The sequence below is a fragment of the Lonchura striata genome, chromosome 2, assembly GCF_046129695.1.
Source record: "Lonchura striata isolate bLonStr1 chromosome 2, bLonStr1.mat, whole genome shotgun sequence".
Taxonomy (NCBI): Eukaryota; Metazoa; Chordata; class Aves; order Passeriformes; family Estrildidae; genus Lonchura; species Lonchura striata.
Genome location: NC_134604.1, coordinates 49135195 through 49279373, shown reverse-complemented (window position 1 = coordinate 49279373; position 144179 = coordinate 49135195). Strand labels below are relative to the sequence as shown.

Genomic DNA, 144179 nt, shown 5'->3' with positions numbered 1-144179 from the left:
GTCATAAACTGAGTCACTGTATAACCTGCTGTCCTTCAAATGACAATTTTCAAAAGCATGCAGATCACTGTTGATTCAATTTGTTTTACAAACCTTTTATCTTTTTGTGAGTCCCCTGTTCACTGGTTCTGATTTGTTCCAAATAATGTTTCTTACAAATTTTCTTGTATCAAGTGCTTCTGGGTTTGTATCATTGACAGAAAAAAAAAAAAAAAAAGAAAAAAAGAAAAAAGAACCTTTTCAGAAAATTATTATTAAATGTCACCACATATCAGCTTTTTGTGAAAGCTATCAATATCTTATCCAGTTCTCAAATCAAACGAATTTGCTGTATTAACAGTGGGATCCAAACCCTTAGGCAATTTATCAAGAAGTTTGTTTGCCTTAGTGGATTTTCATAGATATGAAAACAGGGCATCCAGGAAGTGCTTGCAAAAAGAACAGAAATGTTGAATTTCTGTTCAAAGAGTCTGGCCTGAGACTGTATCTCCTTTCAATAAAAATTGTTTATAATCCAAACCTCATTTGTGCCTAGAAGAACATGGATTGTAATTCCTCTTGCTATCTGTGAATTCTGTAGAGAACTAAGCATTTAAATGGCTAAGACTTTCTGAAATGAGTAAAGCATACATTTATTCCTAATACAGCACAGCATAGAAACTTGTAAGGAGTTCACTCAAACACAAGTAACTAATTTTGTATAGGGTAGAGCTTTCATTGCATCTCATCATGTTCATTTGTCCACAGGGAAAGATACTTTCCTAAAGAAAACACCAAAATGCAAAGGCAAGGGTTTTGCTAATAATTATAAACAAGGCAGAAGGAAGAAAAAGGTCTGTAAGAGAGGCAATGTGTTTCTTTAAACATGCAGAGTATAGAAATGTCGGTTTAGGGTAAGTTTAATTATGTCAGTGTTGATACAATCCCTATGAAGGCTCATAAAGCTATTTCAGATTTTATCCATCTGAATTATAAAAAGGTAGATACACTCATTGTCTGCAAACAAAGAGCTAACACAGCTGGTCATTTTTTCCTTCTCTGCGGAATCAGGTATTGTCAACTTTCTTGTCTAGGCAGAGGAAGGTAAATCTGAGAGCAACTGACATGATGTGAAACGTAGAAATCTAGATGAGGTGGAGTAAAATCCACTGGCCTTCTCTTTTCACAAAAAAAAATACACTTTCCTATATTTCTACTTCTTTTCCTTTTTGACCATTAATTTTCACATTTCCTGAGTACTGTTTCCTTCTTCCACAAAGCAAAGTATCTTTTGAAGAACGGGAGAATAGTCTCTCTCTAAAGAGGAAACCAAACAAACAAGACTCCTGCTTCACAATGGCACACTAACATGATGTAAGAAAAGCACTCTCAGGCTAGACTTTCACTCTCTGTAAGCATCTATAGCCTTGACTACAAGGGAAAAAGCTCTATTCTAGGTATGTGGTGCTTTCAACAGCTTCCTATAGCTCTGCTGTTGAGCAAAAAGGAAAAAGCACAGTTTTAGGCTAAAAAACCAGAATTTTTGCTGCTGGTGAGGTCAACATTCACACATTAATGCAGGCTGGATGGATTTTCAATTAAACAATGCTAAGATGAACCTGTCACCCAGGAAGTGTGAGCAGATGGAGGAAGCAAATGCAAGATTGGAAATGTTATTAGTTTCATACTATTTTGTCCTCAGTGGCATCACTTCTGTTCCTCCATGAGGCACACAGGATGAGTTTGAAGATGCAAAATGCATTGATAGCATTTGATTCATTCTCTTTCTACTGTTTGGCAAGCAGTCATGCTGTGCACTGCCACCAGTTCTGATGACCTTGAAGGTCAATCATTCCATATTTTGAGCAAGTGCTTGCTCATCTCATTCTGAAAGATGAAATCCCCAGTGTAGTACAATGTAATGGAATTATTCAAAGCCTCTCAAGATTTTCCTATGCACCACTTTTACATTTTAAACTTTTCTTTATTTCCTTATACCTGCTATACCTTTTAGTTTCTACATTCCTTCTTTTCTCACTTGAAATAAGCCAAAATTATGATCCCTTTCCCAAAGTGCTCATATTATTGTGAGCCCCTTCTGCTTTCATTAGGCAGATGTCCATTCAGTAAGCAGAAACATAGACTCAAGTGAAAAAATGAGCTCTGGGCTGCCTGTGCCTTTTAAAGCAGATGGAACTACGTTTCTCTTAGAGATGGAAAGTCTTCAGACAAAGCTCTGAGCCGTGCTGCCCCTTGATTACAGTGAATGCTGTAATCAAGCAAATCTATGATTTCGTACATATCTTGACCATTCACTTAAAGAGCAACATCATTAAATCTTGCCTTTCTGTTCATGACTCTCTTTTTAACATGTTCCTTCTTTTTTCAGTGTCCCCTATCAAAATATTAAATTTGTAAATCCAGTAGTGCTAAAAGCAGCGTTGTATTTGGTGATACATAGCCTCTGTTCCCCTTAAAATATTCAGAATCCTACATTAAGCAAGAAGATCCATTGCTTCAGGAGAACTCCTATTTTCCTGGAATATTATTCTAATGTTTTCATGAAATCAAGGTGTCACTGAGATCAGATCTCAATCAAGTTTTTGGTTTAGGATTTCTAAATATAGAAGTGCATTTAAAAAACACTTGGCTTGTTTTAAACCTTCTGATTTCATTCTCCTTATTTTTCCCAGGAATTTCTGGAAATTCACTCAGAGGCATTGGATTAATGACAGGTGCTGCATTCCCTGGTATTGTGGGCATAGAAGATGAGGATCAGCACCTGTTTTTTTGACATTTCTGGCCAGGCATCAAGGCAGATATTCAGTGGTGGTGCAATGTTCCTTGGTGCTGGATGCTCATGCCCATCTGTGAGGATGGCATTGTTCCCATCTGTGAGTTCAGAGTGCCTTTGTCTACAATCAGCGATTGGTTTAATTGAGCAGCCAATATTGGAACGAAAATGCTGTTACTTCCCCGCCACCCTCTCATGTGCCAGAATGAAGCTGTGGTGACACCTTCCTCATCCCTGCTGTCACATATATCTGTGTAAGCCTGAACAGCAGAATGGAAGAAATCAGTCACTATTCACAATGTCTGCTGGCTGCCAAAGAGACACATTTCTACTGCAGCCAAAGGTGGGGAATTTCAGTGTGAACATAAAAAAGAGCTCTCTGAAAGTTCCCTGTGTGCAGATCCAGAATAGAAGTGGGAGCCAGGAGCACACTAAACCACTGAGGAGCATTTTGGACTGTGCTGAGGAGTAACACCTAAAATCAGCTGAATTAGAAGTGGATGCTCTTGATCTGGCAGCAATGTAAGGTATATTTTCTTCAGCAAGCTGTATCACTTGCCCGAAAACCCTGATGTTCAGTTAAATACAAGGTGTAATGAGCTGTGACATGAGGAGAGAAGGAGAGGGAGGGCACTGGCAACTGGACTTTTAAAAGAATTAAATGGTACTAAAGTCAGACCTGAACTGACCAAGGCTCCAGTCCCTGCTGTCTCGAATTTAGCATACAGAGTGCAACATCTGGGTATCCTGAGTATGCTTCAACATCAGCAGTGAAATACAAAACCACAAATACTTTCTCCAAAGTATTACTTCCTCCTTATCTCTGGCCCAAAGCATGGTACTGTCATGGAAAATGAGTGTTCTTCAGGCATTTGCTTTTGTGTACTCTCCCACTGTGAGCTCCAGCATTTCAAAATGTGTACTAGAGATCCTTGCTATCTAGATCCTTGGTTTGAGATGTGCTTAAGTTTATAAACATGTTTTTAAAAGGCTTTCTTTCCTTAAAGCACTTTTAGTGACACAGAGGTTTCAGCTGCAAAAAATGAGCTGTATTTTATGAAAAAATCCTACCTCTTTTAGTTTCTGTACCTTTCTGCAAAGTAGTAGGTATATATCAGTCTTGCTTTCATTTATTCTCCTTTTCATTTTATGGAAGCCTCATTTAGTCTAACTACAATTTTTATTTGCTGATAAGGTCATTTTATAAATTATTGTACTGAAGTAGGTCTTTTAATTATTTGCTCCTTCAGAAAATGCATTTTTCAAAATTTCTTATTTTCATTACTGTGAATACTCTTTTTTTGTGTTTCTCATGTTGTCAGATTTAATTTAAATATTATTCATGCTGTGCTCTGATTTCAATGCATTATTTAAATATGCTGACTTACATATTTTCTGATTAATTTAGGGGGAAAAAGGTTATTACCATTAACTGTGATTCTTGAATAATACTGCTGTTGCATATTCATGCTTGTGGTGCTTGCCAGTTCTGTGCAGTACTGTAGAGCTTTTTTAGGGAAACAGGTCCCATACAAATCATATAAGTGCTTCTCCCAAATGTGAATGCTAGCTGCTGATACTATCAAAAACAATTAAATTCCCAGATACTGTCAGTATCTCTGTTAAATCCTTGAGCATTAAAGAAAAATGTTCTGTGGATGCTTTTGAAGTGGAGAAAAGACAGAAAGCAGTTGGCACCAAGGAACTCCAAGGACATTTGTACAATGAGAAATGAGAGCATATTAACAACTAGTTTGCATCTCCGCTGCTCAGGGGGAACTGTCTCCACCACGGATTTGTCTTGGAAAAACATATTAAGGTTCCAAACAAAGACAGAGGGCAAGCTAAAAGTTAACTGGTGTATCCTTGGGACAGATACACTGTCCCGATGTCAGTGAGGCTTCAGGGGAGATCTAAAGCTCGGCATTTACAAAGTGTAACTAGCTGTATGAGACAGAATAGTAGTACCAAGGCATTTATGACTGTTTATGCCTTCCTTGAATTAATGATATTTCTCCTTCCCCTGCATTACAGGGACAGACTACTTCCTGTGACACCTGAACTGGAGTCCTCCTTCAAATTTTCACTTTGATATAGTCATGGTTTTATTATTTATGCTTCATTTTTAGTCACTATGTTAGTTTAGCACCCCATGGTGATTACTGCTAAAACAATAATTGGCAGGACCCATTTGACACTTCAAAGGGCAAAGGGAAGAATAGTGCAAAGAACTGCTTTAGGCCCAAAGCCTTGGCATTCTTAACAAGCAGGAGATGTCTTCAAAGCCAGTGCTGAGGATAAAAGGATTCCTTTTGTGCATTACAACATCTGTTCTAAACAACCTTTTTTCTCACCTAGGGGAGGGAATTACTTAAATATCATGTTAGGGATCCTAATCATGCTTACATTCTCTTTTAAGATATTATATTATATTTAATAATGTTTCCCGTATAATAACCAAAGATGCATTTCTTGGAGGTTCCCTCTTCATGGGATGTCTCACCTTATGCCTGATTTTTCAGCATTTAAGCTTGAGAAGAAAAATAATTTTTCTAGGGTGATGGATGCATGTTGCATACTTTCTTTCCTCTTACTTGTAGTCTGATGAAGATCAGTAATATTGAAATTCTTTTTATGGTAGGAAGGGAAAGGAAATTCACCAGTCAGTGGGGCAATATGGACTCTTTCAGGTAACTAGCTGAAATCCAATTCATAATATTTCTGCATTCAGATCATGATTATCCAGTGGATTCTAGCTCTTGGTGAGACAAGTGTTTGCTTCAGAGTCAACTTCAAGTGCTCAGGAGGAAAGTCAAGCTGCAGATTTTGAGGATGAATTACTTTCCTATGCCCAGGAGTGGGCAGTAGAGCATCAGTTTGATAGAGCAGTTCAGCTACTTAATTTAGACCAGAATTGGTGTAATTGATTTCAAGACATTTAATGGGGCCACTCGCTTGTTTAAAGCTAAGCATATCCTCAAGGATATTTTAGTTTTGCAGCTGTTGCCATGTTGCTGTTAAGGCACTTTAGTGGGGCAGTAGAGGAAATTAGTGTGTTTCTCCTGGTTTATAAACAGAGGACTTAACTTTTCAGTTCTGCCACAGCACCATATTTTGCAAGCATTAAACTAACAACATAAATGCTAAAAGCAAAGGAATAGTATTGTATAGGAAATGGCTATCTTATGCCAAACAATCCACCCCAATTTCTGTGAACCTCAATTATAACTGATGTATCCTGGCCCTGTAGAAACCAGATAGAAAAAAGCTGTGTAGTATAAAATTACTTTAAACATCTGTCAAAAGCAAACTGAGTTGATTACTTTCTGTTTTGATTTGCTATAAACACAGAGGTTAGTTTTTGAAAAGCAATCTTAACCACATTTCTTTGACAGTGTGAGACAAAGATCCTCAATAATATAATATAGAAACTAAGTGGCTTTGAAAGAATTAAGAGGCCTTGAAAGAATGGGAGCAGACAGAAATTTTGTGTTGGTGCAAACAGTGGTATGAAACAAAACAAGGGTGAGAGAAGAAGGTTTTAGAGATTAAATAAAATAGTCAACCTTCACGGAATTATTGCCAGCATCAGATTTTGAGGGACTTGTTAAAGGAGGGAAGTCTCAGTATTTCTCTTAGGGAAAGGTAAGGACAGAGAGAAGAGAATGACAGAGCAAAGCTCTCCTCAACTCGAGTCACATTTCATCTGCTAGGCTGCAAATGGAGCAAAGGATTCAAAGGAAAAATAAAAGGTCACAGAGACAGTATGGTAGCTCTAGTTCTCTAGAAGCTTCTCTACAGTGGGGAAGATTTCTCAAATCCAATATTAATAAAACTATGTAAATGAGAAACAATGACAGAAAGGTATACTTTGTTTTGCAGCTGGGATTATGTCTAACTAACCTGTAATCCAGTGATAGAGGGATACAGTTGTCATGTGAAAGACTGCCAAATTCTTGCCTATTTTTCCATGAGTTAGGTGAGGGCCTGAGTTAAAATCTCTCTCTCGTTTAGTGGTTTTACATGTTATTTAAACATGTAAATATAATTAGTGAATGAGATCTTGATTCAGTAGTCTCCACAGGCTTATAGGAAAACACTAAATCCTTATCTGATTACCAAATTATCTCTGTGTATTGGACTCTGCATTTTCTTCTCCTTTGCTAAATATTTCTCAGATTCAGGGAAAATTGTCTTGTCAAAACCCACAAGAGAAAGGTTAGGATAGAATATGACCTTTAGGAAATACCACTTCTCAACATCTTGGTTTTAAAGTAAAATGGAAAATCTTTAAAATGTTGATGTCACAATTTATTTTGAAGAATGGGAGAATAGTCCCTCTCTAAAAGGGAAGCCAATGAGCAAGAATGCTAAAATGACATCAAAAAAACCACACTTAGACTATGTAAGGATCTACACCTTTGAGGACAAGGGAAAGAGCTCTCCTCTAGGTAAGCAGAGCTTTCAACACAGCTCTCTCTGCTGTTGAACAAAAAGGGCAAGGCATGCTTCATATAAGACTAACAAAGCAGAATTTTTTTACTGCTACTACAGGAAACATTCATACATGAAATCATGGCAAATCACTCAGACTTTGTGTGTACTGTTGAAAATGTATGTTGTAAGGGCTTGCACTCTGAATGGATCTTCAGCTAAGCCTTGCTGAGATGAACCTGTCACCCAGGAAGTGTGAGCAGATGGAGGAAGCAAATGCAAGATTGAAAATGTTATTAGTTTCATACTATTTTGTCCTCAGTGGCATCACTTCTGTTCCTCCATGAGGCACACAGGATGAGTTTGAAGATGCAAAATGCATTGATAGCATTTGATTCATTCTCTTTCTACTGTTTGGCAAGCAGTCATGCTGTGCACTGCCACCAGTTCTGATGACCTTGAAGGTCAATCATTCCGTATTTTGAGCAAGTGCTTGCTCATCTCATTCTAAACAATGAAATCCCCAGTGTAGTACAATGTAATGGAATTATTCAAAACCTCTCAAGCTGTGCCTACATGCTGCTTCCTCTTCTCTCGCTTCTAAAAGTGGGTGGTGAAATTAAGTCTATATTATTTATTGACGTTTTCCCTGACATACACTGGATGATATCTTGTGTGTTGTGTAGCAAAACATCTGGGAAATGAATGGTGCTGACTGTAATTGCCTGGGCAGAGCTGTGGGATTGAAGGCAGGCTTGCATCTGTGCCACATTAAGGCTGCATTCTGAAATTATAGCTTGCATGCTCTGATGCATGGCAGTACCCTGAGTATGGGGCCAGAATTCCTTGGAGTAGAATCAGATATGAGCATGAAGCCTGACATAGTTCCGATGAATGGGTGCTAAAGTGATTTCCAGGAGCACACAAGCATGCTTGGTTTTCCCAGTGGCAGAACTCAGATGGATCAGCCAGTATATGAAGTTTAATCTGTTTGTGTATTAACTTACAGACAAGTAAAAGTGGAACAGAGGTATTCTGTGACTAAAATGTTTGAGATGTCATCAAGTTTGTCCAGTATTTCCAACTTCATATAGCCTACTGCAAATTATTTTTATAGAAGCTTTATCCCTCTCAATTTCAGATTATACTGCAAATCATTGACAGAACTGGCATTGACATAAGTGGGAGAGCCCTCCTGGCAATCATCTTTAAGGTCCTACATCCTGAAATTCCATTTTTCCACAATACATTCATTTTCATTTTCAGCTTTAATTCACAGGTTTCTTACCCCAAAAAGCCCTGTTAGAGTCTCCATACAAAACAGTGTCATCTCCCTTGAAACTTTTCAGTTGGCCTTTGTTCTGCTTAAAATAGAGGAAGCCAGTTTAAACATATGTTCCTAGATGTACAATTATAGTGCTTTTTTATAATTGGAGGGTTTTGCTTGAAGTAGTGTTTGACATACTTCAGTGACCAGCATGCATTATGAGGCACGTGGAACTTTGCTAGCCAGAAAACAGCACTCTTGTGGGTTTTTATCTCCTCTGAATGAAGAAATAAAACCCATAAAATATCAATAAAGCTACCCACTTCAGGCAAAGGATGACCAGACATAAAGACAATCTCCCATCAAGAATGCTATGGCCACATTACTGTAGGCCATAGCAAGTCTTAAAAAAGTACTGCTGTTCTTCCCTTTCTTTAGTATTGGAAACAGCTTCTCAAATACTTACAAGTTTCTAATATTTATTTTCTTTTCCTTTTTTTTTTTTTCTCTATAACAAAGAAATCAAAGACAAATGTGAAGAAGAGACTTTGGAAACAGAATCCTTGTATCTACAGTAGCTGTACAAGAGTTGATAGGAAAAGAAAATCACAAGTTAGAAATTCAGACTTACAATTTTGACTCTGTAGATTGGCTTTTCCTACTATGTCTATGAGTTAGCAATGAAAGACATGAAAATGCTATGATCTGTACACAATTAATGAAAATGGTTTCAAGGATTATAGATACATTTTACATTAGAAACTCAGGACAGTTCATATGAATGTTTTCCTTGTTTAGCCTTTCTATTTTACACGCACAGGATACTATAAAACTTGAGTACTAAAGCATTTTGAAGGCAGTGGAGAAAGTCTACACACCTAGTCACAAAATCTTTCATGTATGAATTTCTTGTAAACATATGGTTCCTGGTAATCTTTTGTTCTTACTAACTTAAGAATGAAGGGAAGGGAAGGGAAGGGAAGGGAAGGGAAGGGAAGGGAAGGGAAGGGAAGGGAAGGGAAGGGAAGGGAAGGGAAGGGAAGGGAAGGGAAGGGAAGGGAAGGGAAGGGAAGGGAAGGGAAGGGAAGGGAAGGGAAGGGAAGGGAAGGGAAGGGAAGGGAAGGGAAGGGAAGGGAAGGGAAGGGAAGGGAAGGGAAGGGAAGGGAAGGGAAGGGAAGGGAAGGCTGGTCAGTGTTATGAGTCAATTTGTAGTGAATAAAATGAACTCAAACAGAGATTTCTTCATACCTGTTCTGTAAACTCCCCATTCATATGCAAGACAGTAAACCAGGAAGTTAGACTTAATCTTCAGACATTGTACTTTTTATCTACAGTGCTTCCATGTTTGTGTTTTTTCCAGCGACTCCAGAGGATGGATGAATCAAGATATGAAGACAGATTTTGAAAAAATAACAACAGGTATAGCAGATCCTTCACAGATGCTTCTCAATAATTACTTCTTCTTTTCTTTTTTCTGTTAGAAAAATAATTTAAATTAAACAGATTTGTTATGTGCAGTCTAGTGTTTCCATGTGAGCCTTGAACACTTTGTTCAAGAGCTAGGAGGCCAGCCAACTGCTTTAGTTCCTTAAAGAATAACAGATGTGTCCTTCCAAGTCTCATACTAATGGAATTTAGGCTGTGGTTAGGAATTTAAAAATACTCTCAGTTGTCTGCAGACTCTGTTTCAACCCTGTTATTTTGGTTAGCTGGTTTCAGGCTTCTCTTTCTACATCATTCAGAAACATTGCTTGAAATGTCATGTAGAGCTGAAGACACTAATATTTTACTTTTCTTGACTGAAAACAAATAGTTAAAAGTAAAAGTCTATTGGGTTCAGTTATGTAGGAAATTGTATCTCCCAGTCTGACTTTGTAACTACTATATTTAATAAACTCTGGATAAAATGCTCTCTTTGTGTATATACAGCAAAAATATTTTTTCCTTTACTACAAGCACATGCTTTCTACTTTACTTTTGGCTCCAAATGTTAGCAGTATTTATGTAAAGGTGAAGCAAAAGATTTGGCACAATCACCCTTAAGCAAAGGAAGTCAGTAAAATGAAATGGCAAATGGGGAAAATCTGTTGATTTCAGTTCGCATTTTACAAGTTATGAAGGCCTTAGGACTGTGGTAAAAGGCTGTAGAAGTTCGGAGAGGAAGATACAGGGGTTTTTCTCCATCAGGAATACAGCAACATTGCAAGAGAAAGTGCTTGTCCACTGTCAAAACTCTTACTTCAGTTTTCTGCACTTCAGCTGTGAAGGATGCTTATTATGATCTGATTGTTGCTTTCCTCTTTGTCTCACGTCTCTCTGGATTTGAGCCTGTTACAGACAAAGATCCCAAAGGCAGCAGAACTGCAAATGGCAGGGCTGAGGGTTCTGGATCTTTTCACCATTTACTGTGAGAAGTGTGGAGAGATAATAGATCAAGACCAACCCTGCCAAGAAGGGCTTAAGGGTGCTGGTACATGACCCAGCAATGTGCACTCAGAGCCCAGAATGACAAACATGTCCTGGATTGCATCCAAAGCAGTGGGGGGAACAGGGACAGGGAGGGGATCCTACCCCTCTGCTCTGTTCTGCTGAGACCCCACCTGCAGGGCTGCATCAGCTCTGGGGTCCCAGCACAGCAAGAACATGGACCTGTTGGAGTGAGTCCAGAGGACAGGCACCAAAATGATCAGAGGGATGAAGCACCACTCCTATGAGAAAAGGCTGAGAGAGTTGGGGCTGTTCAGCCAGGACAGAAGGCACCAGGAAGAGCTCAGACCAGCCTCGTCCCTGAAGGGACCTACAAAAAAAGCAGGAGAAGGACTTTGCACAATGAAGAATGGTTAAGGTTAGATTAGAGACTAGAAATAAATTATTTACTCTGAAGAGTAAGAAGCACTGGAACAGGGTGCCCAGACAAGTTGTGAATGTCCCATCCCTGGAAGTGTTCAAGGCTGAGCCAGATAGGGCTTTGTGCAACCTGGTCTAATGAAATTCAGGGGCCCAGGGAAGGGGGGCGTGGAACTAGATGATCTTTACATCCCTTCCAACCCAAACCATTCTGTGATTCTATGTTATAACTGATGAAGTTACATTTGCCCTTTCTAGGAGGCAGTACAAAGTGATGCAATATGGTTTTTTTCAAAGGGCAGGACAAACTCTGTTCTCCCCAGCTGATAGGAGCCAAGGGAGAGGTCTGATGGGAAAAGAGATTATTGACAGTTTCCAAAGAAGGGGAGAAGCATATGATAGATTTTGGTTCAAGGATCTTTAACTGAAAATGATACTAAGTGGCATGAAGAAAGGATTAGAAGTGGAAGGAGCAGCTGGAGATGATGTATTTCTTCAATATTTCTACTTTACTTCCTTATTTCAGAATTGCTCTTTTCTGAAAATCATCCCTTCAGAAATACCCCACCTCCCCAGCCATTCATCCTGACAGAATTCTTCCAAGCCAGCATTCATACTAGATTACCCATTTATTTTTATTCTGTCTGCTGCTCCTAATATCTTATTTTCTCTTTCCAGAAATTCCAGTGTTTCATTTCTTTGTTCTCAGTGGTACACTTCCATTCACTGAGACATTCACAGTCCCTTTTCAATTCAATGGATTTTGCATTTCTTTTCAGCTCTGTTCCCTATACTTTTTTGTTTCTGTTGCTGTTCACAATGAGTTCTGCCCCCATCTTATTCCCCCTCACCTCAACCTTTATCACTCAAAAGTTTTCCTTCTTAACATTTTTTATTTTCTTCGCAAGCTTTTTTACTGTCTTCAATTTATCACCTGGCAACTCCTTCATTGCTTCTCTCATGCTTCATTCAAAAATTTTTTCTTTAGACAAATAATTTCTACCCTTTTTATTTCCCTTTTTATTTTGTTTTCTTATGATATTTTCAGAAGAGGAAGATGAAATTTCCTTGACTTTTGATAGCCAGAAATATAAATAGCAAACCCTTTTCTGGTGATTTTGGATACTGTTGCCCCAGTAATGCAATACTTAACACACATTTGTCATCACATCATAATGGATAGCCACACACACATTATCATCAGTAACAAAAGGCAGATGGTACTCTGTAAATACCACCTTGGCCACACACCATCATCTTTCAAATAATCAGTAACAGAACAGTTTGTCTGTAGATTTTAACTTCCATAATTTTCTTCAGAACAGTGAGCGAAAGCTTTTAAGCAGCAGGTGGTCACAGTTTACATGACAGAATGCAGGAGAATATTTATGTAGTTGTTATTTTATTCCTGAACAGCATTTTTCCTCTGGTCAGAAATATAAAAGCAGTGAAATCCATTATCTACTGCAACTAGGACAAGAATTTTGCCACTGATTCTGGGGTCCAAGATCCTGTCTAAAACTGAGTATTTTATAGCCTCTTCTATCTGAGCTTGAGTTTCATTTCCTCTCACTATTTCTTTTTTTCTTTTTTAGGACACTCCTAATCTCCAAATAGATTACTTCTCCAGCTTTGCAACTTACTTTCAAAGCACAACTTACTTTCAAAACACAGATCTGCAGTATGTGAAAATCAGAGGCAGTATTGCACAGCAGAGAGAAGTGCCACTAAAGCACAGATATTATATCCATATCAAGGCGATGAACCTGTGCACAACTGTTTATAAAAATGAGCTTAACAGATATGCCAAAAAGTGCAAAGGTTTTTGAGATACATTATTTTTTGCTCAAGATGCTTCCTGTGTTGGTTTCTCTGAGCAGTTTAGCTTCCACAGCAGCACAAGAAAAAAAGCAAGAATGGGTACCTTTGATTAAAGATATTTTACTCTCTGAAACATGATATTGCAGAGCGTGGGTGCTTCTGAAATTTTGTTAGTAGGCTAAAGACAGTTTTCAATTTGAAGATATAAAAACAAGATGTATGAAATGTAAATATGAGGGAGACTGGGTTTGTTGCACAGGTCCTGTGGAGAGGTATACCTGGGACTGTAACAAAAAGTTTCTCAGAAGCTACATTCTACTTCTAAATTATTTGATTGCACAGCAAGATCTCCAAGAAAAATTCCACACTTCTACTAGAGATGTCAATGTGTGACTACAGCTCTGGATGCAAAGTGCTCCTTTATGTTCATAATCCTATACAAGTAACGAATAATAACAATCATCTCCCTGGTATCAGTGTTTGTGAGCCATCTTGAGATAGACCATGGTAGGTAAGAGCCAAATGTAGCTGTTTACTTCTTCATGCATTATTAGTAAGCAAAATAAGTTCATTTGAGCATTTCCTCTTCTTTTTGAACCTCTTTACTATTCTACCCCCTCTCTACTATCAATGCTTCACAGTGGAAAAAGCCATTAGCCAGATTCATTTCTGGATAGCTACAGTGATGAAAGTGGACTATGAACTCTATTCCACCTAGATTTCTGAGATTTGTTTTTCTCTGCTCTGAACGAGCAAACTTTTGCAGCCATCCATAGACACGTGGTTGCTTCTGCTTCTGCTCTTATTCTGTGCATGCTGTAATCCCTAATCTTTTGAGAAGAAACAAAGTACAGAAGGTAAAAGAGACAATGACAATCCTTATTGTCGCTATTGAGCTGTAGATTTGGTAGCAAGGGGGTACAGATGTGCTGATTTCCCTGACTCCTGGGAGTAGAGAGGACACATCCACACTTACACAGGTGGCTGAAGAATCATCTGTAAGGCACTTCTGCTGCTGCTGAGCTGCACAGCTAGGCAGGCAATGCCATAGAGGTAGCAGGAGCTTTATTCTCTGCTTCCTCTCCTGCTTCCTCCTCACCAGCCTTTGCTGTCATCTTGTGTGGGACTGAACCAGCTGGCAGTGAGGGAGAAGTAACACCTCATTACTTCAGTCAAGTATTAGCCCAATTAAAAGGGTCAAGTGAAAAATGAAGGTTATTCTCATGTGTGTGACATGAATCTGGGTATTATTAGCTGCCAGTATTGCTTGTTTCTTACAAGTTCTTTTGTAAATGATGGCAATAAAACTTCACTGGAAATAACTTCTTAAAAAATTTATTTGTATGTTTGCAGAAGCAACAAAAAGCGTGAAATAGTTTAAGGAGAGGAAGACAGTAAAACTATAGAAACCTCAAGAATCTGCTTATTTTAACTAGGCATAAAGGTAAATTGCCAACCCTGGCCTGTATTTATATTTCTTCAGTCTGTCACACCAAAACTCTATTGTCTTGGAGGCTGGAATCTTAAAAGAAAAAGCTATTTGGAGCTAGTTTCAGAGAGTTTAAGGAGAAAAGCATCTGTACTTTCTGCTAACACACTACATAGGTTTAAACACCAATGCCAGGTTTCCAAATCTAGAAATCTGGGAATGTTCCATATGTTAAAATAACAACTCTTGATCACTCTGTGAAGCTATTTATATTTTTCCATTTTAATATCCTATTTATTATTAGTGTTCAAAATTATCATGAAAAACTCCCTGCATTCTCCAGGCAGCAGGTAGCAGACATCTCATGACAGCTATTTCATAAGGAACATAATTAATAAAACAAACTGTACAACTTCCACTTTGATTCATTTGCTGATGTTTATTCTGATTCATTTACAATTATGCCAGTAATTGGCATAATTGTTTAGAGGTATTTGGAAAATGTCCATAAGTAGATAACCTAATTATAGATTGATCCCAGTGGCAGATATATTGTATAATAACCACCTTCTCCATGTTTCAGGAAGTGCAAAGCAGATTCCTAAGGCAAGAGATAAGTGGAGGCTGTGGTCTGTTGGATTATTACAGATGGAAGAGCGCAATTCAAAGAAGATATGACTGATTGCTTGGAAAAGCAAAAGCCCCAGCAAATCGAATCCAAATCTAACTGTGAGACAATTATGACTTTTCATGAAAACTAGACTGTTTTATGAAGAAAGTAGTCAAATGAGATCTTCCTTTCTATCTCATAAAATTAAAAGAAAACCCCCCCAAAAAACCCAAAACCTCCAGTTTTTTAAATTACACCAACTTTCTGTTCCACTGCAGCTTTTCATAATATCTTAGAGCTGTTTTTCCCCTCTAGATAGATTCTCTGAGTTGTTTTCACCAGAACCATTTCTAAAAAGACAGGCTAAACACCATATCTATCATCAGACTATTTGAGAGACCAATTTTCTCATCTTAGAAGCAATGCTACAGTTCTGACCCCAGATTCAAACTGGCTCATCATGGGTTGCTTTAGGACTTCCATATCATCTCTCTACAGAAAACATCTGTACATAAGATAATCACAAATGGGTAGCAGTACACCTTGCACAATTTTCCTCAGTTTTTTCTGATATATCAAAAATGTTGCCAATTTTGCAATTGCTAACATGTATTTGAGTGTTTTCTCATTAAACCAGAATATTTTTTATTGTGCTAACACATTTCCATTTTATCTCTGTTTTTAATAGTGAATAAACTTTGTAAATGAAGAAAAACATTTTCAACTTTGCCACCTTCAAGAAAGAATAATTTTGCTTTCATGAGGCAGAAAATATCCATTTGTTTCACATTATGCAATTATCTAAAAAATGCAAGTATTGATATTTGACTTGTCTGTAACTGAATGTCAGTTGAAAACTTTAAAACTTGCTCTAACTACACTTACATTCATCATGAAGATTAAACCAAGTGTTTCCATTGCATAGATGAAGCTATTTCTGGCTGTTATTTTTTTCCTCAACTTCATTTCTTCAAAGTCAAACAGGCATAAAATAACAATGGAGTTTATCCAAGAACATCTAAATTATTAACTCGGAATTCTGGCATACTTTGTAATCTTAAACCTTTTCCTGTTCCATAATTTCACACACAATGTAGATTACATATAGCATCATAAGATAGTGATCCCCAAGGACTCTAGTAACATGTAAGACAAAAGCATCTTATAGACAGGAGTTTACAGAGTGTCATGGCAAAATTTATATTTAATTTTAACCAAAACATAATAAAATCCCAACTACAAATTTACATCTGGTTAATGTGTTATTTTTTCACACACTAAGTTCCTCACTTAGGTTTATTGATACATCATACTTTCTCAGAAATAGACCATCAGAAAAAATTGACCTTTATCTTCAAGTGGATAGATTTTGTAAAAGTTCACAGCCCCTTTCTCTATCTGTCATTACTCTGTTAATAGGTATAGGGAATGGAATTGCAAAATTGTTGAGATTGCAAAAACAGTTAAGGGAATTAAAAACCCAGTCTTTTCAAGACACTAGTTATCCAGAACCAGAGAGCAGGTAGGGTTAATACTGAAAATAAAGCCAACATTGGCAAAGGTCTTATCTACTTTGTAATTTATAATACTCCTGGACTTTCAATTTCTAATCTCTAGCTTGAGAGAGATAGGGACTTTCTGCAATTTGTGTGTGCCTTTCTTTGAAAGGCTTATTTCAGCTGCTGCTGAAAAACCCACTGAAGCATAAATCTTATCCTTTTAGTCAGAACCAAGTAGCATTGTCCCCATTGATTTATCTTCTGTTTGTTTCCTCCAGCAGTCTGCTCTGGTTTACTTCTCTGCCTTTAGGATAATATCACAAAAGTAAATTGACGTGCACATTAACAAAAATATATTTAACTGTCTTACTCCTCGCTCCATTTAAGTATCCACAGAAATCCTTATTGAGGGGCTCAGCACCAGGAGTCATCTTGCTCCAATTTCACCATTACTTTGTCTGCCTGCCTTGTCAGGCAGTCATACTGTGTGTAATTTTTGCTCATAAATTAGGCAGATTTCAATTCTTTATGAATAGTCAATGCTGGACACAATTTTCCAGATTAGCATCCTGTCTAGTAATATAGTTGATAAGAAATATCTTTGCACACCACCAAATTTAGGAAGGAGTGTGTAATGCAATGTTATCAATGAGAACTTGTATTTACATTTATAAAACCAGCTATAAGGAACACTCAGGAGCATCATGAAAATTACAAATAAAGAAAATATGCTCTTCAGTTATAAAAAGATTAAACAAAGCAGTTAAGGGTAATATCTGTCTCCCTTCCCCAAAGAGGCTGTTAATCTAAATGGAATAATTTTTTCTATTATTACTTTATTATTGTTTTATTATAATGAGCTATATTTCAGCCTTTTATGGAATGTCAGATATTATACCACAGATCTTTCATATTCTAATGAATTTCATTCTGTCTTGGGAATTTGGTTCTGAAAATTGCATTCTCCTTTTCTCTCTCTTTTTTTTTTTTAACTTTATTCCGAAATTATAATGCAAAGGAGTCTCATTAAGGAGTTTACCCATGAGACATACAAATGTACCTGTCTCTTCTAGTGAATAACTAATTCTTCAGAAAAGATTTTTGTTCCAAAAAATGGTTTCTGTTGAAGAAAATATGTGATTTATATTCAATAGTCCTATGCCTTTCGTTGTGTCTCTTTTACTTTTTCATAAAACTGCAGTACATTCCTGAAGTTAAATTTGAGAAGTCCATAAAAGTAAACTTGGCAGTCATTTCTAAATTCTGTCCTCTGTAAAGAAACTTGTGGAAAAAAACTAGAGTGGAACTAGAGCTGGTGGAGCCGATAGATGCAGTACAGTGCCCTGGCAAAATAGTGTAAAAGCTTAGATGCTTCACAGGTTTGGCAAGAAGAATTAGCTTTGTAGATAATAAATGGAAATATATTTAACATATCTGCTAAAGTCACTATTTAGTTTTCTCTTCCATTCTCTACAGTTAGGACTTTGCAACAGGTCACCATGGAAGCAAGACAAAAGCCAGAAGAGACTAATGTTAGGGCTCCCCAGCCCAGGCAATAAGCTTCAGTGGTCCTGATTTCCTTAAAATAACTTTATATAGTGCTTTGGAACTTATTTCTTTGCAGATATAGTTAGCAGAGAATTATAAATCCAAAAAACCAGAAGATACATTATAGCAGTTGTGTCTTTGTGTGCTTGCACCTATTCTGATAAAGATAGAGGTGTTGAGGCTAATCAGACAAAATAATAATCAGACAAAACCCAAGTAATTGGTTATGTACTCTCTTTCTTTAAAACTGAAAACAAAACACTTTACTTGCTTTCATTTGAATCATGTTATTTAATGTTTTGTGATTTTTTGGTGAATGTGCATTTCTTGCTCTCTACTAAAAGAAAAAAGAGATCACAACAGAAGTAAAATTATAACGGGGAGGGTCAAAAGGAGGGCTGATAAGGGTTATCTTCAGTGAGAGCAGTTTTAATGGAATACAGCAGCTTGACAAACCCTAATCTCTTCATGTAAATGTGTCATTTTAAACAATCCTTCATTGCAATCTTTGTGTAGCTAAAGGGCAAAAGTTGAGGAGAAAAATAAAAAACTATTTCACAAACATACTATCAGGAAAATGCTGAGGAAATGTCCTGAAGGTGTTGAAGAATTATATGCAAATCCCCCACTGTTTTGGATTGATGAGGAGTAGCTAATCCTTCTCAGTCTCTCCTTTTGAAGCTGTTTTTCATTATTTATTGTTCCAAATAAAGAAACTAAAGCTGTAACCTGTGCACTAGGGCACTCAGTGGAGAAGTGTCAGCCTGGAGTCAGTCAGAAGTGGGAACTGACAGATGATCTCCCATGGATCTGGTGAATATTTTATCCACAATGTCATGGTGGGTTATCTTTTGGTGGTTTTGTTTTCTGTCTTAATTTCCCTGATAAAAAATATAGAAATATCCTGGCTTTATTCCAGTGAAGAAAAAAAAAAACCAGCCTTTTCTTTTTTTCTGAACTATAGCTCTTGCTCTCTAGATTTCTAAAATCAGAAGGAGATAAGATATGAAAATGCAGCAGAGACCAGACAAAGGTCTTGTACTGCAGATGGGTCAAAGCAAAGATAAGGAAACTGAAGAATAGATTGTGTCTTTGGCAGGAAAACCATTAATTGCTATTTCAAGTCATCTTCTGTTAATGTCTGGTCACATTCAAACATTCAGGTTCTTGTTTATTTACACTGGAAAGTACTAAATATTTTCTAATATTTAGGGGAAGGGCTGATACACCAGAGGGTTTTACTGTCATTCAGAGGATGTTGACAAGCTTCAGAAACTGGCTGATGGGAACCTCATGAACTTCAAGTAGGAGAAATGGAAACATCTAGGCAGGAATCATCTCTTACATCAGCTGCAGGGTCGGCGGGACTAAAAGCAGCTTTGGCAAGGAGGGCCAGTGATGGACAATAAGCTAAACCCGAGCTTTCAATGTGCTCTTGTAGCAAAATATGGCCTCCAGTATCCCGGAGTGCACTGGAAAAAGTGTTGCCAGCAGACCAAGGGAGGTAAACCTTCCCTTCTACTCAGCCCTGGTGACACTTCACTGCTCTGATCTCCTCAGGACAAGAGAGGCATGGACCTGCCAGAGGCAGTTCAATGAGGGTCAATAAAGATGGAGGGACTGGAATCTCCATTCTATGAGAAAAGACTGAAAGAACTGGGACTGTTTAGCCTGAAGAAGAATAAGATTGGGGTTTTGGATTTTCCGTGTTTATGAATACCTGATGGGAGAAAATGAAATTTTCTCAGGAATGCCCAGTGACAGCAAAAGAGGCAGTGGACACAAATTAACATCTGAGCTTGCTAGAGATTCCTTTTTTACTGTGGTAGTGATCAGTCACTGGCACAGGTTGTCCAGAGAGGCTTTGGAGTCTCCATCCTTGGAGATATGTGGCCCAACTTGAGCAAGGAAATTAGACCAGATGAGCTCCAGATGTCACTTGCAACCCAAAAATTCTGTCATTCTTGAGTTGCTATTTCTGAGAGCTTTCTTCACTAAATTCTGTTTGAGAATTCTGAGATAGACACAAAAATATTTGTCCTTGTATTAAGGCTACACTTCTCAAACAGGACCAATAACCAATACAGTGCATATCCAAACTGTACACCAGACAAATGTAACCACACTTAAATTATTAACTGCCATGATTTCATTGTGACCTACTGCAAGGTAGTTATTGAGTAACAAAGAGTTGACCTGAGAACCAGATCCAGTCCACATTTCAGGAATTCAAGGGCTAACTGTTGAAGATATCTTTTTGTGTAGTCAATGTTACTTTAATGTTTCAGAATTTATGAAGGAGCATTTTGTTCTTTTTAAGTTGTGAAAGTTCCTGACAATCTTCTTTTGCTTAATGGCCCTGCATATTTTCTTGGAAGATGTTAGAAGAATGTGTGGTTATGCAGATGCCCAATAACCTTCTTTTAATATTTTTGAAAAGCTTCCAAGGCATCAAATCAATTCTGTTTCAATATAAATATCTTTTATTCTTGATTTCCCAGTGACAATTCTTTTCAAAAGAACACCAGACAATGTTTGCTCCTTGAATGTTTATGAAACATATTCACTCAATTAAATGGGTCCCACCATTCACCAGGAAAATATTTAATTAATCTGGAATGCTCTCAGCCCAGAAGCTGTGACCTGGAAAATGGGCAGATGCTGCAGATACAGCCCCTCCGTGTAGTACAGCCATACTGGGTCACAGAATTTTTACTCATGGTAGGACTAAGTTTTCATTTATCTTATGTGCATATTGATTATGTAATTATTATATGCACAATTATAAGGTCCTTTTCCCTTAGGACGCTGTACATTTGAAGGACAATGTTGACTGAGGGGTCATATTTAGTTGATAGCCATGCCTCCTGTGTAGCATGCCAAATGTAGGCATTTCTGTGATTCTTCTCTAACCCCACTGTGTCCACAATAAGCAAAATAAATGTCTCAGCATTTATGCTGAGTTTGAGCAACAGAGAAATAGAATTACCACACATTTTCAATTAGGGAGCTAATGTGGGGAGAGAGATCAGAAATCTTTCAAACTAGAGGGTAAAACTAGCTCAATTATTTAATTACTTACTTAGGATGACAAAGGAGCACCATAACAAAAAGTAAGCAGATTCTAATTTCCAGCAATAACTTAGAAGAATGTATTCAATAAAAATTATTTTCTTTGCTCTGATTAAACTTTTTCACCAATATTCCAAAAACAGTCAACAAGACAAAAATCTTGTAGACATAATGTGGTAGTTAGCAGCAACCAGAAGAAATTCTTGATGTTAAAATGTGTTGGCAACCTTCAATCATTCCCATTTCTACCAGTAGCGTGCCTGCAGACAGTGGAGCTCTGGTTCAGATGTACAATCCTAATATATGCTTTTATTTAAGGACACTATACTCAATGAGATTGCTGAAAATGAGACATGACACACAAATCAAAAAATAAAAATTTTCAAAAAGTGGTACTGTCTGCCTGCTCCACATCTGACATTGAAGATAGATCTAATATGAAGGGTAACATAAACTCTCTAGATGTGCCATATAAAAAGAACCCTCAGAAGATAATATTCCAAAAATCATGTTAGGCCTCTCAAAGACTAAATAATTAATCTATCTGATTAACTTTCTGGTATTCTTGCCATCCTCCATAGGCAAGCCAGCAACTCGTAGTCTGAGTTATGAAAGCTGGGCAGCCAGTTGTAGGAAGCCATTAAATATTAATGTTTGAAACATACTTGTTTTGTTCTTTCTTCTTTTATTATTTGTGGTTTTTTAACAAGCTGCTAATCATTTGAGCTATTGCTCCTTATAGGACCTTTGTATTTTCATAGACCTAAAGAAATTTAAAATATTTGAAATCTGTGTACCTTCTTAATCTTCAGTGCCAGGAGCATCTGTCCTGTCATCTTATGCTGGACTCATTGAGGTGACTGGCTGAGGTTCTCCAGTGACTGTGCTCATCCATTGACCATAATTATCTAGTGCTGGAGGTTACCAAGGATTTTCCTTAGTAGCACTGTGTTTGGCACAATATTCAACACTTTCTGTATTTTACAATGCAATATTTCAATGTTCAATACAAATATCTTGTATTCACAGCCAGTCTAACAGGTACACTATAAATATGTATATATATTAGTGTCTGTAGAGCACTTATATCTGAAAATGTGTATTTTGAACATATTAAGCTTCACAGGTAGAATAAGTAGAATAAATAAAGCCTCTTCTTTTTTTCTTAGTTGATGATACCAAAGTACTTAGACCCAGGAATAATTGCTGCAGGTATGGGTAGGAGCTGGCAGATAGAAGGGAAGGAGACGTAGGACTGGGAAGAGGTCACCTGTGGGAAAACCTGGACAATGCATTTAATCCCTGTGCTCCATGGATACGAATTGCCGCCATGGTTTGCCTGATGCATTAATGAGCACGGATTTTGGGGGTGCCCGGGGATGTTTGCAATTGTATTTCTGAGGCAGGTGGCACTAGATGGCACCATCTCCAGGGCTTTCACAGCGTGCTGGGGGCGAGCAGCAGGCAGTCACTCTGCCTGTTTGGTGGTGATAGTGGGTGGGTGGCAAAGCAAGGGCTTAAAAGGCAAGGGAACTGGTTTTCTTACGCTTGCTAATACGGCAGGATTATTTATGGAGGCACAGCCACTGCCTGAAGCCAGGAGCTGCTGTCAACTGAGCTCATGGAACACCAGCTTGGCTGTGATTTGATCATGCCCACCTCTGTTCCGAGGGTGGGAAATAATATGGATAAATATATGACAGTTTTACACATGTGATTTGAGGAGTTATGCAGGGAGAATCCGTCTTGTTTCCCCTCTAAAGAGAAGCTGATTCACACGCCCTAGAAATTGATGATGATGCTTAGCAGAGGGACAGCAGTATCTTAGTGCATGTGTGTCATGTAGAGGAGATAATTATGTGATTAATTGCATTGCCATATGAGAAACCAATCTGTGCACTAGAATCTATGCTGTAATCCATCACAAACAAAACTTATTTTGACAAAGAGAAAGCCTAAAATATTCCTCTTGGTATGTTATGATAAGGGTTTTTTTTCCTTCAAATATTAATTTTCTGCCAATCTCCCTTAACAATTTTATTTTCTTTTATAAAATTATCTTTTATGGAGTAAGTCAGCATTCAATATCAGTTTGATATTTTGTGACTTTTTATATTAGCAAAAAGATGTTTTTACCCCCAAATTTGAGTTTTTAGGATGGAATACACAGCTCTCATTTTAAGCCCTAAGACAAGCTCTTTGAAGTGACACATTACATTCTATTAAGCATTTTCATGTAATTTGTTGAGATACTTGTATTTTGTTCTGGAATAAGAACACATCTGTGATACGTCTTAGAGTTACATGGTGTAAAAATTGCTGTAAAGCTTTTGTAACTTTTTAAAAATTCCTTCTTTTGTTCTTAATAACTTCAGAATAAATTTACTGAGATAGAGTAGTGCAAAAGCTTTTCTATTACGGATTTTTTTTTTTAATGTCTGCATTATCACTATTATAAACCAGATAGGAATTTATCTTCATAATTTAAAAAGTTGAAAATGTTTTCATATTTACTACACAGCATAGATGTAGTAAAATACGGTGGGTTTATACACTCTCTTTGGAGGTTTGTTATGTAGAATTTTTTACAGCTTTAGAGTTTCTGGCTTCAGGATACTTATTATTAAAACAGATTCCTTAGAAGTCTGTGCTTCAGAATTATCACTCTGAATTCTTGCTTGTCAATCTGGGGCCACAGCTCTGACAGAGACAAGAAGCTAAATCTTTGCTTTAGAAAAGGACTATTCAAACTGAGCTTATAATATATTTTTTGGTAAATCTAAAATGACACAGCATCTGGGAAAGGGAAAAAGGCATAATGTCTGTGGCCTGGGATAGAGAAAATGACGAACACTGTAATCTCTGCTGTGTTTTGCCTTATGTACATTCTGTGTTGGGAGTCTTGCCTCTCATGCAGATCAAAGAAAGATGCAAAGGTCAAATCCAGCTGAAATCCCTGCTAGTGCACTGAGGTGTTTGCTGAAAGCAGCAGGCAAGGACAGGCTAAGCAGGCAACAAACTGGAACTCTGTGGGAGCTTGCTGTTTCTCCCTGAGTTTGGGAGAATTCCAGTATTTGTTAATCCAGAGCTGCGTGAGGACAGCTTTAAAAATTTACGTTACCTCACAATTTCCACCAAGAAAAAGGGGACAATTTTTCTCTAATCCCTAATCATATAGATCTGCTGAGGTTTCACTGCTTCTACAATTTCCTGAAGACACTGTTTTCTCTTTTATTGACCCTCTAAAGTAGTATTCTGTTGGTTCAATAAATGACAAGCAAAATTCAGTTTCTATATATTATAGATATTTTCAAGTGCCTGCAGCTACACAAGCTAATCACAGTGGGTTACTTCTGGTTTTCACTCCTGGTGCAATATATCTGTCATATATCTTCCTTTTTTTTTCCATTTCACTCGCTTTTGCATTTGCATACACATAAAAAATCCAATCCAATCAATCTTTATCTTAAACAATAACACTAAAATTATTCTTATACTAGGAACATGGATGAAAGTGCCTCCAGCTCCTGGTAACTGAAAGCTTTCCCCATTAGCAGAGACACAGAACAAAAGTGATCATGAGTACAAGGGAAGCACTCAGGGCACCATAACTTGAAGAGAAGACATTTGGGCTCCCATCACTACTTCGCTTAACAATTAACACAAAACCCATTGTGGGCTTAGATCATATGGCCAGAGTCCTGTGACAGGCCCTGCTACTGGTTGAACTGCAGGAATGTCATGCAAATGCAAGGTAATTGCTAACTATGCTGCCTACTTTCCCTACTACCCTTCTTGGCAGAAACTGCATTGCATAAAAGGTGGTTAGAGCATTTTTCTGGCAGCTGGGAATGATCAGGTCATGTATTTTTTACAGAAAGGACCAGCAAAATCTGTGGAAGCTTAAAAAAAGAGTTCAAGTCATGATCACATTGGATTTGTTATCTTACCTCTGTGTCTGTCATTGATGAAAACATGTTGAGGATAATGAATTTGGTTCTGGAAAATGTAGTGGAAAGAGGGCATTGAACTTGTCAGTCTTTAAAAAATAGCTAGGAAAAATCAGCAAGTTTCTTTTTAGTGAAAAAACTTTGGGTACTCAAACTTTTTTAAGATCAAGTTATAACTTCATCTGTGTAAAAATCAACCTGATGAATAACATTTACTTAGATGGATTTTTGTTCAATCCAGTCCTAGGGTCTAGGGTTAAAGTGAAATAAAATCCAAAATTTGGAATTTGAAGCTGGATCGAGTGACTATGCAATTAACCCAACTGTTTGCCAAGGGGTACAGTGGATTCTTTATCCTGTTAAATCAAGATTGAATACAGCACCACTTTTTCTGCCACACTTGCATAAACTGCAGACAAGACCTGCTCTGCCAGTCTGGAGCAAGGTGGGGTGCTGCTGACCATGAGGGTGGGAAATGGAACCACAACTCATCTCCAGGTCTTCCCTCTGCTGGTTTGGGTGATGAGAGAGAGGAGGCAATGGTAGTGAAGATCTGAAGTGATGACTCAGAGACCCAACTAATATTACACATTCTGTGACTATATCAACCAATAATCGATTTGATATTGTTTGATTTTTTTTGTTTGTTGTTTTGGGGCTTGGTTGGTTTTTTCCATAGAATCACAACTAATAAAGTACATTTTGGTAGCTTAAATTTGACACATTATGATGTCTTAAATTCAACTGATTTTTGATTCTCTTAATAGAGACCAAAAATGGGACCAGATTAGCCAGGGGCTATAGTATCATTATGTTTATTCCTTTTGGCATTCCCCTATAATGCTAACTACATCTGTACTGCTGAATGCTTCTGCTCCAGGGCCCAGTGGTAAATTGCATTCCCAAATTATTACCTTCCAAGGCAAACTGGGTACAAATGCATTGCATAACACTAAATCTGTCATCTTGATTATTTTTCTGTGGTTTTTCAGTTCAAAGCAACAGTTGTCCTGCCAGAGATCTGTCACAATACACCAGAGAGTCCTAGAGCATGCTGCTGAGAAAATTCCAGGTTGGTGGAATATGCCACCTGGAAGTAGCATAGCCAAGTAGGACAGTGATTAGAAGGTTATGTTGGCTTGAGGGAACCAAAAGTAATATGATTTGGTCTGTGCTTTTTGGGAGCAGACAAGGTGTCCCAAGAACTGCATTTGAATTCTGTGAAATTAGGTTTATGTAGTGTGAGTAGTAGGGTGCAAAAATGAAGTAGGAGCTGAGGCCTTTCCCTTAGGGAATATTCAGGAAATAGATTTCAGGAGAGTGGGTCTTCTGTCACTGAAGCTCTTCCCTTTTGCAGTAATAACTGAAATATTAAGTATTCATCAGATCCAAGATGTTAGCAAGATGGTTTCACACATCCATTTTGGCTTCTGTATACATCAGTTTACACAACTGATCATTTGTCTGTCTCTTCCATCACCTCTTTCTTTTTTTCACCAGCTCAGTGATTCATGTCTGAAAATCCTCTAAATTTTGGTAGTCCATTTTTGAATACTTAATATTTGACTGTTTGTATCTCACTGGATATATTCTGTAACTGCAGCAAGAGTTTGTAACATTGGTGTCAATAAACAGAAACATTTCAAAGGGAATCATAAAAAAAATAACCCAAATATTATCTCTGCCTAGAAACCTTGTCTTGCTGATGCCCTTACCCCTGTGACAATACTGTCAGAGAAAATTATAATATCTGCAAATAAACAGTTTCATGGAGCTATTCACTGTTGCTAACTGAGATCAAAGTTTCTTAAAGCCCATGATCTAATTTCTTCTACCAGGCTAGTTTCTGCTTTTAGTTTCTTTAGTTGGTGAAAAGTTGTCAAGAAAAAAGCCCAGAAAATTACACATGTGGCAGTAGTTACAGTGAGGCAGATATAATAATTTTAAGCACTTCAGAAATAAATTCTTGGAGGAAATGATCAGCTATTTCATCCACAGATTCATTCCGTGAGTAAATCAAAAGGCACTTGATAACCCTCTCTTTATGTGATTCTCAGATATTTGACTTAATAGTTTTCTCACTCTAAAATTAATCAAGTCAATGAAATAAATCACAAAACACCATAGACTTCAACATACATATTACTTGTTAGATTAAGCTTTCCTGTCTATTACCATGTCTCAGAATGGGCTTGCCTAATACTCTTTGAATCAGGATTCGGGCTGGAATAAGGAACAGTAGAGGGAAATAGCATAAGAACAGGGAATAGGTACCAATTTTCTAGTATATGATATATGTGTTCAAATAACATTCCTGCACAGGAACTATGGGATCTTGGTTAGTTGCCATGTTTATTATGACTCATAAACAAATGTGGGAATATACACTCAGCAAGAGCTCAATGAGACCTAGAGGAAATTATTAATCTCTCTAAATTGCCTAATCTGAAAAAAAGTAAAAGAAAATTTAATAGGAACACTTTTCAGCCTTCTGTTTTTAAAATTCTGACTTGGCTGGAATAATTCTAAAAAACTTTAATAACTTGTTTTTAATCTGGCATGTTTACCTGGTAACACAAGCAGATGGAGACATGTCTGAACATCTTCCACAACTTTTGGTTTTCCCACTGGACTTATCTTAGATCTGATTATTTTTGTCAATCTTCTCTGGGATTATCTCAAACTGAGGTTTGTCTTTCTTTAATTTAGGTACCCTAAAGTGAACACCTTACACTTTTACCAATGCCGAGAAAGTGGAAAGGCTTCTTTCAAAGTACAGATAGTAGTGGGAATTTCAAAACACAACCATCTGTATTTATCAATAAATTTTTCTTTAATGGAGAGGTCTCAGGGAATGAAACACAAAGATGTAACACTTATCAGTCTGTGTTTTATGTATGTCCCCACTAGGGTAGGGTCACTAACTGGTCAACAATCTCTATCCTTTCTCCCCCGGGTACTAACCCAGTGCAGGTTTTGGATGATACAAGGTGGTTACAGTTGTATCTAATCCTGACATAATATTTTGCACAGCTGAAGTCACAAAATTTTTATTACTTGTGTGAGTTGCTTTCCCCACTCAACAGGCATTCTGCAGCTGCTTACCTGGGCTCTTTCTATGGTAAATGGGGAGTAACAGACATTTCCAGTCCACCAACTACAGTAGGACCCTAGATACCTAGTCTATGCCTAGATCCGAGAAGGCTTAAGTTAGGTGAGATGAATCATTCCTGGTGGCTGCAGAAACAGATGAGTCTATACCAGCAATAAACATTTTGACCTTCTCTTGCAGTTTGACAGTCTTGGCACAGCATGAAGTGGGCAGTGCCGAGTTAGCTGCTCTCCTTGGAGGGGTGATCTTGTGTGGTAGCTCCAGGCTCCAGCTGGGTAGATAACTAGATGGAAATCTCACACTTCCTCTCCCTTTGCTAACCAAAAAAAAGTAATCCTTGTTCTTTGCTTTGTGGAAGGGAAAAGTCTTGCTCCACATAATTTGCAAATCCTGCCCAAGAAAGGAGAGCAGACTGTGGATAGGCTAGAGAGACTATCATAGAGAGACTGAGGGTAAAACAGGAATATTTTAGGGGTGATGCTATTGTAATCTTGAGAGCAGACAGTAACGTAGTAAAACTCCACAGAGGCTGGCTCCAGACTGGCAAACACTGCAGTACAGGAGCAGAGTGTGGTAGTACTGTGGCCATGCAGGCAGATGCTGACCAGCAGTGGCCTGCACTCAAAACCAGTGCTGAAGATAAATCCTTGCACCTACTGCCAAAGTTGAGTGTGGGCCCATTTGGGATGGAAAGAGTTGAAGGCCCTCCAGAAGGAGCTGGTCAGAGCCAGTCACATACCAAGGAACTAGTGCTGCATGATGCTGGACAGTCAAATCTAAATATGCCGGCAATAGATCTTTAAGCTCCATACCAACCTAAGCCTTTCTATGATTCTGTGGTTCTATACAGCAGAGCTCCCTGTTGCAGAGTGCTTGCACAGCCTGGGTGCCAGACAGAGGCTGCCCCTGCCAGCACCTGTACTCTGACCAAACTGCCTTTCATAGCACTGACTTTAGTTTAATGTTGTTATAGAATAGCCAGCACTAACTACTAAGCACTGTGCTGTAAGAGCTTCCCTGCAAAACACAGCCAGCTCTTGTGGAGGTCTCATAAAGCAACAATTTCCCACATATTGCTTGATATTCATAATTACAGATGTTTCCTGGGGAAGGGCTATCAATGGACTGGAGAACTCAAACATCTATAAAGAACCTGTTGCTTGATAAAACCCAAACCTCTGAAACGGTCTGGGCTATTATGTGGATGTGTGGACCACTGGTAGTGGACCTGCAGTCATATTCCTACTGAACCATAGAATCATAGAATATCTCAGACTGGAATGGATCTGTAAGCATCATCAAGCCCAATGCAGGACTACCTAAAACTAAATCATATGACTAAGGGTGTCATCCAGAAGCTCCTTGACCTCTGACAGGTGTGGTGCCCTGACCACTTCCTAGAGGATCCTGTTCCAGTGAGCACCCTCAGTGAAGAAGTGAATTTTGAGTCTAGAGAAGGGCGATGGAGCTGATAAAGCCTCTAGAAGGAAAGTTCTGCAAGGAGCAGCTGAGGGAGCTGGAGTTTAGCCTGGAGAAAAGGAAGTTCAGGGATGACCTTATTGCTCTCTACAAGCTCCTGAGAGCGTAGTCTGGTGGGGGTTAGCCTCTACTCCCAAGCAACCAGTGACAGGACAAGAGGAAACAGTCAACTACTCCAGGGATCATTTAAGAATGGGTTGGATATTAAGAGGATTTTCTCCACAGAAAGAGTGATTAAACATTGGAATAGACTGCCCAGGGAGGTGGTGGAGTCCCCATCCCTGGAACTGTTCAATGAGAGATTGGACATGGCACTTAGTGCTTTGGTCTAGTCAACCTGAGGGTGTTTGGTCACAGGTTGGAGACAATGACCTCTGAGGTCTTTTCTAACTTAATTGATTTTCTAGTTCTGTGAATGTACTAGTGGAGTTAGTGGCACTTGCTGTGTCACATCTTATAACTTGCTCATCTGTAAAATTGCTGTGATTTCTGGCTACTGGGGACTATCCTGAACAAGATGTTTTCTCCTATGTCATATTCTCAGATCTCACCCCTTCCTGCAGAGTATTTGAATGAAGTAGCAGCTGAGGTTATACCACTGATGTTAAAAATAATTTTATGTTTCTTTCTGGAAAATAAACTGTTTCTCATAAAGAAATGGTAGCTTCTAAGACTTTAAGATTTGGGGAAAAAAAAAAAAAAGGATTTTTTCTAGACAGTTGTTTCTCTACCTCTATTTACTGTACCAATTTTGCTTAGATATGATAATTTTTTGTATTTTCAACTAAATAACTTAGAATCATACGTTTTATTGATCAAATTTTATGAACAAGTAGGTGAGAGCATACTACATCAGCAAAGCAAACGCGTACTGCCTTTGAAATAAACTGAAACCACTGTAGGCTTCTTACTTAGCATTCAGTAGCAAAACCCATTCAATCCTGTTGTCAGTCTGCTCTTTCTGCTGCCAGCAGTGGTAACAGTTCACTTTGATTGAAAGATCCAGCTGCCAGCCTAATAATAGAGCTTGGCCTGGAAACTGGAGCCGTTCTCTACCTGGAGACTGATGGCCGGCTGCTGAGATGATTTAGGGACTCGGTGCCGTATCCTCACTGTGGATGCCTGCTCCATGTGATGCAGCTGCCCAGGCCTGAGGCTGGTAGCTGACACATCCAGGGAACACCACAGTGCTTACTTCTAAAAGAGTTTAGATTTATTCTCACAGTGATATTCCCCAGGAGCATAAAACACAGCAAGGGCGGGTACTAACCAGTGACTTCCTCACAGTCTTGTACAGGAACTCTACACTAATAGTTAAACAGATTTTGGTTTTTATCTCTCCATCTGTAGCAACCTAAGGCGGTGGGAACATTCATGCCTGTATCAAGGATGCAGCTACCTGCCCCAGTTCCTCCCTTCCACCTATGAGCCAAAAAGGCCCCTGGCTCCTTGTGGCACAGCTCTTCTCTGGATTCCTGGTGTTTGATAATGTCCTACAGGCTGCACATAAGATCATCCATCCCAATAAACTGTAAGTGTAAGCCCTCACTTGGAGATTTATTGGGAATTGCCTACTTGCTCCTGGCACTTTTCTCACTTACTTTCCAGTCACTCACCATTTGGGATCTTAGTAACTTTCTCCTCTGCTGTCCTCTCCTGTTTCCCCTCAGCTAACATCAATGTTTCTTCTGCCAGCTCCTCCTTCCCATAGCAGTGACAGTTTACATCCCAGACAGCAAATTTTTTACTTTCTTTTCCCAGCCTTTAAAAGAAGCCTCGGTTAAATGAAACAAAGAATTCTCTCACCATCAGCTACAATGAGAACACAAACTGCCTCACCCAAACAGTACCACACAAAAAACAGAAGAATACTATTTTTTTTTTCTTTACCATAGAGAGTTTCAAGGGGACTTGGTGAAGTGGGAAGTCAGCCAAAAGTCTGTGTTTTCTTGTCTACCCTTTTTTTTTACATCTTTTCAGCAGAATTGGAGTTAACTGTTATAGAAAGTTTCTTCAATTCAGTATTCCCAACTCTAGGTTCAGGAGAACTATGTGGAGGCCAGAGGAAACTTCCAGCAAAACTCCATCACTTGATATTATGACTATTTGTTCTTTTTGCTAATTTCCACTAAGGCAAAATACAACCCAGAACCCAATCTAAATTCAAAATGTCTTTATGCATAGGGTGAAAGAAGGCACAGCAGGAAGCTCTGTGTCTAAAATTTTATACCAGCCCTTGCTTTCAAGGTACCACAAACAGATCTGTAGCCACCACATACCTCCCTTTCTCCTTAGATGACTATGGGCAGTGACAATGTGGTTTGGAACCTGCCAAAGGTCCTTTTGCTTCAGTTTTGCCTCTGGGCTGGTTTGAGAGAAGGCTGATTCCCTACTCCAGCTAATTAACTCCCAGCTAACCATCAGAGCTCCCTGCAATAAAGCCCCACAGCAGGGGAGCAAAGGCAAATCTTGTGGACCCTTGGGAACAAAAACAGTGACTGCATTGGCAGTGGATGTAAAATAACACCTATTTTGTTTTACATCCCACACTGCTACAGCTGTTTATCCTTGCTAGGAAAAGAAAAGATAGATTTATATAAATAAATAAATAATACATGCTTCTTACAGCTAATTATTTTTTACAGCTCTATTTCTTTTTCTACTATGGTAAGGGTTGTGATACAGGCATTATGTAAGCTATTTCAGTACCTCATCTCTGTTCTCTAATCTTCAACGTATACTGTCTCCTCACCACAAAAGGAGTATAATTTAAAATTATAACAGATATTTTATTGATGTGTTCTGTTCTGTGTGGAGTAGTTCAAGATTAAAAACTAAAAGAGATTTGATTGGAGAAAATTCAGTTGAAGAGACTGAAAGCTCCCCTGGCCTAGGTCATGGCCCGCAAGCACATTTGATTACACCAAAAGAATTCCTGGAAATGTTTGTTCAACCTAGTTGTTTAAAAAAATGGGGGATTGCAATTCTACAACTTCCCTAGGCTGTGCACATCAGCACTTCATCATCCCTATGATAAGAAACTCCTCTTTCAAGGTCAGAACTACATTTCTCTTTACTGCAATTACTCCCTTTATTTTCAGCACACACAGGGAATAATTTACAACTGCTCGTTCTACAAAATCTACTTGAAGACCATTATTATGCCTTTTGATCTTTTCCAGACCAAACGATTTCTTCCAATCTTTCCTCACAAGACTTGTCTCTTAATCCAGCAATCTTTTTTCTTTTTCTCACTCCATTTCTTTCTCTATCTCTTACAGGTGGTCTGAATCATTCTCAGAACCAACTCAGCTCAACAAAAATTGTAATTCAGGTCTCAATTTATAAGTACAGTCCAAGGTCAGTCACATATATTTATTTGCTGTAAAGTATGTCTTCACAAGTGAAGAGAGTGTCTTCACTCTCATAGTCTATGGCAATCCAACTAATCTAGTGGAGTCTATAGATTATTCAGATTATCCTGAAATTGACTGATTCAGCCATCTAAACAGCTCTGAAGACTCCACTGGGCCCAGTACCCTTTATTAGACATGGAAAACTAGTGCTTTTTGAGATGCTTTTGGGTATCCTACCCAGCATCCAGCTATTGATCCAGAAGGACACAGTGTCCTATAGCCTCCATGTCACAACACCAGGCCCACATCTAAGATGCCCTGTGGCATCTCAGTGTGTAGAGATAACCTCAGGTGTTTATATTTTGGCAGCCAATCTGAGCCCACAGCTGCCATGTAGATTACACTGCAAGGTCAAGGTCAGGTACAAATTCAGAGCTTTACTGTCTGACTTGTCTAACAGAGTTAGACACGACAACAGGAGTTGTGCACAGACTCTCTGATGAGAAATACTACACATCCCATGATAAAAGGATGGTGATAACTTATTTGTATATGGAAAAAAAAATGGTAATGTCCACAAGTAGTCAATCTTATCAGCAAAGAATGTTCTGGGCTTTTTTTCATTCTGGGTATTATATCCCAAAGCTGACATTCTGGGACAACACTTGCTGCAAGCAGAAAAGGATTCTAGAATAAAAAATTACTATTATTGTTCTAAACTAAGGATGAGAAGATGTTTGCTGGTGCAAACAAATGTAGTATTCATCTTTCAGCTTAAAAGATTTTGGCTATTGTGACAGCTAAACCACCCTCCTCTTCCTGCTGCACAAATACATATATGAATTAAATGATTGCTTGCAGCTTCTGTGTTTACACTTTAAAAATTTCATGTGGAAAAATGGATGACCTTTCAAAGTTCCATTCAATCTGGAAAAATTAATTTCTCCAGGGATGGAAAGTGGTATTTAGAGGATCATTTCAGCTCACGGTGTACTTGACATAATGAATGAATGAAAGCTATTGATCAATTTAAAATAATTTTCATAAAATCATGGAATGGTTTAGGTTGGAAGAAACCTTAAAGATGCCCTGCTGTGGGTAGGGGCACCTTCCACTTAATCAGGTTGCTCAGAGTCTTGTCCAGCCTGGCCTAAACACTTCCAGGGATGAGATAGCCACAATTTCCCTGAGTAACCTGTTCCAGTGCTTCAGCACTCTCTAATATTTTTTTCCTAATATCTAATGTGAGCCTACTCTCTTTCATTTTAAACCCCTGTCCCCTGTCATATCATCCTCTGCCCATAGGAAATGTTCCTCTCCCTTCTTTTTAATAAGCCCTCTTTAGGGCTCAACAAAAATCTGCAGATCCCCTCTAAAACTGATGTAGATACTGTGATATGTGGCATGCCAAGGGTAGGAGACAACAAAGATGACTCAGTAAGCAATCTCTTGTTTGATAATCTGGGTGAAGATTCCTGCATTACTAATAAAGTATCAACCCTTCCGCTTAAATTTAATTTTTCTAACCTCCTCTGAATATTTTCTTGAGGCAATTTTGATGGGATTAATTGTTTTCCAGGAAGGTGATGCTCTATTGCAGGACCAGAGATTTGCAGCCAGCATAAAGTAACTGGATAATCCCTGCAAGAGCCCAGCCCCTCACCAGTCTCATTTTATCTCTCCTCCACAGGTTGTTGCAAGAGGTTTGTTTTCTTGTTTTATCTCCTCCTTACCTGGGAAGAGTTAGTCTTATGTCTGCTCGCCCTCCTGAACATTTGCAGTATTTGCAGCTAACCAGGCAATTTGAATCAGTATCATTTTTAATTCACCTTAAACAACTTATTTCAAAACACAACAAAACAAAAATGTGCCAAGCTGTTCTGCCAGTAGTATTCTGTACTGACATTTTTGCTGATGCTGAAAAATCAGACAAAAAGGGTAGGACATTGAGTTGTGTGTAAACTTTTGCTGAACTAAAAAAGCTTTTTCTATCCCCTAGTAAACCAATCAATTAAAATTCAGCTCCATGTCCCAGAATATCAATGTGCAGTTTTGAGTCCTCAGCTGTCTGATAACATTTTTTTCCTGATACACTGTGTAATACTGTTGGTCAGTTCCCAGAAGAAATTGGATGTGAAAATGCCCTGTGAGACTTATCATATTCCTAAGCATGTTCTCCCAAGGCACACGTAGCTTTGAACAATGTTTCAATTAAAACTCCCTTTTTACAAATAAATAACTAGTACTTAGTGGTGTAGTGGTTAATTTTGTAAGCTTTAGAACAAGGCTGCAGCTTTTCTACCAGCACTGTTTTTCTTGCATTTATAACTGAATTTAGCGCAATAAATGTATTAAATTGCTAACCTGAGCTACTAAACTTGGCATTTGTAAGTGAAGACTGTTCCCATCCTTTTGCCCTTCTTTTCAGAAGCATATTAGCTATCCTTTAACAAAGTGAGGGAAATGACCTAAATTAGAAACTACCAGATTAAACAGACATGTTTCTGCTTTAATTTGGTGTTATAATTAGTTTCTCTTTTCCTCCTTTTTTCTGCCCACTCCCTCCCTCAAAATGCTCAAATGTTTATCCTCAGTGTGCTGGAATTCAATACATTAAAATATTGAATCTACTCTTGTTTGTCTGATGTTGATACTTTGTTGTTCTGATACTGCTGCTGTATGTTAAACAGTTTAGACAATGTTTTACTAATTATTACTTGAAGGCCACAATGGAAATTCATGGCCATGCAACAGGTTTCCTGGAGCCTGAAGTAAGAGGCAGCATCAGCAGTCCCTGCTACGACCCTTGCAAGGAGTGATATGGGTCCTCCTGAACCAGCTTTAGAGTTCAACAGAGATGTCAGCAGAAGGGCCAAAAAAACATCTAGTTTGGGCTAGAGCCTCAGGTACCTCAAAAACTAGTTCCTCAAGATAATGGAGAAGATCTAGATTTAGCTAAACCAGCCTGTAAGACTTCAATAAGAAAGGGCTCCTGTTCTTTAAGTGGCAAGTCAAGGACTGCTTTCATCTTAGTTCATCTGAGGGTTCAAACATATGTAAAGGCTTTCAGGGTTTTGCATTATGGAGTAAACATGTCAAATTGTTTAAGATTATTACTTGTACTTAAAAAGAAATATTTCATATGCTTCAGCTGAGAACAGGATTTTCTCTTTCTAAGTGTCCCAGGTTTGGCTTGGATAGTCAAATTTCTTCTTACGAGCTAGTACAGTGCTCTGGTTTGGATTTTTGATGAGAATTATGATAACATACTGATGTTTCAGTTGTTGCTGAGTGATGTTTATTCTTAAATCAAAAGCTTTTCAGCCCTCCATGCTCTGCCCATTGAGCAGGCACACAAGAAGCTATGAGGGAGCTCCACCAGGACATCTGACCAAACTAGCCAAAGGGATGTTCCATAACACAGAAAGTCATGCTCAGTGAATAAAATGCAGGGAGTTGTCTGGGAGGCGCCAATCACTGCTCCAGGATAGGGTGGGCACAGGTCAGTAAGTACTGAGCAATTGTATTTTAGGGTTTTAGTTTTATCTCTTGCTCCTTCCTTTATGTCATAATTATCTTTATAATAGTATTTCCTTTTTTTTTTTTTTAAGTATTAAAAGGTTCTCATCTCAACCCACAAGTTTGACAATTTTTCTGAGTCTCTTCCCCATCCCACTGGGAAGGAAAGGGAGTGAGCAGCTGCTTTGCCAGCTTAGTTGCCAGCTGGGGTTAAACCACAATTCAAAGTAATAATAAGTACCAGCCAAAGAGTGTAAGATGCAGTGAGTGATCTTCTGCTCTTCCTTACCAAGCACTGGTGAAAAGTGCCATAGAATTGTCCATTGTGATAATCACTGTTATTAAAATTGAATTAAATTTAGATGGGGGACTTAGTATTTGAAGCAAAACTAAAATGGCTAACTAAAATAACCTTTTGTTATTCTCCAAAGCATTTCTAACTCCATCTAAGCAAGATAGCAACATCTGAGGCTGTTAACTGTAGAAGAACATTTTATTTTTTGCTCAAGAATATTGCTTGCCATTTTGTGTAAAGAAAATAATTTTTTTACATTACTTCTAGGGTTTCCAATCACTGTGTAATCTTAAAAAAGTTCCCAGCAGTGTTCTGCAAAGGAACCCAAATGCCATTGCATATTCTGACTTGGAAGGGACCCACAAGCTTCACCAAGTCCAACTCCTGGCCCTGCAGAGGACCACTCCAAGAGTCTCACCATGTGCATGACAGCACTGTCCATATACCTCTTGAATTCTAGCAGCCTTGTTTCTATAACCACTTCTCTGGGAGTCTGTCCCAGTGCATGATCACCTTCCCAAATTATGAAGGAAACATAGAAGATTTATGTTGTGTGTTTAACAGAGAGTGAACTTTTCAAACTGCCATCAAATTTTTCAAAATATACTTAACAGAACTGATCTTAATTAAGTCACTAAAACTGCTCCCTTAATTTCTGCTAATTCTCAAGTCCATCTTCTCCTATCCACAACTTTTCTTGTCTTTTGGCTGAAGTCTCACTTTTGTAATCATTAGAAAAAATATTTACTAAGAAGATAATTTTCTTTGTGTGGGCAGACATCTGCTTCTAATTCAGCTTTCAAAAGCCTGACAGAGTCTCTATCTGCTTACAGTGATGTGACAGTTCTCATTTTACTGTGCTTTACAGAAAGAATATTTTCAAAATTTGGTACATTCAAATATATTGAAAATTATAGTTTTGTTATAGTTCCCAATGTGATTGCATCACAGCAATATTCCATCATGTTTTGGACACCTTTTTAGAGAGAAAAAGCAAGCTATTCTTACTGTGCCACGTGCTGTGTACTCACTTTTGTATTAGGAAAACATTCTAACATCTTAATATTATTAAAACTCATGCTATTATTTGGTACAGAGAGGTCACATATATACTAGCAGGAGTGTATATCTCAGCATAAAGTAAGGGAAAAAGAATACAGGCAGTATGCTATGGGTATAGTTACATATTCTCTGGAAACTCAAAGGGTTGTTTCCTACTCTCCAGATTGTATAATTATTGCTAATATTTAAAGAGTGACTACATAAATAAAGGTTTTCAGAAGCAGGAAAGAGGGTGTGAGCAAGTAAATGAAATCTTGGCATCTAACCAACAAAACAGAATTTTTCAAGCTTGGTTAGGGGAGTTTTCAAGAACTGCAGTACATTCAGGCAGAGGAGATTTCTTCAGGCTGGATGAGCAGTCTTTCAGCTAAGCAGTGTTGACATGTATATTGTGCCAACTTTGTAGTTAGGGAGAGTAATATAGCTTGCAGTGTCATAAGTTTGTTCATAAACAAAACATTTATGTAAAATAAATAAAAGCAGTTTAAGTAATATGGAAATAAGTTGGAATCTGAAGGAGCTAAGGAATCAGCTTTGTGATAAACATTGCCTTAAAGATGGTGTGCACTGTTTCAAAAAATTTATGCAAAATGCATAATCACAGCATTCTTTAATGTATAGTTCCCCTCCTTTCTTTACCAATAACCAAACAAGAAATTTTGCTTGGGTTTCTAAATAATTCTTCATCTTTATCTGAGTAGCCGGGTTTTGCTACTGTAACAGCTGTGGACAAAAACATTAACATTTTAATTATAAGGAAAAAGAAAACCCAGCTCTTCCATAAAGGATCAAAAGCAAAATGTAAATTATATTCAGTCTTCTCTAGGTCAATTCATATTCTGTTCTTATTTTAAAAGTTAACATAATTTCAATAGTTGCAGTCCAGGAAATTCCAATTTACATCACCATTGCATCAAATTTTTAGCCATTGATATTCTGATGGTCTTGAAAGATTGTATTTTCTGATAGTTTATTTTCATCACTTGCTTGCTGATTCAAACAGCATGAGCAATTTTGTTACTACTTGAAACTGGAATATAGGAAAATGTTACATTTACTTTAGTTTTAAGCATTATTTTCCTTCAGGGTGGCATAAGTCTTAAAGATGCCTATAAAAGTATTGGTTTTATTCTGATAAAAATGGGCTGAAGTTTAGAGCTCATGCTCATGGAGAATCTAAATCAATTCTCATTTACACTTTAGAGTATACAATGCAGTGCCAACTCTGAATATTGCTGGGAAACAAGGACCAAGTACTTGACTGCATTTGTAGTCATGCTGGGTCAACTAAAACAAATAAACAAGCCAACTTCACTATGAGAGTTATGGAGAAAACGCAGGAGTAGAATAATCAACTTTTGCTCTTTTAGCAGTTTAATGTAAAAATCAATACATGGAAGAAGAGTTTACGTCTGTTCCATTACCCACGGTAAAAATTTTAAATAAATGATGAATATCATTAAACCAGCATGTCCAATAGGGCATGATGGAAAATAATATTTTACTGACTCAGGCTGATGAATAGCTGATACATTGAAGTAGCAGGGAAGGTCATGCATTATATCTGCATGGTACTGTTTAGTCACAACCACTGCAGAGCATCCCACACAGTTTGCAATTACCAGGAAGCAGCAATGACCATGGATATCACCTATCCATGGTGAGGGAGTTAGACTCCATAATTTTTAATCTCCCTTCCAACCCAGACCATTCTATGATTTTATTATTCTATTTTTTTTTATTATTCTGTAACACCAGAATAGTATTGACTATGACAAGTTAATTTTTTTTTCTCAAAAGATGTTTATGTATGATTCTGTGAAACGCATTTAATATAAGAAGGGAGGAAAATATATAAATGTCTTATCAGACAAGAAAGTAATTCCCTGCTCTTTCTCTTTGAACACTGGATGTTATTTAATATCTAATAACTTTCTTGTAAGTCTCTAGGAAACTTTCAGATATTTAATGCTGTTTTATTTGGAGCAAACAGTCACAAAATGGTGAGAATTCCCCCTAGTTCTCTCATCCTTTGTGTGACTGTGAAATCTTGATTTAGTTACACACCCAACTATTCCACCAGGCTATTAAGTACTAAAGTACTCCAGCAAAACCTAGGAGAGATGGCACAATAGATCTCCCTACAGGACATTATTTCCATTAGGAGTAATATTCTGCGCTGCAGAAAAATGCGCTAATAGCACTGCATTATAATGTTAAAATGGGGTTACTGGTGCATGTCACCACTCAGCACAGTTCATTATCTTATGATTAAGTATGTATCAAGATAAGCAGAGATTTATAGATACTTTTCTAAACAGCTGGAGAACTTTTGAAGAGTAATGCAAAAATACTTTCAGATAAAGGGCTTTGCTTATCTTGTATTTTGTGTTTTCTTTCTGAAGCCCTACATACTAATTTTATTCTTATTTTAAGACTTGAATAACAATCAACATTTTCTACAAGATAACAAGGGAGTAGAACAAAATAATACTGAAGAAAAAGACATGTTAACATTTCATCCAAGGGAACATTACTCATTACCAGCTTCACAGCATTCAGAACTATTTTGACAGAAGTAATGTGTGCTCCCTCCTTTGTTTCATGCATGAATTAAAATTGTAATTAGTGCATCTGTAGAAAAATCACCACCTAATATACAAATGTCTGTCTATAGATAATTTTTCTCTCTCCCTTGCAGTTCACTTAATAGTCTCAATTCTTCTATGGTGTCAGGGAGACTACTGGAATTTCATTACAGCATCATCTCATTTCATTGTTTAAGTCTGTAGCTATTAGATAACAAAGTACAACATAAAATTTATTCTTGCAGCCACAGTGTAATTTGGAGAATTCTGCTTTGTCTGAAAATATTGGAGACCTCACCACTGTATTTTTTTTCTTTTTGAGAAAGTGCATTAAGATTTATTCCTGTAATGCAGGGTATATCCAGGGGAGTGAGTATATGCTTTCATTGGTCCTCCTGACTGGAGTAAGAGAGAAACCTACAAGTGAAAATACCAAAGGTGATTACACAAACATTCAGCTGTGTATTTACATATGCTGATGTTTATCACAATACCACCATGTACCTCCATTACCAAAGTGGCCTTAACATTTCAATATTTTGTTTTTCAGCAAGTCATCTTCCATAAAGGAAAAGGACTGGAAACAAGGCAGGTAGTAAGATGTTAAAAAAATCAGACAGTCATAAGAGGTTCTCTGGCTATATAGTATGTCCTACTGCTAGAAAAATTATAGAAACCGAGAAAATCTTATTCCATAATGAAGCAAATAATGTGGAGATGCAGTTGCCACTGGTTTCCTTAAGTGCTCAAAATACACTTAATGGTGAATAGCTTCTCTGCACTAAGGTATGTTTGTAAGATAACAACAAATTCTTAAGTATTACAACTTTTTAAATAAATAAGGAATAAGTTCTTCCTTTGGATAAGGAAGAACTCATACTCCTCTCCTTTTACTATTTATTGGTTGCCCTTTCCTTTTTCATTTTCTTCCTTCTTTTTTAATTTTTTTTCTTTTTTTCTTTTTCCTTTCAAGATGCAAAACAATAAAGCCCACTACATCTCTGTTTCAGTGACCTCAGCTGTCTAGAGATGGTTCTTGACTCCAACATTCTTACCTGTGGCTTCCTATATCTTTCAATCACCAGCAGATTAGTCTTCAATATTCTGAATATGGGGAATAAAAATGCAGATTTGAATGCACAGAAATGGAGGACTCAATAAAAAATACCAAATGTGCACAATTAAAATAAAATTATTAACCGCAGTCAAGGACTCATGAAATGCTAAAAATTTGCAATTGCAATGATATTAGTATTCCAGATTATTGGAAACTATTTTATTACATAACAATTTGAAATAAGACCAAAAAAGAAATAAAAAATTCACAGGCACATCTTTTAGTACCAAAGTACCATATCTATCTCAATCTACAGTTCTATACAAGTATCAGAGCAGTTTGCTGTATCTGGATGCTTCTTAAAAGTGCAAATATTTATAAGCATAACTCATCAGTTACCTGAAGAAAGGTCACTTTGATTAAACAATGGGGAAATTAACCCCAAAGCAATGAAGGCATAGATCCATATTTTTATGAACTTTTTTCCTAACACACCTAGGACTTCGCAAGAAAAGTTACTTGCCAAATGTAATTGTGCATTCAAATGCTTTATCTTCAGATCTTTCTGTGCCTGAATAAGAAATTGAACATGAGTTTTCTAAATCAGTTACATGACTGAGTAAAAGATCTGACTCCTTTTTTACCTTTCTTCCCTCCACATGGGGGTGGGAATGTTCACTTGCTCTGCATGCCCATAAATAGAATAAATGCTCCCAAATATTTCAGGGTAATTAAAAGTCATCTATGAACTAGGCATTATGACAAAACAAAAAGAAAGATGGACAGTATGCCACAAGTTTATTCTGATCATGCCCACTTTTCTCCAATTAAATAATAAAAAAGATTATTTAAAAAATAAAAGAGACTAAAATGAAAAGGTAAATTAGTGCCTGGAGGACACTTCAAAAGGAAAATAATTATGAATGCCATTTAGAATTCCCTGCCTGATTTATCTGCAATATTCATAAGTGTGTGTTTATCCAAAAGCTTTGTCTCAGATCAGGCAATTAATTAAACTAGAGACGATCTCAAGCAGGGAGAGATGAGAGTTGTTAATAGTGTGTAGCTGATAATCAAACTTGTCTCTGCTGTTTTTCTTGGGATGCATTCCTCTGTTTGCACTTCTGCAGCATGAGGAAGATGTGAGATCCATGGCTGAGCACTACACCCTGAAATATGCAGACACAACACTTCAGAACTGGGACAGTTACCACTTGAGCTAGTGTCAATATACCTCAGCTCCAGATGGTTGCACCTAAGCATATCTTCATTTCTTTGGGCATATAAGCATGAAAGAAAGCTTTTAGCCACTCCTTTTTTCTTGAGAGTGTGTGAGGAAGTAGGTGGTGTTTTCAACCCAAGATCAAAGCTGAAAAATAAGAAATGGAAAGACAGGACAAAAATAAGATCAAGACTGGTAAAAACCCAAATGTTGTGGATGAGATTTGGTTTCAAATTTTCACAGAAATGTGGTGGAAAGCATGGAAATCAAAACATGGCAGTAGGAAGGAACAGGTATCAAGTGCGGCCTTTCAATTTTGATGTGGATGTTTCAGAGCCCACAAGACAGTCATACATTCCCCAGTCATACACTGCCCTTGAGACTATAAGACTGCAATGGCTTTGCCAATAACAGGAAGAAATTAAACCCTCCTAACAAAATTATATGATTTCTACAGCCCAGATCAAATACTCACTTGTCCCAAGTGCTGGGACTGCAATCTTGTTTGGTGCTCTTGTAGACTGCACTAAATCAAAAGAGGCCATAATGTGTCTTCTGGAAATACATATACTACATATCCAGGCAGGATTTGATTCCAAACTTTGATACCACAAGACTTTTTTTCCAGGATTTTTGTTCAGAGATATGTCCACAATGTTATTTATCTTTGTGTTAGGCAGTTTGAATCCATAGGCTTCAACTTTTACCAAGACCAGATCTGGTCTCTGAGTGACCAAGGAATTCCTTGCCATCTGTGGAAGCCAATACTTCCTTACACTAAGACTTTCTTACACCATTTGAATAATGCATTTACATGTCCTATGACACCTGTAATGGCTGGCTTTACACTAAAACCCCAGTGCTTGAAAATCATTAAAATCCCCTTGATAAAATAATTTATACAGGTAATTCCAACAAAGAAATGCAGTCAGTGCATGCTTAGATACCTAGAAAAGCAGAGCAAGTGTTTACAATAAGTAGACACTCCCCTGTGTAGCTGCAGTTGGCAGCTACATGGGGATGTTGTATTAAAATTAGAGATGGATCACTAATAAAGATAAAAACATTGGAAATTCTGTGATATTGCTATAAATGGGAGTCAGAAAATGCTGTTATTGTTAAATTCATAGATCCTTTTAAAAATGCCCTTTCTCATATAGCATCTTGAATGTATTGTGTGTTCATGCAATTTAATTCCATTAAAAAAATGCAGACTACAACTTGGCATTTTTTGCATTTGGAAATATGTTCAGTCTTTTCCTGTTTAACAGTCTCAGAGGTTTACTTTAGAAATGAAAACAAAGCTAAGTGGTCCTTTTGACTGCAGGGGTCACTCACGTTCCCTGTACATTATATGATCAGAATCCTAAGTTTTAACTCACAAGACCACCAAGATGTACCCAAAGTCTCCTTAAATACTAAACAGAAACTCTCTACCAGTTGAAATTACAGAAACTTGAAAAGTCCTCCTTTTGGCTACTTTTTGTGGGAGTTCTCACCTGACAGACCTCTGTTTGAAAATTACATGTAGTACATAAGTAGTGAAATTACCAATTTGTGAAGCTTGCTGGCACTTATGCATGAGCTCAATTCTCTGAATAGCTCTGGGACATCAAAAACATTGAGAGAAAGCAGCATGATTTTGGACTTGAACATTTAATTTCAAGGGGAAGTGAAGTGGTTCATAGGGTAGCTGTGTGACTAGGTCCCTTTCTAAGACCAGTACTTCAATTTAAAGACATCCCATCATCATCCCCACAGAAAAACAGTCTGGACTGAAGCACTTTCAATTGCATTAGATATGCAAAAGCAATGAGTCTATACAATTTCTATTTGCCACTAAAATAAACTTGCAATTCCATTGTTGCTGGATTAAGGACTGTCCATTTAAAAGACAATTAAATACTTACTGGCCTATCTAGTGAAAAGGATATTCAGTGATATTCAGCTGACTATTTCTACAGATAGGTGATAACATCATATTTTTTGAATCACTGACAAAAGTAAATGATTGTATGTGAAAACAAATAGAAATCAAACAGAAGTAGCTAAATGGATAGAAGAGGGGAAAATCAGTAAAGCAAACAGAAGCCAGAATAGAAAAATCTACCCATGAAGTATGACCAAGTTTATGTTAATTGTATGTGGGCATCTACCTGTGAATTAGGTGTCTGAGTTCCCATTGTAATCAATGGAGATTTAGAGTTTGATTGCACATAAATAGGTAGCTTGGCCATTTGAGGTGCCAAGGCTATCCCACTTGGCCTGTGGCAGACATTTCAAGCAGGCATAAGCGTCCTGTAGGAACTGTGTCCATAATATGCACATGGAAATAAAAACTTCTGGTTGGAAAAATTAATCAAGTGCTTGCAGCAAGAGCAGCAGGAGCTTAGAAACCTTACTCCCATATGGACACCTACAGCTGGGACTTATCCACCTTACAAGACACTTCAGTGCCTGCAATATGGAGATCAGTCCCACCTCAGGGGAATGACCCCATTACCTAAATGTGAGCGCCTTGCATCATTTGTGAGGCTTATCCATTACACCTGTGCAGCACTGCTAGGTGGGACACTAGGCTTACAAGAAACCTGCAGCTTTCTGGAGAAGCACACAGAAGTCAAGCAAGACATCCTACTACAGGGTTCACCTCGTGTGAACATAATCCCATTTCTGCATTGTCTGTAGTGTCTGAACTACTGCTTGCTGCCTAGATGAAATACCTATAGCAGGTGGCTGAATAAAACTGTAAGGAATGCATGCACCTGTGTTCCTAAAATAATGATGGTGGCCCCTATCCTCCCTTGATAGTGATGCCAGGTAAATACACCACTATACCTGGCACAGTTTTAGTCCTGGCTAAGTTGTTAAGCTGGCCCTTCCCTCTATGGTTTCCACACTGAGAAAGCAAAGCCACTAATTTACTGCAAAATTTCCCAATGTGGAAAACCCAGTTATGCTTGTATAAGGTTTTGTGGTTTTTTAATTGGTTTCTGATGCCAGTAACAGGTACTAAAATCAAGTTTTGCAGCTCACGGGAATTAACTAAAATAATATTGTCTCTGATGTCAGCATATCAAATACCATAACATTTTCCGTACAAAATTGCATGTCATATGAAGATGCCCTACATTTGACCTTCCTGTGGAGGAGTGATAATCTAAATTTCACTCTAATATCTGTTTGTCTGAAAATAAAGAACAGTTCTAAGCCTTGCATAAATACCTTTTCTGCACTTGGCTGTCATGGTAGCCATGAAACAAATGTAATTAATTTAATTTGTTAAGGGATCAAGTAACTTCAAAGACAATTTGCAGTATGAGCTTGCTCTGAGAGGCAAGGTATAGCATTAATTTCCTCTCTCCCAGATGAGAATTCTGGAATCACTATCCTCCAGTATTGAAAAATATATATGAAAAGATAAAGGGAGAGAGAGCTTTCAAACAAATTGCACATTTAGACATTGGTCCTAGTGGCTGTGTATATGTAAATTATCTCTAGATACTAAGCAACAATGCATTTATATTTCAGCACAGCTTTCCTGCTCTCATTTTTCTCATCTGAAATATTCTGGTATCTTGAGAATAGCAAATGTGACCTGCTTAGCCATAAGAGGTAAGACCAATATTTTTCACATGTTTTCATCCTCATTTATATAGGTCTTCCTTGGACTTGTATGTCACAGAAGTAATCAAAATCCTAAATCTTGCAGATATTTAGAATAACCTGGTAACAGAACATACAGATGCGAAGAAACATTTCTCCCCTTCCTTCTACCTGTGAGATGAAACACATCATTCAGCATCATAACCTTAAGAACTGAAACTGTATGATCCAACAAGGTCAAGAGGACACATTACATGTATGTCATTCCTGAGGACAGACACATGGTATTTAGCAATACTTCATCTTAGGGATCTAACCAGGAAAAATAACAACAGTAAAACATAGGTAATATGATTTTTCCAATAACTTCTCTTTCTGACATAAATTATGATGTGACATCTTAGCCAAGAAATTACAATAGAAAAATTATCGTATTTTCACCCATGAAGTCTGTATTTTTTTTTTGTCAAAAATTGAAATAGAATTGTAAGTAATAAGTGCACATTAACTACACTCTGATATGATGTATCCTTACCATATATATGTCTTTTCCTAACCCTAAGAAAAATGGCATACTTGAACCAGAATCAGCCAAAAGATTTTTATCCCCACCTCTAAGTTTCTCTAGTAACAGAGACCTTTTTTCTCCCCTGGCATACAAAACATTTCACTCCTCCCCAGTGGTGAATCATCTGTTGACATGAGTAATTCCTTTATACAGAAGGAATGTCATATTTTAAGCACTGGGATTATCTATGAGTGTATTATACCAAGGTACACTGGAGAGAGAGAGAGAGCGAGAGAAGCAAGCACAGCACTTCCTGGGCGCTGCTCTGTGAGAGCACTGTGTGCTGGCAGGCACACTCCAAGCATCCCCACCTGGGCAGGTGGCAGCAGCTCACCTCCCCATCTAACCACTGAAATCTCTTCCTGTCCTCTTTTCCATAAAACTCTTCTCACACACCCAAACACGCTGCTGGGGTGCTGCTGTGTAGCTAATGAGCTGGATGGCTGAGGTGGATTGAATCCCCACAGGAGGCCTTTGAAATGCATCTCCCTGTCCCTTGAGCAGGCACTCCAAGAAAACATCTTCCCTAGGCACTGAAAACCAAAGTGGAAATTCATAGCACCATACTCACCTCTCTCTCTGTAATCATTGGCTTTCACACTGTTCTTCTTACCTTGAACATGGTCCCAAATAACTACCTAAATCTGGGAGTGGAATTACTTACTTGGCAGTGGCAAACATCAGAAGCTGAGATTTAGAGTGGCTTTCTTTAGCAGGGCAGATTTAAGAGGGATTATTGGCTCCACTGATAGAGACAGTGACTAGAAAACTCTTGGGATTTTTGTGTTAAAGATTGGGCCGCAAATCGATTATTGTCTGCTTCCTTTCATTTAACAATAAAAACAATGAATTTTCTCATTTCCTCCCTATTCAAATACTCTATGAAGACATTTCAGTAGTAAAAACTATTGTTTCCCCACATCTTATGTCTCTGTCAATGCTCTGCATTTCAATCATCTGGAACTGGATAACAATTCATATTTTTAAAATCTTTCTGTGGAATGGAGAAACCAGTTGAAGAAAATACAACTTTTAATCCTGAAAAACAGAGCTCTTCACTGGATTTGAGTATCTGGTTATCAGCAGCCATCCCTGATAAAAATAAGTCCAATACTTTTCTTTTTCCTATTCATTGCACACTTGATAGAGTTTTATCAGTGCAGTACATAACTTTATCTTTACAATGTGCACATTTGCATCACCTGAGACTTTCTTTTACTGGTTTGTAAGCCTGCTGCCAATGCAGCTGGACTAAATTATGTAATACAGTGAAGGTAATATAAACCAACTCAAGGACCCCCTCTTCACCTACATCTATGGCATTTCCAGTACTTTATGTGCAACTTACTGAGTCTTTCCTTAATTCTACAGCATGGTTCTGGCTCACACTGTCTTTTCCCTTGGAACTTTATTAGTATCCCACATTCTTTCCAGCTGAGGATTTCCTGTGAGGAAGGGTGCCCCTGCAGATAAATTAGATAGTTTATATCTCATCTTTCTTCTCACAATAAGGAAGGCAAAAAAGTAATGGGGGTAGAAGAATATTTTTGTGTCAACATATTTACTTAGCTTTAGATCTGCTGTAGCATTATCTAGAGAAGCAGTCAACCTTTCCCCTAGTCTTAGCATCTTTGTGAGCTAAAGATAAAAGTCACTTCACTGTGTTGAGAACTTCAAGAACAGGGGAAAAGACGTTGTGCCAAGTGTGAAGGAAGAATATATCTAGAGCTGGCATGAAAGAATTCATTCAGTCTCTCTACAGTGGAGGGCAATAGTATATACAGAAACCATCACTTCAGTAAATTGATTCATCTCACTATTTTATTGAACCTTATCCAGATCATTACAGCCCTGTCTCAAATGAAAACATTGTAACTCAATATGTCAAGTTAAAAAGTGACATTTTGAATAGGAAACTATTTAGCAGGTTTTCAAAGAGAAGACAGGCTCTGTTTTGGCAGTGCTGTGACTACAGCACTGAGTGGAGGGAAGATTGTGGGTTAAAATCAGCAGCATACATCTTTTACTCATACCATCTCCTTTTGTCCAGGCATACACACAGAGTTGCTTCTGAAGGAGCTGAATTAACTCTCAGAATAGATGAGAACAGAGCCATATTGCCCTGAGCTCTCAGTCACAGTATCTGCATTATGTCTTGTGCAGCAAGCTCAGTACCCTGGCAATATCTTGTTATTCTCTTCATCTACTGCTACGTTTCATTGTTGAAATCCCTGGCTGCTGGCAGTATTGGATAACTATGGGAACACTGAGTTCTGTCCTGCTCCTACACTACTAATTCCCAGGCTCTCCATTTCATATCCAAACTTTTTTTTTCCCTGAGTAATTAACTTCATTAATTCAATTATTTTAGTTGCTTATTCTAATTTTGAAAAGTTATCAAAACAGATGGTTTTAAAGTCGTTTTTATCAAACAAACAGTTTGAAAAGATGCCACATTTTTCAGGTGACAGCAGTGAAGTCAATAGATAAACTCCATCAAGGTTGAAAGCAATGACAAAGGACCAATAAAATGGCTTAGCTGAGGAGAAAAGCACCATAAAGCAAACATACAAAATCAAGCCGACAGGAAGCATATGCACACAGATTTGTGTGATACAGTGTAAGATACTGTAAAGGAACAGTGTCACTTATGAGCCCATAGAATCTCTCATAAAACTACCTAAGCCCCAAAAGCAGCCAGCCTTTTATTTTGACAGCAGGGGCAGGCCTTTGGAGAACATTAAGAATTATAAAGAGGTTAAAGTACTCCAACTTTTCACATCAAGATATTCATAGTATGGGATAAGAAAGTTCTGATTCTCTGATGCTCAGATGAAATATTTGTACCATTGCCAAATGGAGCAATTCTGATTACTTCATAAAGAGCCACTTCTATTTGAACAGTAAGATAAGGATTGTCCCAGTTTCCATCCTACTATTGAAATCATGTTGGAATTCCCAGGGCTGAATTTTCTCACATAAATAATTAAAAACCTGCATTAAAAATGCTGTCTGCATTGTTTCAGAGAAGAGAGTTATTGCATTTCATGGTAGATTTGTGCTCTCAAAGATACTTCACCCATGAGGAAAGCCAGGTTTTTAATTTTTAAAATTAGAAGTTCCTTCCAGGCATGCTGTGTTTCCTTGTAAACATGCTAGACCACTTAACTAGTTCACTAACTATTCAACTGTATTTTTCTGAGAATTTAATTTAAAAACAATGACATGATGTTTGGGTATTTTGTTATGTACATCTTTTCAATAAACAGCACCCTGACCTTGTAGAATCAGAGTGAGTTAAATAATAAATGGGAATAGCACGAGCCAGAAATCATATAGTAAATAAAAAGGTGAAAGAACTGTTGAAGGTCATGGTGAGAGAGACTGAATCCCACTCTTTCCTCTTTAAGCCTTTGTAAGTAAATACTTACAAAGGATGAATACCACACCTAAAGGACGTGGTATTCTCAGGAATTCTCCTGAGAGAAGTTGTGAGAGAAGCAGAGAAAAGCAGATCAAAACAACTATTATCTCATCCACTGTTACCTGTTTGTGTCCATATGGAATGTGGTATGGCGATTGTTTACCCAAGGGGATTGCTTGATTGGATTCTGGTGATGGCGTTTTGGATTCATTGACCAATTGGATCCATGTGTGTGTCGGGACTCTCAGGAGAGACTCACGGATTTTCTAGTTAGTTAGTTAGTTAGTTCTTGTTAGTGTAATATTGTGTAATATAATTACAGTATAATAGAGTTTAATAAAGTAATTAATTAGCCTTCTGAAATCATTGTAGTTCAGACATCATTCTTCCTGCATCGGGCATCACAGCTCCAATAAAAGGAAAATGTATAGCTTCAGAGAATTTACGCAGTTCTCATCCTTAATGAGATATCATAGTGATGAAATGACCTTACTAGTAGGAGGTATCCAAAAGCACGAAGTGGAATGGGAGATGGCACATCATCCAGCCACCAGTGGATCAGAAAATCCCCCTGAAATGTTTAAATGATGGTTTCCTTACAGTACCTACTGTGATTAAACGTAGCAATTGCAGGGGCAGTGTCAATAGCTGCATTAAGAACACTTGAGAAGTCAGGTCCTCAGGGCCAAGTATTAAGTGAACACACAAGATTTTTCTGGCCCCTTGCTGTTGACAGCTGACAGCTTTGCCCTGTCAACCTAAAGGAATAACAGAGAAACCTCTAGAAATCCTTGTGATATCCTCCATCTCCACTGTGAAAGTCAAAAAATCAAATCCAGCAACAGATGTGAGCCTTAAACCAAAGAGAATGGAGCTTTAAATTGAAAGAGATTGAGTTTCTCTAAATCCCAGCAGATTGCACACCAGCAAGTGTATCATTTAGCAAACCTAAGGATGGCTGTTTCAGAGATGTTGCTATTAATATAAAGTAAATTATCAATGCTCAGTAGAAACAGTACTCCTGCTCTTTCACATCTCTTTGCAAGGAGAAACCTAAAGCAAAATGGAAAATAATTCTACTTTTACACCAAGAACTTTAACTCATGGAATTAATTGAAGCTGAAAATCTGATTTGAGACAAGCTTCAAATAATGTTCAAATATAGTTTAAATGTACATAATCTTCTAACACTATACATTTAAAATTCATACCTGTTTTTTTCTTCAATTATCACCCATAATTACGTAGCTGTCACTCAAAGTGCCCTGAACCTTCTAGAAGACAAAAAGAAAATGCACTCAATACAAGTGTTAGGTGAGATATTTTCTCTGCTACTTCAACTACATATTTAAAAATAAGAGAATTTAAAGTGTTAAATTTATAACATGAATATGCAGTTCTTTATCAAATACTATGATAGTCTCTAAATACTTTTTGTTGTTGCCTTATTATCAACCCCTACCTCTAGTCAGTGCTCAAGTCTTTTTCCACTGTCCTGTCTTCCTCTACCCTCCCATTGTGTTTCTTCTTGATCCACCCCATTCCAGGATGCCAGGATCCTTTGAGTAGATGAAGCAACAATTTTTTTGTAAAAATTAATGTCTGGAAATTTGGGTAACTGTGCAGACTCCTTCTTCCTGTAATACATAACAATCAATTGCTGTCTTTCATCTCTATCCCTTGGTTTATATGAAATCTTTCTATTCAGATCTTCCTCTCATCTGACAGCAAATCATTACATATCACACCAGTAAATGGGAACACAATGAATGTTCATTTAATCACCTACCAAGAGTCCCAGAACAGTTGAATTCTGCTTTTGATCCTTTCACAGGACTGAAATGTGCTGGGAATGAGTCTAGCTCATGTGACCACTGATATTGAACCAGATGGAAATGTACAGTGATCTGTACATCTCAGTATTACCAAAGTCATTGAAAAGCATAAAAAAATTTTCATTGAAGAATTTAATTAGACTTCTCCTTGCTGTTGAAGGTCAGTTTCCTTTCTTTTTCTGATTTTACAAAAAGAAAACTCTAACTCTTCCAAAACAAATGGACAAAAGCAGAGAGCCATATTTTTAGATCATCTCTTTATCCCATGTTTGCATGCATCTCATAACTACCACTTAAAAAAAAGTTTTTTACCTGCTTTATTGCATTGCTTAAGATAAAAGGAATTAGCCAGAGATACTTGAAATGGAGCTGGATCAGCATCTGTAAAGTTGGTAGTGCAAGCAGAAGACTGCTAGCACTTTAAAGGCTTTACTCCTTTGTCTTCTGATTTTTTTACCTGCCTTTTTAACTTCTGATGTCACTCAGCTGGTTTTTCTCTTCTCCCAAGATAGATGAGGGATTCTTGGCCCTCTCCTTTCCTGAAAAAAATTGTGTCATGTAGCTTGTTCTGGGCTGTATCCCACTAGACAACAATATGGGACTGCTCCACACTCCTACCAAACCGCCCACACTCAATAAGACCATGAAAGTTTTGGATATTTGAATCTACTAACAAGGCAAGTTTTATTTGCTATCACATTAAGAAATGCTTCAGACCTGACAAAGATTCCACCTTACACAGTGAAAATCCTCACTTGTAGTCTCATGAAAAAGGTCTTGACTAATCTTCAGCTAATCAGCAGAGATTTGGAGCCTCAGTGATCTCAGCCCAACCTGGCAAATAATTAAGGATGATTTTAGGGGTCAATATCATTGTCATACAGATTACCATCAGGGGTGAATATAAGTCTCAATTTGTCTCTAAGTGAAAGTAAATATATTTGGTATTTAGTTTAGATTTCAGTATCTGAGGAGAAAAGTGAAAGCTAGACTTGACAAAGAACTACAGAAATATCCTCAGTTCCAGATTTACCAGCTTGCCTAAGGACCTTCTCCTTACAACACTGCAGTGTGGTACATTTCCCTGGGATTTCTAGGCAACAATAAGCTCAGAAAAGGACAGGCATCTGCAGATCCACACAGCATGCCGGGTGTGCAGAAAACAAATGGCCGCAGTCCCAAAGCACAGTTGAAATGCAGTAGCTTTAATTTATCCACGACGTGCTGGCCCTGCTTCTTGCTCTGGGAAATCAGTCTGCTCTTCTACATATAAATAATACATCTTCTACACCCTGTGTTATGAAGATGTTGCTCAAATGCAATTAATTTCATAAGACCCAAATTCACATCCTTTCCCCAGTGTGAGGGCAGCTGCTGCCTCGGCTAAAATATTTCAGAAGAACCTCTGAGTGATGAAGCTATGGGATATCCTGGGAAGGACATTCCCACCTTCCTGGTGAACCTGTAATATTGCACAGTGAGGAAGGGAAAACTCCAAGGTGCCAGGGAGAGAACAAGAAATGGAAAGTTCATGCACAGTTCAGGCCACAGGCCTGGGCAAGGGAAACTAAGCTCAAGGTGCAGCTCCCTCTCAGCTTCATACATGGGACATGACACTCTCCAGGGATGGAGACAAGAAGTGTCTGGCAGCTGGAAGGAGAGCTCTGTGTCTTTCACCTTCTGAACTGGGGGGGGGGGCTCTGATGCTAGGCTCTTACGCCAAAAACACTCATCATCACTACACTGTTCCTTACAGACTACTTGAGGAAAACAGATGCCTAAAATAGGTGAGTGGTGTTTTCCCTCCGCACATATCAGAGAGATCTTTCTCATTCTCTTGGCTAGGCAAGGTGCTTGCTTTAGGAGGCTTTTTAGGTGAAGCAATGCTCCAGTTTGTTCCATATCACATATCTGGATAGGTAGTCTGGATTGCAGGTGTATTTTCAAACCCTTTTTCAGTAGTGCTAAGCACCAAACTCTCTTCCTTTTTACATGCTCTTCTCATATCACCAGAGGTATTCAAGCAGCATAACAGAAGCAGGTGGAAGATCTAAAAGGAATCAACATATGTGAAAAATAAATATTGAAATAGTAAATATTGAAAAAAATCTGCTTGTGCAAAGCTGGCTGTTTAACTTTTAAAATTTGTTTTAGTCTTCTCTCACATATCACATGTTCTGTCCTATCGAAATGATATTTCATACAGCCTGGTAAGCAGGATACAGAGTCTTCTGATTTATTCTGAATGACAATATGACTTGCTCTCTTCATTACCTCACATGTGACAAGGGAAACTGCAGCTCTACAACATTTGCATGGGAGGGAGATTTTATTTTTGTCTTACCAGTGGAAGGAACTATGACTAACATTTAGCTAATATTTACATAGTGCTTTGATGCTCTGAAGTGCTGAATTCATAGGACAATGCAATGTTTCTATGAGGCCTTTTCATGCAATTTCTGCTACACTATCTTCACTAACAGCTTGTAGCTATCTTAACTTGTACTGTAGCACTATCTTCAGCTTCACTTTGGCTGACGCAGAGAATTTGGAAAGTTTGCTATGTCACATGGGTATAGAAACAAGCTTGAATACATAACTGCTGATTCTTTACTTTAAAGAACTGTTATTTCTTGATAACTAAAAATGATTACAGCTGTGCTTTTCCCACTGGTTTTATTTGCAATAACTTCATTAATCCCTTGCACTGTTGCTGCTCTTTTTTGACAGACTGGTGACTCTTGGATTAATCCCTGAAACTTTATGTTCTACTTAGCGATGACATTTACTGGACTATTTTTAAGGAAACTAATATCTCAAGTTCTGCATTTCAGGTAATAAAAACTTAGCAACATGAGATTTCTAGTTTGAACTTCAGACACATTTTCTATTCCTGAGGGGAAAAATTATGCTTTGCATTCACATTAACATTTTGAAGGTTTTAAATGCTGTTTACAATGTATGGATAAGCAATTATATGTACCCATTTTTCAGATTTTCTCAATGAGTGTTAGAACATGAAACAAGTTACATTTACTTCAGCCTTAATCCTTTGCCATTAAAACTTTTGATTTAAATTGAACTTTCAATTATTTTGGCTATCTATTAGAAGTCAGAATTAAATGGCAAAGAAGTCCTTGAAGAATCACTTATATGTAAATTTTCTATGGAATTATTTTCAAGATTCACAGAAGAGGCAAGAGAAGGGAAAACTGGAAGGAGCTTTCTACTACTTATTTATCACTTAATGATCAATCAAACTGTTGGACACGAAAGCTTAGGTGTCCACCTAGGAATCGCATCCTCTGTCTTCTATATTCCATGGAAGGTACAGCATGAAGGGGGACCCAACAGGGGTTAAATATATTTGATACTTAAGGAGTAATTATATTAATTTAATTAATTGCTAGTGCCTTGCGAGACCTGGGAGTCCACCTCTGTATATTTTGTTATGAAGCCTACCATTTCCTATAGCATTAAGTTCCACTGTCTCAGCTTTTGTTCTCACAGAATGGACAATAAAACCTTAAAAAAACAGTAATGAGAACACCAAAATTGACTTTTTTCTTTTTATTTTTTTTTCTGTGCATTTGAATCTTAGGGTTGAGAGAAGATCTGATAAAATATTTTTGTTTCTGTTTAAAGCATTCACATTGTTTCCCCACATGGCTTCACAGCTGTCTAGTAATGCATATTCTCATTCCACAGCCTTTCTCTTAGTGAGGGCTGGTACAGGGTTTCCTTTCTCTTCCCAGAACACACCCCTAAATCTTATTGACAGCTAGGGTCCTCTGCTTTTGACTCAAATCCTGCTGAGCAGTGAGTTCATTTTTAGAAGTTAGGGGCAACAAGACAGTGACCATGTAAGCCTGATTCTTTAGGAATCATGCTAAGAACATTAGCAATATTTAAAGTAGCACAAAAAAGCTTGAAAATATTATTCTAACAACTAACTGAAGTGTTTATATAATCAGCAGAAAGCTCGAACCAATAGTTGGGAACTTTGTTTCCTTGAAGATTGTGTTAGCAAGAAAGAAAACAAAAGCTTTTTCCCATATAAATTTCAAATAAACTTTTCTTTCCTCTTCAGATAACCTTACTGTAAAGAAAAAAATCTTCAACTCTCCTTTGATCTCTTCTGTAGTACACTTACACATTCAGAGAAAAAAAAAAAATTGTTTAGTCCTCCAAAAGAAGAAATTCGTAGGACAAGTACGGTTAATTTAATTGAATACTTAATTGATTAATACAGAGAGGATGGTACTGACTGTGATAATTGATGTTTAATAATTGAGATGTCAGATGAATACGATATAAAATTTGAGCTTCTCTTTTACCTGAAGAAGATTCTTGTTATTTATCATAAAAGCCAGTGTCTTAACTTGTATTTACATAAATGGAGAAAAAATTTACTTTCAAAGGACTCAATAATTAAGTACTAATAGTAGAGGCTTTCTTTGTAGCTAAATAAAAAGAAAAGTATTACCGCATCCAGGAATATTCTGAAGACAGTTAATGCTTTATGTGTAGTTGGTGTTGATGTAGGTAGTAAAATTTACATATGAAAAAATCATTAGATGTCTTGGTAGTTTTCAAGCTCTGTTTGTGTGTCCAGCTTTGCAACATGACATGCTCAGCAGCAGAAAACAAATTTTGAACAGGAGTCCCAGATTTTCTAGATTCTGAAGTTGTGCAATATCATTTTAGTCTCTGTGATACCTAAAACACTGAGTTTGGATAGTAGTCAATAATCATACTATTAATTTAATTTTTTCTTATGTTATCATTAATTTCACCAACACGATTGTGACCTTCAGAGAAATGTCATCTCAGTGACTTCACAATTCTGCAATGTATTACAAATTGCAGCCAATAGCTGGAAATGTCAAATTTCCTGTTTCTGCAACATTTGTAGTAGACTAAACCACAGTCTAGAGATGGGAAAAGCTGGCCTGTTTCTCACTTTTGTGAAGAAGAAAACCATTGCTAGAAGCAGCTGGACACTTGCGTGACAATATTTGAAAAGTCTTCTGAGTTATCAGCATGTTTAAAACAGACAAGAAATCTCTGGTTTGGATATAAATATTTCATAACCAGGAAAGATTTTAGATGTAACACAGTTGGACTGACTGCATTCAGTGCTTTTAGTTATAATAATGCTACTTTCATTTGGTCAAATAGGAATGCTTATGACAAGTTTGCATTTGTTCTATGTGGGTCAGAGAATTGGATGCCTATCTATTAAAATGTTTGAGTGTGAAGACATATAGAGGATTATAAAGGTGGTCTGCAGTTGTCCCTCCTTTGTTATACAATGATAGTATTCAATAAAACCTATTAGTTGCTTAGAGATCCACGTATCTGCCATAGCCTTTGCCTGTCCTTTCAGCCTCCAGCCCAATACTGACTGGTACCTTTATAACCACTAGGTACTGTTCCAGAAAGAAAAGATCAAACACAAAAATTGAATAAGAATTGACATTCTGCTCTTCCACATAGTTACACTCTGCTTAGGGAAAAAATAGAAATAGAGAGAAATAAGAAATTAACTTTTAGTTAAATAACCAAGGGGAGAGTCTTCAAGAGATGTTACTTATAGAAGAAATACTAGCAAAAACACTTGATAGTCTAGCTAAAATGACTAGATAGTCATCAGAATGTAAACATCACTCATTTCTTGAGATCACTCAGACTTTTACTAGATAGTTATTAGCTTTGGGGTCAGACACCTTTTAAAGCTCGGCAAAAGAACATAGACTTACTCCAAAGTCTTCTCCAATGTTTCCGTGCTCCCTTGGAATAAAATTCTCAAAGACTGGGGACTCAAAATCTCTCAATAACAGTGCTCACAATGGAAAGATGCTCCATATTTCTACACTAGCTGCCCCACACTAGGGTCTCTGTCCAGAAATCACTACATTTTCTTCCAGATTGTAACAAAATATGGAAGACAATTGTTTAAAGACCGTACCCTTTTTATATTGCAAAATAAAGAGATCTTGGAAATGCAAAAAGAGTGTGTCTTGTGATGTCCCAGGGAAGCAGTGAGAAAAAAGAATAGGATTTAAGCTAAAGATTTACTGAAAATAAGAGGCCATCATGTAGTGATCTTATGAATGAGCAGCAGAGTATTGCTGCACTTGCCTGGCTGGACTTATGTCCTGGGACTCATCCTTATAAAAGCTATCATCCTGTTTCAGACAGCTGTGTTTATCTACACATTTCATATGCCTCTTCCTTCTATCCTACGTCATACCTAGACAACTTCCCTAGAGTTTTCCTGACCTTGAAGGTACTCCATTGTTTACATCCAAGTCTTTTGATGCTGAGCAGCATCTGTCAGGCTGAACAAGTTAAGCTCCATCAATCTGACACAACAGCTCTAGCTTTTCTGATAACATGGGATTTCATTCACTCCAAAAAACAGGATTATACCTAACATGGCTTTGCATCAAGCTAAAAATAAACAAGCGCAAATGCATCAGTTATTTTCTCCTTTTGACAGTACAATTGAGCAACAAGCTTATTAATTTACAGATATGAGTCTCTTGAGGACTGACCACTGAAGACAAAGAAAAGCCATCTGATAAAATCTTTACAGTTTGAGCCCTTGGGGAAGATACCTAACCTCTTCTTATTTTCTTTTCCCTGGACAAAATGGAGTATTCCTTGTATAGGTTCTTTCTATTATCAATAATAAATGGGTTGTATAGCTTTACATGTATATGCAGTGGACATAATAATCAGGCAATAACCACAATACTAGGCTGGATTTCAGTGACTGTGAAAGAACAAAATAAATGAACTTTAAATTAGTGTGTTACTGCTAGTAGCAACTCAACAGTATCTGAAAGAAAGACTTGAGGCTTACAGCAATGCACATAGCTAGGATCAGAGCCCATCAATAGTTGGAAATTGTAGGGGGAGAATAAGAACTTGAGCAATATAACATTTGAATGCTAATCAAAACTGCATCAGTTCGTGTCCTGAATGTTTAGAAACTATCTAACTATGCTGGATGGTGATGAAACATAGGAATTAGGAAGATCTAACTACTGACTGTCATGTTTATCAGTACCTCTGCTCTCATACGATACACAGACTTAGGTGTTCCAGTAAATCTGATGGTACTAGTTGATGAATTTACAACTGACAGATGGTTCAGCTGCTATTAAAACAAGTGAGAACTTTATGGGTTTTTTTGTCTTGTATGCAATGTCATTTGAAAGGATTCTGATTATCACTCTTTATTTTCATACCATTTCTCTTTTGCTTTGCACTGAGTATCCTCAGATTCTGGTTTTCATTGTGGTTATTCATGATTGTTCTTGGATTTCAGAACTATGAACTGGAGTCATCAGCAAGTTTGTGTAGACATGTCACAGTTAATGCATTTTTCATCGGTGATAATAATGGCAGAAACCATATTTTAAACAGAGAACATTAACAAGAACTAGAAGGAATGCAATATTTTATCTAGTGTGTTGACCAAAACAAATTATGGAGTAACAACCATAAAATTGGCAAGAAATCAAAGATATGATTAAATCCATCTCTCCTGAAGTTTAACCTTACTTCAGTGTTTACCTGTGCCGTGTTCTATTCAAGTTTGGAGCTGGTTTTCCTGGATTCTGTGCATTCTCCAAAGTAATAGAAAAGTCTTCTTTTTATAGTGAAAATGTATGTGGAAAGTGTTCCTGAGAATATTCTGAGCAAGTCAATTGCAGTTCAGATTTCTGTGGAGTCCTCATGAACAATGGTTCTGGATGTCTATGGGTTCCTAAATCTATTTTGCATTGTTGTAGCTAAGAAGGATCATATTCTATTCTAATGTGATTACTTATTATTTCTGGGAATATACCCCATGAAATCTACAGACAGTTTAACATCCATCATCCCATCTGCTTGTCAGCACAGATTTCCTTGAACATGTTGGTCCATTGCTCACATCCATTCATGGGCTTATACCCAGCTTGAGTTCAGTGTGGGCTGTGTTCAAAGAAGCTGTGTTTTCTCTGATGTCAGAGTGTTTTAAAAGGGCTAATTGATGTTTGGGAGTATGTCTTGTCCAGCAGAAGAGCTTCCATGATGGGTCCTGCCATGGATCAGTGAAACAGAGCGCAGGAAGATTCCCTGTGGGCTAGTATATAAATGGGGATGGAGCCACTTTTATTCACCTAAGACAGAATGATTCTTTAGCCTCTTCCTTGTCATGTGGTATCCCCTGCATCCATTGCATATACCAAATGCAAACAGCCTCTGTCCTATCACAGACATGTCTGGTTCTGCAAAGGAACAAGTATGTGTATCAGGGCACAAAAAAATGCCTATGTATATACTCCTCACTCAAATGGATATGCATTATTCACTTGGTGGAGTATACCTTTGGGGAATGCACTTTCAGTCACAGGACAGAGGATGAACAAACCTCTTGGTTCCCAGCCATTCTTGAAAGCTTTAGGGAAAAATAAGAACAAGAAATAGACTGAAGACTGGAAAAAAAATTGCTCTGGTGAAAGATACCTTGCTGGAAAGCCAGGTTTATACTCCTGATCTACACTGTAGACTAATTCCTGCAAACAAGAGGACTGTAATATGAAACTTGCAAACAGAATGCAAATAATTGCTTCAACTCAGTTTTCCTTCAGTGTTTCTCAGTATTTGTGCAGAGTTCAGCAAATCATTTTTACATACATACATAAATACAACTAGATAAATCTATGTAGATTTACTATACATTATGTACTATTATTTAGCAGGAGAAAAAAAACCAAGGAACTAGAGGCAGCTCCAGCTAACAATGAATATAGGGTTCTATCTGCTCCCTGTTGTGTCTTCCTAATCAATCTAAACTCAACCTGTTCTTATGTGGTGGGATCCACAGGCATCTCAGTGACTCTCAGTACCACATCATACAAGACTTAAGTGGACCTTTATAAGACTCAAATCCACAGTTTTACCAACAGATATATTTTTAAAGTTACTTTAGTGGGAAGAACACTTTATGTGAAAATCTGTAAGTTAGGTGAGGCTTTCATGTGCTTCCTGATATCTACTGTGAACCTAAATACACCTATATGTTTTAATGCATCCCTGCAGTTGCCTTGCTTTTATTTTTCAAGATCCTCAGGGTATATCTATACCTTTACACAACAGAAGGCCAGGAAGTCACTTCATCACTGAACTCCTGATTGCCCCCGTTACCCAACTTCTTGGTGGCTTCCACCTTGGTCAACTCATCTCAGGCTTTCTCAACACAGTTCACTCCAGCAACTCCTTAGAGAGCAAACATGTATGAGACTTCATCAAATTTTTCTGTCTCCACCCTTCACCGGCTGTCAGCACCACCCCAGCCAGCTTTGAAACCTTATATGCGCCCACATTCTCTCTAGCCACACCTGTGAGCATGAAAGATTCATTCTGTGCTTCACGCCATGACAACACCTCTGTGATGAGTTGCCCAGCAGTCATCACTTCAGACACTTTAGAGTGAATTAAAATACAGTCACACAGCACCTCAGTCATGACTTAGCATCAACAGGGGATATCTCTGGCCAAGGGATATGTCATGCAAAGGTCAACCAAAAGCCTATTGGATTAAACTAACACAATAGGAACAGGACACCACAAATACAGTCAGCAACAGAAGTCAAATAACTTTGTCACTTTTTCAACATCATTAAAACAAATTGTGAACCATGTCTTATGTAATTACTTTCAAAAGACTCTTAGGCATGGCACTAATGAATGTTCCACAGGTCCTCTGTAATATAAAGTTATTGTTAATTCAATGTTAAATATTTCAAAGATGTCCAGCAATAAAATTAAATATTTCAATGGTAATAGGTAATTTATTTGTTCTGTGGATATTTTAGTTTCACTGCATTTTAATTTCAAACTCTTGTCAGTCATCAGTTTCTGTGGGATATCAACAAGATAAATAAAGCTGTTAACTAAGTGAGAATTTACTTGTAAATCAAAATGTGTGCAATAAACTGAAGGCTTTTTCTGATTGCTACCAAACATTGTCAGTATTAGAAAAAAAGTATCTATGATGCTTGCTCTCACAAAATCTAACTAGAATTTAAATATGGAGATAAGCAATAGCTCTCAGAAAAGGAGTTTTTCTACACCAAAAGGGAATGATCAGCAATGATTCATCTTGGTTGCTTCAAAAATAAGAATGATTTCTATCAGATTTACTGGATAAACTACACCGTATATTTGCATTGGTGAGGAGACAGCATCTGCTATTCTTACATAGATCAACATATATATATTTTATTCTCCACCTATTTCTCCCATGGTTTTATTGGCACAGTAGTGGAATTAAAACTTATGTGAAATAAATCACAGTAAATAATAAGAATTGCAAATGTTCAGGAAGTTGAAAACATTTGATTGCTTTAGAAAAAAAAAATCAATGCATTTGAAAAGAATAACAGGATAATCAAGCAAGTCCTGTTTTACTATTGCAGCCTAAGAGACTTTTGGACTTCCAGCAGAGAAGGCATTTATGGATCATCAATGTATTATTTGTAGATGCAAAAGGGAAAAAGTACTTTTGTCTAGAGACAATAGTCTTGATTATGGTGTTTCTAAAGTAATAAAAGTATATGCAAGTCTAGAATATATTTTTGCCTTTTTTTTTTTTCTACAGACATCATCTTAGAATGCCAATTTACTGCTTACAAATATTATTTGCATATATCAGTTCAATAAACAGGCATCTGGCTGCTAAATCTGCCTGGCATTTTGGAGGTGCCAAATGAAGATTTTAGAATGAGTAAATATATGGTTATTATACTTACAAGATCCATAACATGCCAGTCCTTAGTCTTCATAAGATTTGTCATTTGTGAATAATTGCTTTTAAAGTGGAGGTCAGGAATTGAAGCCAGAAATAAATTGATATTGGCTACAGTTTGTAAACAAGACTCCCTTGACATGCTGACTTGACTGTCCCTGTTTTTATTTCCTTTGGCTGGCTTTTAATCTTGTTCAGTTAAAGTAACTACAGAGAAATGAATAGGCTGATTAGGTTTGGCAAGCTATATTTTCTTATATAAATCCAACATATTAACAGTCTAGAGCATTCAAAATTTTTCATGTATGTCTGTGAATGTAACTTTGTGTTCAGGATATAATGTTGGTATACATGTTCAAGACACATGAGAAATTATTTGCCTTTTGTGTCATTAGAAAGTTAATCAGAGCAGCTGTAAAATACTATCCTCATTAAATTTATTAATCTTGGTCATAGAATCATAGAATGGTTTGGGTTGGAAAGGACCTTAGAGATCATCTAGTTTCAACCATGTTGCTATGAACAGGGAATGTTCAGCTAGACCAGGTTGTTCAGAACCCCATTCTGCCCGGTCTTAAACATCTCCAGGGATACATAAACTTCTCTGGGAAATCTGTTTCCACCACCCTCACAGAATTTTCTCTAAATTACTATCCAAACCTGCTCTGTTTCAGCTTAAGGCTATTCCCTCTTGTTCCCTTACTAAATACCCTTCTGAAAAGTCCCTCTCCAGTGTTCTTATAAGCCCCCTTTATGCACTGGAAGGCTGCTCAAAGGTCTCACCAGAGCCATCTCTTCTCCAGGCTGAACAGCTCCAAGTTTCCCAGCCTGTCTTCCTAGAAGAGGTGTTCCAGCCCTTTTGATCATCTTCCTGGCCTCCTCTGGACTCGCTCCAACAGGTCCATGTCCTTCCTGTGCTGGGACCCCAGAGCTGGATGCAGCACTGCAGGTAGGGGTCTCAGCAGAGAAGAGCAGAGGGGCAGAACCCCTCCCTTGCCCTGCTGGCCACACTGCTTTGGATGCAGCCCTGGACATTTTTGTCTCTCTGAGCTGTGAGCACACATTGCTGAGCCATAGTGAGCTTGTCATCCACAAACACCTCCAAGTGTGTTTCCACAGGATTAGTCTCAATCCATTCTCTGCCCAGCCTGTACTTGTGCTTGGGATCTATTGCCAAGATTTGTATAAAGAAAACCATGGGTTTGGAGCACAGAAAGTAACAAGAAAAAAAAATTCATTATTTTCTGTTCCTGATCTTTTAGACCAAACTAAAACATTGAGAAAACAATGGCTCCAGGAAGTAGTGTTTCTCACTTCAACAAAAGGAAACTGAAATATCTGGATCAAACAAATGGTGATGCACACCCAAAATCTGCTTGTGAGAAAAAAAAAATATACTGACTGGTACTAAGAACACCTTGCTTATCCCATTAGGATTTTAACAATGTATTTATCCAAATCATAAGTCTAGTTTTGATGCTACACAGTCATAATAAATTATATAAAAAGACCTCATAAATTATAACCTTATAATTGCTGTACAATAAAAGATATTATTATTTACCTTTTCCTCATTAAATTATGCTTGTCCTTCCAATGTCACTTTGGGTTGGGTTGAGAGTGCCAATCTTCTTCCTTCAGAAATGGCGAGTGCATTTTACCTCATGCCATCACTTCCCTGAAGCATTCATTGGGAAGAGTATGATGCCCATGATAGTGGGATCTCTTCTTCAGGTTTGGAGGCCACCTGGGTTTATTTTTATACATTTTTTTTAAAAGATCAGTTTTCAGCTAAAGTTTGAATTTTTTCCAGTACCATCCCTTAGCCCAATATAACACAAAAGGCTCTTAAACTGGCCCCATGGTGACAAGGTCTGATAAGATTTGAAAAACCTTTGCCAAATGCAGCATTTCCAGGATGATCTACAAGTGGTCAGGCAAAAGCCATTTGACCACTAGACAAAATATGTTCATAGTTTTGTATAACAAAATACTAGAATCTGTAGGTTTAGAAAGGATTTCTCATTACACAGGGACTTCAAAAATAATTGAGGAGACCACGACTTGATATAGTTCAAAGGTTTGGGTTGTGGAACACTAATGGATGACTTTTTAGAGGGGCAATGACAAAGTTTCATGCAGGCCTATTGTCTCCCTATATTTTAATATCATTACTTCCTGCATCAATTTTTCCATGCTTTCCACTGATTCAATGGTTTGCATCTATTTACAGGAGTTCACTGACATAAAGAGAGATTTATCTGCAATGCTCCAATGGATAACTTTAATTATACAAGACAGTGGTATTTCATAGACCTGTGATTAAGCTTGCCAGCAAATTTTACACCCTAGATGTATTTTGTTTTAAAATGCCAATTTTTCAAAGTGAAATCTGTTTAAATAAAGACAGTCTTTTTGATAAAATGTTTCGGGAAAATGCTTTGACGTTTAAATCCCCCACACCCCCAAATTAGTATTTTTTCATTAGTATCTTTTCATTTTAAAAATATCTTCTTTTTTACAACTATACTGGATCATATTGAAAGAAACCACAAATTAATTATTTTACAAAGTAATGCAAAAGAGAGAGAAAATATTTTTTAAAAATAAGTGTCGAGTTATATTTAATGAACATTTTTAGACTGCTGATTCATGAACATCTGCATTTTGAATATTGAATTCCCACTGAGAATGGAAACTTACTGTGATGAGTACTTTTCTTCCAGTATTATTCATGGATATTCACTGGGAAATTGCAGTAAAACCCCAGATATATTGTCCTACTTGTAGTTGCTGACCTTTGTCCCAAGGTCTGCCAGTTAGGCCAATTTGGGAAGCAACTGTGATCTTTAACAGCCAGAGGCAGCAAGCTACACAAAATTTCTTCAAACAAGTTCTGCTCCAATTTAAGGTGCAAAATCAAAAAAATGCTCTTATTCATACTTACATTTTTTAGATGAACTAAAATTTATTCTGCACCTTTGATGAGGTATCCCGTCATTCTTAGTATCAAAATTAAGTCTCCTACGTCTCTTCAGTAATTAACATAAGTGCCAAATAATCTTTTCCCCCTATCTGATAAAAGTCAAGTAGCTTTCTTTAAATGCCAGCAATCATTCTGCTTCCTGCTATCTCCTTCCTCACAACACATCCTGTCTCCCCTAACATGCAATGTCAGTCAAGACCTCTGAATCTAGCAAAGCTACTTTGCTTTTTTTCCTTCCACTCTGGAGTCAATGGGAGTTCTCTGGTCTACCCTCATTCTCTTGGAGAATGAGATTTTACTTGGTCAAAATAATTCAAGTATCCCTTGTTTGTCTTAGTAGGCAGCAAATTACTTTAATCTGTTCTACTTTTCTACAGAAGCGCAGGCCCTATGGACCTTACACCTCTTTGGATAGCAGCACGAAGAGGAGGAGATAGGTATCCAGAAATGATGTCTTCCTCATGGCTTGAATACATATATGAATATACATGCTTCTTTGGCTTCTCTCAAAATAATGAATTCTCACCTTGACTCATGCTTGCCTTTTCCCATGCATTCTGTGGGTAAGGGACACAAAATATGTTCCTGTCTGGTATTTCAGAATGATACATTAATTCCCTCCCCCAACCCTTTTAATTCCAAGGGACAGAAGCCATCTGTCTTGTAGCTGTGTGCAAGACATTTGCAAAAAATAGGTCCTTGCATTTCAAGCAAATGAGTGTATTCTCTAACACTTAAAAAGTAATTATGGTCATTATTTATCACCATCATCTTCAGCGAGAGGAAAGAAGCCTTTTGCCTTCAGGCACAAATAGATGTGGTCTAAAGCAGCAAATACTGAATATGACATTCTCTAGTACAGCTTATAAGCAAAATAAATGCAAGCATCTGAGCTATGCTGATACTATGAAGACTTAGGGCTGTCCTCTATTGCATGTGCTAACCTTTCCAATAGAGTTTTATTCAAGATATATCCATTCTATAAAATACTGCACGATGCAGAAATACCTTGAACTAGTATTTCTGGAATGAGTAACTCTGGACTTTGAATTAGCGGGGAGTGATTAACCCTGGGCTAGTTTTCATCTTCTGTTTCTGTAACTGGGGCTGGTGCCCCTGCATATCACTAGCAGTGCTGTGCAGAAAGGCAGCACAGCACTGAATGGCACAATGTAGGCAGCAGACCAAATGCAAGCAGCACACAGCATTGTTCACAATGGAGCTCAGATGGAGATGGAGAGCAGCTATTAAACCATAAGGAACACATCATTTAAAAAGCCTCTGAAAAAAGGAAAAGCTAAAGAATCAGCAAAAATCCGTTTAATCACCTTTGCCAAAACTATATTCAGACTCCAAGGTACTTCTATGCTGTAGCACACATGCTTCTTTGGCTGTATAAGGAACACTGCATTTCTTTAAAATGCAAGCTTTCTACAATTTGTTATAATTACTAATATTTTGTTCCACATAATAAAATAGTTGCAGGTGTGACTATTAAAACACCTCCAAAAATGCAGTTTTGCAAAAATACTTTTCACTGAAATACAGTTAAACCTTCTCATTTTAAAAATTTAAAATGTGATCTAATTTGTAGCTAATGTGCATCTAATATATTTTTCAAATTTGTAGCCAAATGTCCTCAATATATAGAAAATACAGGGGTTTAGGGTACATAAGAGAAAAGTATACACCACATGTAATTTAAATTCAAAGGCCACACTAGAATACTAATTTTTTTTTTCACTGTAAGTATTCACAGCACTTAAATTTCACTTAAATTCCTGGTGGTAAGTCAGTAAGGCAGACAGCAACTTTGAAGTCTTTTGAAGGGCTGACATAATGGCTCTTAGAGGGGAACAGGATCAAGACAGTGAATGGCAGATAATACCTCAGAAGGAACTTAAACAGTCTGAATACAATCTGCAGAGAATTTCTGAAAAGCATTCGACTAGTAACATTTTGATCACAAATGTCCAGTTTCCAGAGGCTTTGCAAACATTAAAACCAATATTTCCAAAGACACACAAAGATAATTTCACACAACTAGAAATCAAAGAGCATGTGGTAAGTGGAAAAATCTGATGGTTTTATGAACTGTGCATTTCTGGCATCAGCCCTAACATGTTAATCTGATTGTTTTGTCTCCAGAAACAGAAGGAAAGAGCTAAGCAATTTTTCTTCATTTCGGTGTTGCTGTTACAGATTGAAGGAATAAGCAATTCACGGAGTTCTGTGTCAAAAGATATATTCCATTGTCAGTTCCAAGAATATCTGGAACTGATTGATCACAACCAGCATTTGCCTGACACATTTAATATTGAACAGCATATACCTAAAAAATATTTTTTGATAAAACTGAGTTGCAAATTTAAAAGATACTAATAACTTTGATTAAATGCTAAGGATTTTTTTTTTCAAATAGTCTAGAAATATAGACTCCTGGAAACTGAAGCTCTTACTTGAAGCAGATTTTCGGCTTAGCTTTCATCAGTTCCATGGAATTTTCCATTATATGACTTGCTGAAAGATGCATGATATGATCTGAATGACTGGTGATTGATGTGTCCCAGGGAGCATAATTTTAACTGTTCCATATGAAATAGATGTCTATCTACCAGGGACAGACATAGTCCAGCAATTTCACAACCAGCCAAAAGTCTGGGATAGTATTAGAAAGGTGAATTCTTAACATACTGAACTTTTTGTTTTCTTTTAATACAGGATTCCCAGTGGTAACAAAAGCCCTCACAAGGATTCTTACTAAAGTTTGACATAATCATTCCTTGACACTTCTGCTTCCACAATGTTTAAAAGAAAAAAGGGACAGCTGAAAAAAAAAATAATTAATATTATTTTCTCTCCAAAATTAACTAAAAAGGTAAAGAAGAAAACATACAAGGTAGTTTTTTAGGGAAGAATACCAAATACTGAACATGAGAGTTTGACACTGGCCACCTAAACTAAGCAAAGGACTGCACTCCTCAGTAAGTACCTAGCAAGTTCATACAATGAGCTAAATATACCATTTCTTTCTTCTTCTATTTTCTCTCTTTGATGAACAATTTTTGTGATCAGTCATGTTTGTATTGCATTTCCCATCCCAAGAAATGCCAACATACATCATAAAACAAGACCATATGCTACTAAAATAACATATGAATCTGTTTTGGAAACAAACATTGCTTTTCTGGAGTGAAGGATTGAATTCACATTACAGTTTTCCAGGTGTTCGTTTTTAAGCTCAAACATGGAAGACATACACCCAGTAACCAGTTTACTTGTGCCCAGTCTATGACACTCCTATGCCAAAGCTCCAAGGCTTAGCCTGAATCCTTGGGGAGGGTGGTATCAATCTGCCAGCAGGAAGTAGTTCCTCCTGTCTGCTTACAGCAATTCTCCACGATGGGCTTGGCGAGGACACATTGCACATTGTGTGTGCAATGGAGCTCAGCCCTAAGCATGCAAAGTTCCAGTCCTGAAGTAATTGATGTGATAAGTTGTGGGCTAGTGACATTTTGAGAGGCACAAGGAGAGAATCAGAGCAAAAGCTGGAATTCAGTGTCTTGCTGTAGAACATATTGTCTATTTGCATTACAAAATAGACTTCTTACAAATACATTCTTCTACTGACCATAATAAAGAAAAATGCAGAGATTGACAGGTATAGATTATCACAATGTCATTATTAAACTCAAAACTGACAGAGTTATTAGAAGTAAAATGCAAATTTTTACCTGAGAGGAAAATCTATGGTAAAATCTTCATCACTGACTGTTTTTAAAATTGAGACTGCCTTCATGTTTATCTAAAAGATGTGCTCCAGTTCCAGCAGGAATTAATTCAAAATGTTATGGGCTCTGTTACAAAGGTCAGACTCTGTAATTGCAAATCTTCTATTACAATCAGTTAATCTTCTAATTCAATTTCATGCTATGCATTTCATATAAGATCTTGAATCCAAAGAACAGAGTCACAATGAGTGATTTTAGATTCCTATAAAGACAGGAAGAAAACTGAAGGGCCATAAAGACAGTAAAAAACATATGTTGAAATTTAAAAAATTGAAAAGATGACAAAATTATTAAGTCAATAAGTAATACTAGTTCTATTTTTCAATCAGCAGACTGCTAACACTGAGTTATGTAGAACTAAATTTTCTTCTTCAGGTGAGCACCCTACACCCTATGCTACCCTGTTGTTTTCACTCCTGGGTTTTGCATTTGAGGCTTCAAAATAATTATCTTTTAATGGGAAAAGAGGAATTTGACCCATCTTCTGCTCTTTAGACTATTTGACAGGTGTATTACTTGGTGTCACTGCTTCCTTCTTTCAAGTAGAGGAGGAGATCAAATAATTCAAGAGACGGTCCTTGACTTCTCCTTCCATCCATTTTTTGAATGACAGCTCTCTTGGCCTCTGTTTTTTGTAAAGGACACTGATGATGGTCAGGTCTATTCTGACTCCTGTTAGAATCAATGAGAGAGCAGCAAACATTCTAAAAGATAGCATATTAACTAAGCCAGGTACATGCTCAGGCTGTTGCAAACACAGAATTAGAAACTATTAATAAAATAAATAATCATTAATTTTGTTTAAAAATTGGGTCTGCAATCATGCAAATGGCTGACATATCTTCTCTACATCCACACTGAACTAAGTCTAGTTGGGATGGAGTTAATTTTCTTCACAGCTTTATGGTTATTGACTGGTGACCAAGAAAGTGCTGACATCACATCTGTGTTTTAGCTATTTAGTGCCAAGGCAATCCCAGTTTCTCACTGTGCTACCCCAGAGAGGAGGCTGAGGTGGGCAAGGATTGACAGAGTCAGGGAAATTTGGTCAGTCAGGAGAGCTGACCCCAGCTGACCAAAGGGATGCTTCCTGTACTCCACAACATGCTCAGCATGGAGAAGGAAGAACCATTGCCTGGGGACTGTCAGGGCATTGCTTTGATGTTGGTTATGCATGGTTTTTAGCATTTCTTTTCTTCTTCCCAACACCCCTCCCCTTTGCTTACTAGAGTGTTTATCTCAACCCAAGAGTTTTTTCTCACTTTTATCCTCCCTCAGTCTGCTTGGGAAGGAGTAAGAGAGTGACTGAATGGGGTCTGAGTTGACAGCTGGGGTCAGCCCACCACAGACACAGCATTCAAACTTGTGTCAATAATGTCACATCTGTGCCTAAGTTGTAATGGAAACAAAGTTCGGCAAACATTTTGAAAACTGTCTTTCTCAATTGTAAAATCCTATAATATGAAGAATGTGTTCATATGAGTAACGTGTTTGCTAAATTCATACTGATGTACTGTTCACATTTCCAGATGGGAGAAAAACTAGCCAGAATTTTTGGAAGCAAAATTCAAAATTCAATAGCATTTGGTCACCTTTACTAGGAGGTTCCTAAAGCACAGAAAAAGCACGATTTATTCTAAAGATTCGTGCAGATTACAGTCCCACAGAACATTGTTAAATTAAATAAATGTGCAGAGGATGCCTGTCCAGTGACCAATATAGCTTTCAAAACAACTTTTACACAGTAATTCTTTTTTTTTTTTTCCTGAATATTTTTAATATACAGAATTACTGAAAGAACTATGGAAACACAAATGTTTGTAGTGTTGTTTAGAACAGATCAAATTACAGCATCTGTAGCCAAGATTTGGTATGAACTATAAAAAAGATATACATAAATGTTGCAGTTAGAAAAGAATATGTTCAGAATGGCAAAAATTTAATACCAGTAAAAGTTAAAAATGTAAAAAGAAAGGATGGGTCCAATTTCAACACTTTCTACTTGCATGAATGCCTGGGCAAGAGATACTGAATATAGTTTTTTAGCAAGAAATGTAATCTTTATATAAATAATGCATGTGAAAGGATACATGTAAATTTTTGCAACATTATTTATTTCACTATTCCGAACTATGAATTGAATATTTTCAAAGACTTCTGCCTAATTCAACCAAACCATTTTTATTTATCCTGCTCTTTGAATGGTCACTGTATTCTGTGGCAATACAGAAGCGAGTCAGTAAAATAAAATCTTGGCATAGGCAAAATTCACTAATGCATATTTTCTAAAATAGCTTCATAATAATGTCACAAGTTCCTTCTCTCTTTATACTCATTAAAGTACTTTTTGTGAACAAACCCCACAGATTTAGAGTCCATAATTCAGTCAAATAATATAATTGCATATAATATCCTTGGGTGAGGATAAAAGCTTACTTTAGATGTGTTCATAGTAATTTTAGACTAATCTGGGCAAGGAACAGCTTAGTCTTTTTCAGTGTGATCATTGCCCATGTTGAACAAATAACGATATTTTAATTTTGGAAACATCTGGAAACACCTCTGTTTAGCTAGCACTTGTTTTCTTCATTATAGTCTCTTTTTTTTTTCCCTTTTTCTTTTTTATTTTATGAGTAGAAACATATGCCCAAGTATGACATTGCAGAGAACATTTTCACATTGCAGTTCCCATTTACCAGGTCTCCTTTCACAAACACCACTATCTAGGAATGAAGGAAGCAAAAAGCAAAGCTTTCCCTTTCTCTGGAAAACACAGATGTCTCAAGGAGAAGAGGGAAGCACCTAAGAAGCTGGGAAATTCACCACATCAAAACCAAGACTTACACTGGCTTAGCTTCTTCTAAATGTCAAGGGGGAAAAAAAAAGGAAAAAAAATCTGATAAATTCCCAAAACTCTAATCAGTATAAATTCAGCATCCACACCTCTATCTCTAAATACTTTATCTAGAAACAAAAGAAACTCATAGGATAACAACAAGAATACCATCAAAACCTGTTTCTACCATAGTCATTCAAGTTTCTCCAAATTCTCTTTTCCTCCAGAATGAAACCATTTCCTTTAAGGGAAATTCATTAACCACTTTAATTGGTCATGAGTTATAACCCAAACATATCTGGATCTTTATAGTCTTTGCATGACCACCACAACTTATTGTGTGGTTGCTCCTAAAGTCCCTGAAATCTCCCTTAAACTAGATAGAAAAGAAGTGTTATCAAAACAGCATACCTATCTAGTGTATAATATACAGCTAAGTCAGCATTTTCATCCCATAAATTTGTGAATACCCACATATAATGCCGTGCAGATTTTAATAAACTGCATTTATGCAGTAAATTACAGTGTTTTCTAGGAATAAGTTATATCAGTATAGGTTATGGTTTTGTTTTGGCAGATAGGGGTTTGGATTTTTCCTCTTTTTTTAGTTTGTTACATTTGGAGTGAGACTATTAGGCCTTGTGAAATAAGTCTGCAAATTTCACTGGGTCCCAAGGCTCAGGTGCTCTGGTATACTGCTTTGGTACCTCAGCTGTCAGGTACGTTCCTACAGCCAAAAGCAATGAGGAGCTGTGAGAACCTGAGTTACCCTGAAATCTGCCAGTGTCATTTGTGTAAAAAACATCTGATGATAGTCCCTGGTCTGTTTGCATTTTTTTTGTACCAGTGTGAATCAGGAGGAAACCCTGCTGAGTCTGACAAGCCTTTCAAAAGAGACTCTGGGCCTCTACAAAAAGTTCAGGGTGTGGAAGATCTAGGCTTTGAAAAATCCCTGCAAAAGTGAGGCTTGCCTCTCTGAATGAAGCACCATCAATTCAGGTACACCTCTGATGCCTTGATCTCCCTTTGGGCTACAGCATTTCACCTTATGCATTAAAATTTCTATTCTGGGCCAGAATGGCAACAAATTTCTACTTCTAATTTCTACTCTACTCCTGAATCCCCTAATCTGCCAGTTATACAGCAGCATTCCCACAGATAATTTCTTAATTAGTGTTGACTCTGTGCACTAAGGGCACATAATCCAGGCTTTTGACTCTAAAAATTCATTTTTTAATATTACTGTGTATATTTTGTCCTTTTCTAAAATGTACTAACCCATATACATCAAGAGGGAGGCATATAAAATTAATTTCTTGTTTTGATCTGGGAGAAAAAAAAAAAATTTTAAATGTCTCGCTTTCTAACCTTGCTGGAATTCACCAGTTCTTTATATATCAGGAGAAAGTAATTGCAACAATTCCTGTACAGCTTATTTTTTTCTGAGAAATGTTATGGATTGCCTCTTTACCTAAATTATACTTTTTAGATTGGATTAATTTTAAGATTTTAAGCTTTTAATAATTTATGTTGTTCAGTCCCAAATCTGTTTATCTCTACTATATTTCATGCATGTTTTAGACAGGATTACACTAAAATGGTGCTCAGCAGAGAAACACAGGGGAAATTGAGTGGCTTACAGTGCTCTTCTCAAGTGAAAGAAGAACCTTGAAGTTTATCATGTCTGACACTCTATTATATAGAGGCAACATCTGTAGGCAAGAATCCATGGACAAGGTTATACAGCATTGCATTAGGAAAGAAATTATCCAGAATGAGCTGTTTGACCAAAAATTGGAAATTAAAGATAAAGGCCCAAGAAAAGTTTCCTTTTCCTGCAGTTGTGTTTACTTTTATCCTACTCTATTATAGTATGCACAGGAAACAAACTCTTACTCTGAATGTCCTAAGCCTATCAGTGTTAAAGAGGCATATGGACAATGTCCTTAGCAATATGCTTTGATTTTTGGTCAGCCCTGAAATGGTCAGGAAGTTGGACTTGATGATTATTATACTTAGGGAAAAAAAAAAAAAATTAGATGTTCATCTAAGCAAGAGTTGAGTAATTTTTGTCATTTCAAATTTGCCAATAAAATTAGCTTTGAGCAAAGATGAGAGGATAGTTTTCTGTATGCATTGCATGTGATTCTTTCAGTCTGGGCTGCTGAGGCTTTTGGTTTTTATCTTGTTTCTTCATTTTCTTTTCCCAAGAACAGGATAAAGTCTTTTGTAAAAATTAGCCTACTCCAGCCAGTTTTTATCATCTGAACCTATAATTAATGTTCTTCAAACACTGGCCTTTATCTGCTGTCTTAAAAGAACCTTGTCTGTGAGAAAGCCAGAGACACAGTTTAATTTAAACTATCAAAGATGAAAAGAAAAATACCTTATTCTTCCTTTTACAGAGGTGATGAGGAGCTTCAGTCTTTGAAACAGATAATGTCAATGTCTTGTGCCAGTGTGATGCTAAATAAAGTGGATGATAAAGATTGATTCATTAGAAATGTTCTGCCCTTTGTCAAATAAGGAAAGTTGAAGGTCTTGTTTGCTATATTTTTAATAATAACTGACTAGAGATGATAACAGATGTCAGCAAATGAAGAAATATTTGAATTAAAAAACAAGTCCTTGACATTCATTTAACTTATCCAATATGAAACAATAAATAAAATAAGGAGATTCCTTCTGCAGTTTGAAAAACCTTGTTGTACTGAGCAACTAAGGGTGGATTTCACCCTACATAATCTGTCACCGGCTGGACAGAGTGCCTTGGCCCACCCTGCCCAGGGGCTCAAGGGCAGTTGGCACTTCCAGGGAACAGGTTAGCCATCCTGTCTGTCTGTGCCAATGTCTATTGACTGATTTGCTCAAGTGCTTCCTTGACTACACAGGCACCCAATATTTTAGACAGTCAACATCCTTATGCAGCAGCTAGTTTGGAAAGTAAGAATGACTTCTCCTCTACCATTTTTGCATCCTCTCCAATGATGACAAAACGCAGATAACCCAAATGGAAAGGAACTTCTCAGCTTATATTTTGCTCAGGCCATTGTTGAATTATCCTTGAATGTCTGTGCCAGCTCCATAATTACTCATAATCAGAACTGACACTGTCTCAGTTGTTCCTAAAAGATGAGAATTAGAAAAAAAGAAGTGTGATTTTTTTTCGTTATTACTATATATCAGGGAAAAATAGTAAAAACACTTTTCCCATTGAAGTCTGTAAAAGTAATTTAAAAGATAAACCTGAGTGACTTTACTAGCTACTTTACTATTTCTTCCTTTTCTTAGAAAGTTAAAGTATCTAAAAACAAAATAAAGTTTAAATCTATACACCTCATAAAAAATGCAATTATATTTCAATTATCCCCTGGGGATTGTACTGGAAAGAACATGTTGATTCTGATGCCCTTGGCTCCAAAAGAAACAGAATAATGAGAAGTCTTGGCATTTGTTGTACAGAAAGGTAAGTAGCAAAGCCATTTTCATTCTAAAATAATAATTCTTGTTCTTTGTTTATTTGAAGATTTATTGATATTTCATTTTCCTCCTTTATATTACTGCTAGAACTGAACTTCTTTTCCCATTTGTTTTAAACTCCATAATGAGGTAATTTACCTTCTAAGCAGCAGTTTCACTTCCAGTCACCCCACATGAGACTCTTGCCCCAGTTTCTTTACCTTCATAGCAAGTAATGGTCCCAATGCAAGGTCTGCTTCAGCACTTTGTTGACAGAGAAGAAGGTTAGTAACAATTTTCACAGATTGTTTCCTATTTAAATATTTGTTTGAGATGGGGAAAACCTTGATTTAGTGGTAATGGTTCACTGTTGTGCCATTCAGTCAATTTCACATCAGTCTTTTTTTACCTTCTGCAGTGTGGAATATCATAGAAAAAATCTGAACAAAACATGCCAGAGAGTCACGAGCTGCAGGATTCACAAGGACTGCTGTTCCTAACCTAAAAAACCTCTCTGTGGTATCCTAAAGAAGATATTTTAGTTGCACCTTGTGCTGGTTTTTGTTGGGATGGCATCAATTGTCTTCACAGTGGCTGATATGAGTCTGTGTTTAGGATTTGTGCTGATCAAAACAACAGGCTTGATATTACAGAGATTCTTTTGTTATTGCTGAGCAGGACTTACACAGAGCCAGGGCCTTTTCTGCTTTTTGTACTGCCACACTGGTGAGGGAATTGGGGTGCATGGGAGGAGACACAGCCAGGACAGGTGACACAATCAGATCCAAGGGATATTCCAGACCATATGACATCATGCTCAGAATATAAAGTGAGAGGAAGAAGGAGGAAGGGGGAGAAAATTTGGAGTGATGGTGTTTGTTTTCTCAAGTAACCATTACATGTGATAGGAACCTGCTCTCCTGGAGATGGCTGAATACCTGCCTGTCTATGAAAAGGGATGAATTAATTCCTTGTTTTGCTTTGCTTGTTTTTGCACAAGCTATTGCTTTCCTTATTAAACTGTCATTATCCCTGCCCAAAATTTTTCTCACTTTTACCCTTCCAGTCCTCTCTCTGATCTTGCTGGAGGGGGAGTAAACAAGGCTGGCCCCAACACTGAACCCTGGGAAGAACACCACTGGTGACACAGTGCCAGATGAATCTAGCTCCATTCACCACCACTCTCCGAGCCTGGTCCTGCAGGCGTTTTTTACCTAGAAACTGATTTCCTTCCTGAAGAACACCCAGCCTTCCTGGACTGCTTTACCTTCCAGGACTGCCTCCTGAGAGACTCTGGCAACCATGCCTTGAAAAAGGGGGAAGAAAGGAAATGGGAGAATGGAGTAGACAAAAGTGGAGGGGGGAAAGGGAATAGTAAGAAGAAGTAAATGTGGAAGGAAGGAGAGAGGTGAGGAGATCTTTGCTGGAATTCCATCCTCAGTGAGAGCAGAGGGGCAAGTCACAATGGTCTGATCACCAAAGCATGGCAGAGCAGGCAGGGCTGTGATAGTGCAGACTGGGCAGGGGTGAGTGCCAGAGTTTGTGGTGGTGGCTCAGCTGGACAAGGGCCGGGGCAGAAATGCCAGCTCCTGGGCCAGAGGGTGTCCAGCCCAAGCAGGACACAGTGCCACCCTCATCCCCCCTTCCTTCCTGCTCCCAGGTCTTTGGCACTCCTGCCCCCACTCCTTCTGCCTCCAGCTCCCTCCTGCCCAGCCCCATTGAGCCGCCCCTCTCTCCTGCTTTTCATCCATGGGGATTCCTTTTCAGCAAGGCTAGTCTTAATGACTTCTCCTAATCTGTACTCCTTTCTGGGGAAGCCCCAACTCAAATGCAGCACCTTTCACTTGGGTTTGTTGAACATCATAAGGTTCCCACAGACTCTCTCCTTAAGTTTGCCTCTAAAACCTGGAATCCATGAACATTGTGGAACAGCCATCCTCAGCGATGCTTGAAAATGCCTGGGCTGGTTCAGCTGATAACCTCTGCTCTTGGCATCAGAAGTGGACCCACTTTAAGTAGCTTCACCAAAGCTTTATACAACCAGATGATGGAGCTGCTGAATTGCTGTGTTTCAGCAGCCCACAGTGATATGAAGTGGAGCAGCTGACTTCACACATAATTTTGTTAGCAATGCAGCACTAAATGAGGACTGAAGAGAGTACTCATCAGATCTTATGAAGCATTGTTGTAGTAGTTTTCAATAGCTTATTCTTTCTTTTCAAATATTTTCTCAGTCTCTTGTACTTGATGCTTGTGTATAAGAATAGCTCCTAAGGGCAGCCTGTCCTGAAACATCCATCAAATGTAGCTCCTGTATCAGTGGGAACACTGCAGCCTCCCCCATAGCTTGGATTTGGAAGGTTTTGCCAAGGCTCAAGATGATTCCTTCATCAGGAAAATTAAATCCAACCCCTTTCCTTCGTGAACTTGGCAGAAGAATTGGAGCTAGAACTATTAAATGGAAAAGCAATGGAAAGGCACGCAATGTCCAAAGCAGAGAGAAAGCTATAAAAGAGCACCAATGAAAAGCACACCAGAAACTTGGAGAAAAAACCCCAAAACCTGCCAAACTCACAGAAAGTCAGCTAGAAGATTTCCACACAGAAATGTAGCTGACATACCATTGCTGTTACTAAATGCAATATAAGGTAATGAATGATATCAGCAAAAATGAAACTCACTTAGAAATATTAAGTCACTAGCCTCAGTATAAAGTTTATGCACATTGATTCTTAAAAATACTAAGTACTATCAGTTACCAAATCTTGAACTTTTCATTCATATAAATATAACATAACATTAAAAATACTCTGTGAAACTTTCTATTCCCTGTGCAGCAAGGACATCAACTCTTGTGACAATACCCTCAGTTATAGGAAGATTTAGTCAGTCACCAAACCACACCTTTCAATCAGAATTTAATCCACTTTTTTCCCTTGTCAAATGTGTTAAATTCAACTGTGTTTATTTTGTTTCTATGGGTTTGGGTTTTTTAAAAGTAATTTTTAAAAATATATTCTAAAATACATATTATACATAATATGTATATATTATATACATATACATAATATACATAAAATACTTCATTCAACAAAAAGAAAAAAAACTCAATCAGTTGTACTACCTCGCAAACATATGAAATTTTAAATACAAACCCCATTGCTCTTTTTTTCTTTCAGTTAACCTTAATGGATATAGTTTGTCTTACTGGAGAATCAGGAATAATTTCATGCTTTTCAGAGCCACATCACTGTCACTGGCTTAAAGGGAGTGTGAATGGAATTTTAAGCCCTCTTTATCTGAGAGAATAGTGTAGTGTCCTAGATTTGATAAGTTATTTATTACAAGAAAAGGGTATTCATCTCATATATTTGACTTCTGAAAGTCCACATCAAGCTTCTCCCTGCTGTTAGCATGCAATCAGTGTAAAACATTACTCTGCAGTTTCCCACTGGGGTAGTGTTTATTACTTGTACTATCTAAAGGATTTCCAGGAGTGGCAGGCAGGAAGCTGCTGGTAGCTTCAGGGCTCCCACAATTCAGTCAGATGCCAAACAAAGCCAGTTTGCAGGAACTTTTTCAATAGCGTCTCCTTTTATGGAGTCTCAATGATGTGACTACCAATGAGGAATCTATTTTTATCCAGGCAACTTTTCTCAAATAACTGAGCCCTTTGAATAGCATTACAGAGGGCAGATTTCTAATAATTCTTCTTTTGGGGATTTTTTTTTTCTTTTCCCCTTTCCTCACTACCCTGGTAATGATCATCAGACAATAATAAACCAGAATTCAATCTGATTTATGCTGACTTACAAGATATTAGAATGATGGTTGTAAACCTTGCTGCATGTAAGTGCCCTATTGACTTCACTGAAAGCAATGATGTACCTACAGAGGAACTCACACTCTGTAAGGGGTTAAACTCATGGAGTGCATTCACCCTGTGCAGTTAAAGGGCCAAGGAGAAACTTGAGCATTAAATCCCTGCCTGTCCCCAGTACTGGGGGCTGCTCTGTCACGTAAAGGATACCACAAAATGAATCTATTAAAGAAGGCAGTTGGTGAGATTGTGTTATGTACAGTGCTGCCCACATTATGCCTCCCTCCCTTCTTTCAAGGCATCTAGAAAATAATTTTCTGGAAAAGGACAAGGAAAGAAATTCAAAAAAGTTGGGAGCAATGACAGTAAATGTGATGTGGAAAATCTTAATCAAAGAGAAAATTAAGGAAATTTCTTTGTCAATCCTGCTGAAAATCCTTGTCAAAACATCTTATGAATCTAGACTGCCATCTAGGCTTTATGAAAACCAACTTTCTTGCAGCTTTAAAAAAAAAAATGTCCTAGAAGGCCTTTACTATTCTACTATTTTATAATAGAGTCCAATCTGCTAATGGCTTTAAATAAAGATCAGTCCTGAATTAAGCTATGCAAGACAGATAACACTTAAAAAGTGTCCTTTCATTTTTTGATCTACAAACTCAGAAGTGGAAGACAAGTAGCCTCCATTTTAGTATAAGTTTTTTTTGAAGCTATTTTGCGTACTTCCCATACTGTTAATATTTCCTCTCATAAGCCTTTGGCTTTTTACTAGAAATACTCTATATCCTCAGTGCAGCATTTAACTTAGAAGTTTTACTTTGTACAGCTGCAAAATGCCTTAAAGGAAAAAGATACATTATCTGCATGTTTAGTCAATCCAAATTCAGGTGGACAGCTGAGATTCCCACTTAAGAATGTAGCTGTTCAATGCTTTATTTACTGCCAATAGAAAGAGACAAGCATGAAGAGAGATTTAGTATTGAATTCCTTTATTAAGCACCATGATGACAACCTTGGCAAGGTGTGTGAGTTTGAGATAGGCATCCAAGTCCCCAAACCCCTATGAATCACAGTGAAATGTAGCTTGTTTCATTTTATTTAGGGAAGATGGGATACAGAATGCCACTGCAATCAGTGTCACTTCAAGTGTTCACATGAAAGATAGGCGTGATTACTCATGCTTCTACATTATACCATTCTGCAAATTACTCTTACTTGAAACTGAATATTATGAATTTGAAATGTAATTGTTTATAACAAACAAAGGATCATATTCTTTCAGGCCTGAAGAAAGCTGAATTACTACGTTAAGTAATATTGTCACCATATCACTTCATATTAAAAATAATTACTCTAGCTGAAGTAGGAACAAAAGAACATTAAATACTATGACTATATAAGCATACCACACTTTTTGGAAAAAAATGTGTGCTGTCACAAGTTTTAGAGGCTGAATCTTTTCATAATGTTGAGGAACCTACAAGATATAAAAAGCCAATACCCAAAAAATAATTACTACATTTGAGCATTTTGACTGTGGAAAAAAAAATATAGATACAATTGCCAATTGAAGCAAGAAAATGAGTAAACTTTGATCATAATTTCAACAATTTAAGGAGGGGACTTATTAAAACCATAATGTACTTTGTATTGACCTTTCTGCCTTTTTTAGTTGAGTCTTACTCAATTTGTCATAAGTAAATATTACTATTTTTTCTAGCTACCAAGTCATGAGGTAAGGAAGGAGATACTTTGCATAAAGAAATGCTTGTGGGTGGATTGTGTCACTTATATTTTTCTGCAGAGCCATGATGTTCCTGGATTGACTTTAGCATAAGTGCAATGAGATTAATGTCCAGTGAGTTACAAAATAGAAAATCATTTCCAAACACCAAAAGAAGATGGGAAGACCAGGAGAAAATAAAAAATCATCTAAAAACAGTGTCAAATCATGCAGCTAGTCAGAAATCTATGAAATGCCTTTGAATTATTCTCAGCCTGTGCCCAACTGCCATAACAAAACCAATCTCTTCCTTAAGAAACTTACCGTGATTGATAGAGGATGACAGAGATATTTTGATGTTATCAAAAGCTAATACCATTTCCCTAAGTTAAAAAAAAAAAAAAAAAGCCTAAAGAAAGCTATCTCCAAATTTTCTGAACTGAGCAGAGGATGTAAAGAGAAGGTGAATCCTCAAAAAATGTTTCTAAAGTTTTACTTAGAGGGTTATTATTGCATGTATGAAGTTAAACAAAAACTCTGTACTAGAAACACATGCAAAGTTAACCTGAAATCAGAGAGATGGTTCAATTGGTCACACAGGCATTTAGGCAGTTCAGGCACCTAATTTAGGAGTCTCCTTGGGATCTTTATTGAGTCAGTAGAGGCATCTTCAGAGGGTGACCCAGATATTAAGTCAGCTGAGTAAGACAAGTTCTATGTTTGTAGCTCTCTTTCAGCTACAGAGGACCCTTGTAGGCTCACCTACCTTCTAGTACTCTGTGGTTCTGGTGAGATCTCTGCTTGACATAATTTCATTTGCAATGCCTCTCATTCTACATGCACTGTGTGACATTCTTATCAACAAATGTCATTGCCAGGCAATGGTGACTCACTCATGTAGGAAGGAGCATAAAATTCCCACTGAAATGATGATATTCCAGACTAACCATTTCTGGGACAGATCTCAAAGAGATGACAATATATCCAAAAAGGTAATTGATTTAGGGCGTGCAGAGAGTGTTTAATATGATTTCCTATCCCTTGTCTGTTCCAAAACATGTATCTCTAGAAAACACTGACACACACTATATCTACTTATGCTTTCCTGCAGACCAACACTCTGGGAACAGCTTTTCTGCTAACCAAGTCATTCCTCACTCCACAAAACCTCCAAGAATCCACATCGTGCTCTGCCCTTTCTGAGTTTCCTTACCAATGTCCAGGCTGACATGCAAGATAAAGAACTTTAAATGGAATTTGTTCACCACTGGAATTTAGCCCTTGGAGAAATGTAAGACAGGTTTTGTTTAGTTTTTCAAATAGCACAGCCCTAAATAGCATATCTTTCTGAATATCAAATCATCATCTCTCTTGTGTCTGACATTTTGTCAAACCACTGGTAATTTCACCTGTGTTCATCTTGTCCCTGTGTTATACCCTTTCTGCCTCCTTAGAAATGAGCCAGCTTCAGCTTCCCTTGATCTTTGACCCTTGGAACATGTCTTGCAACACATTTTTGTCTTTTACATTGGTGGGCAAAAAATTTGAAGTCAGGCATTAACTGGCTAATGACAGTTCATTCAAAATTTTCCAGAGCTGGTCCCACAAACTTGCTGAGCATTTTGGCAGGGCTTTTTGTTCCAACATTGAACACAGCCCCTACAAGATTAGGGTGCATCCTCCTCAGTTACAGCTGGCAGAAGCCTACTTGTATTGTGTGTCTTATCATTTATTACCTTAAAAAATCACATTCTGTTTTTTTATTTAATAAAATTCCTCAAGATCATCTGTGTTGATTTCTCATTGTAGGAGAAGGCCAAACTATAATAATTTATTCTTTCTGAGTTCTATAAAAGTCAGTTTAGGTTTGGGGGGTTTGGGTTTTTTTTTTTTTTGTTTGTTTTTGGTTTTGGGTTTTTTTTTTTTTTAGCAAGTATACCTTTAAGCTAAAATGGCTAAAGAATGATAAAACAATCATTGCATCACATGTAATTTTTTTGTATACATTAATCTTTCCAATACTATTTCTCTTCAAATATCTTTTTAAAAATTAAATGTCCTATCAAAATGGCTCCTATAAGAACTGCTAGTCTTCTGTCAATTAAGCACTGGACATAAATATGCTAATGAAATTGTGCAAGTGAGACAGGAATAGTAGCTATTTTAAGCATGATGCACACTGCGAAGCTAATTTTGACATTGCACATTGTATACATTTAGTTATCCTTGACTAAAAATGGGAAAAATAAGCCTTCTATTTTCACTGTTCATGCAAACATATTGCTTACAGTAGTGAATAATCTGAGTAAAACCAGAAACAAATTGCTCTATCAGTACATCATCCTACAGCCAAATTTCTTGTGATTATAAAACCATTATTACATATTCCTCCTACAGTCCAAAAACACCTACAAGCAGATGAAAATGAAACTTCTGCTGAATTGATTCCCACATATCCTCTGTCTATTTCTGATGTTTATGAATGTCCATGACTTCTATAAAGAAATCATCCATTTTTCTTCTGACTTTCATGCAATTCTTTCACCGTGCTGATTCAACAACATAATCCTTTGTCAAGCGTAAGTTGGGAAAGGGGTTTGAAAGAAGGTAACACAGGCAGTCTCTGGTGCTGCTCCAGATACTACCTTTTGTATCTTTAGGTTAATTCTAAATGTACACTCAGATACAAAGAGAAACACTGAAATTATTTCATACTACTGACATTCAGAAGCAGAAGTCAGTTATAAAAATAGGAATCTTTATTTGTAAAAATAAAATCTGTAATTTGCCTAAGCTCTTTGAAAATGTACCTAATATCCTTATAAGTTAGCTATAGCCCCTGACTGTTAGACAAGGGACCCCTCCAATCATTCCTTCTTCTGTTTCATGCTTCCAAACACATATTCAAAAACTGACCCAGTGGTCGCCTTGCCTTAGATCTCTGGATGATTTTCCTGAAAAGAAAAAAAGCCTTCAACTAAACAAATTCTCTTTCCAATTTCATGCACTTCTGTACTGGCAAATAGCAGCAGGGCAGATCTGGAATTTACATAGGACTTCAAAGGGGTAGACAGTCAGGCTGCAGGAAAAATAAGTATGTCCAAATTGAAGGCAAATTTATGGCCTGAGAAACATATATATTTGTATGATGTCATCCACAAGTGTTGTGATCTGATATACCTGAGGGGAGATCATGACCCTGAATTTTAAGCAGTACTCAGCTGTATTCTTCTTTAATGTTTTCTTGTGCTTATTATCTTATCTTTGCTTAGCTTATTCCTGGGGGAGAAAGTTGTATTTTATTTGTTAGAATAATGCAATGTTAAGTTTTTCAGCAGAATTGTAATTCAGTGCCATTTTGAAAACATGAGCATGAGGTACAGCTTCTGCTCTCTACCTCAACAGCTCACCTGTATGGAACAGAACAGTTATGGTACAAGCAACTTAGGGAAGCAGAGCTTCGAAGCAGTGGTGTCTTTAGGAGTGATTTATCTAAAAGGCATTGGGCATATCTCTAATCAGTGTTTGGTTCCACTCTGACTCTTTCAAGGAAAAGAAAGAAAAAGAAAAGTGATGTGGGAAGTACTCGTCCAGCCCTTGCAACAGAAGGGTGTAAGGAAGGCAGGCCTCCTAGAAATGGATAATGTTGTTTATGAATTTTTATAGGAAAAATCTTCAGACATCTATCCTACCTGCCTATAATCATCATTAAGACATGTTTCTCCTTATGACCAGCATGGATAAACCAGCATAGAACCTGCCACTATACTACCACATCTTAGAATTAATGCTCCTGTAATAGGACCATGAAAATCTCCAGCTCCTCTATTTGCAGGAAGATCCAGGGCACCAGATTCCCACATGTGAACCATATAGCTGAAGTTAAGGTGCCACTGCACACCAAAAAGGACACACAGAGACAACAGACAAAGGCTCAAAATACCCAGTTAACCAGAAGGAAAACATTTCTCACCATATGGGTCCTTGGGTACCAACTTCCCTGCTCTCAACACCAAGGGAAACATCTCTCCTGTTTACAAAGTGCCTCCAAAAGATGGTCTTGGGAACTAAAATTACTAAATATTAGGAATCATGGCTTTTGTAAAAACCCAATCTATTTTTCTCACAATCTATTGCTCACATACCATCATTTTTTGACAAGTAATAAATTAACAACTTGTTTCTTCACATTGGCTACAACTACTTTATCACATTAGTCTATAAAAGTTTATAGTTTTGTTCAGGGTAGTTGTTCTCAGCCTGTGTTTAAAGTTTTCTGTTTCCATGTCATATATAAATAAGGGATTACACGTCTGAAAGCCTGTCTGGTTTCCCACTTCTAAAAACATTTTCTCTCTCCACAAACTTTGACTCATTCATCCAGGGATGTTGCCAAAACAGCAACATTCCATGGTTTTCGGGCAAGCAGCTCTTCCTTCTCCTTTGAACCTTTGGTTTTTTCGCATGAACTTACAATTACATAGTGTTTGAGTGCTTATATTTTTTCAAATATAAGATTTATAGGCAGTATTACAACTTGATCTGCTTCTGTACATTTCTGCATGCCTTTCCAGATCAACACTTTTACTCCGTTTTAGTGAAAATTTCCATATATGCTAAATTGTGTGTAGTGAGAAGACATTTACGTCAGGCTTTTGGGAGCACGCAGCAAGCAGCATTTCCCAACTACGTGTTCTGAAGTGCTGGTAAATCCAGGGCATCAAACAAGACTTGGTGAAAGAGGATGCACAGATCTTGTCCAGAGTGCTCGCTCATTAATTGGAATTTTTTTTTAGCTTCACTGAGCTTGCCTGAGTGAGACTCATAGGCCAAACAAATAGAGCCTCATATACCAGTGAAGTTGTTTTGATTTTCACTACTGTATTAGCAATGCTGATATCAGTGCTAATCAACCTGTAATTGTACAAATGAAATGTTATAAACCTCAGTAATAAACTATACACAGCACATGGAAGTAGAACACTATGGAAACAAGTTTAGCTGCAGTTACATCTCCAAAGAAGTCAGAGGGGAATTGAATTTAGGTTACACAAGCAGAGGCCAGAACTTGAAAACAAACACTTTGCTAAAAGAGCCTTTTTACCATTGTAAATCAGTGCAAGATCTGTCCAGCTTGTGTTTCAGCTTTGTTTTCCTTACCCTTCCACCCTTGCTTCACCTGGACTCTTCCCTTAACTACACCACCGTGTCCTATCCCAACCTGCTGGGCCAACTTTCATCCCTTCTGAAGAAGGTGAAACTCTTACCACCCTTACAATCTTTATTACCCAACTTTTCTAAGCCAAATTATTTTCTTAGAAGATTTGAGCCCTGTAAATCTTCACAACAATAGGGCAAAGGAACATGAAAGTCTTACTTTCGTTCCTGATCATTCCTCTCCCCGTGCCAGTCTGTAGACAACATGAATTTCAGCAGTACTAAGAGAGTGGGAGCTGTCTCCTTTGCTCAGAATCATAGTTTCAGTTCTCAAGGTCTTTGCAGCAAGACTCTGCAGCAAAGTTTTCCTACTAGACCTCCACTGTGGTTGGACCTTTTGTTTTTGAAATGTTTATCTGCATATCTTCCTGGCATCTGTGATGTGGTTGGCAATCTCCAGCTGTTTTTATTTTCCTCCTTTTTCAAGGTAATAACAAATTAAAGTCAGTTCTGTTAGAATAACAGACATTTTGGACACTACTCTCTTGACAAATTTTAAATTTCTGCTTCAACCCATGGTAGTTTTAGATCAATGAAGACATCATCCAAAAGGTGGGCTGTCACAAAGTATTTTTCTTTACGTTCATTTCCAGATGTAAATCACTGGGTGGCAACTGACACCAAGGAATTGCAAGAAGAGTCTGTTTAGCTGTCAGCTTGATGCATCTGGCTGGCTGTGTGGTTATAATGGCATTGCAGTATCTAGGGGAACTACTGAATCACCCTATAACAGAAGGTTGTCTACTTCGCTTGTGTGCAAAGTAATAAAGCAGTATACAGAAGAAAATATTAGACAGCTATACTCCTTAGGCCGATTTGTCTCACAGCTATCCTACAGTAAATCAGAAATAATTCCTCAAACCTCTGCAGAGCTATTCCAGATTTATGTTTGCAGAGCTAAGAGCATAATCTAGTTCTTTTAATCTCATTCTATCATTTTATGTAGCCAGTACTGAAATAGTGACTATATGCAGAAGTTTTTGAAAAAATATCTGTCATAAAACAACTTATTTTCATAGTATTTTTAACACCCAAAGCTAAATACAATGGAATAGATATACTGGCCACTTTTTAACTCTATGCTGGCAGTGTATTAGATACATGTAAATATTTTTAATGCATTTGATGTGTACCTTAGGCAGTGGTCTCCCTACTGATATCTACCCTGCCACTGTGTACACCGTGCATTTTCAGAAGTAACATTGGCTCTTTCTTTTTCCTCTGGGTCTCCCACAGGAAGGGTATCAAAAAAAAAAAGTTAGTATAAAAAGCATGGCCCTTTCCAGTTCTTCCCCACTTGAGCATGAGCTCAGTTCTTCTGGCCTTTCCAGAGAGCCAATGTACTACATAAGTCCTTTTCCAAAAGTTATATAAGATAGCCATAGTCCCTGGAAATCTGTTAGAAAATTCTAACTTGTGCTCTAATATGACAAATTTCAGAAGAAAGAATAACTTCTAAATATTACCTGAAATTACTATTGATTTTATCTAAACCTAAACACAAAAATTTGAAATTTGTTTCAGGACAGTGTGTAGTGTGATAGGAGAAAAAATAATCCTTTTTTCTAGTTCAGAGTCATTGCACTGCAACCATAACAAGCTAACTTTAGTGTATGCCTTTGTACCTGGTATTCCACTAAGGCAGCAATCCTAATAGCTTTCGCTGCCATAGATGCATCAGAGTCACTGAAAGGCTTTATTTTGAGAGAAAAAAAAAAAAAATTCCATCAAGATTTAGCTGTTCTTTTTTTTTTTTAATGACTATTGTAGGTGAAGATAACTTAGACTGAACACTGACAGGCAGAAGATAATTGTATGTCTGTGGGTGAGTGGGTGATCATCTGAAAGTGAACTTTTGAACTCATAAGAAAGCACGAGCTGTGAGTATGCAGCCTGCTAGCTGCAAATGGCATGGGCTGACTAAATTTTGATAACACTGGAACTAAATAACTGTGGCATGTCCCAATTCCTCCAATTAATAACAAGATGTAAGACAGAACCACCAATTAGGAGCTGATCGTGCGTTTCCTTCTGCATACTGACTATTTAGATGGGGAAATCTGGGGGCTGCAAAAGAAGGTGGTGAAGATCACGACTGGAGAAAAGATCCTGGAAGTTGCAGAAGACCCTGAAGATCTGATCATTGCCAGGTGACAAGCGTTGAGGAATGAGCAGACACTCTGGACCAGAGATTTCTCACATCTGAAATTGGTACCTGTGAGCAGTGGCACGGCATCATCTGACTGGGTTTTCTGCCTGTCCTTCCCTGGCCAGCAGCCTCCTCTCTGTGCAGAGCAACACTGAGACCTGGGGATCACGGTGCTGGTGGGGAGGGAGAGGATGAGTGTGTGAGGAAATCAAGCAGAGAAAAAGCTTAAATCTCATGGGTTCTTAAACCCCAACATCCAGATCCACCATGCATTGTTGTTTGCTCCATCTCACCTGTGACAATTTAAGACATAACTTGTACAACTGTATAATTTGGTCCCCGCCAACCTGCATTGCCATGCATGCAAAACACAGTAGATGTATTCACAACAGAAGACCATGCTTCTTGTGCAGTGATCAATGACTCATCAGCAGTGTAGTCTTCTAAATTTAGTTCTGTGCCCTACTGAGGAGTTAGTCTGACAATTTACCATGGTGATGCCACCCTTATGAGCTTATTATCACTGTGTTTGTCTTCTCCCTCTTACTGCTGCTGGAAAATAGGCACAAATATGATACCATTGTCACCTCTTTTTATTTCAAATTACAACTTCTAAACTACACAGAAAGAATGGAAGGAGAGAAACTGAACAAAGATCACCTAATCTTGTTAAACATGGCAGGAAATCACATTTGTGTCTGAGTGGAACAACAACAAAAAAAAATACATCCCAGTACCAACTCCTGTAAATCCACTACTGAATTATTTTCACACATGGTAAATCAAATTTAATGCCAATATATCTGTATGTGAAAGATCAGTCTCACTGAGAAAACAAGAAAATTGTACAGACTTATGTGAGCTGTATTTGAAGTGAGTCTTGTTTATAATGAAGTCATCCTTGTTTGCTTGGGTTTTTTTAGAAATTTTTAAGAAAGAAACTGAAAACACAAGTTATTAATAAATACTTCCATTTAATAAGTCTGTGGAAGTAGAAATTTCTGTAGAAATACTGGAAGCTCATTTAAATGCTCAGAGAGGCATTTGAAAAAAACAGGGCCGTACACCACAAAATGTCTCCATAATGTTAGTCGTGTTAGTAAGTAACTGAAAATGGCCGATGCCCTTTTTCAGTCTTTTATCATAAAGCATGGGCTGCCATTGAACTAGAGTTGGTTTTCTCATAAGGGAGGAACAAATAACCACTAATACCGGTAGTGCTTATTGAATTTCTTTCTGCAAGTATGACATGATGCAGCCAGCACAGGAGATGCTAAAAAAACAAAGACAAGTGCAGTCAAAACACAGAACCAATGTCAAATATCATTTCCGCACCTCATCTGCTCTCCAAACAAACTGTTACTGCTTTTCTTTAAACCCACTGGCTGTTATTTCTCTATCAGCTCCTGGCCAGGCACACAGCTTTGCTCTGTCAAGATAATCTGGGTGTCCTCAGGCTGACTTGATGTTTTCATCTGTCTGAATCCAGTGGTGAAGCACACAACCTTTATGGATTGTAAAACCATTTCCAGCTTCTCCTCTTAGCTTCCCTTTTCTGCTTTTCCTATATGTAAATCTTGTGTAATTATTTCAGGATTATTTATCCTTGGTTCAAACAACTTAACAGAATTGGGCATTCATACATTTGTCCATCGGCATTGTTGGTTGAAAATTTGTCTTGAACAACATCCTCTCTACTGGTAGCAGTTTTATTCTTCCTGACTTCTTAGCTAATGTTACGTTATGCTTTTTTTACATTTTGTGGTTTGGCTAAATAAAATAAGCCTACACAGCTTAAGGATTCAGACTGTACCACTGGCCTCATCTTTTCCTTTTCCATATAAATCAGCTTATTTCTTTCTAAGTATTCCCAAAAGCTTATTTAAATGTGACAAAGTGCTCACTGTTTATAAAATACATCTCTTTGGATGGGTGTATGGACAGAGAAAAAGCCACTGCTGTTCACTGGAGTGAAGTGTGAAATTGTGGATGGTGGTACTATACAATCACAGGGTAAGACCCTTTCTTAAAGAAGGTAAAAGTATTTCAGAGAGAAGCAATTTTATAAAAGAGACTACAATCCAGAGGTGGGCCAATTTTGTGAAATCCAGAGGACTGAATTCAAAGGCACTGGAGTGTTTAGGGCTTTTTTTCTCCCCTTATCAGAAAACTCTTCTAGCATCAACCTCGATAGCAAGAAATTAAACCATTTGGAGCATGAAGAAGCAAGTCAGGAAATGTGATTAAGGTTAGACACATCATGGAATAGATGAAATATCAGGAATATTACAGGTATGCTAGGGAAGTGGGTTGAGAGGGAAGGCATTAACCATGTCAGACAACATTCAAGGGCTGAATTTCTCTGTGAAGGGCTGGAAAGGTTGGGAGGGGAAGATAGATAACAGCAGCAGGCTGGATCCATCAAACTGATCACTTAGAGATTGCAATCCTTTGAAAAAGAGAGATGGATCCTGACACAAGGCCAACAAAACCCAGGAAACACATAGCCAAGAGGAATAGTATTAAACTTAGTTATCTTAGTTATTTTCCAGGATTTAGTATAGTCTATCCTTTTTACTATCTGCAAACCATTTTTCTGTATTCAATTTCTAAGATGCAATTTTCTGGCAGCTGCCAATTTATTAGATTTCTGGCATGTATGGTTGTTAAAATGTATAAATAATTTGGGACATGCTTACCTGCCATTCATTCTGGGGTCAGTTTTCATTTTGTGTGACAATATTGGCAATTATTTGTGCACTTTTTTTTTCTGGCAAGTTTTCAAACACCAGTTAGTGAGCAGAAAATTCTAGCTTTTACTCTGTAAAGAATTATAAGCAGAAGTATACAGAGATTAGCTCTAGGATATCTATTACATTACCAACATCCTCAGAGCGAGCTATGACAACAAGGCTGTCTCATTTGGAAAACAATCCAGGATAAAGGAACAGAAAGGAATATGTTGATATGTAACATAATGACATTTCTGAGGGGTTTGAGTTATAATTAGTGAGCCTAGAGCTATTCAAAATGACCTACTGTAGCTTTGCTTTTTATTGGTTTCTTTGTCCTGGTAGGCTATGCAGCTCATCACCTTGTTAGTTTTTTGTTGCTGATACATTTGATTTTTGGAGAGGCTTAAAGCTCATTCCATATTCTTCCTTAAAGCAGAGAATCATGTAGAGACCATAACTGTCCCTTAGTCTTTCAAAGAGGACAGTTGTTAGGTGCACTGTGATGCAGACACCCTCCTCTGTTCTCACATAAAAATCCCAAATACAGAGGTCTACATAGTGCCCATTGTTGCATGGTTGAGATGGGTGATTACTACTGGAAGCTCCTGCTTGTGGTAAGTCAGCTGCCATATGTGAGGAAGATCTAGAAGGAAAAATCCTTTTCAAAGTGTTTGACCCTAGGAATTTATTTGCTAGTGCATACTGCCTTTTACAAATCCCCAGTACAACTCATTTCAGCAAACCTCAGGAACCAGCGCATAAACAGACATAGACTGCAGGTAAATAAAGTTCATTTTCCATGAGAAGACTGAAGACTGAGAGTGAGGATGTATAGGTGGAGCAGATCTTGAGTAGGTCTTTGTGCACAACTGCCTACAGAAAAGTAAAATAAAAAGTAAAATGCCTCCATTTAAAATCTCTTCAAGTATCTCAGATGAGTTTCAGAGTGAGTAGGAATGAAGCCTGTCATACTATTGTTATGCTCCACATATATATAAAGTATTTTTTAGGCTGCAAATTACTGATTGGGTCATTTTAACAAAAGAATCTACATAACCCTCATAGATGCAGTGTTAGATTGCATAAACTGTATCTTAGTTTATCTATCCCTTTATGTGATAGTTTTGTTTCTCATTTTGCTGCTAAACCTGACCTTGAAGTTGGAAGTGATCTATGTAGGTGTTTTGATCAGAGCACATTCCTGGGATCCTGTGCTCATAACATGCAGCAGAATGTGAAAGATGTCTTCCTTTTAACACCAAACAGTTGTGTTGTTTAATACATTGTATGTAATCTGAAGGAAGAAGGTGTGTGAAAGAAATTTATTAAATCAAGGCCTTGTATCACACTACCTGAGGACAGAAACCCTTTGTACTAGCAAAACAGGGTTAGAATGTTCCACGAGTTGCTGGACATCTGCATTCAGCATGAGCACCAGCACCTGATTTCCTATGGTGATCCTAGGAGCATCTCAGTAATGCACCAAACATCAGAATCTGCTCCAAAAAAGACTGAAGATTGAGCCTTGTATGTAATGACTGAGCTGAAAAGTCAAAGTTCCAATGGTGTCTCTCAGGGAAAAAAAAAAAAAAAGGCAAAATATATACTTGGAAATTAACTTGGAAACTTTGACCAGCATTTTTTCCTTTGGAGTTTGCCTGTCCACACAGGACCACTGATGGCAGCCACTATAACACACATCCTTTCTGTTGCCCCATCATTAATTGACTCCTTTGCTGCTCAGCTGTCTTTTTTTCCCATTTCCCTATTCCTAAGCTGAATGGGCGAGTCATCAAGTAAACAAGCCTTTTAGTTACAATAACAATAACTAGGGCAAAAAAAAAGGTGTTAAGTTGGAACCAGTAAAAATCTATACATATTGTGCATCAATTAATTCTTTCCCTTAGAGTCTACAGAGTCAATTTTCTTCAGGCTTCACTTTACAGAGCAAGCAGCAAAATGGTGTCAAGTGTGCCAACATTTCGCTTTGTTAATACCACACCATGTTACCAACAATTGTCAATAGGTGGAGGAGATGAACTCTCATTTTATCACTCCAGAAGCACATATATAAACCTCTAACCATCTGCCCCCTCAGCAAATAGTTACACTACATGAAATGCCAGAAAAGCTTAAAACAGTGGGAAAAAGTGAACACTTAACTCAAAATGCTCTGCAGTGAAATAGCTGGTGATGATGAAAGTTAAATTGCCAGAGCTAGGCAAATAGTTTCTGGCTATCTGTAGATTTTTCACAATGGCTCCATTGATTTTGAGTTTGTGGCACTAGTAAATCACAAAAAATCAATTGTGGCAATCTGTGCAAAATGAAGTTGGTTTGAATGAACAGCTCTATGTTAGTATAAATGCATTCATATTGCATATTTGGATTAAATGAGTACCATTTCTCAGAAAGTATGTGAAATGAGAACACTAATATAGAAATTTTTTCAATGTGAATTTCAAAACTGTTGCTGGAAAAAGCTTTAATGTTCTCACATTGTTCTGTGGTGAGTTGTAAAGTCTATGTGTCAAACTGTAGCATTTAGAGGTCCTTCCTGCATAAAAACTCTCAGCCCCAGCGCAAGTTGTCCTATGACTTTTGGCAGCTGTGTGGGCTGGGCGTAGGATGTTGCAGGAGAGATCAATTTCCACCTCCTTGATTCCTGGGAAGCACTTGCTCAGTGGACACATTGTGCAGAGTAGTGAAGAAAAATTTTTGCTCATTCTGCCAGTCCTACAGGAAAATTAATGCCAGTGATTTGTTCAGAACAAATCAAAGGCATTAATTTTCTTTTCCTCCATGATGCACAGCAAGGCCAGCCACCCAAGCTCCAGCAGAAGGTCAGCAGGGGATGGGGGTGGTCCCTGCAGGAGGACAGTGACTTTGGCCCTACTAAGTCCTCTCAGCACTATCTGTCCCAGATCTCAGAGCTTCTGCCTACTATGTCCAGAGGTTGAAAGTGACACAGGGCTCCCATGAGCATCTTGAAGGCAGTGCTGGGCATCTGGAGCTGGTATCTCCAACACCTGAGGTTGTGAAGGCACTACAGCTGGCATTTGTATATTGAGGCTGCTGTTAAGAACTGCTTCCAGTTGGGCTTTGAGGTGGGTTTGCCACACAAACACACACTCATATACATGTACAGAGTGTTCTCAGCCCCTAAACCATATTCAGCCTCTTGGCACTACCCTGGGAAACTGCAAAAGAAGAGAGAGGGGTTCTCAGCCCCCAGCTGGGAGACAGCAACATGAAGCCTAAGGAAGACTGTGCGATATTACAAGCATGAACAGGAGACTAACTTGTGAGATGTTTGCCTTTTCTGTAGCTACTTAGTACTACTGTTGGCAGACATTACATTTTCTGCACATCAGGCATGTATCCTTCCCTTTCCTCACCTCATATCAGCTCATACTTCTTCCTTCTTGATTTAGTTTCAATATTGGACCTGGTGAAAAAGAAGACAATCTGTTTTAAGTTAACAGATACAAATGAATCTACAAATGCAGAATAGAAACACAGAATGTGAGGGTAGGAGGGAAAAGAAGAGAAAAAGGACTCTAAAGAAAACCTGTACAAAGAAAGCTTGTGCTGAATGATAGCATGCAAAAGCAAAATAAAATAATCATTGTTGCAATGGCACAGGAAATAAAAAGCAATAATTGAATTTAGAAACTTTTTAGTAGATCACACTCCTATTTATAAACACTGCTGGCCAGAGCTGTGCAAGTCTGCAGCCAGAATTAGGTTATGCCCCTGCAGGAGGATGTCTGACGGCAGCACAGAAACAGATCCACACCCACTGTACCCTTTCACTCTATTCCCATACATTTTTAGGCATCATCACAACCTGCCCAGACTGCCAGAGACCCTGAATTATATGAAGACTGGAGTTCCAGCTATTGCATGGCATGGTAGCCAACACAGCAAAACTAATCTGGGATCCTCAGCACAAAACTCTGACATCTTATCTACGGAGATGTATTGCCTTCATGCCCTTAGAGTGTTGAGGGTGTGACCTTATGTTCACAATGTAAGCAAGAACCATTGTCTCACATGAATTAAGATTTTTCTCAATATTCAGATATAGTTTATTCCCACTGAGAAGAACAAGAGCCAAACCACACAGACTTTTCCTTTGAAAAAAAGGCTTTTTTATGAAAAATAATTTGAACTGGCAGTATTTTCCTTTGGACAAAAATTATCTAAATGGCTAACTTGCTGTCACTTTGTTTGTCTAAGAGAATGACATTGGCCCAGGAAGCCGAATAAGTGCTTGGGAACAGAGTACAAAAATATCTCAGAGAAGCACTGGCTGAGTTTAACTGCAGATGTAAAAGCGTGTGAGGCTGTTGAGCCCAGCTGAGCCTTATGAGAGCTGTAAATTTGGACTAATATCTTTAGTGAGTGAAGCTGGTTCAACGCATTGTGCAACTCAACCCTTATTTAATATGAGTGCAATAGCTTTAATTTATCCCAGATGTCATCAAATGGTGGGACCAGCACTTTTGCTACTTTGGTATGAAATGCACTAACAGTGTCATTGGAGGAAGCAAATTAGCATGGTATTACTCTTCTAGAAGAGGGCTTCCTTCTGTTTCAGCCTCTAGAAATACACTGTATAAACCTACATTCCAGGTGCTCTGGCTTACAGCCTTCTCACTTGGAAGGTATTTGAAGTCCTCTTCTGTTCAGTAGGAGGGCATTTTGTAAAATGATGCACATACTTAACCAGTTCTTTTAGTAAAACTTGTTTCCAACAAAGCTTATGGTGAATGATGACTTAATGCAAAGTAGTCTCATTACTTGAAATTTTCCCACTGGCTCACAAAAATCATTTGACTGGACAGCAATTTGTTGGGGATGGCTCAGGACAGCAAAAAAATGCTTCTGAACTTCCATGCACCAACACTGTAAAGAAAATATTTGATTGTGTCATCAAGTCCCTAGATTTTAAAGAGGTTTGAAGGATTATATGAATGCTGGTTTTGAGTGGGTATTTGTTGTCAAGATGCATTTGAGGCACTTGCTCAAAAACCTTACTGTTCATGTAATCATTTGGGTCCAGCAGATATACCTAAGCCTGATGCAACAGTAGCTAAAGGAAAAACAATGAATGAAGGAAGATGCTGCTTACCATCTGATACACAACCACTGTCAGAGAGCATGGCTGGTGAAATTGTCTACTTGGTCACATCTTAAACTCCTCTCAAATGCAGTTAAGTTCTTCATTTTCCAAGCCCTCCATTTCTCCCATGTTTTGCTTCATTCCACATCTAGGCAGTGTTACCAACTAAATGTGGATAACCTAAGACTTCATTTTGGAAAGCATATGTCACTTCCAACTCTTCTTGGAGTTCTCAATGTCTAAACATGTACAGGGATATAGCCTTAGAAAAAGCTCCTTTTTACATACTCCCATGCTTGAGACAGCAAATAAATTTTTCCTACCTTCCAAGTGAAATAACAGGAACCATTGGAACAGTTATAAATTCCTGCACTATCACAGGATTGTATGATGAGTTTCACTTCTTTGAAATCCTTTACCAAAAATAGGAGACTCACATGAACAGGAGCCAAATACACCAAGTCCCACAAACAGGTTTCTGTTTTCAATTAATTGCTAATTTAACTAGAAATACATATTTTAGTAGTAAATAAACCTCCCTCCAGTTTCTGCATTATCTTTAAAGCCTTTGATTTAAGGAAGTGTCCCATATTTTAAATTAAGGTCTGGATTGTGCCGTGCCACTTTAGATCTACTGCGTGACAATGCTGTTCCCCTCTGGACCCTGCACCCTGCAACCCAGCAGATGTTTCTTCAGCTGCCATCAGGCCCCAGCCTGATCTCACAGCCATACTCATCAAGACCTGGCCTTCTAAAGGAAGCTCTGGGAGATCTGGCTTCTAACATATCAGGATTTGAAATTGAAGCATTTTACCAACAGAGAGTAACAGGAAGTTGTTATTTTGATTACAGAATGGCTTAGTGATGCACAGTGTAAAGCTAATTCAAAGCTTCCCAAAACTTCCTGCAGAAGTTTCTTTTAGATAACTTCTCCTGGAAATGGCTTTTGCTGCAAACATCCATACATTTTGAAAAGTAGACAAGCTTATACCAGGCCTGGTTCAATTTCCAAAATGAGATGGGCCACACTGTTACTACACAGGGCAAGAACTTGTAGAGGCAGGATGTGTTCTCCCTTCCCAGCAAGACCCTCAGGACAGAGCTGGGCTCTGAGGATATTGTATATCAGTGTGGAGTCTGCAGGTACTGCTTGGATTTGCCTTGTTCTGGACTGGGAGGCAGCTAAAAGTTGACATTTATTGTGCAGAAGTGGCATCACAGTGAAACAGCTGTATTACTTTTGAGACCTGTGACTCTCTTTCTTCATTACTGTTGCACAATGTTGTTGGCTCTTCTCACTATTAGGTTTTAACTTTATAAGGAAGGACGCTACTGTGCTTTGATCCTCGAGTGGCCTGCCAAAGAACATGTATTTTACGAGGCTTGAAAGAGGAACTTGGTAGCATTTCCTCATATGGAGATTACTAAGCCAAGTTTGTATGAGAGTTGATGTGAGTGAAAGGACTCACATGGAATTTTTGTATGTGCTCTAGAAAGAGTTCAGGCAGTGTTGGACATTGGGGCCACATTAATTGTGCAGCGGGCAGGGTACAGAAAACAAACATTGTAGCATAGGGCATCCTTGAACCTCGGTTTTAAGTTTATATTATTGGAAGCCATCTCCAGCTGAAGCAAGATTCAGAAAAGTGGCCTTAGATGATTTAGAAATTTTCTACTCCATTTTCCATTCCTACTGCTTTGGCAAGGAAATAGTTCTTCCATATTCATGGCAATAATAGCTTTCTTTTAGATACATTCTGCTTCTCCCCACCCTGCAAGCCTTCACTTCCTCCCTCCCCCCCAGACAAAAAAAAAAAAAAAAAAAAGAAAATACTTGCTTTATTATCACAAAGCAAGAAATATTCACGTATCAAAACCAAACAGTGTAATTGGTTTATGAATAGGTTATTTGGCAAAATAGACTGCAATTTCTAGAGATTAGGATTTAGTGGTACAAAAGAAGCCCATTTTTGGCAAGTGAAAATAGTTTAAATGAGGAGGAAGCCAGCTTTATTTTCCTCTTATACCAAGATATATTGACAGTGATTCTATTGCAGGTAACAAAGTAAAACCTTCATAAAAAAACATGTAGGTGTGACCCTTCATTCAAGCTTGAATGAAACCCCAGCAAGGGCCATGCTGTGGCACAGCACTTTAGAGGAGTGGTAAAATGTATCTTGGCATCATCACATAAGGTTGAACCAGATCAATTATTAGATTACTATTTTTTTATTTTTTAAAACATGGCATTATTGTGTCACCTCTGTTTATTATTTTACTCTACCATTTATCCCCATAGATTTTCCCACAGATGAAGGGAGCAATCATAGAAGCCAGCTGTGGCCAAGGGATGCTCTTTCCATCTACAGAAGCAGTGAAGAGCAAGGTCTGCTGTGCACGGAGGGTGAGGTAGAAAGGAAAAATGGACAAACACCACTGTCAGGGCTTCTTTTAGCATGGGTCTTCATCAGGAATAGAGAAAAGTCAAAGTCTGGCAAGCAAGTCTTGGTCTTTGGGCTCTAGTAACAGGAGAGTTTACAAAGAACCTTGCAGAATAGGACGTTTGGATAATAAAGATAGGTAAGTGGACTCCAGAAGGGCAACACAAGCAACTTTTCATAAAATATTAACTTAGGTTCAGGAGAGGCTGTGGTGAACCTCTTGAGTTTATTGGCTCTGACAATGACCCATACGTTCCATGCTGTGTCATTTTGGACTCAAGACAATGCTTAAGTTGTATGACAGAAGCAATTTCAGTAGGGGAGCACTATAATCGTTGCTGCACCATCAGTGGAAGAAAAATTTGGAGGAAATTTCAAAGACTCCCTACATATTTCACAGCTTTTAGGAATGTAATTTCCATACTGTCATCTGGGACAGAACACCAATTGTTTAGTTCCTCTTCCTGATGGAGGAAAACAAATTGATTTCTTCTTCATGCCACTCTTTGCTGAAGTAGGTTTAATAAATTAGATCCCAGAGAGAGTCTGTGATGTGTTTTTAAACAAACATAGTGGAGTGAGGTTTAACTTCAGTTATCATTTATGTTATGTTTATGGAGCTTGACAATAGATTAGATAATTACAGCCAAGGACTTCCTCATTTCACCAGAATTGTTTGCATTAAATTTGGGATTTATTAAAAGACATTCTTCAGGGGGAATATGAAATCCCATTCCTTAAAGTTTGAATTTTGCTTTTTTTTTTTTTTTTATGTTTTAAGACTAGCTATAGAATCACTTTTAAAATTTTATTCAGCTCTGTATGTAAGAGCAGAGATGGTAACGAATAAAAGGTGTGGGGTAATGTTGGGAGAGGACAGCGAGCAGAAGTCACATGAGTAGTAAAATAAGAAGAAACCTAATAATACCTAGCAACTTAATGGGAAAAAAAATTGTGCATGGCAACAGAAAGGAAGGACTTAGCTGCAAAGAGAACACTTGTTAGAAAAGGCAAAAAAAGAGAAAGAAAATTCATAACCTAACAAGTCTCAGAAATGGGAAGGAGCAAGAATGAATAGTATAGAAACTTGGAAAAGCAAGCCAGCTAAAACTTGTCCTGCACAAAAGCAGCAAACGGCTTTGCCATTTTATTCAGCTATCAGTAAGGATGTGCAGTGACTTTCTGTGATCCAAAACAGGAGATGTAACAAATGTGTGGTCAACTTTGCCATTATACTTGGACTTTCCAAAGGGAAATTTAACTCAAATAATTCTGTTACAAAAACATGAGGCTGATTACCTTAGTTAGAAGAAAATACACATTTTATGTCCCTCATAAAACAGGACCTACCTTGCCTTACCAAGGACTCCAGGTTTGTGGGAGTGTAGACAAAATTCAGCCAGTTAATAGCAGCAATGCACTATTGGAAAGTGGAGATTTAGATCAGCTGGCAGCAGAGGAGCATGAGCAAATTCATCTTGCCAATTAGGTGCCCCTGTGGGGCTGCTTAGCTGGGGGTTTAACTTGCTGTCATCATCATGGTGTTGGAAGCAGAACAAGGTGCTGACCATCACAGCACAAGAGGGGACATTTGCCATCAGTCCCACTTAGAGCAACAGGATTGAAAGCTTTTTTGAAAGGAGAAGTTCTTTGATAGGCTCACTGATGGGAATAGTTAGGTGCAGATGAATTTTTAGCTATGCTAATCTTGGCAGCAAATGCCATGCAATCTTAAGCCTTTTCAAAATTCTACTCATTGCAGCAAAGGTAAGAGAGGTTAGCATAAGAGAATTGAAAATAAAACATCACAAAATGAAAAAGAAATTTATACTGCCCTGGGACTTCAGGCTGAGAAGCTTTAATCATAATCACAATCTTAATCATATGGCTATTGCACCATGGGACTATGGGGCAGAGCCGAGATTGTTTCAGTGGCCTAATTATATGCATGTGGAGATTCTCCATTATTTGGGATAACTAAAACAGTGATGATGTACCAGACAGACAATTATCTTGTGTTATTTTGGACATCTTGACTTTTTGGAAATCCTTTTTTATTTTTTTTTTTTTTAATTTAGCTGTGGCAAAAACTTTTTAAGTAGAAAATAATATTGAAATATTCCTCAGCAACTACAGTTATTTCTTCATTTCCCCAGGAAAGTTGAAACTTCAATATTCTGAACACTTTGAATGACACTTTTAAATGCAGGACTGAGGAAGATGTTAGACCTGGGGCATAAGTAAGAGATTAGTAGTTTATATTAGCTCCAGATTAGTTACCAATATATAAAATTGAAACTCCACTCCCCTCTAGCTGCTAGAAGGGAAAAGGAGCTTGCTGGCTTTTTTCCCAATTTCAGAAAACTTCTTTAATTAAAAAAAAAAAAAAATACTTCAACTTTTTACAGTCTGCCCCAACTTTGAAGTTGTTTTTATTTACAGCTTCACTGCTGTCTTGAGTTTATAACCTGCTCATCTGACCTCAATCTCAGGTTCCTCTTTTGCCATTATTTTAGCCTCTTACAGTGTTCACTTGGATGACTAACATGGTGCCCAGCAGTCCCTCTGTCTTGTCTGGTTTACTGCAGCTGGGTCTCTGCTCAATAAATGTTCTCTGAGCTGTTTGTAAACACCAACTTTTTACTCAAACAGAGTCCAGGAAGCAGAGGCTTGATTTTCTGACTTAATTCTGCTATCTCTGCTTTTTGCAGGGCAGCAGTGCTGTGCATGGGTAACCTCTATTCATTGGTGGCTCTTTTTATTTTTCACTCCTTTTAAGTGGCTTTGTGGGAGCCTTGGGAAGAAATAATGCTTTGAGAAAAACAATGCTAGTAATTTAAATATAATGCTCTTTGCTGGTTTCTTATTTCAGACTCAAAGGAAGTGTATGATTACAGTCATGATTTTCATTTAATGTATTATTAAGTTTTATGCAAAAAGATGGGCTCAATTATTTCTGTGTGAAAGAACTTTCATTTCACAGGTGTGGGAAGTTATTCTGTATTCCAAGTAAATTTCATTTTTGGGTCTTAAGAAAAGTAATACTTTTATTATTCAGAATTTCTGGACATTGACAACAACACAGCAAAGGTTTCTTTTTTGAATTCTGCTACAGCACAGCATACTGGAGCATTGTAAAAGAATTACAGATCCTTATGGGCTTTTCAGTTTCCATATGCCTTCTGTTTCCTGGCCTCAGCTTCTCTAGGATAGCTCATGTTCCAGAGAATGGAGAAATCATTTTTGGCTGCACTTTTCTCTTGTAAAAAGCAAACTAATCTGGTCTTTCTGATAGGTGGGCTGGGAGTTCAAAAAATATTTTTTGTCGTTCTTGACTACTGTAGTCTTAACACATTTCATAAGGTTCACTGGATGTTCATTCCTCAACAGGATGCTTATTTCACCAAAGGTCTTTTAATATCCTAGGCACAAATTATCTGTATTTACTGCCTCGTCATTAGGGACTTTGATTACCTTCCAACCACTGAAAGAATCACGTCCCTGTGGGATTGTCTCCTTATGCATTGGACAATTTGTGGGCATAAACAGTTTTCTTTTCCTAGCATTTGTCAAAGGTGATGGTCCTCAACATAAAGCCTCTTGCCTTAAGAATAAAAAAATTCAAGTATGATGCTAATATATTTTTCCCAGCCACTTAAGAACCAGGAAAAAATACCCTCTTCAGTTTATCTGTCATAGGGACTACCTTTCCTGGATAATATTTGTCCAATAGCCTCTACATGATGTTTTCCAGTGGTTTGTGATGGGTTTGTATCATTGAAATACATAACTCTTCCATAATGGAAAGCCAGCAACAAGCATTTCTTTTTAAATCCAAATTTATTCTCCTTTTTTCAGGACCCTCATGACAAAGTTGGTTTTGTCAAGTCTCTTTCAGATTTATTATTCTCTTGCTCTAGCTGCTCCACAGCTTGGTGAAGAAGGTTGTTTAGTTTCACTTTTATTGAAAAAGGCATTTCTGAGTCTCAATGCTGCCATCATGTAACATTTCAAGAGCAGAGTATAAGAGAATCTGAGAGATTCCAACAAAACCTCAGATCTGTCAGATCTCTCACAGTATCCCTGGGTCTTTCATTTATTTGATCTAGATACTCTCTTGAAGTTTTAGTTTCCCTGGGTCTGTCCAAATTTCTTCAGGAGCCAATAGATTCCTAATTAAGAGGATCTAAGTTTTCCTCAGCTGCAGTATGCCTGTTTAGTCCAATATTCACCCCTGAACATTTGCTTTGGACTGTAATAGTCTGCCTTGCTCTGGCATCACCATGTAGTATGGTCTTTTCATAGGAGATGTACTAAATTCAAATTTGGTCCTTGACAGTGGGGATTCTGCTCAGAGATTTTATGCAGATATCAACTTCTGCTATAAAATTTTGGTTGTTCTAAAAGTTTAAAAGTTTTCTTGACATTTACAGGACTGATACTCATCAGTGTATAAGCATGTAAGTCCTTTGCTTGCTAGCCAGTAATCTCATTACTTCCCCATCATCATGTTCACATCAGCACCATGAAATACATCTTTACAGTCTGTTAAAATTCCTAACAGGGCCTCGATTAACTGTACTCTTTCCTCTCAGTTTTGCTTTGCAGTAAAATATATGATATGAAGCAATGCATAGAGGAGCTAGAAAACTTCCAAAAATGTTTTTTGTGAACAAGAAATTTGTGTTTTCCTGTTTAAACCATCATTGTTGCACAGTGTATCCCTAGTAGTTGTATTTTTCATGTCAAATTCTGCTTACATCCTTGCACACAACTTCACTGGATGCTTCTGCCCCACACATGCCTTACTCAGCTGTGTTTGCTTCTTAATTAGATTTTATTCCTTGCTGTGAGTTTCACTAGCCCCCTGACCATATGTCTCATAAAGCACATGCTGCATTATAAAGTAATAGGCCTACTTATTTCTATAAGAAAACCCTTTTCAGTGGGCATAGGGAGCACTCTAGCTAAATACAGTACAGCATGTTTTCTTGGAGACTTCTGTAAGTTGTGTTCCTCTTCCCAAGTTCTTTGAAAACTGCTCCTGTCTTTTCCCTGCCTATCTCTTCAGTAACTAACAGTGAAATGACAATTTCTTGCTCTTGACAGTACTAATTCTTAATCATTGATGCTAAGTGATTTCTCACTCTAACTGAAAATAGACTTTTTTTTTTTACTCCCACACTAGTTCAAGGGCTAGAAACATTGTTGATTTTCACTGACATTCTCTTATAAGACTTTTGGCTTGGGCTTTGCAGCTACCTGCTTAATTAGTGAGTTAACCTGAATGAGACAGAAAGCTTCTACCTCTCACATATCTCATAGGAACTGGTATCTTTATGTTCATTTTACAAGCAGCATGCAAGAAGACAGAGGCAAACAGAACAGATAAGACCTGTTTGGTCCATATTAAATGTGGATTAGATTTGTGTTAGTCTCATTAGATTTTGTAATACCTGCTCTGTCATGAGTCAGGAAATGTGCCAACTTGCTGTTCCATGGAAGCACTGTGGTAAAGAATCAGGTTCTGAGAGCTGCACTGCAGTCATCTGCCCCCAGGATAAAATCACTTTTTTAGGTGTGGGTGGCTTTGTTCAAAGAACAGTGTCCACTTTTTACCAGCAATGAGGACTTCCATCAGAATTCAATGTTAGACATTATCTTGGCAATCAGATTTGATTTTAAAAAGGTTTTTCCATGTAAATGACAGCTAGTCTGTGATGTTTTTTCCTGACATTTCCCTCATTTGCTCCCTTTTTAAAAAACCTTTGATATTTAGACAGACTACATATGTCATCCAGAGCTTTTGCCATGGATAGAAATAAAAACAAGAAAGAATAGATTGATCCCAAGGCACCGAGTCAAAACTAAAAGCCAAATTATTTAACTAAATAACTTTATTTAACTTTATTTAACAGATGAAAAAGTGAAAAATCAAAGTATTAAAACTGGAATAGAATGGGTAATAAAAAAGCAAATACAAAATTGTCCATGAAATCTATAATCCTATCTACTCCAAGGATATCAATGAGTGTCAGGGATATCCAGCTCCCCAGAGTCTGGTAAGATTTAAATATTGCTGGAAATTCCTATGTCATCCATTTCCAGCCTCAGGTGATGGTTTCTCTGCTGGTACATGTTCTTGACTGTGGTTTGACTTCTTGCTGCACAGCTGCCCTCGTTAAAAGCAGATGCAATTTATCAGCTGAGCAGCTCTACCCTGCCAGTGGGTCACAGCAGGAGCAGCTGATAAACAGAGCAAGCAGAGCCCAGCATTTCTTCTCCTGGTGCTCCCAGCACAGCCCAGAGCTGCACAGCCACCCCAGCACTCAGCTCTGCTCCAGAGGAGAGCTGGCTGCCCTTACACGCGCTGCAATCCTCGGGCAGTGTCCCTGCTGTGGCCAGGAGAGCTGGACGTTCTGCATGGCACGGGAGGATTCGTGTGTCCCCCAGGGCAGGGCCTCCTCCAAAGGACTCCAAAGGACACATCTGGATTACCTCACATGGAGGGATGAGGAGATACCTTTAGGGCATACCTAAGCACAGCCTCCTCAGCATTTTCAAGGGATATTTTTCTTCACACAAGCCCTCAGCAGCCTGTTCTTTCCACACAAGCACAAACCTTCTAAAAAGCCACAGCTTGCCCAGTGCTGTGCCAACAACTCTGACATCAGGGTTGAATACTGTATTTGGGAATACTATCATCAAAAGATGGGTTGTGAGGTATCAGTCCACAGTTATAAAACCTTCCTCTTTAGTGGAATTGGACACAAAGTGGAAGAGCTAGAGTAGCAGCTACAAAAAAAAATTTCATGTAGTTTCTCCTCGCCTGCTCTCTCAAATATCCTCAATAGCTGGTCACAACAGTAAAGGAAGTCACCGATACTTTATTTATTAAAATTTAAAAATAATTAAAACCCTTAGATAACTACCTAAGCAGAAGAAGAAAATTCATGTTTCTCCCTCAGTCTTAACTCCTAAGAACTTCACAGAGAAACTTAACCAGCTCTATGTAGCCATTCAGTAATATGTTTACCACTTAAATCAGAAGACAACACAAATGGCTTGTAAACACCTTAATTTAATTTCTGACAAAACTGATGGAAGTAATCCAAGAATGTATGATTTTCTTTTTTACTTTTCCATTCTGGTGATTTGGGGTTTTTTCTCTCCTGTATCCTTTTTGGCAGGTTCATAATTTCTGTCTTTCTGCAATCTGTTTCCTTTTAGGTTTGTTTTCTTCTGCTTATTTCCCTCCCACCATTCATACCATTTTTATTTTTGCTCCCTTACTATTTCTGTCCCTCTTCCCACCTCATGCATGTACACACACACATGACCAGATACTCAGAGTCCTTTTGATATTTCCTTTTCTTTTCACTCATCCCCTGTTTTTCCTATGAGACAGCCAAGTCAGAAATGCCACAGGAACAGCTTATGCTCATGATATGTTAATACTACAAAAGCAGTCACAGTCACCATATTTTCACCAAGAGAGACAAGGAACATGAGTCTTTTTCCACTGACCACAAAGGTTTCTGCTTCCTAAAATTCAAAACGCTCTCCTGCTTCCTCCTCTGTCACTTAAAGTATCACAGCTGCTCCCTAGCTGGATGAAGACAAATTTCAGGAGGGCTACAATTCCCAGATGCATGTCCATGGCACAAGCACAGGTTAAAAAGCAGTGATCCAACAAATGTTCACCTAATGGTACTGAGTAGCTCATAAACATGGAACAGGACAGCACCTATCTGTCACAAAGTATTTGTAATCTGAATTAATCTAAATAAATTATGAGACACACAATGGATACAGATAGAAAGGGACAGTCAAAGAGAGCAGTGAGAATTATTTGTCATCATGATGGGACCCAGGCTCAACAAATCTGCACTGTAAACACTGTTAGAGAGCCAGATGCTCTAGTCCTTGACAAAATGGATTCCTCCATGATAGTTCTTATGTTTATAGGACATATAAAAACATTAACCAAAAAGAGAGAAAAATGTCTGTTGAACTCATTCCTGGGAGGTCAGACTCCTTCTCTACCTCCTTTGCCCTGGGAGTCTCTCTCTTTTTGGCTGAAAAACCTGCAGACCCTGTGCCTGTGAGCTGAGAAACTTTTAGTTCAGTGCATGTATGTCTTCAAGATTCCATCCTGAAATCTGCTTCTCTTTAACATGGGAGAAGTATTTGTTGGAATACACATTTTAAGTACAATTTCCAAATCTGTTGTCTGTATTAAATTTCAGCAAACATATTCCAGTTGTAACATGCAGCTGAACATGCATTCGTGTCTGACACCTCTGTTTACAGCACAAATCCTGTAGTTTACCTTACATTTCAAATAGATGCAGCTGTTCAATCCTCCAAACAAATGTGCAATGAGACAGCCTCACTGTCTGAGGTTCCTGAAAGTGGTCTGCCATGAAAACATGTAAAGGTGAAGTCAGAATCATACACCTGGGAGCAATTTATGCTGCAAGGGACCACTGGGAGCCATCAGGTCCATATCCCACTCAAAGCAGGCCTCTAACTTTGAAGTTAGACTATAAAACCTGATTTACAAGGAATAGTACAGGAAGCTGCAATAATACAGAGAGAGAGACAGAAATGTAACAGTGCTGCTGGATGCAGAAGGAAGTTAAACTACAATGGATAGCAAAGGGAAGAGTCTGAGTCAAAAGGGTACAGACACTGCAGCACACTTATTTTCCTACAAGCCAGTCATTTGTCCTCTCCAGCACCAGAAGTGAAGCCTTCTGAATACACTCCATTTTTTGACACTTCTCTAATTTTGCCAGAAAACATTAACAGGCTGTAGCATCGGGTAGAAGGAGGAAGGAGAAGGGGAAGTACTGAAAAAAGACTTATTCCCTGAACTGCTATCTCAGTAGATAAGAACTATGCACTGGAGCTTTATCTACCACTTGCATGTTCCTAAAGGCTATTTGAGGTGTTTGCAGTTGTCCAGAGTTTTCTGACATCATTTGGGGAGACATAATGCAACACTGGAAGGCAGGGTAGCAGGGTAGAAAGAGGTAGGAGGATGGGGATTGGTGAAGTCATTCCAAATAGACCTTGGTAGCTGGACCTAGGCACTTCTATATTCCAGGAATATCCTTCCACTGTAGCCAAATACACTGGTCATTGAATATTAATTCCCACTGAGCAGGCAACTTCTGATTAATCCCTCCACTTTTTTTTCTGGGCAATGAATCATGTTGGATTTGAGCAAAATTTTTAATCCTGCAGTCTCACCCCTAGAAATTAAATCTGGCCGTGGCTTTGCCAATGACGCTCAGAAGAACTTGTCTCTGCTCTTTCCCAAGCCCAAAAGTTGCAGGTGAGAGGAGGGAGAGAAGGACTACCCGTTATGGCCCAACCTTCACCTCCTCCTGCCTACCTTAGATCAGCACTGAGAAAGGAGGGGAGGGGGGCATCTCTCTCTCTGGCAGCAGCCCTGGCTGACTTCTCATCTCCAGGAGGTAAGAACTTGCAGAAGGCAGTCACGCTGGGATGTTACTTCTCACTTTCTGAAGGCTACGGTTTCTCTGTCACGTCAAGACTGGTTCCAGCAGGAGAAAAAATAACATTCCATGCAGTAAAAGAATGGATACTCCGTATAAGGCAGAGTGCTGCTGTGCCAGGTCAGCTCTAATCAGACCATTCTGCTACTGGCTTTGCAATGAATCATACGGTTACTGGAAAGGCAGAAATTAAAAGGTGATTTTTGCATCTTTTTCTAAAAGCTTCCCACATAGGAAACAGCACTATACAATGGAAGAAGGAGACCAAGCTGTGGGAACGAGGAGTGTGGAGCAGGCACCAAGGAATCCCTCTGTGCACACGGCTGAAAAAATCTAGTTGCTGTGGGAAAAACTTTGAAAATTCTTGATTTTAAAGAGAAGTAATTTTTGCTCAATTAGAACATGGTCCTCATATTATTACCCAGCATGCAGCACATTAAAAAAAAAAAAAAAAAAGGCTTATATTTTCAAAGTATTTCTGCAGGGGAGATCAAAATGCTCCGTGAAGAAATGGGAGCAGATAAAAGAGCACAGCAAAGCTTCTGAACCTACACTTTCAGTTAGGTTTTGTGTCAGCAAATAATTTGCTTAAACTGCAGACTGTCATAGACAGAGGACAAATAAATTATTTATTCTGGACATAAAACTGCAAAAGTATCACTCAATTTCACTGTTTTCTATTAATGTAAATACATAAATTTCACAGGTGGCTTCTGTCTAAAGAATCTATGGCATCCTCTACTACTCTCTGTGCTCTGCAAGGGAAGAATACAGAATACTAGTTATGAAGAACAATAACACAATAAAAATGGGAAATGATGCAAGGGCAATGAAGGAAATTAAATCTGTTTACATAGTAATCTCAGGCTATCATAACACCACAGTTTGGGTTACAGAGATATGCATTTCAAGCAAGAATAAAAAAATGTCTTTGTAATAATGTGCATGAACTTAATCACAAAATTTTGGGAGGAAAAAATCAACAGGCATTGGAACTTTCCAAAGTCTTCAGAGGGTATTTCCTAGTCCTTGCAAAAGGAGCATTTTAAAATCCTCCTTCTTGTCATGGCTTTGCTTTTTGTGTCCTAGCTACCAAATTTTGCATTCTTGGGCATTTCCTATCATAATATCCCAGATGAGGATGGCTTGTATATCTTACACTAATAGAATTTTTTATTTGTACTCACAGACTGACTAATGTTTTTCAACAAAAATTACTTCTTTCTTCAGTTATCTCAGCTACTTTCTTTTGCCATATTTCAAGGAACAAATGCCTACAAGCTAAGCTGCAAGCTACATACTGCTCATCTCTGAATGTTGGGCTTTACCTCTTCCTCTTTCTCTCTAATCATTTCTATTTCAGTCCTGGGTAAGTGGAATGAAACAAGAACTTCAAAATTCAGCCTAAAGGCCAGCATTCCACTTTTTAGCCACCTGTGAAACTTTTGCTATTTTAAGTACATATGATGGCCTTATCACTCCAGTGCCACAACCATATTGAAAATTTTCAACTCTGCTCTATCTGCAGGGATATATCCCTCTGCTATCCCCTTGGGAACTCAGAGAAGGGGTTAAAAATTGTGATTTGTTCAATTTCAGGATGGACATTTGACCCGGGAACTGAAAATTCACAGCCTGCAGCATGGCAAGAGGGCAGCAGGTGCCCTGGTGTCACCCTGTGAGGTGGGGTTGACCCCCACATGACACTTAAACTCTTTATATGAGGCTGTTGTCAGGAGAGAAGGGACACCCTGGCAACTCAGCTCCAAAGGTTCCCAGATGAAATTGAAAATGACTGCAACTTCCAGCAGCAATTACACCCCAGCACAGGCACACAACATGTCTACATGTGGCAGAAAGGAAAGGCTGACTACTGTCTCTTTTTTCTGCTTGGTCCTTCTCTCTCTGAGACAGTACTCTGCTGAGTACTATCTCTATTTTCTGCTTGGTCCTTCTCTCTCTGCTTCTGGAATCTAAAATAATCTGTCCCCATAACATAAGAGAGTTAGTAGGCTACCAGCTGCATGACAAACAGGAGGCCACATTAGCCCTTTCTGCTTGTTACCTCCTTTCTAAAGTGTGAATGCTTGACTTACAGTGTTTTCCATTATACTTTGATGCCTGCCTATCTATGTCTATGTAGAAATGTTTATTTGGCAATGGGGAAAGAAAAAAGGAACCGAAACCAAAAAAATGTTATCTTCTGAGGTTTTGACAGTCATGCAAAAGCTTTTTCCTGAACAACAACAGCAATCAGGAGTACAAGATAAAAGTTCAGAAGGGGGAAAACCAAACGATTAGATAGCTGATATCCAACTTCCTGTTTTCCTCCATTATCAAAAAATAAAAAAGAGGTGAATCATTTTTAAAGACAGGAAAACATGTAAGGTAGTTTGGCAGGTCAAGAATCAAAGGTCTTAACAGTGTGTGTGGACACAGTAGAAGATACCTCTGAGTACTGTGATGTAGTAATGGTGTTTTGCATGTGATATATGCATGGCTAAATACACACATGCTGTGTGTGCAGATACAACAGCATGAAATTCTAATACCAAGAGCATAAATAACTGTGTGTGATTGCACTGAAGATGGAGAAAATAAAGGCCACATAAAGTGGATAACTGCTGTCTATCTTTGTACATGCTGAGAAAATTTCCTGCCACATACCATAGTGCTTTTCCTTCCACTTACTAGGAAACTTGTGGGGGTTTCATTTCCTGATCCTATTCCTCTGTACCCAGATGTTAACCTCACTCATGTGCTTTCAATGTGGCTGGAAAAAAACATGGAAAGGAAAGCAAAACAAAGTGAAAATGAGGTGGAGCTGACACTATGACAGATCTCACAGAATATTACAAACATTCCCAGTGTTCAAGGCATACCAGTGTCTACAGAGTCACATCCACTACAGTATCAACTGCTCTGAATTAAGCTCCATGTCTGTAAGAATCATTACACATTCTTCCATATCAGTATGGATTTTCAGTGTTGAGTCTCTGTGATTGTAAGAAGTCTATTTTAACTTCACTTTTGTGGCTTCAGAATGTTGGAAATTTTGTCTTTTGAAACATTTGATTTTGAAAATCAATGAAAAGAAATTACTATATCAAAACAAAAGGGCAAACTCATGCCTTTTACTATTTAATGTAAACCAGATAGTAACTATGAAAAGTTGGGCTCAGAGTTTTTTCTTTTTCTACTCTTGGGGTTACTCCTGATTCCTATATACTAGAGAAATCCTCAGCTGATGCTGCTAGTCCTTTTACTGAGTACAGGGCAAGAAGCAATGATGGAGCACAGCAGCCACCAGTAACCTGGCCCTTATCTGCAAAGGCAAGTGAAAACTGCTCCACTGACCTTTACAACACAAAGACATCCAGTAAGAAAAAGTTACATGCACTCAGCTCAAAATGGAGGAGACAAAACAGGAATGCTGAGTTTCCACAAACAGAGATGCACTGTTAGCATTCAAAGAGGGCTGCTGGGCTTTGTAAAAGCTGGGGCTTCCTTGCCAAGCAGAACGTGTTATCCATCTTCCGTAAAAGTATATAAATCTGTTTTCAGACAGTCTTCTTTTCTGAGATTTTTCCAGATTTCAGCGTCTCAGTGGAAATTATTTTGCACAAAAAATGTTAAGGTTTACTTCAATTATTTTGCATTGTTTTGTGTATATAGTCTTACATTAATCTGACCCAAATCTTTTATTGCTTAGCAGGACAGGGAAAACTGGCTGAAGACAAAAATCTGAGATAACCCAGTTCAAGAACCACTGAATTCACTTGTGAAGAAAACATTATTTGCTTCATTAGATTTCATTCTCATCAAAGACAAAGACTCACTAATCAAATCACTTTTTGAGTGTCCTCTGTGAGTACAAAACTAAAACCAATGGTTATACAAAGCTAAATTTTGGTATGAAAATATGATGCAGGAAAGTTTAGCCTCAGCTGTGCATTTCAAAAGCATGGACTGAACAATGATTTGAGTACTATATTTCCCTAAAATAATGAAAACAATTTTAATATTAGCACTGACATTTATGGCTCATGAATTTCCATATTAATTTTTATATTTGATTTAAAATTAGATCAAATCATGCACAACCTACTTCTGCAAAGCAGTTTTGGAGTAGAGGGAGGTTAGGATTACAAACCAAGTCAGCAAAAACTTTTCATGGTCCCAGTGACAGAACACAAGATACATTTAAATGCAGTCAAAGACAATCTGCCATTCAGACAGAAATCCTTGAGTGTGTTTTAACCACCCGTGTAGCCATGGCAACACAAAACTTAGCAGAATCTACCCCAGACCTTGGGTGAGTGCCAAGGTGGTGTTTAACCCATGCTAAAATTTATCCTGCTGCTTCCAGATCCTAAACCAGATGATACCTGTCTTGGCTGTGTGCAGGTTTTTGACTGCCACGTGGCAACCTTTTCTTCTGATGAACATCTAATCCCTGAAGGGGGAAGGAAGACATGCAGGTGCTGCAAAGCTGCCCCCACGTGTGCAGGGAGGTCTTGCTCTGCAAGGTGCTCAGCAGGATTGTCGCTGCTCCAGCATGGCAGGAATGCGTGAGGATGCTTCTCAGGCAGCAACCACACAGATTCCTTCAAGAGCTACAAGTGGCATGTGCAGCCTTGACATGGTTTCTTTTGCCTAACAGTCATGTCTAGGATCAGTGAACCCACTTGCTTGAAGGACTAAAGAAATAGTGAACAATCTTTGGACGTGGAAACAAGAATCTTTTTGTGGGAAAGTCTTGGCAACTTGTCTGGGTAGAGATAACAGAACATTTCTCTCTGAGCAACAGATCGTCAGATGATTTGTTACTACCTACTAAGGTGTAGCCACCAAGATGCATTTTTTCAGATACACTTGTCATGTGTAGGAGGCAGACAGAAATGTTTCAAGAATATTTTTCCTAACACCACTGAAAACAGAATTTGTCGTCTTGCAGCAAGTGCAAAGAAACCTTGTTATATTTCTGATTGCTGAAATAGGTCTTTGAGGTCTCCCTTGGGGTCAGAGCTAAACATTTGTTCCCCTGGGTATGACATAATATCCACCAGAGCTGCCTAGAGTTGTTTTCAAGAAGAAATATCTAACACTCTTTCTTCAAAACCACCCTTGTCCACAGTCTAACTAATGTTCATGTCCCTGTTGGCCCAGCAAAAGTTATTGCCAGTGGCTTGTGGAGAATCTGTATAACAAATATTGAGGTATAAGAGATACTTAATGTAAAAAATAAAGTTCTTTCAAAGACTGTTTAGAGGGTTTCTGGAGAAGAGGGACCATGGAAAGTTCTATCATTTAGTTGAACAGGAAATTTAAGACTCAAGTAACTAGCCCACTGTTCAAGGCACAAAGCCTTGAAATGTCAAGAGAGATCATTCAGACATATAAAAAAAGCACATGACTGATATTTTAGCCTGTTTGAATAACAAAGCAGCTATTAGCAAAACAGCTATTAGCAAAGGAGCAGAGAATTAAAAGTCAGTACTTGGCCTTTTCCAGAGGTTCAGGAGGAGCCCAGCACTGCTTTTTCATTGTGCTGACTTTATTCCATCTGAATATAGAGTAGACTTTTTGCAAGTTTGCAAGAATATTTTTTTGCTGTCTCAAATGCAATGTGTCCTGGGAATTGTGTAAGCTTGCACTGAAAACTACTCAGAAGAAAAATAATTCCTTACTCGTCTTTCTGCCTTCCCACATATGACCACACCTAGGTATTCCTAGGATAATGTAAATACATATTTTCAGAGGCAAATGATGATTGATAAATCTTTGTAAAAAATCTCCATAGTCATTTATCTGCCAGCAGCAACACATCCATATATAGCAGTGATGTGGGCAGTGTTTTCAATTTACATGAGGATCTGGGGATGGCAAATAATGTTTAGTCAAACAGCAAACAATTTTATACAGTGGCAATAAAAAAATTGGATTATATTTTTCCAGATGTAATCAAATCCAGGACAAGTATCCTTGAAGGATTTAGGATCTGCTAACATTGTGGTGGGAATTAGATATGTTCTTCTGTCTTTTGTTCCATGGATTATGCAAAAGGTAGCAGAGCTTATCATACAATTTTGAGCTTCTGTACTAAAAATGAAAATGATTGCCATCTCCTTTCCTGGCAGTTTTGCTAAATACTGCAAAGAAAAGCTTCATTATTTAATTTACTGAACTTGTTAGGCTGTATCAGAAATACACAGAAGACTAGCTGTAAAAACCTTCATTAAAGATAGGGAAGAGAAAATACTGCCTGCAATACCACCTTGGTGTTTATTACTTAACACAGAAAATTGTTTGTACTTAAAAACTATATCAACCCAGAAGATTAGAAGGCACTTCTTTTTTCCTGTTCAAGGGACTAGCATGGAAAGAAGAGTCTAAATCCATGCCTGAAAATGGAAGAACTATGACATGAAAATCTTGAAGAGATCATTCCTGCTGATATGAAAGATTTTCCACTTTTCGTGCCTAATCAACCCAACAAAAATACTTGAAATCATGTTCCACAGAATAATGAGTAATCTGGTGCTTATTGGATTCAAAACACTTTACATTCTCAAAAGTTTTTTTCACTGAGCCTGTCAGATTATTGCAGCCCTAATTTAGCAATAAAGGACAAGGATTTAGACAGCTTTAGTCAGAAATATAGCCTAATATCTGCAAACTTGTGTGTTTTAACATCGATTACACAGCACCATTCAAATGCAAAATGCACTTATTACAAACATTCTTTGGTAAACATCATTAAATAACTGCAAGCATCAAAGCACAAAATGAGATGTTTCATTTCAAAAGTTTTATAAACTATGATATTGCTTTCAAAAGTATGGTTTTAGGGAAAGTATTAGGAAATTACTCTGAAAAAGCTAATTTGCCCCTACTGAAAAAAAAACAGTATATCTGTTTGGTGGTTTTTTATAGATCTTCTGCGTTTATAGAGGCTCCTATTTTTATGAGTCCAGAAAAGAAACAGAAATTTTCACAGTATTTTGTTTAGTCCAACACTGCAGCTGAAAAAAAAAAAAAAAATTCTGATAACAAGCATATAATTTCATATTTTGATTTTTAAAATTCATAGTATTACCAGATATTCTTTTGTCTTTTCAGCTATCATTCTTTGGTAACAAGTTTTGAGACTAAGAACTATGGATTCCTATGAGGGCTTCAAGTAATTGAGGGTACAATACAGCAATATTTAGGTAGAGTCTATGGAGTTTCTTCAGTTTAGCAGTTTCTAAGGGTAATCTGGTCTCCTTGTTTGATTATCCTGTGTTGTTGGTTGGTAAAATTAATTTAGTTAGGTATTAATATTTATGTGTCTGACTGTTCACTTAGAGCATGTGAGCTATTACCTTTGGCAGAGAGCTTCATGATAAACTCATGTGAATTTGGACAACTGTCAAATTTTTGGCCCTGCCCATACTTCTCCCTAAATCCTAAATTGTTTACCCCAATACTCTAACTTCAAAGGTGCACCATAGGTTTTTTTTATTTCACAGTAGACATGACATATAGCATTTTGTTGGATGGATACCTCAATGGATTCAAGGCACACAGCCGGTTTCTTGGATGTCCCACCAGGGCTGTTGGGGCTCTTGACACCACAGAGAAGCAGCTGATGGATGTCACCGCAGGCCCCCAGCCAGGTAATAATTAGCATTGACTCCATGATTGCAGAAGGCTGATCATTTGGTTTATTCTATCATCCTATACCATATTATACTATACTTATTAAGAAACTCGGTGACCCTTACAGCCAGTCTGATACAGCTTTGACCTAATTGGTCAATCCATCCAAACACCATCCAGTGTCCAATTAAGAAATCACCCTTTGGTAAACAAATCTCCATGACACATTCCACATGTGTGCAGCAGAGGTGCAACAAGTGGAGATAAGAATTGTTTCTCATTATTTTCTCTGATCTTCTCACAGCCTTCCCCAGGAAAATGCCTGGGAAAGTCTGTGCCTCCTCTCTGAGGCCAGAGAGCTGCTGCCACAGATGGGAACTCTCATCTAAAGGAAAATTATGCAGTTGAGTGCATTTGGAAGCTTGGTTGAAGCACTAAGAGCACAAGCTGCTGAACTTGTGGAGCATATGTCAGTTGATGCTGAAGTAAATGATAAAAAAAAAAAATCTTTTTGTTCTAGAAACTGAGTAGAAAATCAAGTTTAATCTTGTTTGATCACTGGTGATGCACAGTCCTGTTAAGCAAGAGTGTGTTCAGAAGTAGACAGGGAACATTTAACCTGCCCTGTCAGCCTTTGGGATCCAGAACACATGGAAATCTTGAAAAACAGAGGTGGCATTGGCCTCTAGCCCTGTGAAATGAGTTGTGCTCCTATTCAATGTATGTTGTTTCTACCAAACTTTTCAACATATAGAAGAAGCCTCCCTGCTACTAAGAGGCAGAGCACTCTGGATCAGGACAGAATTCACTCTGAAGGAGCTCCTGCTTCTGCCTGCATCAGCTCTAGGGAACAAACAAGCCACCAGTAATCTATGACCTTTTATAACCACTATATTCAGATAAAACACATTAAAAGGAGACTAAGTTTTTAACACATCAGGTTAATATCAGAAAAGGCAGAACAGTTTATCACAAGAGGTGTCAAGAGAAGAAGCACTAAACGTAAGTAAGAATCAAATCCAAATTTTCAAAGGGCACTTAAAATGTTGTGAGTTTTTAATGAACATAACATAAAAAAACCTGAAGGGACAGCAAGGAATCATTATAAAAGCAAAGATGAAAATTTTGAAAATCTATTAGTCAAATGAACAGAGAAGGGAGAGGCTGTGAGAATTTACATGACTGTTGTGCAAGCAGTGCTGTCCAAAGTAAAAGAACCTTCCTCCAGACTGGAGGAGGAATTGAAGGCTTCTGGAAAGTGCTCTCAATTGCTATTTTTCACACAGCCATGCATTTAATAAAATTTCTAATGGGGCACAAACTTTCTTTGGTTCTTGCCAGAAAATCTCATGCTGTGTATGTCTTGAACTAAGATAGTCCTGAATCACACAGGTTATTTTTCTACTCTTTTCTTACTCCCATGCCTTTCTAAAGGGTTTTGATAAAAAAACGACAGATTATAAATGTTATCTGTTGACTTTATAACAGGTCAAAAGACTTGACTGAGTGCTAACCCTGTGCTGAATTATGCTTAATACAATAAAGTTGATTTTTTTTCCGATTTTGCTTTTCTAGATTTCATTGATAAAATTCTAAAACGGTAAGAACCAAAATGCAAGCCAAATGAATATAATTATGAAGTAATTATAGATAGATCATTCAACTATAGAACTGCATCAGAATTTTTTATAAACTTAGATAAACAAACAAATCCATTTGCAAATTTATCTAATAGCTTTCTGTAATAAGATCTCTGTTTACCCTTGCACTTACCAAACATTTTATCACACTGTGTGCATGTTATTAAGTCCCAAGATGCTCTTTAGTGAGATTTATTTGCTAAATTGAATCAATTTTGTTTAGGTCAAATGGAAGTGCTCTGCACTATCTAAGACAGAGCTTTCATCATATGGAAGATGGTGGCATCATGCACCATTCTGCACTAATTATGTGCAATCCAAGATTGCATCAAATTGCAATTGCAGCTCCAGACTACTGTGATGTGGAGCTTGAAAATCCTTAATGGAAAAATTCACTCATCGAACAAATGAATAGCTATTATGTAAGTATGAAATAACTGTATTAATGTTCAATATTCAGCTCTTCTCAGAAGGGGTTCAAATTAAATGTAAAAACATTTAACTGAAAAGCAAAAAGTCTTGTATAAACCGCATGACAAAACATTTCCAAGCTGCTCATCAGCTCTGATGCTTTAGTTGATGGTAAACATATGGAGGAAGCTAAACTTCAAGATAAATGGTGCCTGAAGATTGAAAAGCTATGAGGGATAATGTGTATTTAAATAAAAATATTTCCAAAACCTAAAGTGTAACTTGGAGGACATTTCCTGTCATTGTGGTGAATTTCTAAGTAAAAGCCCTTCTTGAAAATTCTCTTACACAAACTGCTCTGCCTGAAGTTCTATTTTTTTAGGGCATCCTGGTGAGTGCCCCACCTGTGCTACACACCACCATGGATGTTCCTGATTACTCAGTGCAGGTTTAGAATCTTTCTTTCCCCAGCTGTACCTAGGGCTGCTTTTCTGTACTTGTATAGCAGAATATTTCTATACAAAGCATAGGGAAGCTGTGGACAGAAAATAGGATGCCATAGCTCTCCTACAGATGAGTATTGTCTTGCTATTGGCACCTTAACTCGAAGACACAAAAGAATCTTAAAGATTTCCTTATCAAGGGAACTGGACAATTTACTGTAAAATTGGACAGTCCTGGAAGATCCAGAAAAAAGGACTTAGAGAAAGACAGACAATATGCACAACAACCTCTTCAGTCCACTGGATGTAAAGCATATTGCAGCATTTGGCCCTAAGCTTAGCAAAACTTCATCCATGAGGGTTGTTTTCCAAGTGACTCCTCAAGTTGGAAGAAAAGGCTGACTTCCTTGACATGTCTCTTCATGGAAGATCCCAAAATACACAAATGGTCCCCCACAGCTGTAGGACTGTTCCTGCTTTCCCTTTTCTGTCCCTGCAAGAAGGTGTGGCTGCAGACACACAGCGTGCTCCTGAAGACACAGCTGTATGTTTCAGCTGGCATTGGAGATGGTTGTGGGAATCTCCCATTTTAGAGAAGCAGAGTGGGTTTGGGAGGGAATATATAAAGACACCACATCAGCCATCATCATCTTCCTTGAGAGCCAGCAAGACCTTAAGATGAGATACATCCCTCTATTTCCTCTTCTGAACAAATGTTATTGTTTTTGATATTTTCAATCTCACAGGCTACAATACTCTCTTAAAACTATTCCAGGTCCTTTAAACCAGAAAAAACATGCACAAAATAATAATGAAATCTGCAAAAGCGCCCAAGGGACCCAGGGCTGGAGCATTTTACAGCATGGATGTGGCTGGGTTACTGAAGTGCAGCATAGCTCTATTTACATCCCACTTGTCCTGCAGACTCAGAATCAGTGTCTGGAGCAACTACATTTGTCAGGATGTGATTGTCACCCTGCACTAGACAAGTAAAATCTCTATTTGTCTATTTTTTTATTTCTGTATTCATGCATATGTCTACCACCATTGTGTCTTTTTCAGCTCCAGTACACATAAAGAATAACTCCATTCCAGACAGCTGGAATATAGTATTATAAAGAAGGTGCAAGAAGAGAATCAAGACTAGAGGTGGTTTAACTTTAACCAGCAACTCAGCCCCACATAGCCACTTGCTGACTTCCTCACCAGCAGGATGGCAGACAGAACTGGAAAAGTTAAAGTCAACAAACTCACCTGTTGAGATAAAGGCAGTTAAACGGGTAAAGCAAAAGCTGTGCACAAGCAAAGCAAAGCAAGTTCATTTACCACTTCCCATCAGCAGGCAGATGCTTGGATACCTCCAGGAAAACACAGCTCCTTCACATGTAACAGCTACTTGGGATGACAAACACCATCAGTCCCACCACTCCCATCTTCCTCCTTCTTCCCACAGCTTTATATGCTGACCATGACACCATATGGTCTGGAACATCCCTTTGGTCACTTGGGGTCAGCTGTCCCAACTGTTTCCCCTCAAAACTTCTTGTGCACACCAGCCTCCTCACTGGTGGGCTTAGGTGAGAGACACAAAAGGCCTTAACCCTGTATAAGGGCTGCTCAGCAGTAACAAAAATATCTGTGTTATCCCCTCTGTTTCCATCACAAACCCAAACTACAAATGCACCTCAGCTGCTTAGAAGAAAATTAACTCTATCCCAATCAAAATCAGTACAAGGTCCAAAGCCTGCATTATTTGATACTCTTGCTCTTGACTGATTCTTTAATACTTCAATATGATGTTTTAAACACACCAGAACCTTCACAAGACAAACTAATGAATTATTATTTTAATACATATTAGCCAAAATTCCACTGATTGTTCTAAACCACGCAAAGGAAAATTATATCAAAAGCCAGCTTTTACTGGAATACAAACACTCTAACCAGCTACATTTCTTAAGGCATCTTGGCTTTTAATTTGATATTTTGCAATTTGCTTGCCTGCATTTCAGGCATCACTGGGCCACAGTTAGTGAATGGAAAATTAATCTGCCTTCTCTAATAGTCCTAACCTCTTCCTCAGCTGAGTGGTTTGGAAGGGTTGCAGCGACTTCAAAACACTATAAAAATTACTTCAGTCATGAGGGTGCATCAACTTCACAGCACTTGTAGCTCTATCTTGAGTCAAGTACAACCTGAGCAGCTCATTATATTCAAAATCTAGACAAATGTGCAGGCATAAACCTCAGCTTTCTAATCATGGCCATATAAAGAATTTATGCTAGCAGTAGAGCATTTTGAGAGGTTCTACACAAATTTTAACAGTTGAGATAAAAAATGAACTCTCTCTTTCTTTGCTTTTTTTCCTTCCTTAATCCAATTTCTCACTGTTATGTAAAAAAATTGGTGATGAAAATACTCATCTAGAGCTGGAAGTACTTATCTAGACCTTCATTCTCATCTATATTGGGGTTTTACCTCTTTTCTTCTCTTATAGCACTTCTGATATTATAGTAGAGGTATTCACAACCCAAAGTGCCCCCTAGAAATCTCTTAGTAAGTTGCACAAATGTTGGAATATTTTTCTTCTCTGCAAAAGGCCTTCTTATTTGAATACTGCTAAATCATCTAAACTGAAAATTATTTATAAATTAGTTTTGTAGAACAAAGTCCTTGCCTTTAGAAAAGTCTGAATTGCTGTAGATTACAATTTTTTCTTATAGAGTATTATCCAATGCATTTATGGATTCTTAATTTTAAACCTTTATTCAAATTATATCAATTGAACATGATGTTATACTGCAAGTATAGGACAAATTTCATTTCAGGAAGCACATACAAAATTTTTATCTATTTTTTAAAGAAAAAGCTATTTAATACAGGTTTGTTGCCCTTTTAGTTATAACCAGAAAAGCAATCATTTCTTAAACAAGATAATTAGCTAATATTCATATATTTCCATACACATTTTCACACACATGTGTGCCAAAATAACTCACACTTCTTTTACACTGGATTTATTTTAGACAAAACAGCGCATGTCTTCTTGCTTTACATTTTGTTAACTCTCCAATAACATGTTTGGGGCTTACTAATTTCCCCTTTTAATTTCAAGTATTTTCACATTAAAACCCCTAAAGAGAGACTACAGCTGGGATCTCATAATATAAGCATCAAACCTACATGACCTGACTTCCAACTTTAAAAATCACATAGCTAGAAGGGATTACAGGTAGTCATTAGATCATGCATCCTTATACATAAGCAAGTTTTTAGTCTTTCCTCCTATAATTTCATTATTATTTGTCCTATTCACTGTGAAAAAAAGGGACAAATTACCATCTTCTTTGCAACACTCTCACATATCTGACTATTGTCTTCATAGCCTTTGTCTCTTAATGATTAAATAATTTTTTCAATCTTTCAGTGCAGGCCATATTTTACAATTTTGTGATCATTCTTCATCATTTTCTCTGAATTTGTCAGATGCTTTTATTTAAATGCATTGTCCCAAGCTGGGTTACTATTCTGTTACCTTGACATTAACAAGCAGAGGGAAAGCAGTGTTTTATGACTTACATACTATTTTCCCTGAATGTGTAACAATTTGCCTTTTCCATTTGTGGCTTTCACTCACATTGTGATCCACCACAGCCCCAAGACCCTTTTCTGAAGTTTTGCTATTGAACTAGATATTTGTTTCCCTTATATGTCTAGTTATTACTCCTGCCCAAGAATAATACATTACACTAGTTCCTACTCAATTTCATCTTACATTTTCAAGTGGCTTAGTCAATTTCTTGAGGTCAGTTTTGAATTCTCTGGTCTTCTCATGGCACCCAACTCCATGTTACCTGAAAATTGAATGGGATTATTCTTCAGATCATTAGGGAAAAAACTGAACAAAGACCAAAAAATCATCTCTGGTGAACCATACCTGCATTTGTCTTTGTTGAAAAACATTGATCATCACTTCAAACTTCACGTCTGAAGGCCATCTAGACAAACGCCTAACGCTAATATAAATCTTTTTTTTTTTTTCAATTTGTTAGGACAATACAGAAAGCCCTAGTAAAGTCAAGATAAATCACGTTTATGTTCTCAAATCCTGTTTGCCTGCTGCAAAAGGAAATTACATGGATTTGATTCTTTTGTTTTGGATGCACTCATATCCTAGTTGTCTTCCAGTTATAACAGTTTCAGTTACTTGTTCAAGCATTTCTTGAGAGCAGAAATTAAGTTACCAGCTGAATCATACCCTGGTCTTCCTTTCTCCTTATTTGAAGATAAGCATTGGCTCTCCCTTCATGAACTTTCCAAGTTTCAAGCCTATTACACGCACTGCAGTGCAACTTGAGTATCCAATAGTTCATCATAAAGTTGTTAAAATCATTAGGACATAAATAATCTCTTGCTGACTTGATAAACTCAAAATTTCTCCATTTCCATTCAAAGCTCATGGTTTTACTTTATTGTATGACTTCTCATTTTTCACTTACCATGCTTGCAAAGACCAAGGAAAAATGTTATTACAAAATTTAACCTTCTGAGTATCATCCAACAATAGCTTTTCCTCTCTGCTGAACAGCTGACCAATTCACCCTTTCTTTCACCTTCCCTGTGTTACAATTGCACTTTCAAATTGATTGATATCTCTTGGCAGATGCATCTTGTTTTGAGCTTTGACTTTTTAAAATTTTGTTCCTACATGTTCAGGTTATATTTATCACTCATCCTCAGCAGCCTGACCTAGTTTTTGCTTCCAGCTTTATTCCTTCTTGTACTTAAGGCTCATGTTTTAATCAAGCTGATTTCTTACTGTATTTTTTCCCTTTTTCTTCACAGTGGGGTAGAACACACCTGTGGATGAATACTGTCATTGTGTGCATTATTGGTAAGGCACTAACCCTTCAGCAGCATTTTTCTTAACATGAGATCTTGCTTACCCATTCTGTGAATTGAAGGCTACCTTCTATCCCTCAGCTGCTATTCCTCCTTGTCCTGAACAATCATGAATCTTTTTCTAATGGGCACTATTAAATGAACCTCTCAGCCTCAAATTCTCATATATTCCTCACAATCATCAACAAATATAATCTCTCCTTTTCTTGCTTTCTGTACTTCTTGAATCAGAAACATTTTGCCTGATACAATCCAAAGGTTTTCCAAGCAATTTGCTGAATTTATTTCCCAGCAGACATTCCTCATTATCTCCAGTTAGATTCTACTTAATATAAAGGTTCTTCCAACTTATCACATCTTCTTTTTTTCTCTCTGCTCTTTTCTGCTTATAGTACAAACCTTGAAAATAAGATGCAATTTAAAGATATATCTTGCACTTGAACACTGAGGTTTTGGAAAATTAATGTCTAGCATGTGTTTTGCTTGATGGGAATACAAAGATCAGTTCAGGATAGTATTTTCAGGATAGTTTCAGTCATTGACAGAGCCCATGAGCTCTGGCAAATGTAAATTCCTCTATTTTATTTAAACATGTGGTTTATAGTTTATAAAAATACAGCAGGAATATTAAATAGTGATCTCATAAGATTAAAATTGTCATGTACCAGCATACTGGCCAGATATCCTTACCAGAAGCAGATGTGGAAGCTGTCATTTCAAGTCAAATAATTCCTCATCAAGCATAATGCAAATGATAAAATGGAAAGTTTTCAAGATGAAGTTAGACCCTGACTAGACTTCTTGTATGCAATGACATAAACACTGTCAGAATGACTTTGAAATTGCCCCACTGCAGATAAGCCTAAGGAGCCACAGATACAGTGCCAGTGCAGAAGGCATTTCAAGGGAAGGAAACAATACCTCCCAAACACAGCAAAATGATGAAGAGTTTTCCTTTTCTTACTATATATGTAGCACAAATTCGCTGTATAACAAAGCTCCAAAAATCCCTATTCTCTATCAGATCATACATAGGGCTTGAAATGACAGCTTAGCATTTCAGCTTTTGTTCTAAGAACTGTTTTGGCATACTGAGTATTTTTTAAAATAATTTAAAAACTTGACTTGATATAACCAATATTTTGAATTCTGTCTGCATCTGTAAAGTTCTGGAATGAATAGATGTGAAAACACAAAAGGGGCATATATATCATAATGATGTCTTCTTTTCAAGAATGGTAAATCAAACTTTATGACCTTCAACTTCTAAATTTTAGATAAAATAAATGAAAAGGATTTTTAAATCCTAGGTACCTTTAGAGAATACAATCGCCTGAACCATAAAATCCTCAACAGCTTAGGGACCTCAAGAGCCTACTCTTGCAGGAAGCAGAAAAATGGGGAGGGTACAAGAGATAAGACAGTGTTTCACAGAAACTACTTAAGATATCTCAGTGGTAAATAACAAGTATATATAATTGTCTTAGTGATGTAAAGATTAGCTTAGTGCTGAAATATTAGAATGCTTCAATCTAAAATGGCTCCTTCTGTACAGAACATAGAGAAGCCTTTCCTTGCAAGTGCCACCAGGAATTTATAAGAATTTAAGTTAACTTAGGCTTATCTAAGCTACCAAAGATATCTTGCCATCTCTTTACTTTAATTGCACTGATACCTTATGCAGTGCATAATCCTTCAGTTACCTGTGGAATCACATGTCTATATGTAAATTTTTAACTTCTGGGTCATGGACTCTCAGTGCCTCTACTATTGACTTCTGATATGGTCACAGAGTAGGATTAGGGTTTATCAGAATGACTACAGGGGGTAGAGAAGATTTACAGAGACTGTCTTAACTGAGTGTGTGAGAAGAGTCCACTATAGCAATGCAGTGGGACTTATATAGCCAGTTAACTCCGAGGTGAGGGTGGCCTTCCTGTCCTCACAGAGCACCCCATGGTCCCATTGTCAGGAGAAGTAATGGTGCTGAAATTGTTGTTCTTCCATCAAACAGGTCAGAAGACCTCCATCATGGTTTATGAGGCCTTTTCTTTTCTCTTTGCCATAGACAATAGGTGCTGGTTAGACATTTTAGCCTCTTTCTCCTGGAACCAATTTTAATCATGACCATAGAGCACTCCTTTATTTTGACCTATTACTAAAATTTTCTGAAAGTGCTGAAAAGTGGTTTTATCACACAGTTTATAATTTGAAACACCTGTAGCATATCCAGCTCCTTGTAAAACTCCCCAGATCACACTCTAGTTCCTGAGATTAGATTCCTTCAGCTGCTGTACTTTTCCAAGAAAAGTGCTCATCCTTATTGCCAGCCCTAAGCACTTCTGTAACCTTACACTTTCCTTTTTTTTTTAAGTTATGGTTTAAGCACAATAAAATGAAATCTTTTAAGGCCAAGAGTGGAAAGTAAAACAATAGGTGGCTACTTACCCAGCGAATAAGCAAGCAGAACTGCCTGAAAAAGCTGTAAGAAGCTGTACAGCAAGAAGATGCATAGTAAAAGCTATATAACACCTAGATAAAAGGGTTAAACACAGGAAAGGAAGCATAGGACCAAGCAGGCAGACTATATTGGTAGATTTCTCTTGCACAGGTGTTTTGCCAAAAACACCTGCTTCTCTATCAAAAAAAAAAAAAAAAAAAAAAAGGATCAAATTCATCCTTCTGTTTGTATGTTCAGAATCACACAAGAGCCTATAAAGCATAATTTTTCTGTAAGTAGGAAATCAAAGCCCAGGTCTATTAGAAATGGAGTCTTGCTCCCAGGTTCTCACCTGTCATAAGGGCCCCAAGTCTACATCCCTCTTGGGCCCATAAAAACAAGAGGCACCAATGCTGCAATTTCCGAGACAAAAGCATGTGCTGAGGCATCAGCCAGATCCTTCACGTTCTTTTAGTTGGGCCATTACCTGGGCCTCCTTTCTGCCCAAGCATCAGCATTCATTAGAAGAGTGGTAACACAATTGTCTTTTGAACTCCTTCTTGTCTTCCAGTTTGGCTTGAGGTGTCTCAACATGCCCAAAGCTTAGCAGGGAGAGAGAGGTCACATCTAAGACAAAGTTCATATATTTTTCTTTTAAAAAATACATAAAATGTTCACTAAAAACCTTTAGTGTTCCCAAAACAATTTTCCAATATCACAGATAGTAAAAATATTCAGTACACAGGTAGTACACACAGTACAGAAGAAAACAATAATTTTATACCGCCCATGGATGGTTACCCCCAGGTAATGTATCAGTATTAGAATACTGCTGTGTGGTTATTATTAAAAATTATACCATCAAACATTTTCTTTCATTCTTTCTGACTGTTAAAGAGAGAGAGAGAGATAGAGAGAGAGACTGGGGGAATCACAAGCCCCTTAGGATGAAGACCCAGATGCTGGAGATAAAAAAATGTAGGTATCCTTTCTTTGGTAAAGCAGAATTAGGGAAAAGTTTCTGAAGGAAAAATGGAAAAAACAATCTGGCACTATTGTGTAACAAAATAATGTTCCATTACATTTTTTCTAAACTTTCTTGCCATTGGAGATATTTGTAGGAAAGCAGCAATGAAGGTAACTGGTAATTTCCAGTGTTAATGACTGATAAATTAAGACTGTATTAAAGACATTGGCATTGATATATTTCTTTTCTGAGGTTTTGCAAAACTTCTCATTTCTTCACCCATCTGCATGTAAGAGAGCACATTAATTTTTTCCTGATAAGTTCCCAAAGCTTTGTGTTAGTGTATACTACAAAAAAAAGGAAGACAGCTAATAAGTTAGTGGGGCTAGAGTACACAAGCAAAGAAAGAGCTGATAAACCACTATGCCCTGAGGCAGCTCCTGTAGTGAAAAAGAAATGCTTGGCCTGAACTCAACTATACAGATGTAATGCCAAAAATGAAGTAACTCCTGGCTTTAAAGCCCCTGAGAGTCTTAGAAAGCTTCTCCAGACTTCAGATTACACTGTAATTTATTTTCCAGTGATTCTGTAGTGAGTAAATCACTAACTGCCATTAAGGAAATTGAGCTGGTTTCCTGTTCCTGACACAGATTACTCACAAGACCCTGGATCAGTCACAATGCAGTACTGGAAAAGATAAAATTATTTTTTGAGTGTCTGCATATCAATAGTGGAATATTAAGACAGAGGATAGTGATGGTACCAATTTTAAGGCTGACAGTAGAGAGGTCATAAGTGAAACATGATACCTGTAATACAGGAAGGATGCATGCAAGTTTGCAACATTTAAGACAAGAAATAAATGTATCCCAGTCACAAAAAAATTATTGAGCCTCTTTAATCATCTGTGAAACAATTAAAATACCTAACTTCTTCCTGAAAGTACTTACCAAGGAAAAAACAATAATGCAGAATGCAACAGGAACTTCCAGCCAAATATTGACCTGAAAACAGAGTATATTTTTTTCATAATACCTGTAAGCTAGTTATTTAATAAATAAAATCCTTAAGTATTTTAATTTATTTAAATATTTTATATGTGTTTAAAGCACTTATTCAATACCTTAAAATTAGTTAAAATTAGTTCTGATACAGAAATCATCTGATATTTGATAATCTGAACCAACCAATGTTTCTTCTGGTTTTGGAATCTCATGGTTCTTTTGTTGTTGCACCTTATCCATCTCAAACAACTTGGTGTAATAGGGTATATCAAGTCATTTTTAGGTGCTATTACTACGTTGTTTGTATTACAAGCAGACAAAAAAAAAAAAAAAAGAAAAACTGTATCTATTCCTATACTACACAGGAAGTATGAGTTTTAAATCCCTTCTCTTTGAGTTGTCCTTACAGCTGATACACTCAGGAGCCAAGAGAATGCTACCCGTGGCAGTGGCTGTTTTACTGCACTGACAACAGAGGAAACACAGGAAAACTGTCTTCCCCAGCTTAAAATCTTTTTCTGGAGGTAGAAGGGGAAACGAGGGGAAATTTCAAAAGGTCCATACTTAACACAAAAGCCATTGGTAATACTGAGAATAAAGTCCTTGTTCATGGATCTTACAGTTCTAGCAGCTGAGATAATTGGACTTGCCAAGAGCAGAAACCATAATGATCGCTTAGAGTAACTAAATAGAGGGTGGAAGTTTCCCTTCTGACCTTTTATGACAAGCTAAAGCAAACAGCTTCTTGCAGAAAAAGATAGATACAGATGGAGAAGTCCTTTGTCACATTCTGGCTGGCTGTGAGAGCCCAGAGCTGGGGGTTGTGCAAAGGTGGCCCTTCTGGTGTCCGAAGATCTTGTTAGAGCCTGTAAACTTTTCATAATCATATTTGTATTCTGCACTTCCTACTTCTCATGTCCTTCCTTTTCTACAGGAACAAATTTAACTTGTCTTTTGAAATCTCATTACCACAAAAATTTCTTCTTCCTGCGTCAGCCAGGCCTTACTGGCTGATAAAGAGTGAAAACAAGTTTTAATAAAAAGTAGGATTATTAAACTAGAAGTTGTTTACACACAGAGTGGTGTAGCCAAGTTAGAGCGTGCACTGCATGTTTTCCAGCTGCTGCTCTTCCATCAAGCTCTGTGTGTGCCAATTGCCCAGATTTTGGGGCTAATAGGAGATCAGATAGTCTGGCAGGTGATGAAATGCCTTCAAGCAAAAGGAAGTGGTGGGGTGGCACAGATAAAACTGTAGCAGGTTTAATGTAACAGAGAAAGCATAATAAGTTAAAAACACAATGCATCACAGTGTGTAGGACGCTTACCTTCACTCCAGCAAAAAGCTATTCTGGTTAATTCATGTAATCATTTCGCTGTCACTTGTCGTGCCTGCTCCTAATAACAGAAAGACTCAAAGTACTTTTTTACATCTCTGACAGAAGATACTGAATGTTAATAAGAGCAACAAGAAGGGACCATTCGGGAAGGCATCTTGCTTGCTGGCATTCCAGAGAGTCCCTTTGTTATCTTAAGCAAAGGTATCAGCTATATTGAAGATATTTATCTGATATGTTATGGGAGACATACGCATGACATAGAAGGAAAATACAGGGTTCCTCAAGCTCAAGTGTTTTCTGAGGAAAGGATTGCCATGCAAATGATGGTATTTTTCTGCAACTAGCCTGTCTGCCTTAGTTTGCTGTCCTTCATGTAAACTGGGAATGAAATGTAAGGAGGCTGATAATGAGAACATGAAATCAAACAATATAAAACAACTTGATTCCTCAAAAGAATCATGTGGGAAACATAATGTTTGATTTCTTCCAAAGCTTTGTTGATTTTAGCTTATTATTTATACAGCTAAATGCTGCTTCTGGGAAGAAATGGACATGAATATACTGTCAACAATGTAAGGATTATTCTCAGACTGACTGAAACCCAAAAAGGTCAGAGATGTGAACAACACAGTCTGCTTTTCTAAGACAAACTGTGAGTTAACTGTGCTGTGAAGAACTCACTGAAAGAGAAACATGTACAGAGAAGTGCTCAGATTTTTTTTCAAGGTAGATATACAAAGTAACTGTTTTCTACAGCAAAATTAAGTCTATTTATTTATGAAAAACAGCGAAGACAAAAACTGATACAAAGAGCATATTTTATGTTATATGAATTCAAATTTGTTATTATACATACATCCAATTAAATCTCAACTTGTTTCCTAGAGAAAAGACTATTATGCCTACAGTATATATGGATTGTAGGCATTATATTTGTTAATCAGAAATCAACAGGACCTTACATTTGCACTTAACTTCCTGTGGCTTTATGACTTCAATGGGAAATATGACAACAAAAAACCAATTTATGATTTGATATTATCTTGGTGTGTACTGCAAAAAGTGGAAAGATCTGATCTGTGAAATTCTTTAGCCTTTTATAAAACCCTCGCATCAAGAAAGATAATGTTCAAAATATGAACCTACCTAATTAGGTATATGCCAGTTAAAATAAATTACATACACAAAGAGGTACTGAGGTGAATGCCTATTGAGGAATTGCAAAAGCAAGTAACACTATCTTGGCTCATCCTGTAACCATTAAAATTGTAGAGACTAATATTTTTCAGAAGAATTTAAATAGATTACTCCAGCTCTAAGTGAAAGATTAATCTCTTTAATAAATCATCTTGAAATTAATTATTCCTAAATGACTTCAAAGATCCATGCTGAAGCAGCAGTTTTTAATTGCATTTTAAGTGATTCATTCCCTTATACAGTCATTACATGTATCAGTTTCTTAGATGACCAAAATGTTAGTTAGTGAAGGTTCTTGAGTTCATTAGAAGGCCTACACAAGGTGAACGCTCATCAGTTTGCCCAAACCACTGTGCTGCCTGAAACCAGGCTTCAGCAAGTATCTTCTGCAGTCAACAGTTCATGATCTGCTATGTTAACTGCATTTTGCATCATTCTATATTTATTTGTTACTGCAGAACAAATTCAGAGCAGAGCCAGCTTCAGATGTCAAAGTGGTTTTTTTTTCCCCAGGAAATTACTTTTCAGGGTGAATATAAAAATTTTATTCTTTCAATGAATAGTTATGGCTGAATATTCTGGGCTTGTCTACTTCTCAGAATTTTTTAAAATATAATGCAATCTCTCTTAAGAGGGAAATCTCTTCCTGGTTTTGACAGTCACAACAGAACTTGCAGTCAGTAGACTGAGACACATTTTTAGTTTTTTACTGGACAGTAGGGGTCAAAGCTGGGGATTGAAAGGGTTAAGAACTGTCTTGTGGACAAGTATAAATATTGAAAATGGCATGAAAAAGAACTTGCAGTTTTTTAAAATATTTAAAGAACCTTTGAGGTTCTTTAAACCTCTGAGGTTTAAAAGGTTTGAAGAACTTTCTAATCTTATATACTTCCCTAGATACCTGCTATATGGGTATTCTGAGACAGGACAGTAAAAAGACTTTTGGACCAATCCAGTTCAGCTTCTCACTTCCAGATCATAAATTGCAGGAGTGTGTATTAGGGAATCAATGTAACTACATTTGTGAGCTCTACAAGCAACAAAGAGAACATGAGAAACCACACTGAAGAGGAAAATAGCATAAGATTGACCAGTGGCTGGAAATGGCAAGCAATGACCAACTAGACAGGGGCTGTTTACCCTCAGAAAGTGAAGATTTAGGGCAATAATATGACAGAAGGCTAAAAATAACCATGTCAGGGAGAAGGTGAACAAGGAATGATTATTTTACTATATAGGAACTAGGTTGTCAAATAAAATTGAGAAGCAGGTTGAAAACAAAATGGGGAATGAAGCCCTTTAACATGACACTGCTAAAGTCTTGGAATTCTCTGCTGCAAGATGCTGAAGATTGCATAAGTTCACAGGTGTTTGAAAAGTAAGCACATAAAGTCATGGACTAGAAATCCACCAAGCAGTATAAAATACAAGGACAAAGCTACTGGTTTAGAATCTGAAAATGGGAGTAGGAAATACCATTACATGTCTGCTTTACATTTGTGTGCCTCTGCTGTCTTCCCTTAACTTCTCCCCTTCTTGCCTAAACTTCCCTATTGCTCACTTGGAGAAGGACAATATTGGGCTAAATGAATCTGTGACCTGACTTGGCACACTTTTTTCTAGAAGCCCCTTGTCCAACTCACATTTCTCTTCATTTGTTTTTCCCCTGAACTACACAAGCTGTTGAACAGTTGAGTACTTAAAATTTCAGAAGGCAAAAAGAGTAGCATGCCCTTCCCTGTCACAACACATTTGGAACTTTCTCCTCAGCCATTGGGTTTCAGTTCTAAGAATCCAAAAATTGTAAAAGATGTAGACAGATGAAAAATTTAAATATGTCAATGGTTGCTTTAATATTTAAATAAAATAAATCCATGCAAAAATCCCAATGGGCTTAACCTAGGACTAGGGATGTTGATGAAAACTCTGTGGTACCTCTCATTCCTACAGCTCCTAATTAAGTCATTGTCACCCTATACCGTCCTACCCCAGTCTAGGCTCAGTCTCTGCTTGGATCATACTTCACTTTGCTAAGCCCTGCAGCGTGGTTGGCGGATGCTGCTCTGGGGTACAGGGTTCTGGAATACATTATACTCAGCAGCAGCAGGGCCCCAGGGAGCCTGCTGGAAATGTTGGCTTCACTAACGCTGTTGGGAGTGAAGGGGAAGGCAATTAGGGTAACCCCTAAGCCCCCTCGAAGATCACTGGATAGCGATATTACTGACAATTAAAGGAGAGAAAACAGGACTCTGACAGTGAAAATACCAGAGAAAGTCAAGCTCTTTTCCTACCTATACAACAGAATGGTTCTGCTGTTAAAAAGTCAGAATAAATTCTGATTTTTAATGCTCCAGTAAATGTTTATATACTAGAAAGGTTTACAAAGAAATAATTGTGTTAGTATTCTTCCTGGTTACATACCGGCATCTTATAATGAAAAAAATAGATTAAAATGTCTTTGTTGTACTACATTATTCTATAACTGAGAATTAGGTTGTGTTTCATTTTAAGTATTTTCAAAAGATATAGATAATTACAGCTCTTACAGCAATGAGGTAAATGTGAATTCTCAGGTGGGCTTTTAAGCCTCATCTCAGCATGTTTGATGTAGAAACAAATATTAAAAGTACTCCAGTATTTTTTGTCAATGCTTTCCTGAATAAATTCTATTAAAATACATATTCTTGTGGTCTTTCATGCAGAAAGTATAATGAAAGTATAATGAAAAATGAAATTTTCATCTTAAAATGACTCATTGAGATGCCAAAGATTAAATTAGAGATATCAACTAACAATCCCTTCCCATTTGCTTGCAGTTGGTCATACCAATCTTCAGACAATATATGTGAAGTAAGTAATTTCTACTAATCCATTCCTGTGTTATGACACAACCTGTCAGATTTTTAGCTCAATTGTAAAAACTAATGGTGGGCCATACACATTCAGAATGATATCTGATCCCCAGCAACTGTAGGGCAGCAATATAAAAAAAATATATAAGTTATTTTCTTCAATAAGTGAAGGAAAACTGCATGCATTATGGAAATGAGAATTTAGTGCAGTATTTGACTAACAAAGGACAGGTCCAGTTCCTTTTCAGCTACTTCACAAAGATATTCCACCATATCAAACAATATCTAAAGTAGACATTTTTGAGCTGAAGAAAGAGCAAATGAAGAGAGAGCTAAAGTCTGCAGCAAAATATTGCCTCTATGGGAAGATTTTTTTTTTCTATCTGCATAAACACTTGAATAATTACTCATCGGTTTTTCAAAGTGGAAATTTGCAAAAAGCTGTTGAGCATGGTTTTCAGTAGTGTAAGAGCTAAAGCTCTTCAGCGTCTCAATTACATCCTTGGAGGAGCTATAAAAAAAATGAAAACATGCAGATTGTTCCAATCTATGAGAACACCTTCATTTACTACTTATTTGTCAAACTGAATAAACTAAACTAAACAGTAATGACCATTGGAAAGTTTTAGATAAATAAAATATGCTCAAAAGTGGGAAAAAAAATTACTATCAGGTATCTGCAGCTTTGCTGGGTGAGCTAATTATTCATGTAGAGACATTTTCTAAATCTGTCACTTCAGACAGTAATGGCTTCTAATTCTAGAAAGCCATTTCCTAGAGCAGTAGTTGCTATTGCCCTAACTTAGCAACAAACCCAGTGCAACCTCCACTTCTTCAGAACAAAGACACTTGGCTCTCACCGAGAATCTCTGTATCACCAGCACATTTTTACACGCCTCACATGAAGAGCACTTAACCATGGAACAGTTGGCTCAGAACACTGTTATTAACATTGTTGATATCAATTTACCTTCCCTGTCCTAGTAGCAACATTTTCAACAGAAACAGGCCAGAACTAAAACCTGCTATACAAAGATGCCTGGTTTACTGGTATGTTCAATCCATGCCTGGTTTTGCAGCTCCAGCATAACTCATTCTTATACCCTTCATGCTTTAACACTTCAGCACCATAGACTATTCAAGGAAGTCTTTGCAATCTACTTTTCACAAAAGCACCTTTCTTTAAGGCCTAACTTCCACTATACCCAGAGTGGATTTTAAACCTAGGCTTCAGAATAAACATGTCTGCACACACTTTCTACATGGAGGTGAATGCAAGCTGAAGCTGGAGTTCAGCAAAAAGGATGAAGATGTAATTCTGTGGAAACTGTTTCTCTGGACTCTGTCACCAAAGTTCATCCTCTTTGTTCCTGTCCCATACTGAAAAAGAGCCTTTTGAAGACTGGGGTGACATTTGCTTTCCTCCAGTCCTCAGGTACTTCTCCTGATTACCATAACCTTTCAAAGATGATCATGAGTGACTTTGCTGTGGTATCCACCAGCTCTCTCAGCACTCATGGGTGCATCCTGTCAGGGCTTATGGACATGTGGATGTATATTTTGCCTGGGTGTTCTCTAAACCAAACCTCCTTGACCACGGGAAAGTCCTTTGACGTCCCTTTACCCTGGATCAGAGATTCCTGAGGGCTGCTCTAGCCAGTGAAGATGGATGCAAAGACTGAGCTCGGTTACTCTGCTTTCTCTGCACCTTCTGTTACCAGTGTCCCCTCTCCATTTAGAACCACATTATCCTTTGTTGTCAATGATGTCTTTGAAAAGTTGTCCTTGACATCCTTGGCTGGAATTAATTCCAGATGGACTTGTCCTTCCTTGTCTCATTTCTATTTAACCTGAAAACCTCTCTATATTCATTCCAAAGGGCCTGACCCTGCTTCCATCTCCTGCTTACGCTTGAGTAATGACAGGAGGTCCCTGTTCACCCATGCAGGTCTCTTACCCCCATTGCCCAATTTTTTGCTCATCAGGATGCATTTTTCTTGAGCCTGGAGGAAGTGATCTCTAGACATCAACATTCCCTGCAGGGCCCATTCCCATGGGATTCTTCCAAGAAGATTCCTGAAGAGGCTAAAGTCAGCTCTCTAAAGTCCATGGTGGCAATCTTACTTGCTGCCCCACTTCCTACTCACCCAAGACTGAACTCCACAATCTCATGGTCACAACAGCTAAGACTGCTCCCAACCTTAACATCTCAAAGGCCTTTCCTGTTGGTTAGTATGAAGTTAAGCAGCAGACTGCTCCTTATGGGACCCTCCACTACCTGGGACAAGATATTGTCATCAGAGGTTTCCAGGAACCTTCTGGACTCTTTTTGCTGCTCTGGACTGTGTAGCTTCTCCAGAAGATGTCAAGGTAGAAAATTCCCCCCCAAGAACCAGTGCCTGTGACTTTGAGGCTGCTTCCAGTGCCTCATGCACTTCCTCCTCCTGCTCCGGTGGCCTGTAGCAAACACCCCCAACAGTGCCACCCTTTCTAGTCTGCTCTTTTATCCTAACCCACAAGCTCTTCTTACATGAAAAAGCACCAGTACTTTGTATGTTTTTCTGCATACAAAAACCAGAAGAACATTCAAAATGTATTTTTTTCTCATTACCTTTCCCTATAGAAAGCAAATCAGCAAAGGATATTGCCTTTGCATAGTACATTTACAGCATACAATTCCTTATTAAACTCACACAGTGCTTTGCCACATACTTAAAAATGGGTTTGATACAGTACTCTCAGATGCTCTGTGGACTTTACTGAGATTCTTATCATTTTCTTATTCTGAAATTATTCTCCTGTGTTTGATAAATATCTGTGGCATATATTCTTTAGCTTGAGGAAAACATTCAGTATTAAGCAATTGCTGCTCCAGAAGAGAGATTTCATTTGTAATCCTTTGACCACAGGAAAAGTCTCTTGCTTGATTGAAACCAATTTATTCAGAACTACCTCTTCTGGTATTCTGTATAAAGAGAATGCCTTGCTGATTTCAGCCAGCAACTTTTTTATTTCTCTTTGCTGCTATCAATATTACGATCAAAAGTACTTTCTTATTGTCTAAGGATGCTAATTTAAAGAAACACTTCTTCTTCTAATTCCCTGCAATTTAATGCTGCAAATGAAAAAGTGGAAATTATTTAAGACAATATCAAGGGGAAAATGTAGATCACAACTGTATGGTTATAGTGAGGGAATTATAGACAAGATCTTGAAGAGTAACCTGATGAAAACAAAGTAAGAGAAAAGCTACTACAACCTATTGCTTTTAATGTTAAGTGTTTGTTATTTATCCAGACACTATCAGCCTTCACACACCATGAATTTGTGGGGTGGGCAGGCAAAGTGTGTAGCCTCTAGGAGCTGAGAGGTTGTCAGTGACAGCACTCTTTAGCCACAAGCCTTTACCACAGCTGAATTTCACACTGTCCATCTGATTTCCATACCAGTTCATACATACTGGAAGCAGGGCCTCAGAAAAAAGAAAATAGCAACTGCAGTGGGTGCAAGTCCAAGTAAGAACAAAGGAATAACCCGTGTGCCATGTGTGTAATACCCCAAAATGTGTATCAGTAATGTTCTTAAGGCAACTCTGTAAATGGAGTTTAGGAATAACAGTATTTAATGAAGAAACAACTTTTAAATGTGTTGAAAGAGTGCTAGGAAATATCTTAGAAAATACGCCCCTGGTATCCATCTAGGTATTCTTTGTACATATACCACAACATGTAGTAAGAGATTAAACAGTCAAAACACAAAGTAACATGATGGTATAAATTCACACTAGCTGCATATTAAGACACCTTTAAAAATACTGAATGTCTAAATCCTAGGTTACAGGTTCAGCAAATAACTGCAAATGTAAAGTCCTGAAAGTAAAAAAGAGAATGCTGTTTTTGTCTAAATTCTCATTACATCCTGCAGTGACAGCATATTTTGTTGAGATCAACAGGAGGTAACAGTCATTCAGTACATCCTGGGACAGGATTCAGACAGCTGCTATCAAAAAGTCATAGCTATGAAGTCTAAAATGGAAAAAGAAGGCTATACCAATCTGTATAAATCAAAACTATAAATTCCAAATACTGTACTAACTGCATTGTATAAATTTAATAAGGTAAGAAAAAAGAAAACAAAGTAGTAGTCAGCATGATTACAAATGAAATTATTTAATTTTATTTGGAACAATGTGAAAATTTTACAGATTCATTACTAGATGGAATTTGTAGGCTTGTTAGTTCAGGAGAAGTACGAACATTTTGCCCTTCAGGTCTGTTAGGAATAATGATCAATTTCCCTTCCAAAACTAATAAAATAAAATATGAGCAACAAGTATTCTTTTCAGTCAAGTCTGGCCAATTTATATCTTGTATGTTTACAAGCCTGTGTATTTACTAATGCAGCTTTCTCAAAAATCTCAGATCCCTGCAGAAGCTCCAAAGGACTGGGAAAAAAAACATGGACTATTTGGCCTGTGGTTAAAAGAAAATTGGGTAATTTAGGAACTTCAGGTCTGCCAACTTGTCAATCAATACTTAGTCATCCATTCATGTGGTTGGAAAACTACCTATCCAATGCAGTAACCAGAGAAAATGACACCTAACAGTCGTGTCACAGTGATGCCCATCAACACTGATGTGTAGGAAATAGATCCACTTTTACTAGGCTTAGTTCCTTAGTTGTTAGAAGTTAAACTGTGCCATAATGTTTAATAAGAAAACATCTTAGACACTTCCATGCATTTTGACTGATAATTAGGACAGAATTCTGGACACAGAATATAGGTGCTTGCAGTCATTGTTTACTGAACATAAACTGCAGAGACACTTAAACACCTAGGCCTGCTAATTCAAACCTTGAAGAAACAAATTGAAAAAAAAATGGAGGCTAGGACAACATTGCTTTTCTTTGGTGAATTCACTTATTAGAATGAGAAGTATCTGAAACCAAAAGTTCAAAAGACATTGAGAAATTGAAGAGGATTTAGAGAAGAGACAAGAGATGACTAAAGGAGTGAAAAACATGCCTTACTGACAGACCACAGAAGCTCATTCTGTTTATGTATCAGGCTCTTTTGCCCAACACTAATAACTCCATTATGCTGTGAGCCCGTTCTGGGAGCTGATCCAGCTGAAAATAGGCCTGCTTTTTCCTGTTTGCTTGGCTTAAGGTTTCCATCTGCACCAGGTCTCTGAACTGGTCCACTCCATGGCCACATCAGCAGTGCCAACACAAAACTCATTACAGGGACAAGTGGCAGGGAACGGATGGACACCACAGGACAGCTCATCTCCAGGTTTTGATCCATGGAACTACCTCTGTACATACCCTCCTGCAGAACACACTGAAGACCCTTCTGGGTGAAAGCCAAAGCTGGTGGCATTCACAGCCTAACAATTAACCAGGCACTGTGATATCTTCTCTTGCACAAGCAGTATCGCCCATGAAGTTAGATGACAGTCCAAGAAATTTCACTGCCTGATTTAAAGATTCTGTTAGGGGAAGCCCTATAGATTCTGTTAGGAGAAGGCCTATAAAGATTTATTAATCTTGTTAATAAAGATTATTCTTTCTGTTAGGGGAAGCCCATAGTATGCTATGTTGAACAGCAGACCATATCATCTGCACATTTCTTTGTCCTCAAACCCTAGGAGGTGATGTGTTGGAAAACATCCAATCTGATAATTGTTAAGCTGAAATGTCTCTTCTAGAAAAAGAAACACTGGTGCATTTGTATACATATACTCTTAATCTAACACTTTCTAAAGAAATTGGACTGTTTGGCCCAGTTACCTGCAGGTGAGTGTTCTTCAGCCTCTAGCATGATACAAATGAGTCCAAGAGGATAAAAATGCTAGTGCTCCAGCAAAACAGATAAAGTTACCATTCTCACCTTAAACAGAAAAGGTGCCTTTACCCAGTGTTATTGTAGTTTATGCAGCACTTTTCATGGTTTATTTAGACCATAAAATTTTAAAGAACTGTAAAATTCATTTTAAGTGAGTTGTCCTCATTGTACCTTTAGTGCCATGGCAGATAAACTATTAGACAGACTACTGTAAACAGCTTAATCTTTCCCATATTCCAACCATATCTCGAGATGGCAGATAAAGTGCAGAGTGTGAAAGCAAGCCCTGGAATTAAGTGGGTCAGAAGTCTCGTGGAGAAGAAGTGCCAATTCGCGGCTGTTGGGCTGCACGGAGTGTACCAGAATACAAATGTTGCCCCTTTATTCAGACAAGGCACCAGCAGCAGGACTGTGCTGGCTCGGGGACTACTGCACTGCCTTGGTCATGGCCAGGAAGGAAGAGAGGCACAGGGGACCACAGCTGTGGTCAAGGCCAGTGGGCAATCCTGGGGCCTGGGACCCAGCTTGGTTCTGACTGCCCAAGGAACCACAGCAGGAAGGGATTGCTATGGAACAACTGGGAATCACTGCAAGACCTCTTGGTGTTTGCAGCTTTCAGAAATATTCATGCCTTAAGCTCTCAGCCATAGGAAAATGTTGAAGTGAATTTTACAATGTGGGGAAAATTAGCAGTGTTTGTACAAAACTTTAAATTTTGGGGGGAAAGTGCATCATTTGTATCCTTTACAAAAAAAAAAAAAAAAAAAAAAAAGGCTGCTCTTGGTACAGTCTCTGCCCTTTTAAAGGGAAAAACTTTAACTTTAGGCTTCTAATAATCACAGGCTTTGCTGTAGTATGAGAACAAAGATTGTCACTAAACTATTTGGAAAATATGAGTCAAAACCAAGCTACCTCGAAATTTATGGAAGTCTACATAGTTATGAATATATGCTTTTCTAAAGACCACTTATTAAGGGTGGGTGTGACCTTAAAGTTTGGCCAAGACCAGAAAAACAGACAGAACTGAGATGGCAACATTGTAGGTTACTTCAGTTATCTCTGAAATCAAAAAGATAGGTTGCTCCCATCACACCAGCACTTCGTTCCCTTCTCAAAAATGTGGGGGACGATTGGAGGACTTTTCCTTTATCTTATTTTTTTTTAGTAACAGCCTGCTCCTTAATAAATTAACCAAGGCTCTGTCTTTACCTCAAAATTACAAATTAAAAACATAGATCAATGGACCTGTTTTTGTCATAGCAATCTAGATATTCTGGTCTAAACTTCTTTGACTGAACTTCAATGAATCTACACTTACTTAAATTCTATGCTGAGAAATGTTAAGTTGCAAAAGGCAAGTGAGAGGCTACATGGAGCTAAGCATTCTAATGATTCCTATATGCTCCCATGTGAACTTCCCTACCTTTTGCATTATGTTGAAAAAAAAAGGATGCTGAAATGTTAACTCGAAGCAAGGTGTACTGCTAACATAGTCATTTCCCAGCTGCTAAACACTGAGCATTTTTGAAGAATTTCTTTCACTCAGATAAAAACTAGAATAAGCAAATGTCATCCAGGACTTTAGCTTTCTAGAGCAGGTTGGGTTTGCCCGATGGGCGCAATTTGTTACTTGGATTATACAAAAAAATATCTTTGATTTCCTGTGATACCAAGAATTGTCCACAAATCTCTTGAAGCTGCTCCCACTGTGTGCAAGAATATTTCCTAGCCTTTATTTCCACACAAGGAAACAGATCTGCTTCAAATCCCTGACTCACAGTTGCCAACAACTTTGACAGAAGTATCAAATGCTCCATAGTGTGCACTAAAAAACTTGTAGAGCAAGAAAAGTGTGACAGAGTTTAATTTTATTCCAGTTTGAGCACAGTGGAGAGTAGAATGGGAAAGAAATGTGATAATTTGACCAGCTATGGTTTTGACTATCACAGCAGTTGTGCTCTGTATTTCCAACAGACTATTTGCAATGGTGGCATTACTATTTCAGCAGTCATACATATGAGTTTTGTTTAGCAGCAGGGGAAAAACACATGCCACTCATTTTAATGAAGAACAAAATTAGCATTTGGTTTCATAAAACTAAGCACTTTCTAAATAAATAACACATTAGCACTAATATTTCATTGGAAACTATACTGAAGAATTCCTACAATAAAAAAAAAAAAAAAACAAACCTGCCCTGAGGTAAATCAAGTCTTCAGAAAGCATTTTCCTGCACTCTTTGATTCACCCTTCGAAACGCTGCAGAAATTAGGTGTCTGGAAGTATTTTTAAGACATTCTAGCATGCCCATTACTTGACTGACTAGTCAGAGCTGCAAAAGTAAGAGTGACTGCTTGCCTTCTCACTCTATAGGGATTTCGTACACTCAGACTATATAGACAGTGGCAGGTATAAATCACAGTATTCTGTCAGCCTTGTTTCCTACTGAAATAAGGCTCATGGCATTTGCATTGTCTATTTGGGTGGATACCTGTCCCCCTTAACTTCTGAGTTGATGAGTAATTTAAACACAATCAAAAGAAGCTGAAAAAAAAAAACCTCACAGCTGATACATTCTTACAAATTCTATGAATACTGATAGTGAGGTAAGGGAAAGGAAGAAGAAAATCTGTATTTCAGGGAGGGACAAAGCCATAACCATCAGCCTAGCAGAGGGTAGCTCTATCAAGAAATGTGCCTCCTTTTTCAAGTAGAAATTGAATAAAATTGGCAGGGATGAGCAGGAGTAGTACAAAGAAAATGAGATCTAATCCTTCAGACTCAAAGTTTTGTTGCTCATAGAATAACCTCCTTTCTTATATTATTGCATGATAACAAAACTATCAGGCTTGATATCAAATACTATCAAACTGTCAAATTAAACAGTTGATTAAACCTTCCTTCAGCTGGTTCCTTTGTAGTATAATCATGATACCCAAGAAAAAACTATTAAATGTACCAGCACTTCACATGTGGATTATACTTCAAGTCACCACTAATTTTCTATGAAGCTGACCACAAGTTTAGAAGAGTTTGCTAGATACCACAGGGTGGATAATTAAAATTTCTAGATGCAATTCTCTCAGACCACGTATTACCTTAGGTATTGATGTTTCTTTCATTAAATGAGTACTGTATCCCATTTTATTATTCTCTGGCTTCATAAAAACATCAACATTTGACTTCAACCACTACTAAGTGCTATTCAAATTAAGCTGTTCAATCACTATTTCTTCCTGAGGATTGACTGACCAGTACTACAAAAAAATCTCTGTGATGCTTAAAAGGAAATTATGCAGTCTGAGTACTATACATTTCTGTTTATCTTGCCACGGTGTTACTAGAGGTCTTTGTATACATAATTTTGTGTTTCTGCTTTATACATTAGTTTGGAGTCTTTGTTGAAGTTATGAATGTGATACAGTGGGAGAACAAAGCTAACAACAACTGCACAGAGAATAAAAAGGACAGCATAAACCACACAACTGAGTTAATATTTAAAGAACAAAAATTTAATTTGGTATGCAACTTTATCCTAGGAGGATCTTTATTTTCAATGCTATACATGTGAAAATAAGAATGAATAAGTGGCTCATTATCTACATGTATAAAAATATAAACATCCTATCAAACATATGCAAAATCACCCTTCATGATATGCATCACTGAAAAGACCTATGCCTAACTTCTAATTAAAAGAAAGACTGCCCTTGTGGATTTTTAATAGCACTTGTAAATGCTACTGCATTCATCCATAAGTACATGAATTATGAAAGAAACAGCTACGAAATGTAGACAGGACTCCAGTATTGTGCCTTTATATTTTTGTATGTTTTCATGTCAACAAGTCAGCAGTCATTGTGTTTATCCATTCTTCAAGCTCTCAATAGAACAGACAAGTAAAACTCATTGACTTTGCCTTGAGCATTTTTCCTTTTAAAAAGTTTACTGCCATTACTAAGTAATGGTTCAGAAAAGTATCATCTTCTGTGGCAAAGCATTTACGGCACCATCATTTTAAGCCTGCTGACAATACTGATAATGAGTTATCAGTAAATTAAAGGCCCATTTCTTTACACTAATAACACTTAAAATTTTTTAGCACAAAGATTAAAAAAAAAAATCCTGTTTATATTACATCCATTTTTACATAAAAAGTGAGAATTACTGGGTCATCTGCCAGGAAAGGGATAGGCAACTATTAATCAAAAGACAGGCAATCTTTGTTTTAGAGATGCATTCAGCCTCCTAGAAGATTCACATTCAAGCAAATATGTCATCAATTTCAGTTCTACAAGCTGATGATATTCATATTCAGTTTTTCCATTGAAATAGGTATAAGAAAGCAGTAAAACATTACCATATTATATACATAACATAATGTGAAAATGCTCAGGTAGATACATTATGAAATCCTGTAACACGAAAATTATTAAAAAAACTAAATGATTTGTGTAAAATGTTAATACACTCTATATATATGTACACTAAACCACAAGGTC

The 144179-nt window shown here is 37.7% G+C and overlaps 1 protein-coding gene across 1 annotated transcript in view; it reads right to left on the bottom strand.

Moving 5' to 3' along the window:
* Positions 1-143163: 143163 nt before the first annotated feature.
* The window catches only part of KCTD12 (potassium channel tetramerization domain containing 12), a 4451-nt gene continuing 3435 nt past the window's right edge, over positions 143164-144179 (bottom strand). The window contains exon 1 of the mRNA XM_021548000.2: positions 143164-144179. This exon is cut by the window's right edge and continues 3435 nt beyond it. The gene's annotated coding sequence lies outside the window, so the exon portion shown is untranslated.